This window comes from Bos taurus, chromosome 26 (genome assembly GCF_002263795.3).
Source record: "Bos taurus isolate L1 Dominette 01449 registration number 42190680 breed Hereford chromosome 26, ARS-UCD2.0, whole genome shotgun sequence".
In the NCBI taxonomy this organism is placed as follows: domain Eukaryota; kingdom Metazoa; phylum Chordata; class Mammalia; order Artiodactyla; family Bovidae; genus Bos; species Bos taurus.
In genome coordinates, this window is record NC_037353.1 from 13,881,246 (window position 1) to 14,004,859 (window position 123,614).

At 39.6% G+C, this 123,614-nt stretch overlaps 1 protein-coding gene across 3 annotated transcripts; it reads right to left on the reverse strand.

The window, feature by feature from the left end:
* Positions 1–412: 412 nt before the first annotated feature.
* On the reverse strand, positions 413–94,995 carry IDE (insulin degrading enzyme). 3 transcript variants are annotated; one of them, XM_015460599.3, is made up of 26 exons: positions 94,830–94,995; positions 70,282–70,459; positions 63,750–63,934; positions 61,719–61,926; positions 58,472–58,641; positions 44,964–45,086; positions 39,984–40,096; positions 39,261–39,423; positions 37,594–37,686; positions 37,075–37,166; positions 36,086–36,166; positions 34,236–34,339; positions 29,397–29,499; positions 28,395–28,517; positions 26,481–26,563; positions 23,078–23,222; positions 20,489–20,599; positions 19,447–19,567; positions 15,165–15,256; positions 14,089–14,200; positions 12,281–12,448; positions 10,285–10,557; positions 9,258–9,319; positions 4,100–4,172; positions 3,337–3,404; positions 413–2,681 (listed from the first exon to the last, which is right to left on the reverse strand). In XM_015460599.3, exons 3-26 carry the CDS (start codon positions 63,907–63,909, stop codon positions 2,586–2,588), a joined length of 2,937 nt encoding a protein of 978 aa, XP_015316085.1. In that variant the 5' UTR covers positions 63,910–63,934; positions 70,282–70,459; positions 94,830–94,995; the 3' UTR covers positions 413–2,585.
* Between the last annotated feature and the right edge of the window lie 28,619 nt (positions 94,996–123,614).

Consider the following 123,614-nt stretch of genomic DNA (forward strand, 5'->3'; position numbering starts at 1 on the left):
ATTTTGACCAGGGAGTAAGAAGCCAGGGATCGGACAAGGTGTGGCAGGAAGATGCAGAAACCTAGCTGTAGAGGAGAGAGATTTTTTTTCTACCTTTAAAATTTTCCTCCCTGTAATGCCCAGGACAAATCTTTCTGGATCTGGGGTCAATGACAACACTCACAGCAAGGAGTTCAGCCTCTAACATCAAGATTTCTATTTTACCAGAGTGATCTGTTCTTAAGACTGTGAAATTGACTCAAGAGGTAACAGTAAATCACTTTTACCTAGATTCACTTAAACCCCCAAAACCCACTGCTTTTTGCATTAGGAACAACGAAAAAGCAAGAAACACTGTCAAATCGGGATGTTGAGGCAGGTTGAGGATCGGCCACTGAAAACTGTAAAATAATACAAATACAAACTCCAGAGGTGAAGATCAGGCAATTTATTGTAAACAGGATTACCCTAGCACTCCACCACCTACTGGCTGTGTCACATGCTCTCTTCCACATCAACTCGTGAAAAAGACTTTTTAAAAAGTCACGGGTAACGACACCTGAATGTTTCACAAATCTCCCTTACACTGAGGAAAGAGCAGCGTCCAGGCAGTCTGTTATTGCTCATGGACTACAATTTGGACCTATTTAGCTGAATGTGTAAGTCAGCCTGAGTGAGCCAACAGTGGCTGGAGGTCCTACGTGGACAGCAGACAACACTGGAGCACACTCACCAGCAACCTCACTTTCCTGGAGACTACCTGGGATGCCCCTCAGAGCGCTTCACTTGACTTTCCCATAAAAATGACACTCAAATTTCACCCCCCACTTTTTTTGTAAAGAGCTAAGTTACCCAATAGCACATAATTTTCCACAGAAAAGGTTTAGGTGGGTTATTTACTCTTCCAGTGGTAGATTTATACACTCAGGACTCATTTTTGATCCCTCTCATATATATTTGCAGTTTGATGAAAAGCTGCATAGTCTACAAATGCATAAAACCAGAAGGCAGTGATGGTGACTCACACACCTTCTGATGGACAAAGACAAGCTTCGTACAAGGAAGCTCTTGAAGGTAGGGATAAAAAGACAGTTACAGCACCACATTTATCTGACAGTAGAAATGGAGCCCCGCTCTCAAAAGCAGCCTCCACGGTTGTGATTATCATTCTTGCCCCAAATTCAGATTATTTGGAAAAATGGCAAATGTGAAACTTAAGATGTGAAAGAGACGTGACTCTACAGAAAGCAGTCCTGGCAAATCGACCACATGGAGGCGAAATGTCCCTGGAAATACCACTCTTTCCTTCGCCTGAGTCAGTCAACGACAGGCCCACTTACTGCTGCTAGTACCTGTGTGTTTCCAATTTCCCTGTAAGTTTTAATAACAGTAAATGTTTCAAAATGGCTGCTAAATATACGGTAACAATTTCATCTATAATTGTATCTCATGAAGAGAAGATATTTTTTAAAAGCTCACTCCAGTCATCATCTGTGTGTTTGTATGTATATATTCAAAAAACAACTTAACACTTAAGGCAATATTAGACTGGGAGCAAAACGGGGATTTAGTGTCTCTATGGAGATCACACTATTTAAGAGTCCAAGGCTTTCCTTTTTGTACCCCCAAAAAGGTGTCTTTGTACACGCTGCCTTTTATATTCACAACGGGACAGATATTTTGGTTGGAATACTGCCTGCGATTTCGCCATAGTAAAAAGTTACAGACATTTAGAGCAGCTGATGTTGGAAAAGCATGTCACACACTCAGTGGGATCTGAAGTTAAATAAATACAGCAATGTGTTGATGGGAAAAAAGTGACACTGATGGAACACTGCAAACCAACTATGAACAAGAATGTCAATATGATTCAATCAGAAAGAAACAAATCACAGTAATCCTGAGAAATTCAGTTTGGGACAAAATTGATGCCAGGTAAGTCTGTATTTCTAGCACTGTAAATAAGTAGGGTGTTCTAGAGTTTTCCAGCATTTTACTTGTTTGAATAAAAAACATGTTCAAATTTTATAAAAAGATTAAAACCATGCCTTAATCAGCAATTTCACTAATAAAAGAAAATTACATTGCTTTGTTCATTATCTGCCAAATGTAATGTTCTCCATTATTTACATGAAACTATTAAGTAGAAAGCAAACGAGAATCAATTTTTAAAAATGTATCACCTTTCTATATGTTTTGAAGTCTTTTCTGTCAACCTAGGAGGCTTTTAGAAAAAAGCTAACATATTTTCCTTCTGACAAGTGACTATTTTACAGAATAAAGAAGGAAGATTCTATAGGAATATCATTCATCATTTAAAGTATTGTTATATAAGGGACATTTCTCTTAGTAATGAAAACTTTTAAAATATTTAAGAGGCATGTATTTTAAAAATATTCTACATCTATAAGATTTTGTAATTTAATTACTCTGGATTTTTAATATTTCTACATAATGACATTTGACAAGTTTTTTTTTTTTTCTTTTTTTCCTCTGTATGTCTCTAATAGTGAACAAGAAACTATTAAAGTGGCCAAGATGGTTTTCCTAGCCCTTGGAAGACTCAGGAATGCATCCACTTGCACTTTCCCGCCCATGGGGAATCTTCAGAGTTTTGCAGCCATGAAGTTAATATGTGGTTTCACAAGGGGGAACAGTGGCAAACCACGCTTGAACTCAGTCATGTTCTGAATCACTTCAGGCTGCAAAAAAAAAAAAAAAAAGTTTTCTCTTAGTGTATTTAAACAGACTGAACAGGATATAAACTTTATTTTTGCATATACACACTAGTTTCTGCACCATCTATTACATATTATATCTGCTGACTCTCTTCCTGGATCAGTAGGGTCAGAGGGTCTATGCAGACCTATGGTGAGAGTTCCCAGTGGGTCTCCGGGTCAGAGGGAAGACTTCTGGCTTCCCCTACGTGCTCAAGGTCAGGCACACCAAGGGCTCAGGACTGTGGCCTGGGTGGAGTGGCAGAGGCCAGTGTGCCCACCTGGCAAGGGCCTGCTTATACTACCAGCTTCCTCCTCTTCCAAGTAAATGCCAACCGTTCAAAATGATCAAACTGCACAAGCGCCAAGGAAAATGTGGGGACAAATGTGGCTGGAGATGACTCACTGCAGAGTAACACAACTGTTCAATATAGTAGATGAGGCCGACAAGGGCAAAGTCACTGGTCTTCCCAGATGAACAGTGAAGGAATGGCAGCCTGGCCTTTAAGGGGGACCTGAAGTACATGCCCCGATACGTGGTGGCCTGAAACCTCTGGGTCTTACGTGTCCTGGTGAACAAGTCCTTTTAAGTAGGAAGTCCTCTAACAGTGCAAGCTAACACGACATTTATGTTTCTTACTTGTGGCAAGGCTGGTGCTTGTGACAAATTTATATCATTTTGACATGGGAACTCTCCAACCACAGGACCTATTTAAAAAAAAAAAAGAAAGGTTTAATGCTTTGCACTCACTGCTATTTGTACACAAGAGCAAACAAACAAAACAAAACCACACCAGACTCAGCTCACTAAAAAACTGCCTCAGGCCCAGTTCATGCGCCTCTCAGGTCCTTTCAGGCCGTGTGCTCCCAAGGCCTGACAGCTTGTCCTGCCTCCTGTCCAGAAGGCCCCCGTGATGGTTCAGGACTCACTGTGCTTCAACAGCCTTGCCTGTAGTGCTTTACTGCCCAGCTTTGACCTCACTGGTCCCTGAGGCTCTGGCCACCCAGAAGGACCCAGTAAAACCACCAAGAAAGTTGGGGGAGTCATCAGCCACGCCAGTCAGAGACAGGAGATGGGAAGAACTGAGCAGATGGACTGCTCACCTCCTACCCACATGCAGCGGCTCCACATCGCTCCTTCAGAGATGTCCTACCAGCATGGCCATGTTCTCTGACAGCTGTGGCCAGCTCGGCACTGTGCCATCTGGTGCCGGCTCTCCCCTTCACGGCCTCGTTTCCCTTTTCCCCTTATTTTTGCCTTGATAGAGCAGACCCTGTCTCCAGGTAGCTCCCCTTCTGCACCCCTTTACTTCCTGGTGCTCTCTAAGGGATGTGGCTATGGCATGGGATAGCTATCATGTGCCTAAAGACACCCTTTTAAAAAGTCAATTCTCAGTACTTACAAGAATCCATTTCTCTGGCAAGAACATGGACGGATACCTTGTGTCTCCTCGGGGCATCTACCGCCAACATTTCCTGGGTGGAAAGAAGAGCAAGGTCACCCTTTTGCCCCACCAGGGAACTTAAAATGAGGTGCTGTCTTACGACCATAAAGAGTCATCCTGCACACAGTCAGAAACAGAAAAGCTGTGTCCCTTTCTTTCCCCTCACTTACAGCATTTCATGTAAACTCTACAAACATTAGGAGGGCAGGCAGGAATTATTCTTAACCCCATCGTACATTGAGTAAACTGGAGTGCTCATGCTCCTATGGCTAATAAGCACCGGGACTGGGATTAAAAACCCAGCCTAGTACTCATCAGGGTGTGACCAGGGCTGCACCCAGTGATCTGAGGTGTGTGCAGAGACAATGGCCTGAGCCCAGTTAAGGGACGACCACAATGCCTGCTCCCCAGGAACCGCCCCAGGTTCTGCACCAGGGCACTGCTGCAGCTCCTCCCCTATCAGAAGAGAAGAGAACTAATATCTCTTGACTGACGCCTTGTATCAGCCTCTTTCCTATGTTAGACCACTTGGTTTTCTTAAGCTAAGCATCACCATGATTCCAATTCTAGAGACTCAGACTCTAAGACCCAGGCGTAACAACTTGCTGAGCCACACAACTCATAAGGGGACGGGGCCAGAAGTGAGGTATGTATGCTTGTTCTCTCAATTCCATCACATTGCCTGGAGGGACTCCCTTCAGTCTTTACCAAGAATGCCAGGAACAGTACGCTGGCAGAAGGATCCTGTGGGGAAGTGTCTCCTCACTCCCCCCTTAATGATAGGCCCATATTTATGTCTTTTCCAAAAGGAAGACTCAAGTTGTGATGAAGCTTCCCCTGATGCCTCAGCCAGAAATAATGTTTTGTATCCTCAGAGGAAGAGACTAGCAGCAAAGTCAGACTGACTCACAGTTATTTACAGAACAGTTATTGTAAGCCTGGTCCTGTGCAGCTTCAGAAGCCTTGCTGAAGTTGCATAGCAAAGCTGGCAGAACAGCCTCTTTTAGGAGCTCAGCCCAGGTTTGTCTCATCTGAGAGCATCTTATGGGAGTAAAGTTTGCTTCCAAAGATATATTCTTTTTTTTAATTTAAATTTATTTAATTGGAGGATAATTACTTTAAAATATCATGTTGGTTTCTGCCATACATCAACATGAATCAGCCATAGGTATATGCATCTGTTCCCTCCCTCCTGAGCCTCCCTTCCACTCCTACCCCATCCCACCCCAAAGATGCAGTCTTGATCTCTCTTCACCCAAACCCTCATTGCCCTCTTAACCTATATCAGTTACAGAACATCCTCTTCAGTTTCAGACTGTTCAATTTCCTGACCAACTTTGGACAATCCGCATTTTTCTAAAAACCAACCAATTGCATTTTCTTGCAAACTCTTTTCTAAGGAACACTAGAGTCCCAAGAGATATTTATAGGTATTCTGAACAACAACAAGAAGTGTCCATAGTGAAATCAGTTTAGGAAATATTTTGTTAATCAAAACTAAACAAATATTGGGCTAAATAAATCTTTACTATGGGGTTCCTAGAACTTTTTTTTTTGCTGCATTGCATGGTATGCAGGATCTTAAGATCCTCAACTAGGGGCTGAGCCCATGCCCTCTGCAGTGGAAGTGCAGAATCTTAGCCACTGGACCACCAGGGAAGTCCCTGTGGTCTTCTAGAATTTGTGGAAAATTCTAAGTCCCTCTTAGAATTTTTTAAAAAGCTAACATGCTCTGTGATTCCCCAAGAATGAGAATAAAGAGTCATTCTCAAACTTACATGGTCACAAAACTTTTTCTAGGTACCCCATTAGTATCTTACAGAACACAAGTGTATTAGGGAAACCTTGTTTGGGATTTAGTGTAAGCTCGGTAATAAATACTCTCACTTTTTAAGACAAGAAAGTCATAACTTATTTTCACAAATCAGTAATGAGGTACCACTTGTAATTTCAAATAATCAAATTTGTGGAAAGACCAATCTTCATTTCTTCTGGAAACATCACAGTGTATTAGGTTATCATGCTCTTTGAACACACGTAACTAATAAACGTCTTAGGAACCAAACAGTGCTGAACGTGAGCACCCTCTTTTACAGGCAAAAGGAGAACAAGTAACCAACCTCACAAAGTGTAACAGTCTTCAATAGTAAGTCAATCACAATAGCTACTTTATAACATCAAGGAGGAAAACATACTCTCATTTGAAGCATTCTGATTAAACTATTTAAAAACCCTAAGGTTGAGTATTACTAATAAAGTGATAACAACAATAGAGACTATTTAATAAATGCTGCTAAGTGCCAATCTCTTTGCATACCTCATTTCAAGGAATACTCCAATTAATCTCTATTTCATAAATAAGGAAGCTTATAGAATTTGGCCAGGGTCACAAAGCTAGCTAGCTGGTGATGGAGCTGAGCCCTGAGTCTGTGCTCAGGGGCCATATGCTCCCGCTCCTGCCCCACAGACCACGGAGCGAGGCCGACCATTCTGAGCAGGGCTCGGGACGGCTTTCTGCCTGGCAGCCGACACGTGTCCCGGAGCCCTGCTCCCACACCCAACTCTCCCTCACAGTCCTGCCGCACCTCTCTCTTCACGGACACAAAGACTACCTGCGGTCACACTGAGTTGGACGAAAAGCACAAGGTGTTATGGGAAAACCCATACAAATTTTTTGGCCAACCCAATATATCAGAACAGAATCTTATTTTATATAGTTTTTATTTTTTAATTATGTGTGTTTTTACTACATACACACACACACACACACATATACAGATATTTTAATAGATTTTATTTTTCAAAGCAGTTTAGGTTCACAGCAAAACTGAGTGGAAGGAACACAGGTTTTCCAGATATGCACTATCCGTTTACAGGCCTAGCCTCTTGTCAAAATATATGTTTTTTAAAAGACTATCACTGCAAAAGAGCAAGAGTCATTTAGATGAGAGTCGTTTTGCTCTACACAATGCAAGGGAGCTAAAGATGATGGTAACTTGACCAGTCAGCCATATCCACAGTCAAAAATGGCTCAGATCCCATTGCTGAGAAAGGTACATTCAAAATACCATCATTTACTGTCAAATTGTGAACCTAAAATTGCTACTTTCTTTCTTCTTGCTAAGGTGTTACTGGCTGTATGAATATCTGTTTGCACATACAGAGACCAGGAGCCTTGTTGTTTTGCACAGGCTCTGGCAGGGAGAATAGGTATAATAACTGGTAGATGGTGCAAAGTCACCCTTTCCTCTATGGAACTATCGGCACTTCCAACTCAGGAGTCGTTTGCTTTTCCTCACTCTCCCACACAGCACCAACAGCAGGGGATTAGAAATAATTAGCCTTCACTGCACAACTAATTTCACAAAGTCACTCTAATGAGAACTGCAAATACGACTCTTGTATTGACAGCTAAGATATACCCCTGAAAAATGACCTTGAAAAGCAGATACTATCCTTTCCAGAGATGTCAGCACAAGGCAGGACTGAACTCCTGATGAAAAACGTGGTGTCTAATAAATCAGGTATGAACCAGGAGATGTGGCTCAGGACACTGGGTAGGGTATAATTCTAAGGCACTATTCTAATTACAGAGTAGAATTTTGTTCCTTGCCCTAAAAAATAGACATAAAAGTATTTTACATAAATTAGATGCCCCAGTACATTACAAACAATTATATGTAACCCTTTAGGTACAGCTCTGCTGCTGCTACTGCTAAGTCACTTCAGTCGTGTCCGACTGTGCGACCCCATAGACGGCAGCCCACCAGGCTCCCCCGTCCCTGGGATTCTCCAGGCAAGAACACTGGAGTGGGTTGCCATTTCCTTCTCCAATGCATGAAAGTGAAAAGTGAAAGTGAAGTCGATCAGTCGTGTCCAACTCTTAGCGACCCCATGGACTACAGCCCACCAGGCTCCTCCGTCCATGGGATTTTCCAGGCAAGAGTATTGGAGTGGGGTGCCATTGCCTTCTCCTAGGTACAGCTCTACTGCTACATAAATTTTTAATCTCTGCACTTAGCATGGTTATTACACACATTCTATGCCCATTTAAAATTTATGCTACTCTTCTATAAATTCTGTTACGGTGGGGAAAACTTAGATGGTATAAACCTCTTAGAGCAGAACTGGGATAACTTTAATGGCAGTACCTCTCTTTTCTCCTGAAAAACTTTATTAGGCACTTAAAACTTACAAGATCTCTAGTGTGGAATTAGCAGATATAAATTACTATATATATATACTAGACAAACAATTAAGGTCCTACTGTATAGCAGAGGGAACTATAATCAGTTAACCTGTAATGTAAAAGAATATGAAAAAGAATAACTGAATCACTTTACTGTATACCTGAAACTAACAGAAGGAAAGAAGAGGAGAGAGGCGATTGCTAAAGGCTTAGGGGTTTCTTTTTGGGGTAAGAAAAAGTTTCAAAATTGTTAGGTGATTATGGTTATACCTTTTGACTAATGGGTGACTATGAATATACTAAAAACCACTGAATTATACATTTTACATAAATGATTGTGTGGTATGTGAATTAAATTTCAAAAAAAATAAAAAATAAATAAAAATAAAAAAGGAGTTAAGCGCTTTGGAAAAAAAGGCGAGTGGTCATTTATTTTTAAAAGGAGCCGTGTGTACATACTAAGTAGCTTCAATTGTCTCCGACTCTTTGTGACCACATGGAAAGTGGCCCACCAGGCTCCTCAGTGACACCTAAATCAGTGGAGATTTATAGTTGGCAGAGACTGGAAAAGACTCTGATTCTCAAATTCTATTTGCTTTCTTTGTTCTTTCTTCCCATGATAAGCTCACCTACGCTCTCTGTGGGTTGGCGTGCGGAACAGAGAGAAAAAAACGAGGGTGACCTAAGTAGGTGGGTCTGGAAGCTGGGAAGGGCCACCATAGTCCTTGGTCCAGACGGAGAGGAAAACAGTACTGAGTTCAATAGGGACTGTCTCTTTTTCCTAATAGTAATAAGTCTCGAAAATACTTAAATCCATAAAAATGCCTTCATAAGTCCTGCCTGAATGGGTTCAAAGTGGCAACACATAACACAAAGCATGTAACGTTTTCTTACTGGTCAAAGTCCAAATACGTAAAGTGAATTTACCTTATAGAATTTGATAATATCTTCCTTGGTAAGTGTCTTCAAATAGGCAACTTCTATATTATCTGAAAAAGAAATCAAACAAGAATTTATTAATATTTCCATTTTAAGCAGCCCAGAATACTACACTAAATGACAATATTCTTCACTCCAACACTCTTAAATATCCATCTTTTTGAGTGATCAATTGTTCCTGAAAGTAGTAAGGGAAAAAATTTCAAGTAAAAAGTAAGAGGATACCCTGGCTCTCTATGGGTGAGCTGTTGGTTCCTGGTCTAGTCATTTCAGGTTTTCTGAGCCTCAGTTTCTTCATCTGGAAATTGGGTATAAAAACCACCTAACTGACAATCACATAATACCAGGGCAAATGCTCAGTAATTGGTAGTTACTATTATCATTAACAATGAACCCAACTGCTAGAAAAATTACAGGTAAGGAAACGGAGGCCCCAAAAAGGCAACCTGGTTGAGATCTTTGGCTTGTCTGTGTCAGAATGAGAACACGACCCAACCCTTCTGGCTTCAAGTGTAGCTGAAGTTAATCTCTGCTCTAAGGTAAAGGAGAAGCAGGAGACTTTGGGGAGTACAGCTCTTCCAAATCTAAAAGCACTGACAAATCTGGGGAGATCCTTAAAGGCAGATGTTTGAACCCTGGTGCCTCCAGGACTGCACTTGTCTCAAGAGAGTTCAATCTGCACATTTTCTGTTTAGAGCTATGAGAAATAGATGCCTACATATCTGTGCTCAGAGTCTCAGAGGCATACTGAATAAAGTGAAATCAGATTTACTATTAGTGCATTGTGATGAGATACAGATAGATTCAGCTCTAGTTTGAGAGAGAGAGAAAAAAAAAGTTTCTAATAGGAAATTGTTGTTACATTAAATATAAGTCCTTTAGAAGTGCTACCACCTCATCCCAAACTGTCCTGAAACATCACCTATGAAATGAATACCATTTTGCAGAATGGCATCAATGCCCTCAAATGTTTCACTTCCATGCCATGAATGTGGGGGCCCTGATCATGCCTTACCTCTGTCAAAATTGTACTGCTGAGAGATGATCTCCCCCCAATATTTAGCACACTCTGCAGATAGCTTCTTTGGTTTGTCTAGTCGACGGATTGCTAATGCTTGGATGTGTTTTTGGAAGGCCTCTTCTGTCATGTCCTCTATGGACTTTTCCATGGTAATTAAGAAAGCTTCCACTCTGCTTTCTAGGTAGTGAGGTGGCTTTTCTGACTGGATGATAAACCGTAAGCCCTGAATGCCATTGGCTCGGCGTGGCCCGCTGAAGACGATATAGCCTGAAACACAAACACCAGCCAGTCAGGACCATGGCGTCTCAGACGTGGGTCACTTTTAATCTTCCAAAAATTATCCTGTCAGAGCAAATACAATCTACTTTAGGACTTTATATTAATCACCTCTGAGGAAATCAGCAATGAAAATATCTTCAGTTCCTAAGGACAGGGCAGACAAGCTCTCTGAAGAACAGTTGGAGAGCTGGAGGTCACAAACCCCTATTCATTATTCAACATTCCCAAGCGCCTCACTGTCTGTCAGTTAATCCCCTTCAATCCATGTTAAAGTTATTCTCATCCCTATGAAATGCTGGACTCATTTCATCCCCTAACCATTGACCTAGCTTGGTTTCCTTTCACATCCAAGTTCCTTATGTGAACTTGCCTTCACTATTGCATTTCTTGTTAGATAACCTACCCCTGGATCGACTTCATTCAGGCTGCAAATCTTCAGAGACCAAGTAACTGAAGGTCATTTCCCATCATGAGCTCCTCTGCTACCTCCCATCTGTATCTTTCCTGAACGCACCTGTGGCTTGCCTCCTCTGCTCTCCCCTGAACCACACCTCACTACCTTCAGCATCGCCTTTAGAGTTTGAACACTCTTAGTAGCATTTGCCACACTGTACTACAATTATTCCTTACAGGTCTGCCTTCCTGATGAGATTGTGAGTTTCATGAAGGGAAAGACCATCCAAAACTTATCCATTTTTGCAGTCCAGCATCTATCATGGTGGTAGTTTAAAAAAAGATTGTTACTTTAAGAGACTCACCCAAATCCTTTTTCATTGGTTGTTCAAAGCACATTACTGGGGCTTGCTCTTTTTGATCAAATTTTCCAGGATCTCCAAGGCTTTTAACAGTGCCTAAAACTGCCCGAAACATTTCCTCAAAAGACACTTATTGTGACTTCTTCTATGTGCCCCAGGCTTGGGATACAAAGATTAATAAAAAATACGTGACCTCTTAAGGAACCCAAAGAAGAAGTCACAGTAAGCATCTTTTGAGGAAATGTTTCGGGCAGTTTTAGGCACTGTTAAAAGCCTTGGAGATCCTGGAAAATTTGATCAAAAAGAGCAAGCCCCAGTAATGTGCTTTGAACAACCAATGAAAAAGGATTTCGGTGAGTCTCTTAAAGTAACAATCTTTTTTTAATCTAAGCTTCTCTGGTGGAGAAGGCAATGGCACCCCACTCCAGTACTCTTGCCTGGAAAATCCCATGGACGGAGGAGCCTGGTAGGCTGAAGTCCATGGGGTCGCTAAGAGTTGGGCACGACAGAGCAACTTCACTTTCACTTTTCACTTTCATGTACTGGAGAAGGAAATGGCAACCCACTCCAGTGTTCTTGCCTGGAGAATCCCAGGGACGGGGGAGCCTAGTGGGCTGCCGTCTACGGGGTCGCACAGAGTCGGACGTGACTGAAGTGACTTAGCAGCAGCAAGCTTCTCTGGTGGCTTGCTTCCCACCTTGTCACCCTCAACAGCCTGCCCTTAGCATCCTTTTCCCCCACCCAAAATGACCTCTATATAGACATGTATGTGATGTAAACACACGTCATCTCCTTAAGAACTGCTCTACTGTCCATGAGATAGTAACGGCTTATCTTCTAGAGGTGGAGTCCCCACAGGCATCATGACAGGGGGCTGCACATGTGGCGAATGTTCTCGAGGACGACAGTGCTCCTCAAGGAGTGAGGTGCCCTGCCGCGCCCCGCTGCCCACTCACCCAGTTGCTCCTTGGTGCGCAGGGTGTTGAAGCAAGGCTCGGAGATGATCTGACAGAAGAGCTCCAGAAACATGTTCTCTGACGTGCTCTGCATGTCGGTTTGGTAGTATATCTCAATGCCACAGTTATTGTGGACTTCATTCCTCTGCTGATACACAAACCATCCCCCTAGGAAGTTTCAATTAGAGAGCGACATGTTCAAAAACTTCTTTAGGGTTTAAACAAACTTACTGTTTTGTTTGTCTGTATGAAGTTGTTCAGTTTAGTTGGTGTCTTTTGGCAGTTCCAAACTGCAATTAATTCATTTAAGAATGTGAAACTCAACTTACCCAAGGGAATCCTAATACAGTGATCTGTACTTGGGAGGCCCTTATAAACATTCAAAGACTTTAAAGGGCAAAACACTTGTAAAAGACCCATTTTATGACTAAGTAAATTTTAATGCTAATTGAGATCATAGTTAATGAAATTCACAATGCAGTGTACAGACTAAATTACAACTAGCTAATATCTATAAGAAACTCAATAGAAATACAACCTATGTTTTAATAACCATGCAAAACAATTGTTTAAACCATTAGTTGTGCCATTATCTATTTAGCATTCAATTCAATATTGTTTACCAACACCCACGCTGAAGGTCAATTCACAAATTTATACATATGTGTACAATGTGTAGAGATGCCCCAGTCTGACATCTCACTTCAGAGATGAAGAAACTGAGACCCTGAGAAGTGAGCAACTTATCCAAGGACATACAGTTGGATGATGGAGAGCTGAGATATGCTGATCAAGTACTTCATCAAAGTTATAAACAGATGGCCATGCTTTATGATCTGATAACTATTTCATGAGCAGTAAATGTGACTAAGCAAATAGTGTTTAGTAATTGCCTGATTACCACATTCAATGGTTTTTGAACAGCAGTTTCTGACTCTTCCTCTCTGCCATGCTGTAGTGACTGAGGAAGAAGCTTAAGTTCAAAATGAGCCATTACCCAGTCTGTGATGACTGGCTATGCAGAATAGTAGCACGGTGCTCAAGGTGTCTTGGAGCATTCAACAAAGAGATTCTGAGGTAATGCTTTAGTAGCTACTCAAGTGAGCCAGACACAGACCCCAGCCCTTAAGAAATGTACAGCCTACCAAGGGAGATGGAGATGCACTTCAATCCCAATGTGAGAGAAGTGCTGAGTAGCGTAAAGAAGGAAGGTTCAGAAAACCTGTGCTGGGAGGTCAGAAGAGGAAGCAATTACTTTTAGAAAAAAGTTTAAGGGAAAAAACCCAATGCTTCTCATCACTGGTCTAATACACTTTCCACTATACAATTCTGAACAACATTGAAAATAATGCTTAATGAGTTCTATATCAAAAGAAACCACTGTTAATGCAAAAGTAGCCCAACACTGAAAACTCCCATATATTATTATTAATTCTTTATGTCAATTCCTATGGGCTCATAATTCTAATTTCCATTTTTTATAAATAAATTTTATTACATGCTTCCCAGTCAATACTTCTTTAGTTTTGTGATTTTTCACTTCTTCACTCTTCTATGCTCAATGACCAGTCACTTCCAGGATCATTCTCATCAAAATAATTGCCTGCCTTCAATTTCACCTCTTTGACCCTCCTATAGATAATTTTCTTGCAGAATTATCTATCTTTAGTTATAAATTAGTAGAGAATCCCAGCAGATCTTTACCATAAAATTATATTTGATCATCCAAGTGACTTCAACCCACCTGTAATCACACACAATATTATGTCAAAGCAGTCCATTCCCAAAGATAGAACATTTCCACTTACTGTCCGGGAGCTGAACTTCTCTGTACCGAACGAGCTGACTTGGAAGAAGTGGTTTCGTATGAGCATGTTCAATAAGGGTGTCTTCAACCATCTGCATGATTCCTAACGCAGCCTAGAAAGGCAGGTCATGGCACATTACAAAACCACAAATGTATCTTGATTAGACAGCAGCCCATGCAATATGAAAACAACATGTGTGTGAAATAAACTAACCAACTTTATCAAAGTGGGTTTTTAAAACCTTAAGTACATTTGATCCTGCTCAAATAGATAAAAACTGAACTTGTTGATTTGCAACAGAGTCAGTAAGGTAGTAGTGAGGAGAAAGAGAGACCCAGACAATCATCGGCACCAATCTCGATGTTGGAGCGGTATCACTGATGGAAAGTTGGTCTCTAGTGAATGGCCCTCACCACAGATATTTGGGGTTACAGCAAAGCAAAAGAGGTAAGCATGAGGCTTTATTCTGAATAAAACTGACACAGGGAAGAATCCTTTCTCAGTCACATAACAGCACCTGACCTTGGCATATTATTCTGGAGACAAAATAGTGGAGTGGCAGAGAGTATGGGCTCTTGAGACAGACTACCATGGGAATTCTAAATTCCGTTTAGCTTTCCATGTGCTAAACACTTGGAATGTACTATTTACTTTAATCCTTGTACATAATATACTGATAAAGAAAGTGAGCATAGAGAGATTAAGACACTTTCAAAAGATTACATAACTTGTAACTGGCTGAGTCAGGATTTGAATCCAGGCTGATTCCACACTATGTGGTCTTACCCACTATACAGTCCTGCTGTTCTAGAGTAGGGACCATTATTCCCATTTCCTCCAGTGACTGCACGAGGCAGACAACAGAGAAGGCAGCCGTGAAAGTAGGTCCACAGTTAACCAGGATCATTCAACTCTGTATACTCTCCCCTACCTTTCTGCAGAGGGCAGAGAAGGCCAAGTCAACACTAATGAGTATATAGCCATACTGCAGTGGTTAGTCAGTAGTCTTAAATCAAATAGAGTAAAATTTCTGTTGCAATGATCTATAAAAGATTGCTAAAACCTCAATCACCCACCTGCTTTGTTATATTTCCATGGAGAAGGGCTTCAATATGCAGCCGTGACAGGAGTTGAGGTATGAAGGCCTTAAGGCGAGGAAGGGTGACATCTGCAAACAGGTGTAAGAAATTGTAAGCTCTACCTATGAGGTCTTTTTTTTTTTTTTAAAACTCTGAGACAATTTGAGACTTACAGAAGAGGTGCAAAAATAGTATAGGGAGTTCCTACATACCCTTCACCCAGTTTTCTCTAACGTTAACGTTTTTCACTACCATAGGATGCTGATCAAATCTAAGAAGTTAACACTGGGACAATACTATTAACTAAAAAATCTACTTTATTTGGATTTCAGTTTTTCCACTAGTAACAGTTTTCATTCCAATCCCAAGGAAAGGTAATGCCAAAGAATGCTCAAACTACTACACAATTGCACTCATCTCACACGCTAGTAAAGTAATGCTCAAAATTCTCCAAGCCAGGCTTCAGCAGTACGTGAACCGTGAAATTCCAGATGTTCAAGCTGGTTTTAGAAAAGGCAGAGGAACCAGAGATCAAATTGCCAACATCTGCTGGATCACAGAAAAGGCAAGAGAGTTCCAGAAAAACATCGATTTCTGCTTTATTGACTATGCCAAAGCCTTTGACTGTGTGGATCACAATAAACTGTGGAAAATTCTGAAAGAAATGGGAATACCAGACCACCTGACCTGCCTCTTGAGAAACCTATATGCAGGTCAGGAAGCAACAGTTAAAACTGGACATGGAACAACAGACTGGTTCCAAATAGGAAAAGGAGTACGTCAAGGCTGTATACTGTCACCCTGCTTATTTAGCTTATATGCAAAGTACATCATGAGAAACGCTGGACTGGAAGAAACACAAGCTGGAATCAAGATTGCCGGGAGAAATATCAATAATTCCAGATATGCAGATGACACCACCCTTATGGCAGAAAGTGAAAAGGAACTCAAAAGCTTCTTGATGAAAGTGAAAGTGGAGAGTGAAAAAGCTGGCTTAAAGCTCAACATTCAGAAAACGAAGACCATGGCATCTGGTCCCATCACTTCATGGCAAATAGATGGGAAAACAGTGGAAACAGTGTCAGACTTTATTTTTGGGGGCTCCAAAATCACTGCAGATGGTGACTGTAGCCATGAAATTAAAAGACGCTTACTCCTTGGAAGGAAAGTTATGACCAACCTAGAAGGCATATTCAAAAGCAGAGACATTACTTGGCCAACAAAGGTCCGTCTAGTCAAGGCTATGGTTTTTCCAGTAGTCATGTATGGATGTGAGAGTTGGACTATAAAGAAAGCTGAGCACTGAAGAATTGATGCTTTTGAACTGTGGTGTTGGAGAAGACAATTGAGAGTTCCTTGGACTGCAAAGAGATCCAACCAGTCCATTCTAAAGGAGATCAGTCCTGGGTGTTCTTTGGAAGGAATGATGCTAAAGCTGAAACTCCAGTACTTTGGCCACCTCATGTGAACAGCTGACTCATTGGAAAAGACTCTGATACTGGGAGGGATTGGGGACAGGAGGAGAAGGGGACGACAGAGGATGAGATGGCTGGATGGCATCACTGACTCGATGGACATGAGTTTGAGTGAACTCCAGGAGTTGGTGATGGACAGGGAGGCCTGGCGTGCTGTGATTCATGGGGTCGCAAAGAGTCGGACACAACTGAGTGACTGAACTGAATGGAACTGAACCCTTTTGAACTAGTGGTGTTGGAAAAGACTCTTAAAGAGTCCCTTGGACTGCAAGGAGATCCAACCAGTCCATCCTAAAGGAGATCAGTCCTGGGTGTTCATTGGAAGGACTGATGTGGAAGCTGAAACTCCAATACTTTGGCCACCTGATGTGAAGAGTTGACTCATTGAAGACCCTGATGTTGGGAAAGATTGAGGGCAGGAGGAGAAGGGGACGACAGAGGATGAGATGGTTAGATGGCATCACCGACTCAGTGGACATGAGTTTGGGTGAACTCCAGGAGTTGGTGATGGACAGGGAGGCCTGCCGTGCTGTGGTTCATGGGGTTGCAAAGAGTTGGACACGACTGAGCGACTGAACTGAACCCTTTTCTGTTTCAGGATTTAATCCACGATCCTACCCTGCATTTAGTTGTCATGAGTCCTTAGTTTCCTCCCATCCTTAACAGTGCCTTGGTCTCTCTTTGTCTTTCACAACCTTAAGATTTTTGAGCAGTACTGCTCGTTTTACAGAATGCCCTTTATTGGGGCTTTAATAACTCAATTATTAAATTGGATTTATGTACTCTTAAGAAGAACACCCGAGAGGTAATGTGTCTTTCTCACATCGGGGCACATGATGCTGACATGCTGTAATACAGATGATGAAAACATTGATCACCTCATTATGATGTTGTGTGCCAGATGTCTGTCCTATAAGTGCTGAACCACTTTAATCTTTTGGTTGTAATTAAGTAACTAATGTATACTTTTCAAGCAACTAGGAAAAGCCACCCCACCAATGCCTACTTTTCCCATTATAATTAAAATACTTATTTTGGAGGAAATACTTCGAGACTATACAAATATCTTGTCCTTACTTAACTTTTATCCACTAATTTGGTGTTAGATGGTTAGATGGCCATCACCGACACAATGGACATGAGTTTGGGTAAACTCCAGGAGTTGGCGATGGACAGGGAGGCTTTGGCGTTGCTGCAGTTTACGGGGTCGCAAAGAGTCAGACACAACTGAGCGACTGAACTGAACTGAACTTCAGTAAAGAAGAGTTGTCCCTTTTCCGTTAGGACGCTATGCTAATAAATGTTACATGGATGCTAATGCTAGTGATTAAAATTTAAAGACAGACATAGGAAGGGAATTAACAAGTGCTTACTATGTATGTATGCATCAGGCACTTTATAGATGTTATAAACTGTAAATTATATGCTATTATTCCCATTTTAAAGGTGAGAAAACTGGAATTCCTTGGCAGTTCAGTAGTTAGGATTGCATACTCTCATTGCCAAGGGCTCAGGTTCAATCCCTGGTCAGGTGACAAGCTGCACAGTGGCCAAGGCGGGAAAAGGTGAAGATACTAAACTTAAGAGAATTTAAATTTCTTGTCCAAAGTCGTTAACCTAGTAAGCTGCAAAGCTGCATTTGAATCTTGGCCTAATTCCAAAGTCCATATGCATTCCACTCCCCTGCACTGCCCTAGAAGGCCCTTTCACTAGACCCTGTCAGCACTCAGTCTCTTTGCCTCTACAAAAATAACCTGCTTACATTTATGCTCTGCCACTAGACTGGAGAGCCTTGATCCAAGAAACCCCAGCTACACCTAACTGATCATTTTTAAATCTCAAGCACCTGCAATCTGGTACCTGGTACACAGGCAGTCAGTAAATGCTGTTCTAGTTAATGAACTTTATAATCTATATGCCTACCCAGTGCCTGAGGCAACCAATAAAATAATGACCTTCAATACTTTGCTCTTGACTTGTCACTGAAGACATCAAAGGCACAGTGATACATAATAAGTAAGGATTTGTCATAAAAGATTATTAAAAATTCAACAGTATTCTTTTTTCTTATTACTGAGCATGTAGGAAGGAAGATTAATTGGTAGCGCAATGCTGAGAAGTGGAAAAGATAAAACAACAATAAAGGATGATATCAGTCTACATTCTTTCCAGTAAAACCCTGAAAGTAATTTCATTCCATTGAATAGACATTCATTAGACACACACTGAGGGCATAATATAAATACTAAATAAAAAGAACAAACGGAAGGCATAATTCACTGCCCTTGAGGAATCAAGGACTTTCAGGCAAAACCTCTGAAAATTAGATTTAAGATTTTAGGAAAAAAGCAACAAAAGATGACTCTTTAGGCTAATTTACATAGTTTCCATTTTTTTACCAAACTGAATAGATCTACAGATACTGAAGCATTCTTTCTATGTGATAAGGCTTTTAAGCTCAGCCCTTTTTCCTTTTCTGAAAACTTCAATATTAACAAGGCAAATTCTTGGGTCAAAACACTGTCATTTGCAGAAATCTATGAACAGTAGTAACTAACTGTTGTGGGTCCATGTTGAAAACAGCAAATGTGGTTAAGCTGCCTGAATACAAAAGCCACTTCAAAGGCTACCTCTGTTTTTGTTAAAAAAAAAAAAAAAAAGAAAAGAAAGAAAGTATACACAGTTGGCTTCTTTAATGGAACTATAAGTTATTAGAAAGCACAAACAGCAGGTAATAGCATACACCAAAATAATTTTAGAAAACAATGAAGAAAGCATCAAGCTATAAGTAGAAAGAGTCTCACCATCCAAGGCTTCTTTTAATTCATCTTTAGTCCAGGCCACTTCAGTCATCAGCAAGCGGAGGTAGTACATGGCGTGTTGATGAGGCTGTTCAGCTCGGAAATTGTTAAGAGATCGCATATACTAGTGAAGGAAGACAGGGGTCTGTTAATTTTATCCCATCCTTTTAAAATCATTTCAAAAGAGCAGCTATAATCAAACTTCAATTTGCATAAATTGTGTGCTACTGGGATGTGGGATATTGGCTTCCTCCTTTTTGAAGTTATGTGATTAGACAAATTCCCCTCTGATCCTTAAAGAGTATGCTTTCCCTTTGTCTAGCCTGCTCCCTTACCCCCAGCATCGGACATGTACTTCCTTCATGTGTACAGCCTTGACTGTGGGACTTCATTCATCCCTCAGAAGCTATCCCCAGTTTTCAGAGCCTCCATCTCTTGGCATCCTCTAATTCTTCACTACAAGGTCACCCCCAAAGCCTAATCAAGAAACATGGCTATGTGTGTGTATATACATATACTACTGAATCTTCATTTGAAAATTGATGATAATTTCTCTCAGTGTACAATGAAGGTCATAGTTTGGCTTTTAAAGCAGCTATACATCCCATATATCCACTACTGGGCCAGCCATGAGTTGAATTTAAGTGGAAGATACAGCAAGCCTAAATAGTCTGCCCTAATGTGACAAGGCTATCATGTCAGGCTGAAGTCCCAGCCTGTAGAATCAAGTTTCTTCTTAAATGGAGGTTGAAATCTTAAAATCTTCAAGGAGTCCCTGAAAGCTACTAGGTCTACCTCAGTTTCCCTTCTGAAAGAAAGTGCTGTCCTAGCTCTTAGGCCCTATAGAGAAGGGGGCCAGGTGTTCACTAGACTTTCCCAGGCTTTCTTTCTGGGAAAAATATAGGATCTAGCAAAGATAGAATGAAATGATTGATACAGAGTTATGAATGCTTCTTTTCCTCCTCACCTCCTTCTCAAAAATGTTCATAACATGGCAATATTACCTGATGAATTAAAAAAATAAAAATAAGTTCAGAAAACTTACTGCCTCTTTGATAATTTCAAATCTTTTTTCATCAATCTCAAAGGTAGCCATTTTCTCAATGATCTTCTTTAGCAAAATTGGCTGCTTGTCATTGTAACCTTTCACCGAGAGCTACAGAAAGAGTTCAGGATATTAAAAATCTAAAAATACCATGAAACAACTTAAATTTGACTTTTAAACATTTAGGAAGTCCCCAAACCAGGTGTATCAAAATAAAAATAAAACAAATTTAATGAAATTCCTTTCTCATAAATATAGCTTAACATTTAGGAAGATAACATTAACCATCTTTATTTACTAAGACCCAAAAGCATATTTTTGCTTTTCCTAAACAAAAACAATAACAAGAAAACTTACCTGGTGCCAAACTATGGCAGCATGCACTGTATCATCAAAATTCAAGTTCTCATTAAATCACATTAATTATAGAAAGTATTTTAAGTTTAATGTTCTAAAAGAATTTCTAAGGAATGGCAGGCTTAAGGTTTTTATTGGTGTGTTAAGAAGGTAAACATCATAGGGGAATGTTGTCTAGCAAACTATGAGATATGCCCCCAAAGTGTTTATAGTTAAATATTTTGAAAAATCATCTTTTAAGAAATCAGGCAGTCCCAATTTTGTCTTGTGTGGCATTTTGCCACTTTTCCTGCCCTGAGCTGCCCTGACCTGCCCAATAAGGGCCCATGTGCCACACCACTTGCTTGTTTAATGAGCTCTGCTGACGCACCAAAAGCCACTGGCAAACAGAGGTGAAGTAAGGATTCCCGGTATATACCACCTGGAGTTTGCCTGAGGACAATTTAATAGTCTCTGAAACCATAACATTTTGAAAAGTAGGGAAAGCCTAATTCCTACAGTTATGTTGCCACATGGTGGCACCCACAGCAGTAGAGATACGCTGCAGCTAGAGTATCTCTGGAAGTCTCTACCTGATGAAAACTGATAGGCAAGAACCTCAGCAAGAGTGAAGGTCACTGACCATGGAGAGCACATCAGGAACTGTGGGAACTAGACTGACAACTAGCAGGAGGCCCACTCTGTCACAGATGAAAGTGATTAACTGAATGGTGATATGCTACTAAAAGTCAACAGAAAAGCAAGCCATAGATTACTACTTCCCTATTTGAGTTTTACTTTGTTCTCTGGGCTCCAAATTTCCCTGGTCTCTGAAAATGGTTTAAGTGACATACGTTCTTATACATTAAACAGAAACTACCAGAAAAGTTACTTGTGTGAAGAAAAAAAAAAGTCACTGCAAATAAAATTTAAAAAACCTAAGACCTTCTGTATAGAATTAGAGCACACAGCACATGCTCTCATTTTAGTTTTTACGGAAGCATACATTTTCAAGAAAAGTGAAGATGAATGTGTGCCAGGAGAAGGGTGTTAATTTGGAAATGAGGTGTAAGTTTGGAAACATAAGAGAAATGATTTCAATAGAAAGGATCTAGTTACTTCTTGCGATGCATTTAATAATCCTTATTTTAAAACACATTTAAAAGTAGTTAATGCTACAAAATAAATTAAACAAACATGTCAGATGTGTTTGAACACAGGAACTTACTACTACTGTCAACAGAAAGAAAAACAACAACAAAGAGGCTTTAAGTAAAACTGAGTACCACAACAGCAACTACAGGTATCTTTCACTTACAGATGATAATATATTCAAATGCATGGGAAGAACAACATGCTTTCAGGATTAATATGTTAAATGTTTCAAGCAGAAGAACATGCAAATAAATGTAGCACACATACATGTTCACAAAATGCACTAAACTCTACTAAACCGTTTGTTAGTGGAACTAATACTAACTTGAGTTCTCCAATCATTAAAAAGGTGCAAGGAAAAAACCATCAATCTTCTTGGTTTAAAATGCAGAAGTTAATAGTCTTCCCAAGCTCAACATAATGCTTAAACGGTGTGACGCCTTTTCTTTGGTTTCATTTTACTTACAAGTATTGCATTCATTCCTGATGCAATGCCATAGCTCAAACCTGAGAGGCGTGCTGCATATGTATACTCTTTTAAATCATCCTTCAATAACCTGATAAACAGGTATGTCATGTTGCAATGGAGAGGATCAGCATAAATGTAGCGACTAACAAAAAGAAAAACAAAAGAAATGCTTTGATACCTCAAGCAGTGGCATGGTAATGAAGAAACATGACTGAAGAGTATGAATATGCAGCCTCATGATCTGAATTTCTAGGGAAATAGTATAAGCCAACCTTCTGTTTTACAATGGCAGGAAGACTTCATTCTCTATTGTCAAAGACCAAGACTTCAGATATGGAATGGGTGAGATCTAAACCTAAATCAGGGTCCAATTTTGTTTTGAGGAGAAAAATATGATGATCTGATGAAAGATGTTCAAAAAAAAAGAAATCAAGGAAAATTTGCATAATATGAATGGTGTATTGCTGAATACTTAAGAGCTAACTTAAAAATTAAATGATAAGAAAATATGATTAGCCACAAAGATTTTTTAAAAAGAAATTAAACTCATACCCTCAATCAAAAATGCTTCCATCAAATCAATATAAAAAATGTTGATGAGTGGAAGGCTCTAAGACGTGGGTACTTACATACATCCCATAGATGGTATTTTGGAGGTCATAGCTCAAGCCTGCTAGCTCTGCTGCATATGCATACTCGTTGAGTGAGTCTTTGAGGAGCTCAAGGTACAAATAGGCCATGTTACAGTGCAAGGGGTCCACATAAGCAAATGGGCTGGAAGAAAATGTTGACAGTAAAATAGCTGATTTATTACTTCCCAATGCGATACGGCCTTTCGAGATGGATCAAGGAACTGGTTAAAACAACTTCCTGAAGATACGCTTTGAATTCTTGAATCTGTCTCTTCTCATGAGTAAAAACAACAACAACAACAAGATGTCTAACAAAGAAGCTTGAAATATGCCATGTGTACTGGTAGTAGTGAAGAGGGAAAAGGAATTACTACCCCAGACGGCATGGTAGAACTGACAAGTTAGAAACACGGGGTAGGTGAGGAGTAGGAACAGGGCAAAACGCATGTCTACGTTTAGGCTGGTAGGAAAAGGCATGGCCGACACTGCTGACTGACACAGCATCTGCACATCCTCTTTCTTCCTCTAAGCAAGCCATACATACTCACGGTGGACAGAAGGATGAGACTGAGAACTTTGTGCTATGATTACATAAACTTCAAAGAGACAAACTGAGACTTGAAAGAGAAAAACTGACACCTGTGAAAATGTTAGCGTATCTCTGAGTTTCCACCTAAACCAACAGACTAGAACACTGTCAGTAAAGGAATAGATAATATCTATCATATAATTGCAGCCAGAACCAGGAAAAAAATATTAACATAGGAAATTTTTAAAATATAAAACAGGGAAATTTTTAAGTGAGAAACAGCAACAAGAGAGAGGAAACAATTACAGAGTGCAAGACTGCAAAGACCACCTAATTTTAAATCTTCATTTCTCAAATAAGAAAGATCATTTTCCTCATGTCACCTGGTCTGGTAGCAACAGAGTTAGGATTTGGATTTAAGTCAAATGACCTATTCATCTGACTATGTGACACTGCTTACCTTTATGACAAGCAAGTAAAAGGTTCCTTCATTCAACAAACATGTACTACATTCTTACTACAATGTTACGCACTCCTCTAGGTACTGGAGATAAAGAAGGAACAAGTCAGGCAGAGTCCCTGACCTCACAGAGTTTAGAGTCTAGTTGGAGGAAGCAAATAACACATTTAAATATGATACATCAGGTGGTGATGGTGTTATGGAGAAAAATTATGCAGGGTAAGAGGAAAAGGAGTGATAGGTGGGACAGGAAGATTACTGATTTCTATAAAATTGCTAATCAAGGCCTCTTTGATAAGGTGACATCTGTATCTGAGAAGCAAAGGAGCAAGCTTCTGGGGATATCTCAATGGAGAACCTTCCAGTCTGAGGAAACAGCCAGTGCAAAGGACCTGAGGCAGCCTCTTGGCTTAGTTTGTCTGGCAGCAAATTATAAGTTTCATTTTATCCATAGCACAGTAAATATAACCAATGCACTGAGAGCAAAGCAACAATTTCATCAAAAGCTGATAATGAAGTAAAATAGGGGTAAAATGCTTAGCCCCAGAGAAATTAATATCAAAGAGAAAATCATAAAGCTATACAAACATTCTCCACCTAGCAAATCTAAATAGTACTCCGTCATTTCATTTTTTAAGTATTTATTACACACAATAACAATTTCCTTCTTTAGGCAAATAGCAGTTCAGAAACCTTACTGGCACAACTCACAAAAGCAAAGCACCAAAACAGGACAGAATCCTCAAGAGGGCTTGTCCCCACCGCCACCCGTACGTGGAAGTGAAAAGCCAGATCTGGGAGTTCAAAGCCACAGGGCTAAAGCTCAGAACACAATTCCAAGAAGTGTTCTGAAATACCAGCTTTGCTGGTGAACTGGAGAGAGACCTAAATGAACTTTTAAAAGAGAACATGATTCCGGTGGAATGCTTAAATCCTGCTTCACTTGTTAATTTAAAACATGTTATTTTGTAACCAGATATTATGTGCTTAAATATGGGTCACAGAGTTTTAAAAACTATATGTATGCATGATACTATCCTATTTCTGAAAAGATTAAAAGGATACATACAAACAGAAAATTTCTATAAGAATGTACAAGAAACCTAACAGTGTTTACCTCTAGAGGGACCAGAACACCAAGACGGATTGGTGGGAAGCAGATATTTTTAATTCTGAGAACTATGCTGGAAGTTTGCTGCTACTGCTGCTAAGTCGCTTCAGTCATGTCCGACTCTGTGCGACCCCATAGACGGCAGCCCACCAGGCTCCCCCGTCCCTGGGATTCCCTAGGCAAGAACACTGGAGTGGGTTGCCATTTCCTTAGAGAATGCAAAAATGTCAAATGGTCTCTCAAAAGATATTCTGAAGCCAAATGGCAAAGTATGGCAAGCTGCTTAGAGTGTTAAAAAAATATCACTTTTAACTATCAAAAACTAAAACCAGCTTTGTAATATTTTCTGCCAATAGTAAGCCATAATCAGAAAGTCCAGGTTTGATATTAAAAAAAAAAAAGCAATAATCTCTGTGCAGCTCTAGATAATCTATGAATCTCACGCTATAAATAAACAATGTTGCTATCACTACAATCTCAACATACTTGTTGGTGAACTATTAACATTCTACTTAGAGATTCTTTTTCCTTCTTCTGAAACATTTAAAATACATCTCAGCTTTAATTTCATGCCAAGCAAATCAAACAAAAATTAATGAAAAAGTTGATCATCATAGTGAACATTATTAGATGATGATAGGGGTTTAAAAAAAAAAATAAACACAGACCACTGAATTTTAGAAATATAAAATTACAGAGTACAGACTCAGAGTAAAATTTGAATTGAATGATAACATTATCACACAAATAAAGAAGACAGAGATGAACTAAAGATTTATATTGAAGAATCACTGCAACAGTAGCATTATTCATAAATTTTACTAAACATCTTCTACCAAGTCAGAAATAGAGAATGCAATATCTAAGGGCTCCAGACAATTAAAGGACTGGAAGAGACTCAAGATCATTTAATAACTACTACCTCTTTTTCTGGGCAAGCTCTAGGAATACAAAACCAAAACCATAACAAAAAACCACCCTGGATTATTCCATTTTTTTTTTCAGTGAACTTCTGGTGAATCTACAGCCTTCCCAGATTCAAAATCCTCAAGGTTAGGAAGATCCTCCTAATAGCTAACATAAATCATTTCAGTTGAAGAGTGTACTCCTCAAAGGAAAGGAAGAATTAACAACCTTGGCTCCTAAAATACCATTTAACAGAAGATGCAGCCTTTCCTGGTCTATGCTAAATAATTCTAATTCCTTTTATTTCCAGACATAGGTACTTAAGGAAGCAAAGAAGACTTTTAGAAATGTTGACTTTTATAGGAAGCTTTGTAGCTAGATTCATTTTACATACCTGAAAAATTCAAAGTTGAGACAGGCCTTGGGCAAGAAAAACTTATCATCTTGTTTGAACCAGAGTTTGCTCATAGCTGTATCCTGTGATGGAAACACAATATATTTAGGGAAATATAGGCACATTTGACAAAAATCTTCAATCAAATCTCTCTTCAAGAGGAGGAGGACAGAGGCAACAGCTGAGTTTTGTTCTGGAGAGGCTACTGTCCCGTGGCTCTGAAGCACTCTCCAAGAGACAGGATGGGAAGCTGGAGAAGATGATTGGTAACTCTAGCAGCAGAGAGAAATTACCCTCTTATCTCACCCTGGGTCAAAGAGATGGGGACCCAGTGGAGGAAGAGACAGACAGGAGAAACCAACACCAACTATCCTGTCCCTATCTTTCTCGACACTAGGAGGCAGATGCAGGAGTCCTTGGGGGGCGGGTATAAGGCAGCCAGCAGCCAGCCTCCAGCGTGGGTCACATGGATCCCAGCCCGCAGGAATTCACACCCTTGTGTGGTCCTCTCTCCTGCACTAGACCAGAGCTGGTCTCTGACCAACAGAATATGGAAGATGTGATGGTATGATACTTCTGGGATTAGATTATAAAAGACTGTGGCTTCCATCTCGATCACTCATTTTCCCTCTTGGATCTCACATTTTAGGGGAAGCCAGCTGCTGTGTCAAGAAACTCTATGGAGAAGCCCATGTAGTAAAGAACTAAGATCTTCCCCAAACCACACAACTGAACTTGGAAGAGACTTCTCCAGCCCTAGTTGGGCCTTCAGTCGACCAAAGCTCCATCCAACAGCTTGACCATCTCTCTCATGGGAGACCCTGAGCCAGAACTACCCAACAGAGCTACTTCCAGATTCCTGTCCCTTGGAAGCTGCATGAGAAAAAATAAATGTGGTTTTAAGCTGCTGAATGTTAGAGTAATTTGTTATACAGCAATGGATAACTAATACAGCCAAGGATGAATAAATAAGCCACTCCCTCGACTCTCCACTCACTCATTCATACCAAATTATATAAAGTCTTAGAGTTCACTTGAAACTACCTTGGAACTCTGAGAAGAGACATAAATGGTTTAGTGTTATCCTTATTTTATGCTAAGATGGCCTATTTAAAACACACAAAAAATTAGGAAAAGTAAATAAGCTTTCTCTTTGAATAACCCAACCTTTAACTCATTAAAATCTAATTTTTAAAAGAAAAAATAACTCTTGTCTCAATGACTTAATGTTAGGTCTTTTGAAGGGAAAGAAAGATGTTTGTCTATGGAAGTAAGTTTATAAAAAGTTAGTTTTAAAGTTTAGAAAAGAGGATGTGCCGTAATAATTTGATCCATTTTCCCACACAATCTACCCAAGGTGTGAAATAATGACATGACAAGAACATCTGGAGAAAGAAAACCCCCTTCTCAATCATTCATTCCACGGACTTATAACTCCACCAACTTCATACAGCCACTCTTTCAAAATGAGAAAGAATTGTTTATAAGGGCAGGAAATCCAACAGCTTCCCCTGGATATGCTCTCTTCCAGGCTTTAGAGATTCTTTCTTATCTTTAACTTTCATGATGCAGCGTAAGTCTACTTCCTTATTGGGTCTTCAGTGAACACGGAAAAAAGGCTTTCAACACTGAGTTATATCTTTTAACAGACGAATTATAGTCCAGACTTACTACTTTATTTTCTGCAAAGCAAACAATTCCCTAGAGTCTATGCTCTACAGCAGTTTTGTTTGTTTTGACATTTTTAGCCTTTTAATATTTTTTTTAGTTATTATCTCTGCAACTCTTCTGTTATCTCTGGGGTGGGAGCCCCCTAAATCAATATAGTACCAAATGCAAGAAACCATCGCTCTAGTCCCCTCCAAGTAATAGGTCTGTCCCCTAACTTTAATATCACTGATTCTAACATATTACCTTAATAAGAGAAGGGTATGGCGTTGCTTCTTTTTCTAATGATAAAATTTCAAAATTTGTAGGAATAAATTCATTCTTCATTGGAAGTTTAAATTTCCCATTCAGATCAGCATTTTGCCATTTCTGGATGAAGAGTGAAAAAATATACAAACAAAAGTGATTAGAATCTGATTTAAGGGTTTAAAACACTCACTTTGCTTAATATCCAGGCAAACAATAAGGGAATAAATGTCAGCATTCTTATATAGAGAGGCTACTTCCAAAATCTAGCAATGACTTTTCATGAAACTTGAGTTGGAATCTCTGGAACTAATCAAGGTTTTACACTTATCTATCTTTCTTCTTTATACATCTCTAAAATGATCAGCCGACATGAAGGAACAATTGGAGACTATGGAACGCGGAGGCTAACGTATGAAGATCACATCTGCTCTAGCTCTTTAGAGAACTGGAGAATAACCTGCACAGAGACATACTTCCACAACTGCCAGACAACCGGTGGTTAGTCTAAGACTTAAACTTGCAGCTATACTAAGTTACTTGCATGTATGGATAATACAATATGAGGCATAAAATATAGCCCCTCCTAAGGTGAAGACAGTATGAATCCCAGAAACTGCTCCCCACGTGTGTTCAGAGCAAGATCATGAGCTCTCAGAAACCCTCGCATCTGTCTTTCAGGTTCCCTGTTTCCATCTCTTCCTGCCTGTCTTGGTGCCTGTGCATCCCTGTGGACTTTGAACTCCAATGATCTTTGACTGCGTGAGGCTGAAGTCTGCCCTGCTGGTCTGACAGACATGTGAGAAGATGGCTATAGTGTCATTTCTTCATGTAAATCCTATGCTCCAGCTCTCTACCTCCCTGTTTACGCCTCTTGGAGGGTACAGACAGTGCTGGGCCACGACTCTCCACACTCTGGGCAGGGAATTGGTTGATCCAGGGAGCTCATGTTCTTGCGTATCCCTCACACATCCGGCTTCTTCACAGATGGGCTAACCCTACCTTAATGACTTCGTCTGGTATAGCTTCTTGTTTGTACTGGGTTCCGTACCACTCTTCTGTGCGATCAGTTTTTCCTTCAAAAGATTTGGAAACTATTGCAACCCTAGAAATAGATGGAAAAAAAAACCTATAAATTCATGTTGTATATATAAATTTATAGAATCTGACTCATGAAAATATGAATAAATGTCCAAGAATGTGTTGGGCTTCTAAGACCAAGTAAGTTCTATGAGGCTTAGGTGAAATGGCTATGTATGTACAGCAGTCTCTGATCACAGTCTCTGTTACCCTTTGATTATAGCCCATCATTTTGGGTGTGAAAAACTGCTTGCAAAGAAGATTCTTATTATGAATGCTATTGACTAGAATCTTAAAAGAAGAGTAGCTAGGGGAAAAAAAAAAGGAACAAAGGTCAGTTGAAAAATAGTCTTTGAAAAAAGCACAACAAAGTACTCCTTCCTAGGAACAGCTCAGGCCCAAGGTTACAAAAATGGCTAAGAAAACTTGTTGGCTCATTCAGAAAACCAAAAAAACTAAAAACATTCTTTCATTGTAACTTGCTAATTTGTACTGTTTTTTTTTTTTTTTCCTGCCAGACACTATCATCAATTAACTGTATGTATTAAATTTACACTGGCCTTCCTGCGGCCAGGGTAGATGGGGATAGGACCAAGAAAAACATTTCTTTCTCTGATGGGCTAGTAGGAACTTCACAGAAGAGAAATGAGAAGGGGAAAAAAACAGTTTAGGGAGGGAAGGCAGAGGTAAAATGTCAGAAGATTATAAGCAAAGAAGCAGAAGAAGCTCTGTACCAGTGGAGCTCCTGTCCTAGGGAAGGTTGCTGCCTTTTAATTATCAAAGTTAGAATCATTTCACTCTAACTAGCTGGCTCAACGCCAGACTGGGAGCAGTCCTTTTGAATCGTGTCAGTAGAGTGCTAGGCCAGCAGCTCGGAAGGCTTGCCATGTAGTCAGTCCTGTTATTGGTTTCGCTTCTTTATGTCCCAGTTCAGACAACTAGGTTCATGTCTATTCTTGCTTGTTCTCACTTATCCTCCCAGAGGTTAGGTTCCAGTCTCTGATTGTCAGTCTCACAGCTCAAAGTCCACTCCTTTCAATCAAAACTCCCCTCTACTGAACACCCATTCATTTTCAGAATCCTAATCTCTGTGTTCCAAACACCTGCCCATCACTGGATTGCCTCAACTCCAGTGCCTGACGGTCAAGACCACCGTCTACTTCTTATTCATTCTAGATAAAATAGACTACCTGGCTAGTTGGACTTGGCCTTCTCACTTGCTTCAGGGTAAATATTACAAGCAATCTGACTCACCTGTCTGTGAGAACGACTGACTTAATCTTCTAGTTTACAGTATTCCTGATCTGGTCTAGCTGCCACTGACCACTATCTGTTCTAGAAAACATGCTAAATAAGAATATGTTCCACAGAAACACACAGAAGAATCCAAGGGTCTGACAGATGAAAGAGTTCGGATATTGTATCCATGTTGGCAATTTGAGAATCCCTTATGAGGGGTACGTGTAATGTATATAGAGCTCACATGGCCACATGAGGAGTACATGATGTTTCTTAAGGACATTCACTCAATACATGACAGAGCCAGCTAAGACTCAGTCATAGAAACTGCTTCCACTCCTGCTGATTTCTCAAAGAATGAATGGATTAATTATTAGGAAGACACCTAAAAATATGTTAGGAAGTAGAATTAGATGGTAGAGAGGTGGTATTCCCATCTTCTCTTCCCTGAGATGCTTGATTTTGCAAAAGTTTATTACACAGATGGCTGTGATTTCCCTGAATGACAGCCCCATGTATCAGAAGAATGAACAAGGGATTGATTACAACTTATGAAGACTGGAGCATTCATTCAGCAGTGGACTTGCCTTCTGGAACAAGGAAACTTTAAACTCAGTTCTGAGCAAGGAAGTGAAAAAACTCAGGGAAAGCTGCCAAATGTTCTAGAGGATGCCTATATGACACAGAAAGAAGCAGACAATGTAGGTTGAGGAGGAAGTTAAAGAAGGGGGAGAAGGGCAGTTTACTAGGTACAATCCTGAGAGATTTGCGTAGTTAGATACCAAAGTAAAGTGTATGGGTAACAGGTGAAATGTTACCATGAGGCTCCTCAAACTAGGTAAATACCAAATATTGGCCTAACAAACAGAGAGACCAAGAGTTAGCGTATCATCGAGGAATTAAAAACTGAAATAAAATGATAGAGTATGTATATACTTTCAAACAAATTATGAAGGGGAAATAACAGAAGAGACAGATTAGACACATGTCAAACATACAGAAATCTACAAATCAGAGTGTGGAAGCACAAGAGGACGTCAATTAGGAGAAGAAAGGCACAGTAACTGAGGTACCCCACAGACAGCTACAGTATGTTTAACTGCAGACAACTGAGAAAAACTGGCATGGACACTGCAGCACCTTAGACTATCTGCTGGAAACCTAATTATGCTAATAATAATAAAAACAAACCTAGTCTCGATGAGTTTTTTCCTAGTGGGGGAGGGGGGCAATGCTATTCTTTAATCTCATCTACAAAGAATTGGCTACTGATACAGTACTAACAGAGGAGGGCATGGCAATCCACTCCAGTATTCTTGCCTGGAGAATCCCCATGGACAGAGGAACCTGGTGGGCTACAGACCATGGAGTCGCAAAGAGTCGCACACAACTTAGCAACTCAGCACAGCACAGCACAGTACATGGTACCAATAGGATCCTTGGAAATATGAGAGAAAATGATCCTTTAGTTTCATACTGAAACTTACAATACTAAGAAAAAGAAACAGTGGGCTAGAATGAATGCTGACTGCTGAGTTCAAGTCAGCCACTTAGAAGTGTTCAGAGGAAAGAATAGCGGTCACTGCTGATGGGACCCATTCAGAAATAATCTTGACATTATTAATCTATAGACATTAAAAGGCAATATCATTGCCAAGGGATGAATTCTCATGACACCTTTGCAAATAATCCCTGAGACAGAAAAGAGGGAAGACAGCTGATAATGAGAAGAGGCTTCACAGGTAACTGTGACGAATTTAAAAAAGAATTAGTAGGAACTGCACAGACCTGGCCATCAGAAACAAATTCTGGTTGATATCATGACTCTCTTTGAGATCTTGCCAAAATCACAGTTAAGATCTAAATTGGGCAAGTCTCCAGGGTTCAGTTTCATCACTTTTTAAAAGGGATTCAACTAGATAAATTCTATCCTCTTACTAGTTGAATTCTACAATATCACGATATTAAATCATATTTTTTAAAGATACACAACAGAGGAAGAAAAAAGGCACAAAAATCAGTGATTTATTTGTCTGTCTTTATGACAGTACTATAACCATCTTAAGTACTATGGCATTAGAGTAAGCTTTCAGATCTGGCAGTGTTAATCCTCCAACTGTTCTTTTTCTGTGTAGAAGTGTTCCAACTAATCTAGGTCCTTTGTAGATCCATATGAATTCTGGAATCAGCTTACCAATAACTTAAGGAAAAAAGCCTACTAGGACTTTGATTGTGATTACATTGAGTCTGTGAATCAAACTGGAGAGGATGGATATTTTAATAAAATCAAGTCTCCTAATCTATGAACAAGGTCTTTAAATATCTCTTGGCACTGTTTGATAGTTTTTTGTGTAGAGATCTTGTTCATCTTTGATTAAATTAATTCCTAAATATTTTATGCTTTTGTTGCTATTGTAAATACTTAAAAATTTTTTAATGTTTTATTTTGATATAGTTACATACTTCTATAGTTAGGAAGTTGCAAAAATAGTACAGGGAGGTCCTGTATCCTCTTTACCCAGCTTCCCTCAATGGTTATATTTTACCTATTATAATATCAAAACCAGGAAACTGTTGTTGGTACAATGTGTATGTATAGTTTTATGTCATTTTACCACATGTACCGATTTTGTATAACCACCAATAATATTTCTTTTAATTTAGTCTCTCTACGGTTTGTTGCTAGGATATGTCTGAAAAAGTTCAAACAATGGTAGCTAGGAAAGTGACTGATAGAACGGTTTTGTCAGAAGATTTTTTCAAAAAGTTCTATCAGATTGTTGATTTTATTCATAAAATGACTGGTCCAAAAAACATGTTTACTCAATCACCAAGTTCCCAGAATTCTGGAAATATGTGCTCAAAAGGGGAGAAAAATAAAAAATGCAAAATATGCACCAAACGTATACCTTTTATTCTTGACTTTTAGAAAATATAGATGAAATTCAATTTGAAGGCATAAATATCATGTGGTAGCTCATAAGCTCTTTAGGGCTGATCCTCCTCTAATAGAAATATTTGTTAGCCTAACAGCTCCTCCAATTTTTGGTTTCCTGATTAACCACTGGCCAGTCAGAAGCATTGAGACTGTAATCCTTACTTTCACTTAAAAAAACAGAGGGTGTCCTCACTTGCTTATAAAACAAGATAAATGAGCCAACCCTTTGGGAGTTAGAGTTAGGATGAAGCCAGATTAAGACAATCTATTATTATATCTTATTCATAAGGAAATTATGATTATGTTGTTTTTTTTAAAAAAAAAAGAATCTTCATGTTTTCAAGATACTGACTTAAAATAATCAAGACTGGAGGAAGGGTGAGTGAAGAAGTGTGGGAAAAGATCAAAAAGGCTAGCCATGTACTGATTGCTGAAGTTTGGTATTGGTTCATTATACTGATTCTACTTTTGTAATCATGCTTCATAAAAAGTTTAAAAGCATTTTATTCAAAATTTCAAATTTTTAGATTCAAACTATCACTGAAAATCTAGTATATAACAGTAAAATCTGTAGAGTGACTCACCGGACATTTTCTGGTCTGAGTTTATCGAGAACCATCTCTATTAAATCTGGTCTAAATTCTTCCAGTAAATATTCAGCTGTGAGCACTTCTTCTAGGGGATAATACTTTTTAAAAGGAAAATAAATACAAAAGTAAAATGTGTAAGGCTATGATACAGTTTAACTTATTAAAGCAAACAGATCTTTAACACATAAAATCCTCTATTTTACACCCCCCTCTTCCCTCCAATTAAATTTTATTTCATTGTAAAGATTTCTGAATCTTTTCCCTTTCTTACCACACTTTAAGCAATTTCATATTGTGGGATAATTTTACAGTTAATCCCCAAATAATTTACATTACAGAGAACAAAAGTACATTTTTTCAGGGAACAACTAATACCTCTAGCTAAAAATTGAGTGTCGATTAAAAGAAATTTGGTGATTAAATGCTGGCATCTATAGGATTCTTAATATAAAGTATATATATTTTAATAGAATTTTTTCTTTAACTTCTATGAATGAAATCAGACAAGCATTTACAAAGTTGTTATGGAGGAAAAATGGCTTATATTTTTAGTTACTAAAGAAAAATAATGTGGAAGAAGCTTTTTAGTAAGGGGAACTTACTGAGACAGACTGATTCATTCATTCAACAAGTATGTAATGAACACCCTACTCCGTGCCAGGCACTGTTCTAGGTGCTGCTGTGGGTACAATGGTAGGTAAGACAGATGACGTCCCTGTTCTATAAAGAGCTCATGTTCTAACTGGGAGGAAAGTGATGTCGCTCAGTCTTGTCCGACTCTTTGCAACCCCATGGACTGCAGCCTACCAGGCTCCTCTGTCTATGGGATTTTCCAGGCAAGAATACTGGAGCGGGTTGCCATTTCCTTTTCCAGGAGATCTTCCTAACCCAGGGATTGAACCCAGGTTTCCTGCATTGTAGGCAGACACTTTACTGTCTGAGCTACCAGGGAAGTCCTCTAACTGGGAGGGAGGTGGACAATAAACAAACAAATACTGTCATTATACTGATAAGATGCTATGAAGAAAATTTAAAAGGGGCAGGGTCATGATTGAGAGGTCAGGGAAGGTGTCTCTAAAGCAGAGACATCTGAGTGGAGACCCAAACGAGAAGAACCTAGCCATGCAAAGACTGTAAGTGTTCCAGGCAGAAAAAAACAGCAAATGACAGGGCCCTGAGAGGGAAGAAAAAACTTAAACGCTTAAAGATTAGACAAAGAGCCAGGATAGCTGGAGTGGAATGGGAATGAGAGAGGTGGGACGGGGAGTGATATGGAATTCTGTCAGAGAGAGGCTGGAGTCAGATGTCATTATGGGTCAGGTAAAAATTTAGATCTATTTCAACTCTGACGGGAAACCACTGAAAGTCTTGACACAGAGGAGTGAAATAATCTGATTTGGGTTTTCAAAAGATCATTGAGGCAGGGAAAAAACACTAAAGCTAGGGAGACGGCAAACACGAATTCAGCTAAGAGTCTATGATGGTAATCCAGGTAAGAAATGAAGGTAGCTCATATTAGGGTGACAGCAATGGAAACAGAGAAAAGAGGGTGATTTATAGCTTTCACATAAGTAGCACATGACACATAGTAGAACTGAAAAATATTTAAAGCCAGTAAGCATGATGTCTATGTAATGAAAATATTACAGATGATGATTTTCAGGATGATGAAAATTAAGATTTTAAATATGTCTTCGCATCAGAGTTTACTAGTTGCTACAAAGTCTAAAGTTTTACACTGTAGCTTCAATTTTTATGATTTGTATAGTACTGAAAGTAACATATACAGGATCACTGAAACACTCCATGTGCCAAAGTATAGAGTAAAATAACAATAAACTTACATGTAATATTCCTGCAATCTTAGAGGTATAACCCCGTGGTCTCTCTTTATCTTTAAACCTAAAAGCAACAGCATTCAAGTCCTAAAATGAAAAATTAATCCAATTAGATATAAGTTACCTGTTATTTAGAAATACTTTTTTCCTTGGCGGTGGGGGTTGGCTTGCCTCCTATTTTCCTCCATATATAACTATCACTTTCTGAAAAAATGGCTATGCTTGATTTAGAAATGTACAGAACACAAATGAAAATAACAAATATAGAATATGATTCTATAGGCTAAACTGTTGAAACTATTAGTCAAAGAATCTGGAAAACTGTGAAGGAATCCTGTGAGATTCATCAGTTGCATAGATGATGATTTTACTGACCCTTTCAGAGAACTGTAGCCTGATTAGAAGTTACTGTCCTAAGTTTCACAGAGATTATACCTTTAAACAAAATACATTTCAGTCTTGAATAGATCTTAAAGCAGATGTTTAAAAAAAAACTCTTAAAAGAAGCCTTTAAAAATTTAAAAGACAAATACCTTTTGTTTTATGCAAAAAAAGAAAGAAAAGGACAGGCTTTCCCTACATACAACAATAAAATCACTTTTAAGAACACAATAATATATATAACAATTCACTGTTTCTTTGAGAGTTCAATACAAATTTTAGATACAGCTTCAGACAGAGAACTGGAGTAAACACTGATACATAAAAGCTCAAGAAACTCCTGGCTTTCTTCTCAGGGACAGAAAATCAATCTATTTGTTTCTTTCCTTTTCCTCCTAAAAAGAGGCTACTTGATGCCTTAACCTTTAATTGTGCGTCAGGTAACCAATCAGACTAGTTAAGACTAGGCCTTAACTAAAGCTACTATGCATTTCAAAATTTTAGAGTTTAAATTAGGAACAATAAAAACTTAAAAAATTTCACTGGGCCTTAAACTCACACATACTTGTTTCTTGAAAACTTTCCATAAGAGAAATTTTGGTGAAAGAAAGTACCTTGCACTCTTGGAAAACCCATTCTTGAGGTCCTTCTGCTCGTAACTTCTGAATGTATTGAAACATGTGCAAAATTATATCCTCAACATGTACTGGAAAAAAAGTGCACACTTAAAAAACATTCAGTCTTCAAATCCTTCAAAGCAAGGAGCTTATTCCTAAGTTAAGTCAGGTAAGGAGAAATGGTCCCCCTTAGAAATGGACTTCTCACCTCCCTGTGACTAGGTTTAGGGTCCCACATACATGGCCTTCCAAGATCTGGGATTTGTGACAGAAGGGACTTTGGGGTAATAAATGAGTAACTAAAAAGTCAAGTACACATTTTATAAGTGCAACATAATGATTAGTTGTTAAGGAGGGAAAATCACCCATGAAATGGAGGCCAAGTTACAACAGATAAAACAGTATAAATTAAAGTCTTTATAGCTTTACAACAAAAAAACAGATCCAGAGCATAAATAAGTTAATAAAAGTTAATCATAAAAAATCAATTTTCATTCAAAAATGGCCAATACTTACATAATCCTTCCTCAGTCAAGTCCACATTAATGATAAAAAACATAAAACCTCGGGCTCCTTCCTTTTGCCCACCAACAAGAGTATTTACCCAGCCTGTAACATTCAAAGGAAATCAACGTGATTGCTTGTGTCTTCTTTTAAGACAAGGAATTTTATTTTAAAAATTAATTCTATATATTCCCAAGAGACTAGAAGGGCATTCTGCAGAAAAGACTGGGCAAAAATCAGTTCAGAAAAGCAGTTTCAGGCACTGCAAAAGATTCAAGGAATTTTGGGGGTTGGGAGTTTTCCTTGGGACTCCTCAAATCATTTCCCAAATCAAGAGTAGACTACTGTGCTTAAGTGCTATATACAGAGTCTAAGTGGAGAGGAACCTTGGCAATCTACTGACTGATCCTAGTATTAATACACCCTTTGATGGATTTGATGGATAAGAGTAGATAAATGTTTCAGCTCATTTCATAGAGATGGTAAATAATATACAATATGAAATTTACTTTTTTTAACCTCTATCTTATTTAAAACATGGGCCAAAATATCTTTTGAAATATTTAAACTTCACTGCTCAATACCAAAAAGGTAAAACAAATTATGAAATCAAAACCACTATGAGGTACCATTTCACACCAGTCAGAATGGCTGCGATCCAAAAGTCTACAAGCAATAAATGCTGGAGAGGGTGTGGAGAAAAGGGAACCCTCTTACACTGTTGGTGGGAATGCAAACTAGTACAGCCACTATGGAGAACAGTGTGGAGATTCCTTAAAAAACTGGAAATAGAACTGCCTTATGATCCAGCAACCCCACTGCTGGGCATACACACTGAGGAAACCAGAAGGGAAAGAGACACGTGTACCCCAATGTTCATCGCAGCACTGTTTATAATAGCCAAGACATGGAAGCAACCTAGATGTCCATCAGCAGATGAATGGATAAGAAAGCTGTGGTACATATACACAATGGAGTATTACTCAGCCATTAAAAAGAATACATTTGAATCAGTTCTAATGAGGTGGATGAAACTGGAGCCTATTATACAGAGTGAAGTAAGCCAGAAGGAAAAACATAAATACAGTATACTAACGCATATATATGGAATTTAGAAAGATGGTAACAATAACCCGGTGTACGAGACAGCAAAAGAGACACTGATGTATAGAACAGTCTTATGGACTCTGTGGGAGAGGGAGAGGGTGGGAAGATTTGGGAGAATGGCAATGAAACATGTAAAATATCATGTAGGAAACGAGTTGCCAGTCCAGGTTCGATGCACGATGCTGGATGCTTGGGGCTGGTGCACTGGGACGGCCCAGAGGGATGGTATGGGGAGGGAGGAGGGAGGAGGGTTCGGGATGGGGAACACATGTATACCTGTGGTGGATTCATTTTGATATTTGGCAAAACTAATACAATTATGTAAAGTTTAAAAATAAAATAAAATTGGAAGAATAAAAAAAAAAAAAAAAGAAAAAAGACAAAAACAAAAACCCCAAAGAAAAAACAAAAGCATATTAACAACCATCACCTCACTCTCCCATAAACTCTAGTCTCATCTGAAAATATCCCTTCACAGGGAAATATTTAGGAGAAGTGAGAGCCAGAGTAAAAAAAAAAAAAATGATGGAGATGGGGTACTACCCTCATAAGCTGGGACCCAAGAGACTCACCCTTTGATTTAAGTTCTGATAACAGACTTCCAGGACCTTCATGCCCAATGAGATGACCGAGATAATGACCGGGATTTGATTTGTAGTATTTCTGAAGGTCAGGTATGGGAAATGTCACATAAAGATTCCTAATATCCTTAATGGGTACTATTTTGTAAAGTTGCTGGGGCGGAAAAAAACAAACCACAAAAGATTAGCTATGTATAAATCCTACTGAAAAGAAAAAAATTTACAAACTATTTAGAATACTGATTTAAAACAAACAACAACAACCCTGATTTTCACAGAGGAATCCCAAATTGAGGAGAGAATCAATTGCCAGAGAAAATCATACTGACCAAACAGAAATAAACGACCGGGCTCTTTCTTAGTGCGATTTCATCACAGGTATGCGGCCCATGTTTGGTCCCCTGGACCACGCGGCTCGGTACTTTTGGACGCTTGCCTTCTGGCACTGCTTAACAGCTTCTACAGTCTGCCAAGGTTATAGCTACCAAAACTACTTTTAGCATGAACAGATCAGAACATATTGTTACCTTTTTGGTGATACATGTCTCTAGTATATGTGAAACTGATTTCATTTGACTACCCAGACAAATATAAAAAACCATATAAATAATGAAACCTCTAAAATGTTCTATGTACTCTTTGGCAAACTAGGCATATGTTATGTCCATAAATTTAAAACAGAAAAAAAAAAATACTAGCAATACATGCACTTACTTTAAGATGTTCTTCTTGGAAAGGATGTTCAGGAAATTCTGGCAACGGGACATTTTTGTTCTCTACTTCAGAAAATAACTTTACCACCAGATTAGTCAAATCATCCAAAGATTCTACAAGAAAACAGACAACAGAAACAGAACTTAAACTAATCATAACACCTAGTGGGTAGTATTTAAAACCTTAGGATTATACATGTACCTATATAAAATCATTATGTTGTATACCTTAAATTTATACAATGTTATATTTTAATTATATCTCAATAACACTGATGGGGAGGACCTTAGGATTTCCTGAAAAATTTCAGGACTACTAAAAGGAAAGCCTAGGAATTCTTTAAAAACTCCATCTGATAAGTTGAAGCATTCAGTTAAACCCTACCAGAACCTGTATAACTTCTGTAGCTATGCAATATTGATAACGATTATACCTCACAAATGTCTGCCTCTTTATAGTTTAAAAAACTATTTTACAAATATTATCTTGAAATAATTTAAAAATAAACATTAGAAACAATAATAGAATAATTAGTGGCATTTGGAAACTGACTATTTTATCTACAATTTCCAACAGAAACATACTAAACCACTGGCTGATAGACAATAACATTAACTTTTCAACAGTCTAAACCTATTATTAAAAGTCAAATGTTAGCATCTGTAAGTAACTGATTTTGTGGGAAAATAGTATAAAATGGTGAGAAGAATCCTGGGTCAGGGGATCAGAGGACTTTGATTCTAACCCAACTCTAACACCAACAAATTACGTCAAAAGAGCATTTAGACAAACTGGTTAAGCACTCCAGATTCTATGAAACATGAAAGCTGGAGAGGGTGACCACAAGTTTCTTCCAAGGTCTAACATTATATGATCTGTATCACACTCTGTCAAACTCAAGCAAAGATTTGTAATTGTTGGTAAGATTATACAGCCATGTGTATGAAATTCTTCTACGTTATCATCTATCTATATTTTTTATAGAGAACTGTATTTGCAAAGTTTATAAAGTTATATAGATGAGATGTTCACTGCAGTATCGTTTTTATAAAAACAATAAAAACTGCAAGTGACTGAAGCATCTATCAATGTGTACATGCTATAAGACATCTCTACATTGGAATTTTAGGTAGTCATCAATGACAGGGAGATGTGTATGGGCTGATATGAAAATATCTCAAATTTCTGTTAAGTGAAAACTACAGATTTCAATGTCATGTAGTATAATCTCATTTAATTTTTAACAGATATACATCAATCTAAACCTATTAATGAAATTCTACTTTTAGAAGTATAACAAAAAATGATTTAGTTGACTATCTTTGAAGAGGGCACAGTGCTCATAAAGTGGGATGAGGAAGAAGAATTGATTTCCATTTTTATATATTTCTGTATGGGACAAATTTTCTTCTATGCATACGTGTTACTATTATTCTAAAAAGAAAAAAAGTGGAAAACGTTATCTTTTTATAAACAAGATAACCACTCACCTTGCTTCTGTCTCCTCAAAAATAGGTTATTTATAAATGGTATAAACATTCATCACTTATTACTGTCAGAAAGCATTTGAATCAAATAAGAAATTTCCCTTGATATTCTATGACCTGTTTTGAACTTCTCCATGAACTCTGTTAAAAAACACTTAATCACCATTTGACAATTGTATGTATGTGTATATATATATATATATATAGTGTGTGAAGTTCTCTTTTAGGTCTATGAATGTGGGTATGTGCACTTTATTTATAAAACATACACATTTTTACTTCAATTTTTTGGACTTCTATGAAGAACTTTAACATGTCCAAAGCCAAATAAAAGGCCCAGCCTGTGGCTGCCTGTTACATGACAAGTGAACTCAGGAGTGAAGTGGGTGTATCTTGAGTGAAAGATGTCAGAGACATCTGACATAAAGAGACAGACAGATGGGACATGTAACTGGAAACAAGCAGGGTGGCCAACAATGATTTGTCAACCTGAAATGCTGACGACAGTGGGGCCCTTTACAGCAAGATTCTACTAGGGAATGCCTTTCCTTTTCAAAGCACAAATTCACTGTGCAGCTTTTTAAAGGTAAGGCAATTGTACCATAAAGCAACATCTGTCTTCACCATTAGGCTGTGAGCTACCAGAAATCAGGGAACTGAGTCCCATTCATCTTTACACTACCAGGACTTGGCCATCCTAGGGTCTCCACTTGACAGCTACCTATTTGTCAAGTGTCCAGGAAATTGGTGCTGCCACAACTAGAGAGATGGAGGAGGAAATGGCAACCCACTCCAGTGTCCTTGCCTGGAGAATCCCATGGACGGAGAAGCCTGGTAGGCTGCAGTCCATGGGGTCGCACAGAGTCAGACACCACTGAAGCGACTTAGCAGCAGCAGCAGCAACTAGAGAGAGGGCCTCATGGGAAAACAGAAAAACTTTTTTGTCCCTTTGTGACAGAGATTCTGCCACCTGGTTACTCTTCCTTTTCCCTCCTCCTAGAAGAAGGAGCAGACTATCTATTAATCCTCTAAGAGATCCTGTTTCTTCCACACACCCCTGTACTATAAGGACACCTCTCCCAGACCTGTCATCAAATCCACTCAGCTGAGCACAGAACTCAGGTCACACAGGGAGACCAAACTGGAACAAAGAAACTCTTTGTTTCTTTCAGATGCTCGTTCTGTCACTTCCACTAAATCAAGAACACTGAGGGCAGGGTTCATGTCTGAGTCATCTGTTGTCATTATCACTTGCCCAGTAAGTGCTTACTGAAACCATGTGTTTTATCTCAGGAGGACATGAACAAAAATACGTTTAGAAACCTATTCCTAGGACTAGGCTCTAAATACCAAGTGATTTTTTTGTTTTTACACTCCACAGACTTACCTACCTTTAGAAAGAACCCAGAACACACACTTTTTTTTTTTAGCCTTTTCCTTGGACCCATTTTATATTCTCATTCTATTATCAAGTTAAAATAAACATAGGCGCTTATTTTCTACCTACAAAAGTAACGGTTGCCAATTTAGAAAACTTAGAAAAACAAAGAAGGAAAAAAAAAAAAAGAAAACAAAAGTCTCCTACAATCTCATGATTATGGAATGCTACAAACAGCTACCATTTATGGAGTATTTGGGGTGTCACCAGGTACTATGCACTTTTTCTGCATTATCTCAATTAAACCTCACAACAGATATGAGGTACCACTTCCGTCTTAACAATGCAAAAACTGAAGAGCAGGGAACAGAAGTAACTTTGTTAGCTCACAGCCACACCTTGGGTAGGTGGTTGTGTTAGGAATTCAAACCCAAGCTCTCAGACTCTAGAGCATGAACTCTTAACTACTATAGCACATTATTACATTTCTGGTATGTTCTTCTACATTGTCTTATGTCTCCCATTTACGTCTATTAGAGTTTTTAAGAAATCCCCAAATGGGATCATATAGCATATAGCATTTTTATAGAGTGCTTTTGTTTTCTATTTAATACATTAAGAATATTTCCCATGCTATTAATACACTGTCATAAAACTATTTATTCATTCAATATTTATTTACTGAGTACCTATGATGTACCAAGCACTAACCCAGACAAATCAGTGAACAAAACAGTTTCTCTTCTCAAGTGACATATTCTGGCACAGCAGACAATAAAGAATGCTTAATATTTCTTTAAATATTAAATATGTGATAATTTTTAAAGATAAATGTTTGATAAATGTTTTAAAGAACAATAAAGCAGCTGGGAGGTGAGAAAGTGAGAGAAGGGATGCTATTTTCTGTAAGATGTTCTATGATATAGCTATAAGATCACTAGTAATCTCCTATTAATGAACATTTAGCTTGCATCTAACTTTTTACTAATAAATACTATACTGAAACATCCTTGTACATCACCTGTTTGAACAAATCTGATGATTTCCTTAGACTGCACTTCTAGACGTAAAAATGTATTTTTTAAGGGTGATGCATCTTAAACTCTCCTCTGTAAAGTGTGGAGGAATTGCATCAATTGTATACACAACAAACACAAAAGAATACCTCTCTTCATAACAGGTATTAGTTAAAACAAAATCCAAACCAAGATTATGGTAATTTAATAGGGGAAACAACATATTATCATTAATTTGCACTTTTAGAATCAAACCTTTGTTGCTTTCTCATAGTTTTCCTAGTTTATAATCATCTGCCTTTTGATTTTTTAGTTTTCTGAATTTTAGAAGGTCAAATCTCTCAATCTTGTCCTTTATACTTCCTTTTCTTGCCTTTGTATGTGTAGAGCACCAAAAAAAGTGAAAGTGCAGTCGCTCAGTCGCGTCCAACTCTTTGCAGCCCCATGGACTGTAGCCCACCAGGCTCCTCTGTCCATGGGGTTTTCCAGGCAAGAGTACTGGAGTGGGCTGCCATTTCCTTCCCCAGGGGATCTTCCCAACCCAGGGATCAAACCTGGGACTCCTGCATTGCAGGCAGGCGCTTTACCATCTGAGTCACCAGGGAAGCTTCAACTTCCAACGATTGATATTAATCTGTATTTTCCTCAGGTCTCCATTTAAAATCTCCTAAGCTGAAGCTCCAATACTCTGACCACCTGATGAGAAGAGCCAATTCATTAGAAAAGACCCTGTTGCTGGGAAAGATTGAAGGCAGGAGAATATGGGGATGGCAGAGGATGAGATGGTTGGATGGCATCACTGACTCAATGGACTGAGTTTGAGCAAGCTCTGGGAGATGAAGGACAGGGAAGCCTGGCATGCTGCAATCCATGGGGTCGCAAAGAGTCAGACACAACTGAGCAACTGAACAACAAGCTTCTTTTTAGAACATAGTGAGTTAAAAACAAATTCCCCTCCACATTTTCTCCAAGAAGATCATCTGCAAAGCCTCTAAACAGATAATAGGAAATATCTTATATTTTTCTTCCAATACTTTGAAAAAGTCAAAATGGAAAATCAGATAATCCAATTCTATGAAAAAATTTTAAAATTTCTTACCTCGACCTAAAACACAAATAGCCATTAAGTTCGATGAATAATAAGTAGAATGGAATTTCAGGAGCTCTTGTCTTACATCAATGCCTTCTTGGTTCGGTCTAGTCTCTAGAGTATATTTGTTACCTAAAAGGAATGAAAAACATTTCTAAGAAAAAGCAAAATATGTGAATTTTAAAGCTTCATAATTATTACTAACATTGCTTTAAGGTAAACTTAAAAAACAGAGTCCAAACAAACACATTCATAATGATTAGTCAAGTATGTTTGACCATAACCTGGATAAACAGGACAGTATAGAACAAACTAGTAAAATTTTATCTTAGAGCTTTCCCTCTGGAACTTGAAGCGCTTTATAAAAATTATAGTTCTTAAAATTCCTATGAGGTGGTAGGTATCATGAGCACTTACAAGACAAAAATGAGGTCCACATGGCCTCCATTCACACTTACTTTAATTTCCAATTCCCTAGGTAGCTCCAAAATTAATTGAACATAGTCACGGAGGGATCTTTTCAGAACTTGCCAAGTTACTTGTGGAAAGAAATGTACTATTCTTGGCTGAAGCATTAAATTTGTGATGTGAATTCTCATGAATTTGATCTAGACTGGTAAAAATAGGATGCAATGCTATTCTTATAAGTCTCAAGCGATGTATACAGAGTACCACAATGAGATCTATTATGAAATTTAATAACTAATTCAATTAGGATAAAATGTGCATGTCAAGAGCAAATAGTCAAACTCTCTAAGTACTACATTTCTAATAAAGATCTTGCCATTTAAAGGCTGGGAGGTGGAATTTCAGTAATTGGTATCTCTCTAAAAATGGCATCTTGACTAGAAATACCTTAAAATCTAGTATAGTAACTTCTATTGTTCCCACTTATACTACTAAATGGGCTCCTGGCAGAACATATTCTCGACGTGTTTTCCCCTCCTTGGGTTATTATAATGGCTGATGAACTGGCATTTAGAGAATCTCTCTTTCACTAAACTAGGATCCAGAGAGAGCCACCAGATGGCGTTCTCAGATCCAGTCTTTATCCTTGAAGAGCTGCATTGTACTCTTAGCCAAGATTCATGTCCTGAATGCTTCAATCAACAGATCTAGTGGAGTGTGCAAGAAAAAGTCCAGCAAGTACTCAGTAACCTTTTTATAGTCAGAAAGCAATCAAATGTACTCATATTCACTGGCAGCAGCCTGCTAAAATCAAATTTACAGGTTCTTCTCAGATTCAAGGAAGATCCAGTTCCACTCCAGATCTGCTCTACTTGAGGTCCTAAAACATCACCTTATTCTACCTGAGGGATCCAGATGACCTAAAAAGTATCCAGAGTCATAACTCCTCAGAGAAAGACAGAAAGAAAAGGACAACAACAACAACAACAACAAGCTCCTTTTCTGGGTAATGGTTAAAAGTTCTCTCATATTAAGGTGAAATTTGAGTATATGCCTCCCTTTTTTACTAAAATGAAGGTTCTAGAGGCATCAGTTACAGAAGGACTAGGCCCTAGAGCTTCATTACTCATTTACACTGCAAAGCACAGATTCTTACAATATGTGCATTAAAATCGACCCAAGCTTGGAGAAATCACGTTTTATCTCAAGACTGTAAGTGTGATAGCGTTAGACAGAAATCACATTTTCAGTGTCAAGTGTGATCCGATGTGCCTATTCACAATCTGGTCAATATATTGTTTTTAAAACAAAACTTCAAATCAAAATATGTAAAGACAAAGGGTATGGCCTCTGTCTAGAACTTAAAATCCTTTCAGGTTGACTTGATTTTAGCTCATTCTGCTTTGATTTTAATATATCTGAATATCTTACCATTCTAATCCCTACCCTTTGTCTTTAGGTTCATTTAAGAGCACAGAGATAGGGACTTTCCTGCTGGTCCAGTGGCTAAGACTCCGTGCTCAAAATGCAGGGGGCCTAGGTTCAATCCTGCGTCAGGGAACTAGATCCCACATGCCACAATGAAGATCTAAGACCCTGCATGCCACAACTGAAACCCAGCACAGCCAAATAAATAAATGTTTTAAAAATAAAAACAGATTAAAAAAAAACAAAAACCAACACAAAGATAAACCACAAACATACCCTGAATACACTAATAAGATATGTATCACTGGAAAAATACTTACAATGCCATAGTAAAAAGAGCCAGAGGACCACAACAGAATACTGTACTGTAAAAAGAATGAATAACCCACTGTTCATATGCAACAGTGTGGAGGAACTTCACAACTTTCAGGTTTAATGCGAGAAGCCAGACACAAGACACGGAAACACTGTATTATTTATATAAAACATAAAAACAGGCTGAACTAATCTTAGCCATAAAAAGTCAGAATAGACGTGATCCTTGGGTAGGTGGATAATGACTACCGATAGGTACAAAAAGGTGTTGGTAATCTGTTTCTTGACTGGTGCAGTCTGCTGAGGTTTTTGAAAATTCAATGAGCTGTATATAAATAAGAGCAGCATATTTATTCAATAGATTTTTCAAATAGCAGCAAAAGTAAAATAACCACAATAATTTATCAGAGCCACATACACTTTTCAGTATATTTATTATATTAATATTTCAACAACAAATTAAAAGAAAAATGAGCCAAAGGGGCTATGTTGTAAACAGCAACCTGGCTCACCTAAGGCACAAAAATCTAGTGATTCTGCATCTCTGGCCAAATGGCTAAATAGAGACTCAATCACATTTGCTCTGAAAAGTGGCTTTTAGCCACAAAGATTCCATTCTGTGAAATCCACATATTCATTTATTTGCTACCTAGATGTTTCCAGGCTTTCTATTATGTAATGATAGAAGGGAACTCTGGTCCATTTGGGAACACAGCCCAGAATGCCAGTCCTGTATCCTAAGACGCTCCTGAATTAGAAAGAGGAAATGGTCTCCACTATGACTCTCTTGGGGTCAGACAGTAAGCTCTTAATACACTGACAGAAAAACATGAATACTAGGAGTAAATGGGCCAAAGAGTCAGGCTAGTTATTAAGTTGATTAACCCTTTTATTAAATCTTTTAAAAAAGTTTTTTAAAAACAAGAAGGCTAGCTAGTGGAAGTTCTCAAGAAATAGTTGAGGAAATGAACAGAAAAGCAGGACATAACACAGAGAATACTTAAATTACTGAGCAGACTCTGTTGCTATCAGAGCCATCATCCCCAGGTAGGGAGGTGCAGATGAACAAGCGCTGCTTTGGTGTGAGGAGAGCTATCAGCTAATCCAGGGTCAATCGTCTTCTGGTTACATGACCTTGAACAAGACTTCCTTAGGCTCAATCTGCTGTCCCGACATTGGTAGACATACACCAAATTTAAAAAAAAAAAGTGTAAAAAAGTGTAAGACTAATATTTAACAACCAATTAATAGAATAAAAGTCTGATGATACCAAGCATTGTGGTGAAACGAGAACTCAGATGCTGCATAAGGGAGTGCAAACTGGATCAACTACTATAAGAAACAATTTGGCAATATCTGTGCAATCTAAAGATGTACATATCCTAATACACAGTAATTCTACTCCCAGAGTTTCACTCCTAGAACCCTAGAGAACTCTGTGTACAAGAAAACATGTGTAAGAATGTTTATAGCAGCACTATTGAATCAATAGGAAAAAGGATAAAGAATAGTAATGTATTCAATACATTTTTCAGAAAGCAGCAAAAAAAATTTATCAGAAACACATTCACCAATATGGATAACTCCTACAAATATACATTAAATGAAAAAATACAAGTGGTAGAGATTAGTTACAAAATACCGTTTTTATAAAACTAAAAAACTATACAACACATTGCTTAGAAATAAATGCATGACTTAGCAATGTTATCACTTGGGAGCAGGGAGGAAAATGCAATTAGGGAATTGTGCAACAGACGCTCAACTGTACTTGAAACGTTCTGTTTCTTCAAGTAGTGTGTAAAGAATGACCTGGGCCAAGCTTTTGTACTAATCTCTTTTATGACAAATAATAAATCTGTAAAAACATTAAAGAAATGAATATAATACTTGATGTATAGAAGAAAATAGACAACCAGTTGAAGCTACTTTTATTATGATTTGAATTGTAGGAGGTCCTGGCTTCTGAATATAGCATAGGATCCGTGTCATTAAAGTAGGGAAGAAAGCTCTGTAAATGGTCCAGATAACCTTCCTCTGCCTAAGAATCTGTATGTGGACAGCAATGTGAATATGGCTGGGATAACAAATACCAGTTCAGTCTCTACACATATATTGTCCTCATTTAGCACTAAGTCAGCAGGGACACTTCTATCAAATTAAAATGCTGCTACATAAATCTTGAATCCTACCTTTCTGGCTCTGTCACCATAAGAGTAAGCTCCAGCAGAAGACTGAGGCTGTCAGGGTTGCTGACTCACTGGGACCTTCCACTCTGGGCCTGCTAGGAGAGAGCACTGGCTTGGAGATTGGGAGATTCAGGGTTTCTCATCCTGACTCCATCATCTTCTAATTAAGCAACCCTGGAAAAGTCTACAAATATCTCAACATGGATATATGCCCAGTTGTTAAGAAAAAGGGTCAAACCCTGACCCTAGCTGTGAGGCACAGGCAAGTTTCTTTACCTCTCTAAGCTCCACTTTTCTTACTCATAAATAAGAATCATGAGAACCAATCTCACAGGATTGCTATGAGGATTAAATGAATTATCTGTGCTAAGGCTCAGCATAGCATCTATCAGACAATAATTACTTAACAGGAACTTGGGTTGCTATGAAATTTATGAAAAGTGATTAACGGATATTGAAGAGGGTTTTGTATATTGTAAGATCAGTAAATTTTATTCTATATTTTCATTACAAGAACTATGTGTGCTCACTCACTCAGTTGTGTTTGACTGCAACTCCATGGACTATGACCCACCAGGTTCCTCTGTCCATGGGATTTCCCAGGCAAGAATAATGGAGTAAGTTGCCATTTCCTTCTCCAGTTCTTCACATGAACTATAAATCCTATTTTTTAAAAAAAGGCTTACAAACTCAGTACTAATGTCTATGAGTGCTGATTTTCAAGTAAACAGAATGTATTTTCCTGGAAAATTCTAAAGCCAGCCAAATAATTCTTATACTCTGTGGGAAAGACTGAGTTTGAAGTTTTAGAAATATGTTTGAGAAATCAAAGTTGTCTCCAACTATCTGTCTGATAGGTTCTCAAGGAAAAGTCTATTTGTTAATTATAACCATGAAACTCTGAACTGTTCTCTGAAAACCCAAGATCCTGAAGGTTAGTTTAATATATCTATAGTTAGTTACTTGGAATTATTATAAGCTTTTTTTTTTTTTTTTAAAGATTAAAAAAAAATATCTTTCTTCTTGCTATAGAAATCTTCTAAAAATCCTGAAAGAAACCAAAGTCTTTGGATATCTATGAATTTTCCTAAAAAATTAAAAAGGATAATTCTTCTGCATCTGGGTAAGGACATGCAAGTGTGAGACATGAGTTACTAAAGAAAGGGGACTTGAAGTGAAAGCCTCTTAAATGCCACAATAAAGCAACTGTACACTTAAATTTCTAGTTTTCCATAGACACATTTCCTATGGGGGGAAAAAAAGGTACTAACAAAAGCCATGGAAAAACCTGGAGAATAATAAATGACTAAGCGGTCTAAACCATATCAAATATTTTTATATCTATGAATTATCATGATACTAAAAAAAAAAAATAAATTAGTCATCAGTCAAAGATGCCAGGGACCCAACTCAATATTTTGAAAACTGGTAAATAAAGGGAATGAATCAAACATTTATCTTGCTTTTTTCTATAACTGTACCGCTGGGGAGCCAAATAGCAGAAAAGGAGATTTTCTTTTTATAGTAGTACTCAAGCAAATCAATATGAGAAAAAGTAACAGAATTAAAATTACAGGGGTGATGCATTTGAGGACGGTTGTTATCAACATAAACAGAGAGCAAACTAGACATTACATGCCCCTCAACGAAAGAACACATCACCATCTATGAAGCCTTCTTCAAAAACAGATAAACATGAATCTAATCAGGCCTCTATATCCAACTGCCAACTTGTGGGAATACAGAAGAAAGAGGAATATATTAAACTATGTTGCTGGGAATGCAATCAGCAAAAGCTAGGCTATGAAAAGTCCTACATAACAAACATCCTGATTTTCAATAAATAAATTCCAGGGAGTCAAAGGGAGGGAGTGGAGGAGAGAGATGACTATTTGAAACTAATAGACTATTTGAAACTTAAGTGGATCCTAATTCAAATAAATTTTAAAAATTAAAACTTTCATTAGACAACTAGAAATTTGAACACTACCTGCATAGTTGGTGATATTAATGATAATGGTACTTTTACCATGTTTTTTAAAGAGTCATTATCTTTACAGACATATATTGAAATATGTGTGATGATATGATGTCTGGGATCTCTTCAAAATAATGTAAGATGGTGACTGGGAATGTGGGTCAGACAGGACTGGCCAGGGGCAAAGTGATGTATACGCAGGGTTCTTAACAATATTTTGTCTACTTTTATATGTTCCAAATTGTTCACTTAGAAAGGAATGGAGAGACGAAATGGAGAAAAAAGGAAGTAACTTTTACTGGGGTCTAAATTTTGTGTCATTATCATCATCCCAGTGTATCATGAGGTGTTCAACTACCTTCTGGCTGATATTTCACAATATTTTTTGGTTCTAATCTATTTCCCTACTCCTTCCTACAAAAGCATCCTTTATTATGGCCAAACTTCTCTAACTCAGGTTCTCCAAACAACACTGGGCTCACTCCTTGGTCTCTGTCTCTCATCATGATTTTGGGGGTCAACCTAACATCTCGATTCCTGGGTTGGGAAGATCCGCTGGAGAAGGGATAGACTACCCACTGCAGTATTCTTGGGCTTCCCTTGTGGCTCTGCTGGTAAAGAATCCATCTGCAATGTGGGAGACCTGGGTTCGATCCCTGCATTGCAAAGATCCCCTGGAGAAGGGAAAGGTTACCCACTCCAGTATTCTGGCCTGGAGAATTTCATGGACTGTACAGTCCATGGGGTCGCCAAGAATCGGACGCGACTGAGCGACTTTCACTTTCACTACCATTATCATAAGAAACACAGACTTGAAGTTCAGGCTGACCTGATACTGAATCCCATAACCTACAGACACTTCTACTACCAGCCTCCCTCTTTTCCCTCCGCCCTGTATCCCCCACAAGCCTATGAAACTTTGGTCTACTCATTCTGTCAGCATTAATTTTGGCATCTGTCAAATGGATGATGAAAATTTCAGTACTGTGGTGAAGGTTAAGTGAAATCATATTAGGTAAAACGTCTGCCCAGTGGGTGGCACTTAATGCTCATACAATAAATGATAGTTCCTTTTCTTCTAAGAGTGACTCTTCCTCTTCTTAAGACAATCCTACCCACCCTTCAGGAAAATTCGACTTGCACCTCCTCTGAGATCCTGGAGAATTTATTTCTAGGCAATCATAAAGCAGGAGGAACAGTACAGTGGTTAAGGGCATCAGACCTGGCTCTAGCATCAAAAGCTGAGTGACCCTAAGCAATTTAATTACCTCTCTAAAGTCTTAGTTCACTCATCTATAAGATAGAAACAATAAGGGCATGTACCTACTGGGGATATTGTGAGAATTCAGTTAAATAATCCAGGCAAAGTGCTTAGTGCAGCAATCAGTAAAAATTGGCAAGGAGGAAAAAAGAGAAAATCAAGTCTGAGATTATACTCCAGTGAAATTCTGAGTTTGACTTGCCTCTCCAACTAAACTAAAAGTATCTTTAGTGCAAAGACATTAATTTACACTTCTTTGCATTTTCTAATGCACTTTACATGTAGAAGACCTTTACAAAATTACTTGTCAACAGAGAAAGAGAGAATCTGAGCGTATGTATAATACCGTACTCAGATTTCTATAATCCTTTGTGGTATGTGCTACAAAGCATAACTGTCACGTAACAATTAAGACAGAAAAACATCACCTGTATCTAAGCACAGCCCCACCCTCTGTTTCCAGGTGCCCTCCCACTTTGTCTTTCTTTCCATTAAGGAGTGCCTGTTTTGTTTCCCTCACCCACATCCTGATTTTTTTCTATTTCCTTTGCTGACTGACTAAACCCAGTTGCTCCCACAGTGTCTGCTGGGTTAGGTTTAGAGAAACAGATCACTAAGAATAATCAGAACTAAATTTTTCCTTTCCTGTTCCAAACAACTTTAAAAAATTCAACTGCTTCTGCTTTTATTTCATGGAGAGGCAGAGAAAAAAAAATTTTTTTAAGGCAACAGGGCAGAGAAAAGGCATAAAATTTATCAGCAACTGTGGAACTATAACTAAAGGTGTGTGTGAGTGACCAGTGAGGGGCAAAGGGAAGGTTACCACCAACCAGTGGTTCAGCTTAAAGAGAGAACAGGAGAACGTTTCCCTAATAACAGTCCTGCAATCACTGCATCAAACCCACGCATCAAGCTGTGGTTGCCCCTCACAACTTCATGGCAAAGACTTTTTAAAAATTTGCTATTCTTCACAGCTGTGTGTGTGTGCTCTGTCGCTCAGTCATGTTTGACTCTTTATGACCCCATGGACTTGTAGCCCACCAAGCTCCTCTGTCCATGGGATTCTCTTTGGCAAGATTACTGGAGTGGGTTGCCATTTCCTCCTCCAAGGGGATCTTCCTGACCCAGCAATTGAACCTGCATCTCCTACATTGGCAGGAGGATTCTTTACCACTATGTCACTGATCCTCTATCATACTGTAATTATAGAACCTCTCATTTACTGAGTACTATTAGGACCAGACTTTTGGCTAACCACTTTATACCAACCAGACATGGGAGGAAACTGAGGCTTACAGAAGTTAAGAAACTGGCCTACTCTTGGCTGGTCAGTGGTAGAACAATGATTCAACCTCAGCACAGCTCGCCATCAGAGTACAAGCTTTACATCACAGAGGAATCTGCTACTGGGAGGTGGGATTCCTGGCTGAAGTCTGAGGCTAGAGAGATCACATAGGGAGTTAATGAGACACATGTGTGGAGACAGATTTAGCACATAACTACAAAAATGGCTTTCAAATAAAGGAACTGACTCTAAATAGCCTTTGCCTATTTCTCTTTCTCTAATGAACTGCTTTTATCTTTCACTTACTTACTTACAGAAGTTTTTATCTTTTACTTACTTCCTTACAGACATTCTTATCTGCTATACTGCTTTGCAAACATTTTCACTTTGTCTTTTTTGTGTCTGTACTGAACAGAAATTTTAAGTTTTAATGTAATCAAATTTATATTTAAATATATGCTTTACCATTAAAAATATGGTTTGTGATATGTATGCTTGAGAACACTTTTCCTAGCTTAATATTTTTTAAAAAATATTTTCTTCTAAAAGTTATATAAAGTTTTTTTCTATAATTAGGTCCAATCAACCTAGAATTTATTTTTGTGCATGGTGTGAGAGGAGATCTAATTTTATTCATCTCTACCAGTCATTGAAAGGTCCACCCTTTCCTTACTCATTTGTCATGTGCCTCTGTCTTATGTCTAAGTTTCCAAACATTTGTGGATATGCTTCTAGGGTTCATAACCTGTTCTACTGTTATCTTCAGGTACTTTTGCATCAATTTCACTGCTTTAACAACTAAAGTCTTGCTACCTGGTAGAAGTAGTGTCTTCTTTGTTGTTCTTCAAAATTATCTTAGTTATTCTTGGCCCTTTACTCTTTCATATTAATTTATAATCAGATTATAAGATTATTAAAAAGAAAAAAACAAAAAAAAACCTCATGCTTTCAAATGGCACAATACTGAATTTAGATAAATTCAGGGTGAAATGTATCTTGTAATATTGAGTTTACCCATCCATGAACATGGTTTATCTTCTCATTTACTCAGGCATTCTTTTACATCCATTATATATTTCTTGCTCCTCTGTTAGTGTTATTTTTAAATACCTTATAGCTATTTTTATATTATGAATGAAGTATTTCCTGTAGTATTTTTCTAATTGCTTACTATCGATACAAGAAAAGGGGTCACCCAGGTGGCGCTAGTGGTAAAGAATTTGCCTGCTAATACAGGAGACTCAAGAGACTCAGGTTCAATCTGGAGAAGGCCATGGTAACCCACTCCAGTATTTTTGCCTGGAGAAGCCCATGGACAGAAGAGCCTGGCAGGCTACAGTCCAAGGGGTCATAAAAGAGTCAGACACAACTGAAGCAACTGAGCACACACGCAAAATACAAGAATGCAATTTTAGCGCTTCTCTTCTTTTGACAACAGTGGTGAATTATCTTATTTTTGATGATTAATCTGAAGATCTTGAATTTTTTATGCAATCATATCATATGGAAGCAAGAAGTTTTCTCTTTCTTCCTTTCAACCTCTTACTTATCACTTGTTTTTTCCCTTGACTTCCTGTAATGACTGGCACCTATAGCAGAGCTGAACAAAAAAGTGATTAGAAGGTATTCTTCTTTGTTTTTGTCTTTCAACAGAAATCTCTTTGAAACTTCAGAATTAATCATGTTTGACATAAGCCTTTATCAACTCAAAAAGAGTTTTTTTGTTGTTTTGTTCATGAATGAGTGCTTTTTTGTTGCTTTGTTCATGAAGGTGTTTTAACAAATGCTTTTCTTGAGTCTACTGAAATGACTGCCTATCACTTTGAATTACTTAAATTGTGGAACCCACTCGATTGTGAGGAAATAAATTTAACGTATTGAAAGATCTAAATTTAAAAAAATATATATATAACAGAGGGTACCAGACTACACCTGAAAATATAAGATAGGTAATGTTTGGTAAAACTTTTGTTCCAGTGGCTTACATGTGCCGTGAATAAAATGTACTGTGGGTTGTATAAAGAAAAGTTTGAAAGCCACTGACCACTTTTTCAGTACATGAAAAAGTACTGTTAAGGACAAGCATTTTATTGTAAGGTTTTCTTAAAACCACACAATGCTTGATCTTTGCTCATTTAAAAACACCTAGCTTTAAAGTATTATTAATATTAAAATAAACCACATTCCCTAGATGGACAAAATGGGCCACATTCATAGAATCATCTGAAGTTACTAAAAAATAATAATAAAAGTAACTTTAGTATGATTTCTGACAAGGTTTGTTCTGCAAGAATAACTTTAAGTAAGGGTATTTATTACAGCTTTTATCACATTTTCAAACTTGTCTGTGACCTTAACAATAGACAGAACCTCTACTCCAAAAAAGCTCAACATTAGTTTATATTTCTAAAATCAACAGGTAACTTAGTGTTTGCATTCCTTACATCACACTTTCTGTACTTTTGTACCAAGTCTGGCTAACTCACCTCTCAGCTGTTTATATTACTTCATACTTTGTTGACTAACTGCCTAGCCTTGTCAGAGGTTATGAAAACAAATATGCTCCTAAATTCCACCTCTACATAATTGACCATTCAATGTTTTTCTTCACTTATCACTCCTGATACCTTAAGATATCTTACGATTGTTTTGTGTTTGTGACCAGAGGCAATACTGCTCACCTTATTCACTGGATTTATTTCTGGAAGATCTGTGGCTGCTTCCTGATTATGCTGACTGTGATTTATCACCAGTGAGACCATTTTAAAGGAGGCAACTCCCAAAACAGAGTTCTAACACGTTCTGACAATAGCAGCACTGTTGGTGGAGGCACCTAACCTGCCAAAGGGACTATTTAAAGGACAACAGTCACTGGATGTAGTGATTTTGAAATTTGGTTTTTAAATTCATATTCCCTCGATATACCATGTATGCTCATGTCCTCTATAAAAGCCACTTTTCAGAAAATTAATCATTACATAGACATTTTAAGGACCACAATATTCACCTTAGCAAAGATACAAGGTGCCAAGTGTTACAAGTCTAAAGAATACAGTATCGCTGCTTCTAATTGGAGTTTTTATAGACTCCTATTTTGCTATGCTAATTCCCTGGTTGCTGCTGGATATATTGGAATGGTATTCAAACTGAAAGAAGGCTGGCTTCATAGTCTTTTTCAAAAGTCCCCAAAATAAACTTATAAGCATAAATTTAAGTATGCTAAACAATCTATTTTTTTTATGCTATTTTATAATCCCCAAAGCAGTGTTTTAAAAATCATAGCAACCTTTCACAATGATTACATCTGGTAAAGTGGGAATGGCAACAGTCAATAAAGAAAAGGGCAACTTTTTGTTTTTGCTTTTTTTAAAACATACTTTTGTATTATTTAAATATTTTAGCTGTACTTTTTAATGAAAAACTGAATAAAGAAAAAGGGTACAATTACAAAATCAGGTATCTTCAAATTTATTTTATGCTACTCCCTGTCATCCCATCTCTAATCTTCTACTAGGATGTTGCAGCACTTTGACAGCAGGGACCTTGTATATCTTCTACAGTCAGGCCTGGAGCAGACGCCATGCATTTACCTATCTATAGATAGTAGAGGCGGAGGCAATGGGAGTAGGGGATTCAATAACCCTTGAAGTAGACATCCTATTTATTCAGAATAAAGAGCTCTATTATCTCCTCTCCTTGAAATGCTGGTTAATATCTATTCACAACTCTTAACTGCTCTGCTCCTGAAATAGCTAGACTCCTATTTGTATGGGATGGCCAGAGGTACCCTCTAGAGGGCTAAATAACTGGTTAGGCCACTGTTATTACAATTTTGAGAATATCATTTCATATATTACATTCAAAGTCCAATGCCAGAATCCTTCTGTTGTGCACCTTAAAATTACATAATATTGTACACTGACTACACTTCAATTAAAAAAAAACATCCAATGCCAAGAGCCCAACTCTTATTGACATCTTTTTTTTTGAACTACTAGCCAAAATGTTACTCATCCGTTAAAAGAATGATTGCCACTTCATTCTTACTATTTCTAAAATCTAAATTTAATTTTATATCTTGTTATCCAATAAACTTGTTTCGTATTTTGTTACTCTTCCTTATCATTAACCTATCACCTTCTGCACAAAGCTCAAATACCTAAGCTTTAACCCTTTTTTTAGGTCAAATATAGGTGTTTCCCCAAAGACCTGCCAAACAACATACATGTAGGGGTATGGTTTAAGAAATATCAGGGCAGGACTTCCCTAGTGGCCCAGGGGCTAACAATCCGCCTTGCAATGCAGGGGACGCAGGTTTGACCCTGGTCAGGGAACCAAGACCCCACGTGCCACAGAGCAACAAAGTCTCTGTGCTTCAGAGTCGACTCACCACAACTAAAGTCTGTTTGCTGCAACAAAAGATCCTCATGCATGATGCAACTAAGACCCGACACAAGCAAATAAACAATTATTTAAAAAAAAAAAAAAGAAAGACCAGGGAGGAACAATGATATAACAACCACTTATCAGCTCCAAACTCTAAGGAGTTCTGCAATCTTCTATCCTAAGCTGTAAAATACAATACTGGGCAAAGAGGCCATGGTTTAAATGAGGTTAAGGAGAACTAATGCATTAAAGCCGCTGGTGACAAACCTGTTCCAAATTTACTGAAGGGATGTTTGGGATTCCCTGTAGCTTTTTCCAGCTGAAAGAGTCTCCAGGCATCGTTCATCACATTCTTCTCATGTTCTGAATCAACTGCATTCACCTCTCTGTCTTTGCAGCTCTCATCAAACAAGGGGCACAGGAAAAACTGTGCAAATCTAAGGGTGTGAAACATAATTAACAATTTGAAAGTTGTTATTTTAAGAGTGGCCTCAGAAAAATGTTTTAAAAAAATGTTTGAAACTTAGGAAATAGGAATTCTACAGAATCAGAGAAAACTAAAACTGCTACAAAGAGAAAAGGAACATAAGTTCTAAGTAATATAAGAAAAAAATAATATTATACATATGTAAATTCAGAGAACTCTACCCCAGATATGTCACCTAATTAGTGAAAATATAAAAAGATTAACCTCTGATTTTGACAATTCCCATGTGTTGTTACCGTATCACCTAGCAATTCACCGGTTGGGTATCCTAAAATTCAACTCAATTGATATCATGAGATCTCACAGGTCCTACAAGACTAATCCCTCCCTCTCACCCCTTCCTCTCTGTCCCCAACTTCAAACACCAACCACAGGTCCAGGTTGTCACCTGGGCTTCTGACCAACCGCTACAGATCACAGATCAGAGGCTCCCACAACCACCTCCTTGGGTGCAATTAATATTCTAGATCAGCTACAGGACTCAGAGAAACATTTTACTTACTAGATTACTGAATTTATTATAAAAGGATATGATTCAAGAACAGCTAGATGAAAGAGATGTGTAAAGCAAAGTATGTGGGAAGGGTACAGAGCTTCTATGCCCTCTGGGTAGGCCACTCTCCCCACATCTTCACTTGTTCACCAATCTGTAGGCTCTCCAAACTTCAAAAGAATTGAGTAAATCACGGGCATTGGTGTCTGAAATCAACCTCCAGCTTGTGGACTGAAAGTTCCAACCTTCTAAATACAGGGCTGGTTCCCCTGGCAACCAACACTTAGCCTCAAATTATCAAGGGACTTTCCTAAAGTCACTTCATTAAAATAACAAAATGCAACTTTATGGCTCTCAACACTAAGGAAATTCCAAGAGTTTCAGGAGCTATGGTCTAGGATAAGGGACAAAGGCCAAATATATATTTCCTAATATAAATCACAATACGACAATAAAAAGTCAGGGCAGACTTGCAAAACAGTGGGGCAGATTTATAAGACAACAGCAATCTAATCTATCTATTTAAGATTTGCAATTTGGGATGTTTATAAAAATCTCTGTTGTACATGGCTAATTCTCCAAGAAAGGAAAACGCTGCTGATAGTTCTCAGGCAATAAATATTAAATTTAGTTTTAAGTGCCATTTCACTAAGACTCAGGCATTTTAGGACAAACTAAGTGACCCATTTAAAAGGCTCTATTTGAATATTTTTCCTTCTTAAGAACTTTATAATTAGTGAAAAAAATAATAGTATAAAAAACATATGACAGTGGTTTGACTAAGATATAATCATGTACTTTTATGAAATATTAAGAGAATTTTTAAAATTTAAAAGCAGTGGTTTGACAAATAAAATGGTGTGTAACTTTAACATAAGTAACCTATATTTTTCTTGAGGTTGTTCTTTAATAGTACTACCAAAGCTGAACTAAGATTCCTTTAGTTAATAAATTAACTCTTTTACACCAGGTTGCAATTTAAATCATGATTTCATATAGTAATTCTTAAATTTAGACCCCATCTTATAAAAAAAAAACATCCAGAATTCAGATAAAGCTGAGAGCAGAGACTGTCTGAACAGGACTGCTATTCAGTGGGCCCAGAGACTCCTGGGTTTACAAACGTCTCAGCAATTGCACCTCACAGGGCAGCCATCAAAGACACTGTTCCCACTACTTGGTATTATTTTAAGAACACAGTGAATACAGTCCTGTGCTAAGTACTGTACACATACCAGCCCGAAGGGAAACTCTATCTGGAGCCTATAATTAATGATATACGGAAACAGATAATTCTGGACATATAACCACTTTCACCTACCTCAATACACTCAGGCTGGGAAAAGTACCTAATAGCTACATACCATAGCTGGACAAAGCCACATAAAGGGTCATAATTCTGACACAGTATAATCAGTACTTTTAAAAGATGCCCTATACAAGCTGCTTTTTTTTTTTTCACTCTGATCCAAGTAACAGACATCCTCCATCATACAGAGATCTATTATATGAACATCTGCTGAGGCATTTGTAAAGCAGGAAATTAAATTCGGTGTATGATCCCAAGGAACTCATTAATGGAAGTCTTCTGGGGATACATACAAAAGATGATTACATCTCAAAGCTGCTGCCTAAAGACTGAAACATAAGCTAGAGTAAGTAAGAGACTACTCTGACCCAGTCCTGTATCCTGAAACCATGCCTTTGTTCTTCTGTTAATGTTCTTTGTGCTACAGAACAAATTCAAACTATTAGGTTTGGGGGAAAAAATGACTATTAATTTAAATAAGCAATTAAAGCTGAGAATTAAAAACTGTGAAATCAAACTTCATTATAGATCCATCAAAATCACTGCAGAATTACACCTTCTTGGTAACACAGAGAACTATAAAAATTCACCAAGGGAAAAATTACACTTTGAACAAACAATGAATCAAATCACTGATATAATGAAAAATTAGATACTGTTAGCTGCTTAGAAAATTGACCAAGAAATTTAATTAGCCTAATGGAGGCTGCTCCAGAAAATACTTTCACAAAATATCCCCAGGGTTGAAACAGCAGGTCAAAACATTCTGTATCCATTAAATATCCTTGAGGACTGAGGAAATAAAGGAGAACAGAATATTTAAGTTCTTGTATTCTGGAACAGAAATATGTTTGAAAAGATATCCATGACACGAGTACAGTTTATTCTTCATCATATGCCTCATATGCAATACCAGTTAGAATGGGAAAGGCTGGTGAAAATTTTATAGGTCAAAAAAACATTTTGTAGTCCTGAAAGCTGATTTAAAGTCAAGTCATTATTTCTCCTCTACTACAAAGTAAATATATAACATCACTCATTATTTTCTGTTTATAAAACCCAGGGGTCAAAAAGTACTGGTTAAAACAACAACAACAAAATACTGGTTAAAATATCTTGTTTAAGCTATAAAGCTGTGAAGACATTTTTGTAAAAATAGTAAGTACTGTTATTAACATGATAATTCAACAAAGTGAGATAATTCACAGGGTATTTTCAGCATTACCTGTCTAGCGCACCTTCTAGGTGTTCATGAGAAACATCAAAATAGTAATTGGTATGCTCTCCACTAGTGAAGGCGTTTGAACTTCCTGCATGTTCACTGAGAAACTGGCTGTATTCATTTTCTTTAGGGTATTTCTTTGTTCCCAAAAATAACATATGCTCACAAAAATGACTTAAGCCAGCAATATTTGGAGGATCTGACAATGAACCTGAAAGAGAAGGGAAAATATATATATAATAAATCATTTGTTTATATGTTGAAAGATACCAAGGACAGATGAATCACAGGTGATTTGGAACTTCTGTTAGCAATGGCAACTCCAACCATAATCACAGAAAGTTAGGTACAAGCTACTCTAAATGGTACAACTTACATTCTAGCCCTAGCTTTTGACATCAGTTTGTTGTCGCTGTTCAGCTGCTCAGTTGTGTCTGACTCTTTGCGACCCTATGGATTACGCATGCCAGGCTCCCCTCTCCCCTTCACTATCTCCTAGAGTTTGCTCAAATTCATGGCCATTGCATCAGTGATGCTATCTAACCATCTTATCCTCTGCTGCCCCCTCCTCCTTTTGCCTTCAATCTTTTCCAGCATCAGGGTCTTTTCTAATGAGCTGGCTCTTTGCATCACGTAACCAAAGTATTGGAGCTTCAGCAACAGTCCTTCCAACAAATATTCAGGGTTGATTTCCTTTAGGATTGATCTCCTTGCTGTCCAAGGGACTCTCACGAGTCTTCTCCAGCACCACAATTCGAAAGCATCAATTCTTCAGCACTCAGGCTTCTTTATGGTCCAACTCTAATATCCATACATGACTACTAGAAAAACCAAAGCTTTGACTATCTGGACTATATGGACCTTTGTCAGCAAAGTGATATCTCTGCTTTTTAATATGCTATCGAGGTTTGTCATTGCTTTCCTATCAAGAAGCAAGTGTCTTTCAATTTCATGGCTGCAGTCACCATCCACAGTGATTCTGGAGCCCAAGAAATTAAAATCTGTCATCATCAGATTGACATCAGTTACTTGGTGACTTTCAGCAGATACTTAGCCTCTCTGGACAGTAGTGTCCTCACACATCACACTGAGAGAAAGAGATGAATTCACTGTTTTTTAAGAGCTAGAAAATTCTAGCTTTTATATTTTATTGAAGGAGACAATATAAGGTGGTGCTAAGAGCGCAAGTTAGCAGGTCTACTAGCTGGGAAACATTGAGCAAAACATTTTGTTTCAGTCACTTTTTGTATATATACTTCACTTAAGAGAGTTGAGCAACTACAAATTAGATGACAATTTGCAAGGCACACTGAATTGTGCGTGGCAATAATCATCTGTCCAACTTACGATGGTTATTATCTTATTTCCCCAATTCTAAAATGCCATTGAATTAAAAAAAAGTTTTTCAGAGAGGGAAAAAACTAAATGTACATATAGATTAGAAGTAACTCGATTAAAGCAGCATTAACTGTGGAAGAAAAGCGCACACAAGAATATAGGAAATATGCTACTCCTAGTGTATCAAGTGTATGTGAAAGTAAAGGCAGTGGAACTGTTACCATAAAGGATAGGAATGAACTTCCTTGCTGCTAAGTCACTTTTGCTGGAAACCTAATATGACACTCCTGGTAAAGGTGTGTGTGTGCTTAGTCGCTCAGTAGAGTCCGACTCTTTGTGACCCTGTGGACTGTAGCCCATCAGGCTCTTCTGTCCATGGGGATTCTCCAGACAAGAATACTGAACTGGGTTGCCAAGCCTCCTCCAAGGGGATCTTCCCAGCCTGCGATCAAACCCAGGTCTTCCGCATTGTAGGTGGATTCTTTACCATGTGAGCCACCAAGGAAGCCTGGTAAAGGCAGGGTGATTTAACATAGACAACTGTAGAATACCAACAGCTGTACAGGGCTACTGCACACACATACATCAAACTGGTAACTGCCAGGCTTCCATTGCATAAATATGGAGAGTCCAAATAACTATAAACATGAGGTCAATGAAGCTGAACAAAGCTTAATTCACAATTTTAAATTGTACCTATGTGTACATCAAGTGCTGCTGATGATTTATCTGTTGTTGGATCACTGACAAGAAGTACTTTGATCCCATTGGCCAGCTCAAGTCCGCGGTACTCTCGCTTGTCTTCATGAGACTTGATGATATGATGTCCTATTCTCTTGATTGCTGGATTATTCATTTTGCTGTAAGTCTTTTTTTGGAAACTGAAAAGAAAAAAACTTATTAATTGTTGGATTGTGGTTTCTTTTTGTTTTAATGATCAAGGAGTAACAAGCAAACACATATATTATCAGAGTAAAAAATGTGTACAACGAAGCACACCTGGCATACAATACTAGTGTCAGGTGCACAACAGTGATTCGTTACACACTGATCACACAGCAAGTCTAGTCACCGTCTGTCACAAGACGAAGTTCTTAAAATGTTACTGACTACGTTCCACACATTCCCATTGATTTATGACTGGAAATTTATACCTCTTAATCACCTTCACCAATTTTGCCCAACTCCCTCTCCATTCTTTCCGCTAGAAACCAAGGATTTTCCCTCTGCATCTATGAGGCTGTTTTGTTGGTTCACTTGACTTGTTTTTAGATTCCACATATAAATGAAATCATATGGTATCGTCTTTCTCTGACTTATTTCACTTAGCATAATACACCTGCAGGTCCATCCATGCTGCACACACCTCACACACATACACACACAGGAATATATTCATCCATCAAACACTTAGGTTACTTCCATATCTTAGTTACTAAAATAACGCCACAACGAACATAGGACTGCCAATATTTTTCAAATCAGTGTTCTCACACTCTTTAGATAAATACCCAGAATCTGCTAGACTGCATGGTAGTTCTACTTTTAATTTTTTTGAGACACTTCCATGCTCTTCCTCGTAGTGCATGCTCCAATTTATAGCCCACCAAAGGATTCCCTTTTCTCCACATCTTCACCAACATTTGTTTGTTGTTGTTTTTTGCTCACATTTCTTTGTACCTGTCTTGTGATGACTGGCACTTCTTACATTGATTCATTAGTATTTCTTATTTCATGGTTTCACATCTCAAGATTCAGTTATAAATTCATATTCCAAAAGTTACACTAAGATCCAAATATAAAATGAACAATTCTAGCTTTCAATGCAGAAAAAAAAAGTTCGAATTGCTTTTTTAACTTACAGTAACAATGGTTCTTATTTTCTCTATACAGTACTATACAATGGGCTTCCCAGGTGGTGCTAGTGGTAGAGAACTTGCCTGCCAGTGCAGGAGACATGAGAGACTTGGGTTCCATCCCTGGGTCGGGAAGATCCCCTGGAGAAGGGAATGGCAACCCACTCCAGTATTCTTGCCTGGAGAATCCCATAGACAGAGGAGCCTAGAGGGCTACAGTCTACAGGGTTGCAAAGAGTTGGACACGACCGAAGCAGCTCAGCACGCACACTGTAAAGTACACAAAAGCAAAACCACTTGTAGAGGATACAAGCATGTGACAGTGTAAACCAGACCTGTGAACTAACTTACGTGATTGTATATGCGAATGCACGTTCACATCTTTGAAAGCTGGAAACTTAACTAAATGTTCGTATGTAGGGGACTTACTGTAATGTCTTTTTTTTTGTCTTTTGTAACAGTCTTTGTTTCAAAACCTATTTTGTCTACTGTAAGTTTTGCTAATCCAGCTTTCTTACATTTCTATTTGCATAAAATCTTTTTCCATCCCTTCACTTTCAGTCTGTGTATATAAATCTGAAGTGAGTCTCTTGCAGGCAGCATATAAATGGGGTCTTTTTTTATATCCACTTAGCCATCCTATGTCTTTTGATTAGAGCATTTAGTTCATTTACATTTAAAGCAATTATTTTTAGCAATATACTTATTGCCATTTTGTTAACTGTTTTCTGGTTGTTTTTGTAATTCTTCTCTGTTCCTTTCTTATTCTCATATTCCTTTCCCTTGTGATTTAATGACTTTCTTTAGGGTTATGTTTGTATTCCTTTCTCTTTATTTTTTGTGTATCTATTATACTATAGGTTTTTGTTTGTGGCTACCATGGGGTTCAGTTCAGTTCAGTCGTAGTATATAACAGATCTGAAAATCTGTCTTGCTAGTCCTTAGGTCATTCTCAAAGATAGTCGTTCCACATGTAGTTGCAGTTTTGGTGTGTCCATGGGAGGAGGTGTGCTCAAGATATTCCTACTCTGCCATTTGATCCAGACTCTAGAGGAAACATTTTATAGCCATAGAGTATAATCATTCGTCTCCTCCATCTTAACCATCATTCTTTCAGATAAATGATAAAAGTATTGCTTTTGTTGAGCCGTATTTGTACCTAGAACACATCAATGGGGATTTGTGACAGGATTGGGCCATAAGTTGATTACTGTGCTGACCTAGAAGAGTTTTAAAATACCAATAACTGCTTTCCAACATACTTCAGGGGTATCTATGAGAGTAAGTGAGGTGATAAATTGAGAAAGTATTATTATTGGGTCAACCAAAACACTGCTCAAACTTATGATATTCAGAGACAGGGTAGATCTGGAACTCACGGGTCTGATACTCACTTGCTCAGAACCTAGGGAGCAACACTACTGAGGGAAAAACCCTCTGAAGGCCTAATAAAAAGAAGAGACCTGGGTTGTCTTATGAAGGCAGCAAAAGTAAACACACAAAAACAAACGAAAAGCTGGAAGGACCCCAAGAAATTTCTGTAATCTGGTGAAGAGTTGAATGCCACAGTAGGAACAGTTCAATGATTGTAACAGACATGTTAGATGATTTCTCTTACAAAGAACTTCCCTTTCGCTGCTAGTCCTCTCCTTTCTTCTAGACGAAGGCTGGAGTTACAGTGATGGGAAGGGACCCATCCCTTCTCTGCACCCACAAGTTCGTATGAGTGCAGTGAAGGGGTTTTCCAAATTTGCAATATGTACGTTTTTGAGACTAAGAATAAACACTATTTTTGTCTATGCTGGGGACTGCTTAAGAGACCAAAATTGAGCAGGTCAAAATACAAATCAGATGAAGCAAAAAGATTTTCCAAAACTACAGAGGAAAAAAATGATCCTGTGCTAACATATTTGCTTTTCACCTGGAACACAAAAGAAATGGATCTAACTGCCCCTTAACAACTGACAGACATCCAGATTTAAAGGTAAATCAGGCCTTCCCTGTTTGTCTAGTGGTTAAGGATCCACCTGCTAATGCAAAGGGACTTGGGTTCCATCCCTGGTCCGGGAAGATCCCATGTGCCTTGGGGCAGCTAAGCCTGTGTGCCACAACTACTGCGCCCACGTTCTAGAGACTGTGCTCCACAACAAGGGAAGCCCAGCTAGAGAGTGGCCCCCACTCTCTGCAACTAGAGAAATCCTGCTCGTAGCAACAAAGAACCTGTGAGCCACAACATGACCCAGCACAGCCAAAACTAAATTAAAAAAATAAAATTTCTAAAAAAATTATAAAGGTAAAGCAAAGGGGAGATAAACAGGCATGCAACTAATTTTGGATAAAATTTCTTCTTTTTTTTTTTTTTGGCATTAGAAATCTCTGGAGATTAAGGAAGGGAAAATCCAGTTTGCTTTTATCAGAATATCTTTTTCTATAAAATCATCAGTAACTAGTCTTCTGGGTAACAACTGATAAACCAAAGAGGTTCACTCTTATTAAGAATGTCCCCTAACCTATGGTATAGCACAGGGAACTAAGTGCTTTGTAACAACCTATATGGGAAAAGGATCTGAAAAAGAATAGATATATGTATATGTATAACTGAATCACTGCTGTATACCTGAAACTAACACAACACTGCAAATCAACTATGCTGCTGCTGCTAAGTCACTTCAGTCGTGTCCGACTCTGTGCGACCCCATAGACGGCAGCCCACCAGGCTCCCCCATCCCTGGGATTCTCCAGAGAAGAACACTGGAGTGGGCTGCCATTTCCTTCTCCAATGCATGAAAGTGAAAAGTGAAAGTGAAGTTGCTCAGTCGTGTCCGACCCTTAGCATGGACTGCAGCCCACCAGGCTCCTTCGTCCATGGGATTTTCCATGCAAGAGTACTGGAGTGGGGTGCCATTGCCGTCTCCACAAATCAACTATACTCCAATATAAAAAATGTTTTAAAGTCCCCTAGATCTTCTATTTGGAATTCTGGAGCTCCATACTATACATCATCAGCTCAGTTCAGTTTAGTCACTCAGTCATGTCTGACTCTTTGCAACCCCATGGACTTCAGCACACCAGGCTTTCCTGTCTACCACCAATTCCCAGAGCCTACTCAAACTCATGTCCATCATGTGGTGATGCCATCTACCATCTCATTCTCTGTCATCCCCTTCTCCTCCCACCTTCAATCTTTCCCAGCATCAGGGTCTTTTTCAATGGGTCAGTTCTTCGTGTGAGGTGGCCAAAGTATTGGAGTTTCAGCTTCAGCATCAATCTTTCCAATGAATATTCAGGACTGATTTCCTTTAGGATTGACAGGTTGGATCTCCTTGCAGTCCAAGGGACTTTCAAGAGTCTTCTCCAACACCACAGTTCAAAAGCATCAATTCTTCGTCACTCAGCTTTCTTTACATTCCAACTCTCACATCCATACATGACTACCGGAAAAACCATAGCTTTGACTAGATGAACCTTTGTTGGCAAAGTAATGTCTCTGCTTTTTCACATGCTGTCTAGGTTGGTCATAGCTTTTGTTCCAAGGAGAAAACGTCTTTTAATTTCATGGCTGCAGTCACCATCTGCAGTGATTTTGTAGCCCCCCAAAATAAAGTCTCTCACTGTTTCCATTGTTTCCCCATCTACTTGCCATGAAGTGATGGGACTCGATGCATGATCTTAGTTTTCTGAATGTTGAGCTTTAAGCCAACTTTTTCACTCTCCTCTTTCACTTTATATATAAAAATATAATACTGATTAATACTCAGCCATTAAAAAGAATACATTTGAATCAATTCTAATGAGGTGGATGAAACTGGAGCCTATTATACAGAGTGAAGTAAGCCAGAAAGAAAAACACCAATACAGTATACTGAATGCATATATATGGAATTTAGAAAGAAGGTAACTATAATCCTGTATGCGAGACAGCAAAAGAGACACAGATGTATTGAACAGTCTTTTGGACTCTGTGGGAGAGGGCGAGGGCAGGATGATATGGGAGAATGGCACTGAAATATGTAAATTATCATATGTGAAATGAATCACCAGTCGAGGTTTGATGCATGATACAGGGTGCTCAGGGCTGGTGCACTGAGATGACCCAGAGGGATGGGATGGGGAGGGAGGTGGGAAGGGGGTTCAGGATGGGGGAACACATGTACACTCATGGTGGATTCAAGTCAATGTATGGCAAAACCAATACAATATTGTAAAGTAAAATTAATTAATTAAAAAATATATAATACTGATTTTTTTAAAAGTACTTTATAGTATTAATAATCTTGCCATATTTTACAGTAAAAAGCAGTTTCTTTAAAAACAAAACATAAAATATAATACGAACATTTTGGAGTCATAAAGCCACCATGAAAAATTCAAAAGCAATTTGGAAGTGAAAAGGTATATTATTATATATGTAATATATTATATTTATATTAGATTATCTATTACATATAGTATATCATATTATATATTATATTATATATTTATATTATATATTACATATATTATATAATAGTAACATATATTGCATATATTATACAATATAAACATATTATATATTACATATATTATACAGTATTAACATATTATATATTACATATATTATATCATATTAACATATTATATACTACATAATAATATTAAATAACTCCTTTCTATTTCATTAGCCATAAGCTATTTAAATTCAATACCAAAGACAAATTAAAATGTCTAAATGTAAAGTCTTTAAAAATGGTTTTGTGTTGTTAAAAGAAATTCTCAGGGTAAAAAAAATGTTCTATCTAGAGCCTCCAAAGAGGGTCACAACAATAATAATCCTGGTTAAGGTATTTCCCAAAAGACAATCTGTTTGGACTGCAGCAAATACCTCTGGTTCACAGCTGGCTTCAAAAACTTCAATTTGGGTTCAACATACATTACAACCTCAAAAATGTGTTCCAACCTAGCAGCAACATTAAGATTAAATAAGCCATGAGACAACCTCCATTAAGACCCCCAGCCAAAAGGACAGCATTAAAAGGCAACAGTAAAAAAAGCTCCACATGCTCGACAGAGAAGGCCTAAGCTCCTTCCTATAAAGCCCCACCAGGAGGAGGAAGAGGGCTGGAATTCCAGGAGCAAAAACCAAAGCCTATTCGTTTTGGTTTCACTGCCACCGCTTACACCCAAATCCCTCTACTGTGCTAGTCCCAGCTAGTTAGGTTTAGGAGAACCAAGGGTCACAAATGATTAAAATGCAATGATGAGGGTGATAAATAAGCTCTAAAACTTTGTCCAATCCGCAGCCATGGGTAGGAAATGAAATACAAGTTACTTTGGTAGGAAAAATTGTCTTATTCTGTAGGAGGTGAAAATTTCATCATAATTGAGATACCCACCCTCAATTATATGCTACATTCTGTACTTTTCTCAGGGTTTAATTTCTCTTGTCCAGATTTTCATTTTGTTAGAGGGGGAAAAAGTGATCAGAGTCCATCCCAGGCACATACATAACTCATTTGGACACTGAAACTATGCCTGTTTAATACTCCTGGTGTGGAAGAGGTGGAGTTTTTTCTGTAAATCAAAAATAAAAATTAATCCAACTACTTTTTAACATCTGTACATGAGATCAACAGAGCTATAAACTTCTAAGCTGGCAATGCTCCCAAGTCAAATATCTGACTTCTTGAGGAAGTTACACTCAAAAGAAACAGTAGCCATGTTTTCAAACAAGCCCCATCCCCAGCAATCCATATTCAATCGACACAATCTGCCTTTTACCTATAGCATTTCTATCAATATGTCTTACAATAATTTGATCCTCACCTTCTGGAGAACTAAAGGAAACGATCAGGAACTCCTCCTCTGATGATGAATTCCTCAACAGCTTGCCTGTCTCTGTATTTATACTCAGGAGGTCACATGTCTACCCATTTCAGCTCCCTCATTAGCATTTTATTTATTGCAAATGTTCTCCAATACGCATCAGAGAGCAAACAAGCAAGTATCGACATTTAGATGACAAGCTAGTGCTAACTCAAATGCTTTTCCAGACATCTATTTGATATTTTTAACCTGTCAAAGTCAAAATCTTGGGAGTAGTAAAATTACCTTCAATTTTAGAGACATTGTCTTACAACTTCATAATAAGGCACAGAATTGTCAGTGTTTTGCATTCTGATAAACTGGAGATGGACAGATGTTTAATAATTATAGCATATCTAGCAATTCTGTTCAGAATTTTAAAACAATGACTAAAATTACAGATGGTAAAAGCTGGAAAAGCCATTAAATGTTGTCTAGTTTTCTGTAGTTCTTGAACTGGCAGCACTAGCTCTTCTTGGGCGCTTGTTAAAGTGCAAAATTTTGGAAACCACCAGAGACCTACTTAGCCAGAATCTGCATCTTAACAAGATAAAAAGATGAGCCACTTGTAAGGAAATTGAAGATCACTTGTCCAAGATCATAGGGCAAAAAGTTACAACTAGGACTTAGCTCTTAACTCCCAGTCCTCTCCCACCTCAGTGGCCTGACGTCCAAGTTAAGGTCCAGACATCACACCATATATGCTGGCTACAAAGATGATACCACAGCCCTTGCTCTAAAGGAACCCAGATTTATGACAAAGATGAAAACAAGTCATTATTTTTTTAGTGTGGACTAAGTTATCCCCAGGCACTATGGGAATAATAAAAGGGGCATCTAACCCTTTCTAGGATGGAAGACAGGAAAGAGAGGAGGTGAGTAGAAGCATGCCAAATAAGAGGAACAGAATACCTGAGCAAGAGAATGGTGCTGAAGAAAAAACGTGAGGCATTCAACAACTGTTGATGTTAACAGAACTATAATCAGGACTTCCACTGCAAGATCATGGACTATTATGTAGTCCTAAATTGCAGGTTTGCAAAAAATAAATTCCCAAATATAATAGATCAATTAAAAATCCCTATACCAAAAGAAAAACTTTTATGCAAATAATCTTTTTCAAATGACCCTTTAAAGCCTTTTCTCTCATATCTCTATGTGTTTCACAGCCAATTAAATAGAAGATTGAGCAATTTTACTTTGCTGTTTGCTCCCTACCCAGTCCCATAGACCCAGACATATTTAAAATTAGACCTGATCCATTTCTAACTTCTAAATGGATGACCTATAAACCTGAACAAGTAAATGACTGGGCTAACAGATTATAAATCAAAACCTCCCTTCTGTGGAATCCATCCACCCACTCCCAAAACCATAGGCGGAAATGAAGCTTACCTTTGGCTCTCCTGAATGTGGAGGAGGTGCCCAGAGAGAAAATGTCTGGAATCAGAACCATCCCACAAACACTCTTTCTTCCCCATTCAAGGCAGAGGTTAGTAAGACAGAATTTCAAGCCAGTGATGGTATGAGTCTTTGATGTCTCACTATAAGACCACATATCCCCCCAACACTATTCATGTTACTTGATATAAAAAATAAAGTCTCAGGGAACCATCCATGGCTCTTCAGTTACAGGACCAGTGTATCTTACTTCATGCATCTGAGAGATCATAAACCTGGGTATAAACTAAAATCCTGTTAATGAATCTTCAGTTTTGTTCAGTTCAGTCACTCAGTCACGTCTGACTCTGCAACCCCATGAACTCAACACTCAGGGCTTCCCTGTCCATCACCAGCTTCCAGAGCTTACTCAAACTCATGTCCATGGAGTTGGTGGTGCCATCCAACCATCTCATCCTCTGTCATCCCCTTCTCCCCCCGCCTTCAATCTTTCCCAGCATCCCAGTCTTTTCCAGTGAGTCACCTCTTTGCATCAGGTGGCCAAAGTACTGGAGCTTCATTCAGCATGAGCATCAGTCCATCCAGTGAACATTCAGGGTTGATTTCCTTTAGGATTGACTGGTTTGATCTCCTTGCAGTCCAAGGGACTCTCAAGAGTCTTCTCCAGCACCACAATTTGAAAGTATCGATTCTTCAGTGCTCAGCCTTCTGTATGGTCCAACTCCCACATCTGTACATGACTACTAGAAAATGACTATATGGACCTTTGTGAGCAAAGTGATGTCTCTGCTTTTTAATACATGGTGTTTAGGTTTGTCATACCTTTCCTTACAAGGAGCAAGTTTTGATACATACATATCAATGGTTGTTCATTCCAAAAGTGACAAGCTAATAGAGAGTTTATGAAGGTTTAAGCAAATGAACAAAACCTCCATTTAATACCTCTTGCCACAGTGAACTACAGGTTTCTTACAGTTGTAGTTTGGGGACCTAGGGTGTTACAAGTATCCTTCTTTCAACAGGTAGCTTTCACGTTGTTAGAAAATGTGAGATAGATGCCACTGTACAAAACTAATCCTAACAACCACTCACATTTTGTAAGTGTTATATGCTTTATAAACTGCTCATTGAATCTTTCCTTTCTCCCTAAGTGGCAGATCACAGCAGCTGTTCACGGCCTTTCTCTTCGATCCCAGATGAGGAAACAAAAGCTCAGTGATTAAGTGACTTGCCCAAGGGGATTCACACAATTGATTTGTGGCAAAGTTGTAACTATAAAGAGGGAGCGTGGGAAGGGGAGGAGCAGACGGTGGTGCTTAAGGAAATCCTAAGGAGTTTTCTTGCCCAGCTCCCAGTTACCACCCACTCAGCCCCTCCCTGACCCTATTCTCCTCCCTTAAAATCCAAATAATAAAAACAAGGAAATAAAAATTAAAACAGATCAAAATAATGCTTTAAGGAAAATTTTCAGTTTTTCACTCATTCTTCCCTGTATAAAACAGAGATAGGTAGTGGTGGGAGCCTGAAAGAATGTTTCCAATCTGTCAAAGTGGTCTCTGGGCTGAGAACCATGTTATCTGCTTTGCTAATGAAAAATAAAATGGAAGATGTATGGTAGGCTTAAATGTACAGCAGGTTTAAAGAGAGCTGTCTCTCTGAATAGAATTGTCTCATGGATGAAAGGGAATATGAAGATAATATTACAGTAGATGTGGTAAGGTTATGGGTAACTTATTTTTCAGAAGCATACATTCAGCCATGGGAATAGGGGGAAAAAGGAGAAAATCATGTAATCATCTCGGTAGAAGCAGAAAAAGTATTCAATAGCCATCATGTATTTTTTTTTTAAATGTCAGCAAACTAGAAATAGAAGAGAATCCCTTCATCTTAAAAAAAAAAAAAATCAAGAAAAACTACAGTAATTATCATACTCAATGGTAAAATAATGTATTCATTTTCCATCCCTACAATAAGACGCCACTATCACCTCATCTATTAAACACTGTACCAGTAATTATGACCAGTCTGATAATGCAAGGGGGGAAAAAAAGATGAGAAAGGAAGGGGCAAAAAAACTAACATTACAGGTGACATGGTTGAGCACACAGAAAATCCCAAGAACCTACTGACAGTTTCCATTTCTGGGTAGGATATTATAGGTCACGGCAAACTGATTCAGCTTCAGTAACTACAAAAAGCCACAAAAACTACAAAATCATATTTCCAAAGATGTTAGAGAGTTGTGGAAGCAGAGAGGATTGGCTGAACTGCAGTTCCAGAGGCGAGGGCCCTCTGAGGTAAGCAGAGCATCCTCACCTTTCTTCTCTGGAGGTATTTGCTAATTCTGAGAACAGTCTAAAGATCATGCTTGACTCAAGAAGGACTCTACTTGGGGAAGAGAAACAAACGAGGCTCTGGGATGTGCATGAGCTCGGTTTGATATATTAAAGCTTCAAGATGCCTCAAATTCACAGCTGATTTTTGCCAGAGGAAATTTTCTAAGATAACACTACATACCAACCAGAATGGCTAAAATGAAAAGAGTTAAAAAATACCAGTGACAGAGAAGTCAGAGGGTAATCCAAACTCTTGAACGCTACCAGTGGGGATGCAAATTGGCACAACCATTTTCAAAGAATGGTGTAGTATATACTGACAATATGACCTAACAATTCATGTATTCGATATATGCCCCCAAAGAAATGCATGTATATGTTCATGGCAATACTACCTGTAAGAGCCAAAACTGGAAAAGATCAAATGTCCATCAGTGATGAACAGATAAACTGTGGTATGTTCACACAATAGCATACAACAGTGAAAACGAATAATCTAGAATGAAGAACAAAAATGTAAGAATAAATCTCACTAATGTAAGGTTGGGCTTCCCGGATGGCACAGTGGTAAAATGTCCACCTGCCAATGCAGGAGACACAGGAGACATGGATTCTATTCCTGGGTCGGGAATATCCTCTGGAGAAGCAAATGGTAACCTACTCCAGTATTGTTGCCTGGAAAATCCCATGGACAGAGGAGCCTGGCAGGTTACATACAGTCCACGGGTTGTAAAGGTCAGAAACAACTGAGCAACTAGCACACAATGCAAAGTTGAGTGAATTAAGTTAGATGCTAAAGAGTAAATACCTTTTTCTCCCACTTAAAGTGCAAGAAGTAAAATCAAGCTATGCCTTTATGTCAGGATGGTGGCTGCCCTTGAAGGTAAGGGGTAGTGAATAGAAGAAAAAATGAGTGGGGCTTCAGAGATGCTGATCATGTTGGTTATACAGGTATATTCAGTTTGTTAAAATTCATCAAGCTGAACACTTATGATATATTTCTATTAAAAGCTAAAATAGAATTTTTTAAAATATCATAAAACAGTAAAATAAAAGAGAACGGAGATACATGAATCACTCAAGGCTGGAAAGATCACCAAAAGTCCTCTTGGAAATAGTACCACTTGAGACTGAGAAGTAGCTCTCCATATCGAACAGGTGCTAAACTAAGAAGGCCCATAAGAAATAATAGTTCAATTAACATAATAATTACCTAAACCTTCTCAGGTGTATCCTGAGACAATTATTTCTGTTGATGTCATCTAGGCCACAACAACCAGGAGATCCAGGTAAAGCACAACATCAGTTAACAGAGTCAACAATAAAATATATTAAATTTTTTAACAAATGCTTACTCACTATGTCTGCTTTGAAAGCTAGCTTTTGGTAATTACTTTAGACCCCAGAGAAGATTTAAAAATAAAATTTGACACTCCCAATAATGAATAGTGACAAACAGTAAGTGCAATCCAAATAAAAGCAAAATGATTAAACTTTGAATAAATAAATTTTATTATCAATAATTTTCAACATTTATACTGAATAACAACTTCGAATGCTGGGTTTGAAGTAGATGGGTTCTTTAATTTAAAACAAACAGAAAAGGATACTGTATAAAGCGAACATTTCTTCAAACTCAGAATTAATCTTACGTATGGATCATCCTCCTCAGAAAAGGACGGACAGCTCAGAGATTCCTACATCTTCTCTAAAGATGAATTCAAATCAGTCAGGAAGAGTTATAACCTGTAACTAACTAATTCTCTCAAGACAGCCCTCCGAGGAAAGCAAACTACAAACACTCACATTCTACAGAGTGGTGTATCTCATGGGGACTCAATTCCACCAAGATGTACACCCTGAATCTGACAGAAGGACAGTCCTGCCTTCTTCAGATAATGCTGGTTCAGAAAGCTCCACCTGTCCTCTGCCTCTGTATGATTCTCTATGCTTATACTGACTCAGTGACCACTTCCAGACAGTGTTCAATAATTATATACCCTCACCTTTACCAAATGAGCCCCTTTGCTGCTCAGATCCTGGATCCGACTGCACTTTATTGGTCAAACAGGTCTTCGGGGCCTCATCTGGTACTGCCAGTCAAGGGGCATGTGAAATGTTCATGTGGGTGCACTAACTTGACAGAGGCCCCTAAAGCTGCATCAGCCTTGGACAGCCTTTAGAGCTTTTCTCCTGTACAACAGATATAAACAAATGACTCTCAGGCAGTGTCTGGTACACAGTAGACACCCAAAACGGTAACCTTATAATCACCATTACTGTGTTCCTAGGGTGGTAAGAAGCTAATAGACCACCATGTTATTATTAACATTCTTAACAGATGTTCATGCAAATTCCAGTTGTATATTGTCATCTCCCTGACAGCCTGGTAAGAGGATGTCACCTTATAAGACCACCAGAAAAACAGGTAAATAATTATCCCTTTATAATCACTATAGGCGAGCCACTGTTTATAATCAATGGTTCTCAACAGAACCACTTGCTCACCAAGGAGACATCCAGCAATGTGTCATAACTGAACTGTCACAGTGGAAGGGTGCAACTGGCAACTAGTGAACAGAGGCCAGGGATGCTGCCGAGTACTCCACAATGTACAGGACAATGCTCACGTCCAAACTACCCCACTCAAATGTCAACAGTGCTAAGGATGAAAGACCCGAGTTCATAGTTCTGACCTGATCATCCAAAAACAATGTGTAACTGCAACCAATTTAATCCAGGAGACAACCTCATCAAAACACAAAAAACTCTATGCATTAAACTCTCACATACTTATTTTTAAAGGTCTAAATCAGAAAGGGCTTAAATGAAGAGAGGGGGGAAACTGATTATGAAGGAGAAAGAGAGAAGTCTGTAGAAACCTTGTCCTTGAGTGAGCAATCCAGTGTACAAGTAATTCAGTTCAGTCACTCAGTTGTGTCTGACTCTTTGTGAACCCATGGACTGCAGCACGCCAGGCTTCCCTGTCCATCACCAACTCCCAGGGCTTACTCAAACTCATGTCCATCGAGTCGGTGATGCCATCCAGCCATCTCATCCTCTATTATCCCTTTTTCCTCCCACCTTCAATCTTTCCCAGCATCAGGGTCTTTTCCAGTGAGTCAGTTCTTCACATCAGGTGACCAAAGTATTGGAGTTTCAGCTTCAACATCAGTCCTTCCAATGAATATTCAGGACTGATCTCCTTTAGGATGGACTGGTTGGATCTCCTTGCAGTCCAAGGAACTCTCAAGAGTCTTCTCCAACACCACAGTTTAAAAGCATCAATTCTTTGGCGCTCAGCTTTCTTTATAGTCCAACTCTCACATCCATACATGACCACTGGAAAAACCATAGCCTTGACTAGACAGACCTTTGTTGGCAAAGTAATGTCTCTGCTTTTTCATATGCTGTCTAGGTTGGTCATAGCTTTTCTTCCAAGGAGTAAGTGTCTTTTAATTTCATGGCTGCAGTCATCATCTGCAGTGATTTTGGAGCCCCCCAAATAAAGTCTCTCACTGTTCCCATTGTTTCCCCATCTATTTGCTATGAAGTGATGGGACGGGATGCCATGGTCTAGTTTTCTGAATGTTGAGCTTTAAGCCAACTTTTTCACTCTCCTCTTTCACCTTCATCAAGAGGCTTTTTAGTTCTTTGCTTTCTGCCATAAGGGTGGTGTCATCTGCATATCTGATGTTACTGATATCTCTCCCAGCAATCTTGATTCCAGCTTGTGCTTCATCCAGCCCAGCATTTCGCATGATGTACTCTGCACAGAAGTTAAATAAGCAGGGTGACAACATACAGCCTTGACGTACTCCTTTCCCGATTTGAACCCAATGAACACTATGAAAAGGCACAAGTAATAGGATCTGCCTTAAAAGGAGCACAGCCAGGGCACTGGGACAGTCTCTTCCTGATGCTCAGTCAATATTTTACACAGTACAAATTCTTTATGGGAATTATACCTTTAACAAACCCCTTAGATAGACCCCATTATTCACATTATTTGGCTAGGGCCACACAGTTTTTGCCTGGAGAATCCCAGTGATGGGAGAGCCAGGTGGGCTGCCGTCTATGGGGTCGCACAGAGTCAGACACGACTGAAGCGACTTAGCAGCAGCAGTAGCAGCAACACAGTCATTAAATTAAAAAACCAAGATTCAAACCCAAGTCTTTAGACATCAAAACACCATGCTCTTCTCAACCACTCCATTAAGTTAAAACGCTTATGTACAGTGACTAAATCCCTGGAATGATACCCATAGAAACGTTCAGTAAGGTTATCTATGGATGTGCTTAGTCTCAGTCGTGTCCGACTCTGCGACCCCATGGACTGCAGCCTGCCAGGCTCCTCTATCCATGGGGATTCTCCAGGCAAGAATACTGGATTGGATGCCATGCCCTCCTCCAGGGCATCTTCCCAAACCCAGGGATTGAACCATCTCCTGCATTGCAGGTGGATTCTTTACCATCTGCGCTACCAGGGAAGTCCTATCTCTGGATAGTAGACTATTAAGTCGTCTTTATTCTTTGTATTGAATACTTTTCAGCTCAGTAAAGAAAGAATCTTTGAAGAGATAAAACTCAGTGGACTTGAATGGGTTTGCTGTTGATGCTCAGTCGCTAAGTCATGTCTGACCCTTTGTGACCCCATGGACTATAGCCCGGCAGGCTCCCCTGTCCTTCACTATCTCCTTAAGTCTGATCAAATTCATGTCCATTGAATCAGTGATGCTATCTAATCTTATCCTCTGCCGCTCCTTCTCATTTTGCCTTCAATCTTTTCCAGCATCAAGGCCTTTTCCAGTGAGTCGCCTCTTCACATCAGGTAGCCAAAGTATTGGAGCTTCAGCATCAGTCCTTCCAATGAATATTCAGAGTTGACGTCCTGTAGGATTGACTGGTTTGATCCTGCAGCCCAAAGGACTCTGAAGAGTCTTCTGTGGCACCACAACTTGAAAGCATCAATTCTTCAGTTCTCAGCCTTTTATATGGCCCAGCCGTCACATCCACACACGACTACTGGGAAAACCATAGCTTTGACAATATGGACTTTTGTGTGCAAAGTGATGTCTCTGTTTTTTAATACACTGATTCTATTTAGATACAGACTTAAAAAAAGACTTCTCCGTCAAGCCCCATCTAGGTGGCTGCCTACAACTTTGAAATTATAGCCCTGCTGTTGCATTCAAAAATAAAATAAATACATAACACTTGTGCTCTTCATAGCACTGGTTGCATTGTTATTGTCATTAGTTTGTGTGCACTGAACACTTAACTATATGATGAAGACATACACACTACATGCATTTCCTCATCTCACTCTCACCACAAACTTGTGAGATAAATATTATTATTGTCCTCATTCTGCTGCTGAGGAAAAGTGCTTGAATAGGCAATAATGATTACCAGGTCACACAGAGGTAAATGGCAGAGTCCAGGTCTTGTGGCTCCAGAATCCCAAAAGCAACGCAAGCCAAAGAATAATTATCTGCATTCTCGCCCAGTCCCCAAGGATCTGTATCAGAATGGACTCTTTCACAATACCATCACCAGTCCATAAAAGCAATGTTCAAATACTCAAGGCTGTTAGGAAAACGAGTGAACCCACATTGTGTTGCCTCAGCAGGCAAAACTAAGTCTAATGGTGGAAGGCCTAAGGACAGTTACCAACGCTTATGTAACTAATGAACAGTTAGAACATGTTCACTCACTGACTAGGTCCTGTTAGAAGTACCTGATCACCAAGTATTAAAATCGAGGCTTGAAAAAATAAATAAATAAATAAAATAAAATAGAGGCTTGAATACTATTCATAATGTGATTCTTAAACTATTTTTAAAAAAATACGCTTTCCTCTACTGAAATATTATAGATACAGAATTCATAAAACAAAATTACCCTGGTTCAAGAGGAGCAGAGAAGTCAAGAGTCCCCGTCTCAGGGCCCCTTAGTGGCAGTGATAGTATCAAGAATTTCCTCTTGATATTATCAAGAGGGACTTGTCAGAGTACAGTTTACACAATCTCAACATGAATCAATCTTAAAGACGTTATGTTAAGTGAAGCAAACTAGTCACAAAAAGACAAAGACTGTCTGATTCCACTTACATGTGATATAGTTAGAGGCAGAGACAGAAGTCAGAATCATGGTCACCAGGGGCTGAAGGGAAGGGGGAATTGTGAGTTTGTCGGATAGAGTTTCAGTTTGGGAAAATGAAAAAGTTCTGGAGATGGAGGGTTGTGATGGTTGCAAACAAAGTAATTACACTGATGTGATACAGTTAGTGCCACTGAACTGCACACTTAAAAATGGTTAAAATGGTAAGTCATAATATATATATTTTGCAATAAAAACAATAAAAACAAGCCATTAAATCAGTCAATGTGAATGTGCAAAATAGTAATACTAAATAAAATAAAATAAAAATACTAACGAGAGAAACTAGCTGTATAAGAAATTAACATAATTATACTGAAAAGGGTGGGAAAGAAATAAACTAACAACTAATTGGGAAATAGTATTTTGATTGGATACAAATAGAAAGAACTGTATGTAAATGTTATGATACAGTTATCAAAAGTGTTTCCTACAGAGGTATGGGTTAGCCATTATGAAAGTACCTTGTATGTATACCAGAACTGATCAAATAAGTAAACAAATTGTAGATAATGAAATTCAGTATACTTAATGTCAGAAGAAGAAATTCTAAATAAGGAAAAAGAAAAGACTAAAATAAGCTTTGTAATACTAAATCAGAATCAGAGATATCAACACAAACTCATGACTTGGGATACTAACAGCTTTAGAAATATAAATATGTGTATGTATGGGGGTAGCTAGACTATAAACTAAAAGCAATAACACCTCAGTGACTGTGACTACATCTAATGCCCAGATCGTGATCCTTAAACATCATTTTCCAACAAAAGGAAACAAGCGGTTGACCTCAGGGCTAGGGCAAAGAAAATACAAGATGAGCCTGAAACATCTTGTGGAGCCAGAAGTAAAGAAGTTCTCTAAAAAAGATGGGAGCTTATTGAAAGTACACAGTAGCCAACCCAAAGATGCTCCTAATGGCCAAAGCTAGAACAATTTGTGTAACAAATAATGGGAGCAGTGAATGTTAACCACTAGAACAAATATCTGTGAATCTGTACTGATAAAAATGAATAAATAAGTGAACAAAGGAGGGAGAAAGTTATTTCTCACACAATTTTAATTAATAAATAAAGAGGGAAATAATTACCATTAACTACAGTAATACGTGTTGCAAAGATCCCCTGGTGGATGCTAAAAGTGCCTACACCAATTTCATTTCCGCCAACCGTGTACGAGGGGTCTTTTCTCCACATCCTAACATTTTTTATTGTCTTTCTGATAACAGTCATCTTGACAGATCTGAGGTGATATCTCGCTGTGGTTCTGATTTGCATTCCTGATGATTAGTGACAATGAGCATCTTTTCATGTGCCTCTTGGCCATCTTTGTGTCTTCTTTGGAAAAGTATCTATTAGATTCTCTGCCCTTTTTTTGATCAGGTTGTATATTTTGATGTTGAGTTGTATGAGTTCTTTCTACATTTTGGATAGTAATCCCTTATTGAATGTATCATTTCATTATAAAACAATTTACAATAGCCAAGTTATGAAGTAATCTAAGTACACATCAATAGATGAATAAAGAAGATATGAGAAATAAATGTATATGTGTGTGTATATCCCACACAATGGAATATCACTCAACTATATAAAAAAGAATAAAATCGTGTCATTTGCAACAACATGGGTGAACCTAGACAGTATTACATTAAGCAAAATTAAGTCAGAGAGAAAGACAAATACTATATGATCTCACTTGGATGTGGAATCTTAAAAACAAAACAAATGAACAATCAGAAACAGAATCACAGATATAGAGAACAAACAGGTCGGTAGTGAAAAGAGAGATAAGTGAGGGAGATTTAAGAGGCACATATTCCCAGTTGTAAAATAAATGAGTCATGGGTATGTAATGTACAGTGTGGGGAATATACTCAATAATTATATACTATCTTTGTATAATGAGAGATGGTAACTACACTTACTGTGATGATCATTTAAAATGTATAGAAATATCAATTTATAATGTTGAGAAACAGCAACTAACACTGTTGGAGATCAATTACATTTCAAAAACAAACTTATAGATAAGGAGATCAGATTTGTGGTAAATAGAGGCAGAAGGATGGGGGAAGGGGGAATTGTATGAAGATAGTCAAAAGGTACACATTCCAGTTATGAGATAAATGGGTACTAGGAGTATAATTTACAGCATGATAAATATAATTAACACTGTTCTATGCTACACATGAACATCACCAGATGGTCAACACTGAAATCAGACTGATTATATCCTTTGCAGCCAAAGATGGAGAAGCTCTACACAGTCAGCAAAAATAAGACCAGGAGCGAACTATGACTCAGAGCATAAACTCCTTATTGCCAAATTCAGACTTAAATTTAAGAAAGTGGGGAAAACCACATTCAGGTAGGACCTAAATCAAATCCCTTATGACTATACAGTGGAAGTGAGAAATAGATTTAAGGGACTAGATCTAATAGATAGAGTGCCTGATGAACTATGGATGGAGGTTTGTGACATTGTACAGGAGACAGGGAGCAAGACCATCCCAAGAAAAAGAAACAAAAAAGCAAAATGGCTGTCTGAAGAGGCCCTACCAACAGCTGTGAAAAGAAGAGAAGCAAAAAGCAAAGGAGAAAAGGAAAGATATACCCATTTGAATGCAGAGTTTCAAAGAATAGCAAGGAGAAATAAGAAAGCCTTCCTCAGCAATCAATGCAAAGAAATAGAGGAAAACAATAGAATGGGAAAGACTAGAGATCTCTTCAAGAAAATTAGAGATACCAAGGGAACATTTCATGCAAACATGGGTTCAATAAAGGACAGAAATGGTATGGACCTAACAGAAGCAGAAGATATTAAGAAGAGGTGGCAAGAATACACAGAACAACTTTACAAAAAAGATCTTCACGACCCAGATAATCACGATGGTGTGATCACTCACTCACACTCACCTAGAGCCGGACATCCTGGAATGTAAAGTTGGGTGGGCCTTAGGAAGCATATCACTACAAACAAAGCTAGTGGAGGTGATGGAATTCCAGTTGAGCTATTTCAAATCCTGAAAGACGATGCTATGAAAGTGCTGCACTCAATATGCCAGCAAATTTGGAAAACTCAGCAGTGGCCACAGGACTGGAAAAGGTCAGTTTTCATTCCAATCCCAAAGAAAGGTAATGCCAAAGAATCCTCAAACTACCGCACAATTGCACTCATCTCACACGCTAATAAGGTAATGCTCAAAATTCTCCAAGCCAGGCTTCAGCAATATGTGAACCGTGAACTTCCAGATGCTCAAGCTGGTTTTAGAAAAGGCAGAGGAACCAGAGATCAAATCGTCAACTTCCGCTGGATCATCGAAAAAGCAAGAGAGTTCCAGAAAACATCTATTTCTGCTTTATTGACTATGCCAAAGCCTTTGACTGTGTGGATCACAATAAACTGTGGAAAATTCTGAAAGAGATGGGCATACCAGACCACCTGACCTGCCTCTTGAGAAACCTGTATGCAGGTCAGGAAGCAACAACAGTTAGAACTGGACATGGAACAACAGACTGGTTCCAAATAGGAAAAGGAGTACGTCAGGACTGTATATTGTCATCCTGCTTATTTAACGTATACACAGAGTACACCAGGAGAAATGCTGGGCTGGAGGAAGCACAAGCTGTAATCAAGACTGCTGGGAGAAATATCAATAACGTCAGATATGCAGATGACACCACCCTTATGGCAGAAAGTGAAGAGGAACTAAAGAGCCTCTTGATGAAAGTGAAGGAAGAGAATGAAAAAGTTGGCTTAAAGCTCAACATTCAGAAAACTAAGATCGTGGCATCCGATCCCATCACTTTATGGCAAATAGATGGGAAAACAGTGGCTGACTTTATTTTTCTGGGCTCCAAAATCACTGCGGATGGTGATTGCAGCCATGAAATTAACAGACACTTGCTCCTTGGAAGGAAAGTTATGACCAACCTAGATAGCATATTAAAAGGCAGAGACATTACTTTGCCAACAAAGGTCCGTCTAGTCAAGGCTATGGTTTTTCCAGTAGTCATGTATGGATGTGAGAGTTGGACTATAAAGAAACCTGAGCACCAAAGAATTGATGCTTTTGAACTGTGGTGTTGGAGAAGACTCTTGAGAGTCCCTTGGATTGCAAGGAGATCCAACCAGTCCATCCTAAAGGAGATCAGGCCTGGGTGTTCATTGGAGGGACTGATGTTGAAGATGAAACTCCAATACTTGGGCCACCTGATGTGGAGAGCTGACTCATTGGAAAAGACCCTGATGCTGGGAAAGATTGAGGGCAGGAGGAGAAGGGGACAACAGAGGATGAGATGGTTGGATGGCATCACCAACACAATGGACATGGGTTTCGGCAGACTCCGGGAGTTGGTGATAGACAGGGAGGCCTGGCAAGCTGCGGTTCATGGGGTTGCAAAGAGTCAGACACAACTGAGCGACTGAACTTAACTGAATGCTATATGTGAAAGTTTTAAGAGTAAACCCTAAGCATTCACATCACAAGGAAAAATATTCTTTCCTATTTCTTTAATTTTGTATTTATATGAAATGATGGATGTTCAGTAAACTTACTGTAGTAATCATTTAAAGATATATGTAAGTCAAATCATTATGCTGTATACCTAAGACTTACACCATTCTGTATGTTAATTATATCTCAAAAAGCTGAAAAAAAAATAAATATAGTGGGAGTCTGCAAAGAACAATTGAAAGAACAGAGAAAAAAAGAACTTTCACGTCTTTTCTTGTCAAAGTTCCACAAAGGGTCGCTTCAAAAATTTTTTGCTTTAATCATTTGCTAAATAATCTGTAAAATCATTTAATTCTCAAGTATTCAGAATTCTACAACTCTAGAGCCAGATGGAAGAGTGAAAGCCATTCACATCCTCTCTCTCATCTCTGTAGATTTATTCTACAGATATGTAGATTCATACTAAAACTCAGATCAATGCTTTTCAGTTTAGGAAATCATTAGATCTTTTAAAATGTTATCTTGTACATGCTCTCTTTCTCAAGTAGTTACTAGAATACATGTTTCAAATACTCCAGGTATCTTTTGAATGAAGGAGCAAACCAAGACAGAACAAATTATGAGATTCAGGAAATAGATACCGTACAGGAGAGAAACAAAGGTAAATTCCAGGCAACCACTTTGCTAAAGGCCTGGAGCAAAACTAGTCCAGACTGCCACTGAAGGGAAAGTGTCTGGAAGGAAAGCCTCCAAAGGAAAAACATGGAATCAATAGATCATTTAATAAGTTTGGTCATGTAGGAAATTGTACTAAGTGGCTGTGGGAGCAACTGGGAAGCAGGAATATTATAGGTAAACAAAAAATGACAAAAGGTAAAGACAAAAAATATGAACAAGAAGAAGAATTTAACACTATTTAGCCTGGTAGTGAATAATATTTGCAAAGTCATAATAATGTAAATACAGAAGGCTACTATATCCAAAATTTGTGATATAACTTGTCAGAAGGATGGATAAGGGAAGAGAGTTAAATCTTGATCTAGGGAATTCCCTGGCAGTCCAGTGGTTAGGACTCTGCGCTTTCACTGACAAGGGCCCAAGTTCAATCTCTGGTTGGGGAACTAAGATCCTACAAGCTTCAGGGTGAGGCCAAAAAAAAAAAATTAAATCTCCATCTATTGTAAAACAAATCAATAGATAATTTCTAAAATTAAGCAAAGAATAACAGTATTAGCATTATTTGAAAATATTAAAATAAATTTCAAAAAAAAAAAAAAATTTCAAAATAAAAAGCTTAAAGAGTTGAATGTGGTTGCCTATGGGGAGCAGAAATTAAGGGCCAGGGTAAGAGAAGGGAACTGCTAATTTTTGCTGTAAACGTTTTAGTACTATCGAACTCTTAAAAACTGCCTGTATTACTTCAATAAATATAAAATTTTTTAAACTAGCTATGTATTAAATAGATTCGTTATGTTTGTCCTTAAAAGCCAGGATGTTTGATGTTTAACATGCATGTAGTATGTCATGTGCTCCTCAAAAAGAAAAAGAAATCAACAGTTCAAGTACTGAATCCAGAAGCTCATTCCTTAAGAAAGTCAGTTATACGCTAGGCTTGCCCCACAAGTCATTTTCTTTTGTAGACAGAAAAAAAAAAATGAGTTGCAGGGCCCATTATGCTGGCCACTGAATTGCTGGACATTTTTTATCCAGTTACTATTGCAAGTGAACTCGGATTTCTGTGACAGAAATCTCCAAAATAAGAAGTATTATCTGTAAAGCAACTACACTTCAATAAAAATTTTAAAAATAAAATAAATTACATACAAAAAAAGGCATTATTACCTTCCTCATAAACTGATCTTGAGACTTTACTGTTATACTACAAAGGAAACTAGAGATACTTTTAAAACAATTAAGAGCACCAATTGATTACAAATGCTGATACATATGAGTTGTCAAAGGAATATTATTTATTATATATCACTTCATAAAACAATACAATCTCTACTGCCAGCAATTCAATTATACCAGCATCATGATTTCAAATGATTATGAGAACCTGCTTATTCTCAGATCCAAGGCACAGCTAGCTGCTGCTGCTGCTAAGTCGCTTCAGTCGTTTCCGACTCTGTGCGACCCCATAGACGGCAGCCCACCAGGCTCCTCCGTCCCTAGGATTCTCCAGGCAAGAACACTGGAGTGGGTTGCCATTGCCTTCTCCAAGGCACGGCTAGAGAGCAAGGCAAAATTCCTTCTGAGGTTCTAACAGATTAGAGCTTTTATCAACATGAAGTCTCAGATTCATGGAGTTAGCAGGAACTTTAAAGATGATCAGGTCCAACCCACAATCACACAGCCAAGCTCATGGCAAACCGAGACTAGAATCCAGTTGAATTAAGCCTTTGTAGGTAGAGCTCTTTTCCACCACACTGTGCTGTCTCATGGAGAAGGCAATGGCACCCCACTCCAGTACTCCTGCCTGGAAAATCCCATGGACAGAGGAGCCAGGTAGGCTGCAGTCCATGGGGTCGCGAAGAGTCGGACACAACTGAGCAACTTCACTTTCACGCATTGGAGAAGGAAATGGCAACCCACTCCAGTGTTCTTGCCTGGAGAATCCCAGGGACAGGGGAGCCTGGTAGGCTGCCGTCTATGGGGTCGCACAGAGTTGGACACGACTGAAGTGACTTAGCAGCAGCAGCAGCAGTGCTGTCTCCTGTCCTATATCTTTTGAAGCCAACTTTGTCCCTTTGAGTAACTCAGACCAGGAAGAAATCTTGGAAATACACTACAGCCTCTAATTTCTTAATAATAAGAAACACACACACACACAAATACTAGTTACTGGCTACACTGACATTTAGAGTACAGAAATGGCGAATTGTAAGCAAAAGCTGAATTACATTTATCACTGCTGCTGCTGCTGCTGCTAAGTCTCTTCAGTCGTGTCTGACTCTGTGCGACCCCATAGATGGCAGCCCACCAGGCTCCCCTGTCCCTGGGATTCTCCAGGCAAGAACACTGGAGTGGGTTGCCATTTCCGTCTCCAATGCGTGAAAGTGAAAAGTGAAAGTGAAGTTGCTCAGTCGTGTCTGACTCTTAGCGACCCCATGGACTGCAGCCTACCAGGCTCCTCTGCCCATGGGATTTTCCAGGCAAGAGTACTGGAGTAGGGTGCCATTGCCTTCTCCAACATTTATCACTAGGGCTTCCTATTTCCAGAAGCCCAGGTCCCTGTCAAATTCATCCAACAAATAAATGGTTGTTTAGTTGCTAAGTCACGTCCGACTCTTTGGGACCCCATGGACTGTAGCCCATCAGGTTCCTCCGTCCATGGGATTCTCTAGGCAAGAATACTGGAGTGGGTTGTCATTTCCTTTTCCAGGGGATCTTCCTGACACAACGATCAAACCTGCATCTTCTAGTTGGCAGGCAGATTCTTTACTGCTGAGCCACCTGGGAAGCCCCACTCAGGTGGTGCTAGTGGTAAAGAACCTGCTGCCAGTGCAGGAGACATAAGAGACACGGGTTCGATCCCTGGGACGGGAAGATCCCTTGGAGGAGGGTGTAGCAATCCACTCCAGTATTCTTGCCTGGAGAATTCCATGAGCAGAGGAGCCTGGCGGGCTACAGTTGGAGTCGCAAAGAGCTGGACACAACTGAAGTGACTTAGCATGTATGGTGCTCCCTCCTAGCTAATTTCAAAGTTACTCAGGCCTAAGTTCTTAGGCCTCTTTGATTTCTCCATCTCCTCCCATACCCAATCAAAGTTGCTGCATCTTCTTTCACATGTATCTTCTGCAGACACTCTCCTTTCCTTGTTATTTGCACTACTTCTTTATCCTTTGTCGATCTCTGCCTGCATTTCAACTGTGCTTCCCAAAACAGCCAGATTAATCATCCAAAAACACAGCTTACATATGTCACTCTACTATTCAAAAGGATCTGAAGCTCTCTATTTCCTTTAGGATAAAATCTCATCGTCCCTTGATTATACCGTGAAATGGACAATATATTTCTGAGCCTCTGCTAATACCATTCCTTCTATCTAAAATATTCTCTCTCTTTCCCTTCTCTGTTCATCCAAATTTTATATTTCCTTCCAAGACATTTGCTCAAATACCTTTTTCTCTGTGAAGCCCACTGTCATCTCACTGGTACACGAGCATTCTGGGCAGGACAACAGTGCAAATAATCTGAGCAAGATGGAGTGAAGCAAGGAGGCTGGTGTGACTGGATGAGGTGAGAGCTATATTCCCTAGCAAAGATATATGACTTGGCAGAAAGATCATGCTGCCAGTGGTGACAAGAGCAGGCTACATGTAGAATGGCAAGTGCAGAAGCAAGGAAACTAGTTAAGAGGCTATTATAGTAATTTGGGTAAAAGGGTGCAGGCAGTGAGAAGAATCTGAATATGGATATACAGGCTGACTGGATGAGGGACATGGGAACAAAGAAGTAGTTAAGGATGATTCCAAGTTGCTGGTCCTAAACAAGTGGAAGAGCAGAGATGTCTTTAACTGAGATAAGGGAGAGGACTGTGGCAGGAGCAGGTTTTGAGGTAGAAGATTTGGAGACAGGTTTGGGGTATGATCAGTTTAGGATGTATATCAGACATCCAAAGGAAAATGTCAAGCGGGAAATTTATTACCTCAATCTGAAATTCAGGGGAGAGGTTCTGGCTAGAGATATATATTTGACAATTGTCCAAATACACATCAGGCCAGTTTCATCAAACTTCTGTGATGATGGGTATGTTCCGTATCTGCACTGCTCCATATGACACCCACAAGACATTTATGACTTGAAATGTGGACAGGGTGATTAAGGAACAGAATTGTTAATTTTAGTTAATTTACATTTAAATAAGCACATGTGGTTAGCGGCCACAAATGGGAATAAAGCATGTACATGTGACTGGATGAGCATCCTAGTGAATGTAGGTAGAGAGGACTAGGCACTGGGTTAAGCCTACCACATATTGTGATAGGAAATGTAAAAAAAAGAAACAACCCAAATCTCCATCAACAACAGAATAGAAAAATAATTAGTGACATATTCACATAAGATTGTCTTTCAACACTGAACACGTAAATCTCAGAAACAAGGTTAAATGAAAAGAAGTAACTCAGAGAAGAAAATTTTCCATAAAGGTCAAAAGCAGACAAAACGAAACAATGCACTGTTTAGGGATATATTAAAATTACTAAAACAATAAAGAAAAATCAAGGAATGATCATCCAAATATAGGACAACATCATCCCTTCATGGGAGGTGAGCACAGAGGGCTTCAAAGTTACTGAAATCTCTTAACTGGATGGTGAGTACACAGGTATTCATTTTGTTGTTCTTTTTCATCCTATATACTCTGACATGTATAATATTAAATAATTAAAAGAGTATATAAATGAGGCAGTATATGGTTAAATGTCAAATGAATATTTCAAAACATCTTAAAATCATTAAGTTCAGAAAAAGGAAAGATAACTATGTGACCTCTATAGTGTCTAAAAAGGAGGAGAGATTTAGTCATATAAAGAAAAGAGGGAAGGGCATTCTAGAATAGTTATGAACATGTCACGTCCAAGAATCAGTGAATTAGTGAGTCTGACTGGAGACAAGTGAAGTTAGGTGGAAAAGCTGGGCTAAAGCCAGCTTATGAGATGCCTGAATGCTGGGTCAGGAAGTTTGGATTTAAAGCAAAAAAAAGAAGTTTGGACTTCATCTTGAAATAGGGCAGAACCACTGGTGGTGTCTAAACAAGTCAACAGCATGGGAAAAGTGGTATATTAGTAGGACTAATATGATGATAAGGATCAACTAATAGACAGGAGGCTGGGAAAAAAGTCAGTTATAAAACCTGTAGCTGTGAGACGTCACAGAAGATTTAGTATGGCCTGAACTACGATTCTGATGGATAATAAAGTTTACTCCAAGATACTTTAGGATGAAAGATTCGAGAGTCTGATCTTGGGAACAGGCAGTGAAGGGGAAAGAGATTCAAAGATTACTCCAATTTTCAAGCTAAACTAGGGAAATGATGACACCAACATACGCAAAACTAGGAAAATCAATAGAGAAAACCAGTTTTGAAGGACGACCACTGATTCATTCATGGAATAAAAGTCAGGCAGTGTGATAGCTTCCCCTCAGGGAACAGCTTGTTGAGTCACACTTCTTTTTAAGTAACATATTCTTAATAGGCAAAGAGAAAATATTTAATACATAGTTCTTTGGGAGGAATAAAAGCTGTTATAGCTTTTAACTCTACAAGAATTTTACAAGCACCACTTTAAAAGAATACTGTTATAGTAATACTGAGTTGCTTTTCAAAATAAACTGAAAGAAGGAACAGAATACAAAAGTAGAGATGTTCTGTAAAATGTCAGAGGTGAAGGAGTGAAACTACTCAATCCAATTTGACCGAACGCTCTTTGAGGACAGAATTTATCAGCTGTCCCTGATCCCCACAGCACTGAGCACAATGAATGATCACTACAGAATATTGATACTTAAGTAAGGCTGAATGAACAGACAGAAAAGAGTGAGGGCAAAAACAAGCTAATTAGGAATATCCTACCCAAGCCTCCAGAACCCAGCATACCTTAAAGGAGCTAACGTTATGGAAGGAGAGTGCTTTAGCCTTATCATCCTGGCTGAAAGGTAGGTTGAGCCTGTGGTACCTGGTTTAGGAGACTAAAATACCAAACAAAAAATGGAAAGGATGCCAATTCTCAAGGAAACATATACTGAGTTTCTGCTCCCCACATTACTACCTAATGAGACTGTCCCCAACTCTAACCTTTAAGGCAGACAGTAGAATGTAACTTTTTAAGTGTGTGGCTAAAGATATTCAAGGGCATCCTGTCCTTTTAAACTATTAAAAAGCCATTGTTTTGGTTGAAAGTGGTTTAAAAGTCTGTTTCTTAAGCCTTTAGAACAAAGAAATGCAAATAGAGCTACAGGTAAAGTGAGATGATTGATGCCCAGGTGTTTCAAGAGGTTGCCAGTGACTGGGCTAAGACCTGCAGGTTCTCCCAGGTTAAGATGATCTGGCAGAGTCCCAACTTATCCAATATGGCTACAAAAGGAACAATGAGGCTGCTTTCTAAATGAATTGATCTTATACAAATGCCTTAAGACCACCTCTTTCTAAAGAGGTTAGAACAGAAAAGAAATGGCCAAACATTGGCAACTGTTGTTCAGTCGCTAAGTAGTGTCCGACTCTGAGACCACAAGGACTACAGCACACCAGGCTTCCCTGTCCTTCACTATCTCCTGGAGTTTGGTCAAACTCATGTCCATTAAGTCAATGCTGCCATCCAACCATCTCCTCCTCTGTCGCCCCCTTCTCCACCTGCCTTCAATCTTTCCCAGCATCAGGGTCTTCTCCAATGAGTCAGTTCTTCGCATCAGGTGGCCAAAGTATTGGAGCTTCAGCTTCAGCATCAATCCTTCCAAGGAATATTCAGGGTTGATTTCCTTTAGGATTGACTGGTTTGATCTGCCTGCTGTCCAAGGGACTCTCAAGAGTTTTCTCCAATACTACAGTTCAGAGGCAGAATAAAATAACAGTTCAGAGCTCATGCTCTGGCACCATACAGACATGGGTTAAATCCCAGTTCTTCCAGGAAACAGCTACATAACCATATCTTTTAACACATTCCTATTATGCAAAGTAGGATTGATTACCTTCCTTAAGATTTAAATATATGATAACTTCAGATGCTAGTATGTTCCTTCCTAAAACTACACCATGACCCCTTTGATTGGACCTGCATTTTCCTTACTAGCCTCAGCCAGTAATTTTTAGTGAAGAGCTTTCTAGATGGATGATCTCAATTATTGTGCTTTGAATCTCCAATTTCCCTCTCTGAAAAACCACTTCATTTTGAAGTTCTGGTTCTTCAACCCATGCCCTGGGCTTCATCAGTGAAAGTGAAGAACAGGAGGAGAAAAAACAAAGAAAATCGAATTATAAGTAGAACTTACAAACTTTGTAGTTGTGTAAACTTAAAATTGATGCTTTCTTTAAAAATCACAAATTCTGTAGAACCTATTAGCAATAATTTTAAGAAGTGTTCTTACACATAGGAGGCCCAGGGAGGTACCCTGCCTATGTTCAGCACCCCCACTTCCCTCTCTCAACTCAGGGATCTTTCTGTTTGTTGTACTGGAATCTGTGGTGTAGTGGGAAACAGAAGAGGGAAAAGTTCCACAGATTCTTCATTTGCATTTGGCCTTCTTTAGAACCATTACAGCTCTCCTAGTTCAGGCAGTAAAGGCTAAGTCCCAACCAGTTTCAACTCCCTTACGATCCTGCACACAGCCACCAAATTAAATCCTAAACTAGCAGTCTTCATGAAGATCCCTTCCCACATCAAAAACTCTTAAGGGCTCCCTACCTTTTATTCGCTAGAAAGAGCCCAACTCAAATCCAAAGGCCAGGCTAACATCATTCTACTTTTATAGCACAGTACTTGTTTCCTCCTAATTCCCCGAAGGAAATTCTTTAAGGCTCTGACTAATCTGCTCATTGCGCTCCCAACACAGACAAACCTGCACGCCCAGGAAAGATTACACCCATCCCCACGCACCTTTCCTTCAAAGGCCAGCCCAGACCGCCCCATCTTTGCCCCGCAACCGTGCTCCTCAAACACACTGCCCAGTCTTCTGACCCTCTCAAGTACACCCCTTTTTACTGGCTATACTCTCGTGGCATCTCAATCCTTTCCAACCACTTTGAAGGCAGGCCACGTTCATTACACAGAGGATCATCAATGTGCCCTGCACTTAGTAGATTCAGGGTATTTTTTAAACCAGAGGAGGAGTTCAAATAGTGTATCTAAATAGGGCAAGACAATACTGCCCATCTTTGGCAATTCCCCTTTAGTCACAGTAAAGGGTATTATTCAGCGTTCGCTACAACGCTGAAAATTTCTAGTATACACAGAACAGTCATGTGGAGAGAGTACGCCACCGGATGGCAGAAACCTGCGTCCCAGTCCTGGTTTTTGCCACATGCTCTGCATCTGTGGGGAAATCACACAATCTCTCTGGGCCTCGGTGGTCTCAGGTGTAAAGCGGGAGAGCCACTGTAAAGGCTTCCAGGGTGTCTCTCGGCTCCCACAGTCCCCCCACAGGAAAGCCAACACTCGGCTGCTCGCTAAGGCGGAGGCAGGCAAACTTTTACACTTGCCAGGGCTGGCATTTCCAAACGGGAGTGGAAACTCAGTCCGCACAGGAAAAAGCGGCGCTGAGAGGAAGGTGAGAAGCGGTGTCTCCGGACTCGGATCCTTTACCCCATGGCCAGGAACAGTCCGCCTTGGGTTCCTGTCCCCTCACAGGCAGACTTCCCCCGAGAGTGGCCCGGCCCGGTGCGGCTCCCGGGAGCGGGCCGAGGTGACTGTCCGCGCCCGTGCCCCGCGCCCCCCGCACTTGTGACACACGCGGGGTGACCCGGGTCACAGCCTCCGTCCGTCCTCACCGCCTGAGGGACGCCCTTCTCTCCCGGGCAAGGCTCCTCGCGCCGCCCCGCGAGCCGCCCTTCCGGGCCCCGGGCGGCCTCTGCGCTGCCGCCCGGGCCCCAGGCCGCCGGGACCCGCGGCGTGAAGGGAGGCGGCAGCAGCGGCTTTAAGTGCTGAATCACCACTTTGCAACCCGAGCTCCAAACCACCGTGACCTGCGGGCCCCGAGGGCCCGGGCGCTCCGCTCGGCTTACCCACAGAGGCGCTCCGAGGGCGGCAGGCGGGCGCCGAGGACCGAGCGGAAGGTGCTGGGCAGCGCGGAATGCAGCAGCCACGCTAGCCGGTACCGCATACCCCAGCGAAGCCGCCGGGATCACAGCGAACGCTTCCTCCTTGTGCCGAGCCGGCCTCGCTCACTGCGCATGCTCAGCCTGCCGCGCCGCGCCGCCTCCCGAGAGCCTCGGAGCGGCCGCCTCTCCGGGTTTTCTCTGGAGCCCGACAAGGCGTGGAACGGCGGGCGGCCAAGACACCGGCTGACCGGAGGGACGGAATGTAGCCGGGGAGCTGCGGGAGCCGGGCCACCAGGCCTCCCCGGGCGAGGAGGGACCCTCCTGGGTCACGCCGGATTCACGCGTGAGGGCGGCTGTGTATCTGGTCTGTGTTAGCCGGGGGCAGGGGACGCACGAATACTGTGAGGGCACAAGGGGCCATGTTTGCGAAGGCGCCCCCATTGGCTGTCGGTCCCGGCCGTGCAGGTGTTGGAACAAGGTCCGCCGGCGAGGCGACCTCCCACAAAATGAATCGGCGACTGGCGCGCGGCCCTCGGGCTCCCTCTAGAGCGCGATGGGGACGTGGACGGTGGGGTAGGGGACTGGGGAGAAATTAAACGCGAGAGTCCCCGAGAGAGGCCGGGACCTGGGGGGAGTTTCCACCCTGGGAAACTAGCAACCTTTCCAAGACCTAGATGGACGTGGGACCGGCCACCGCAAAACAAGGCCTTCCTGGATTTACAAATCCAGAATAAAAACTACCACTCTGTACTACTACTACATTAAAAAAAAAAAAAAAAGTATGGGTACTACTACTAATATTCAGTGTATTTCAGGCACTATTTGTAAGACTTTTTTCTCCATGGCTTTATGATGTTTTGCATCCAAGAACAAGGTAATTGTTGTTATGAATTTAACTTTCCTTTACGTTATTTTACAGGGTTTTTGTTTGTTTGTTTTTAAGAAAAGCGCAATTAGGGTTAGCAATTCCCTAACTTGGGGCTTCCCAGGTGTCCCAGTGGCAAAGAATCGCCTGCCAATGCAGGAGAAATGGGTTCGATCGCTGATGGGAGAAGATCACGAATATTGGGGCGCAACTAATCCCTAGTGTCACAACTATTGAGCCTGTGCTCTAGAGCCGGGGAATGGCAACTCCTGAGCCCACGGTGCCCTAGACCCCTTGCTCTGCATCAAGAGAAGCCACTGCAGTAAGACCGCAGAACGCAACTAGAGAGTAGCGCCTCCCCCTACCCCACCCAGAAAAAAGCTGGCTCAGCTGTGAAGACCCAGCACAGAGCACCCCCCTGACTCCCCCCACCCCCGGCAAAAGAAAGAATCCTGACAGTTCAGGAGCTGTAGGAGAGGTGGGGAGGATCTTCCCCTGGGTGGGGAAGATCCCCTGGAGGAGGTAAGGATAGCCTGCTCCAGAATTCTTGCCTGGAAAAATTCCATGGACAGAGGAGCCTAGTGGGGTAGAGTCCTTGGGATCTCAAAGAGTTGGAAGCGACTGAGAGACTGAAACACAAACACAGACACTTCCCTAACTTAAGTGCTTTTAGGTTCCTGATGTGGCAGACCTGAGACTGCAGCCAAAAACAGTGTTCTGAATCCTATTATTGCTTCTAAGGGGAATCGGGAGAAGGATCCCTTAAGTGGATAGTTCATCAGTGAGGTTCTTGGGGATCTTTTTTTACCATATAGTTTCAGCTAAAGGTAAACCCGGGAGGGATGAAAACAGGTAGCAGAAAGGAGGAAGCCCTCCTAGTGCTGTAAGGTACAATTTCACAATGTTACATTCTCCTTCCAGCCCATCTTTTTTAGTTTCTGGTGGCTGCCATAACAAATTACCACCAATTTAGTGGCTTAAAACAACAGAAATTTATTCTTTCACAGTCTGGAGGCCAGAAGGCCAAAATTAAGATGTTGGCAGGGTGGCACTCCCTACAGACAGTCTTAGGGGAGAATCTGTTCTTTGCTTCTTTCAACCTCCTTGGCTTCAGGCCCTGTTACTCCAATAAGCATCTTTACATTGCCTTCTCCTCTGTGTGTCTTTTCTTTGGTCTCTTAATAGGACATTCGTCATTGGATTTAGGGCACAGCAAGGTAATCCAGGATGATCCTATCTCATCCTTAACTTAATTACATCTGCAAAGACACTTTTTTACAAATAATGTTAACATTTACAGGCTACTGGGTTTAGGACACAGCCATGTCTTTTGGCCTCAAAGTAAAGAGAGGAAGGAGAACCCCTGCCGGTTCACCAACTCCAAATCACACAACTGTCATAGGTAACTGATGCTTTGTTGTTGCTTAGTTGCTCAGTTGTGTCTGACTGTTTTGCAGCCACATGGACTGTAGCCCAGCAGGCTCCTCTGTCCATGGGATTTCCCAGGCAAGAATGCTGGAGTGGGTTGTTGCCATTTCCTTCTCCAGGGGATTTTCCCAACCCAAGGATCGAACTCCCATCTCCTGCATTGGCAGGCAGATTCTTTACCACTGAGTCACCTGGGAGACCCCCAGCTGATGCTTACAACAGTATGAACTTGTCAGTGCTCTTTCAACCCCTGCTGAAAAGGCATTGCCTTTACAAAACTTTCCTTCAGTTCCATTCTTCACATACCCTACTGGAAATAACCACTCCCCAAGGGCACTTACTTGAATCTTAATCTTCTGCATGTGTAAGAAGCAAAAGATTGGGAATGATTTCTTAGTCATTTTTGTATCTCGCCTGGCAGCAAGCACATCCTTACACAATGTTTGTCAAATGCATGTTTGCTGAATCTTATTAAGCCTCTAGGTGTAACTACAATTTATAGGAAATACAGGGGACAAATCTGTTAAATCACACCATAAAGATACAATTGGCAAACTTTAGAATGTTTGTAACATCACAAAGTGTCAGACTTTATTTTTGGGGGCTCCAAAATCATGGCAGATGGTGACTGCAGCCATGAAATTAAAAGACACTTACTCCTTGGAAGGAAAGTTATGACCAACCTAGATAGCATATTCAAAAGCAGAGACATTACTTTGCCAACAAAGGTCCATCTAGTCAAGGCTATGGTTTTTCTAGTGGTCATATATGGATGTAAGAGTTGGACTGTGAAGAAAGCTGAGTGCTGGAGAATTGATGCTTTTGAAATGTGGTGTTGGAGAAGACTCTTGAGAGTCCCTTGGACTGCAAGGAGATCCAGCCAGTCCATTCTGAAGGAGATCAGCCCTGGGATTTCTTTGGAAGGAAAGATGCTAAAGCTGAAACTCCAGTACTCTGGCCACCTCATGTGAAGAGTTGACTCATTGGAAAAGACTCTGATGCTGGGAGGGATTGGGGGCAGGAGGAGAAGGGGACGACAGAGGATGAGATGGCTGGATGGCATCACTGACTCGATGGCTATGAGTCTGAGTGAACTCCAGGAGTTGGTGATGGGCATGGAGGCCTGGCATGCTGCGATTCATGGGGTCGCAAAGAGTCAGACACAACTGAGCAACTGAACTGAACTGAACATCACACAACAAATGATTTATTTCTTCTACAAATAAATTGCAAAATAAAGAGAGGAAGGAGACGCCTGTGAATTAAAAGGGAGTTGGAATTGGTGAGCTATGACAAGCTGTTATAAAATTTAAATGAAAATGCAAAGGGCCAGGAAGACCCAAGGCAATCTTAAAACAGAATCTGGAACATTTACACTACCAAATTTTTTATTTTCTTCTTCTTATTGTTTTTTTTTTTTCCTGCTGTACCACAAGGCTTGTGGAATCTTAGTTCTTTGACCAGGGATTGAACCCAGGCCCTCAGCAGTGAGAGTACAGAGTCCTAATGTCTGGACTGTCAGGAAATTCCCACTACCAAATATTAAAAGTTACTATTAAGCTTTAGTAATTGAGATAATATGTTAATGGTATGAGGGCAGACAAATAGGCATGGAAAACCATTTACTAGTATCTGCAAAAGCTACACATATGTGTATGTTATGACCCAGCAATCCCAGCTTTAGCTGTATACTCATCAGAAATGTGAACGTATATCCATGAAGATGCATGTGCTAGAATATTCATAGTAGCATAAGTATTAACAGTCCCCAACTGGGAGCAATCCAAGTGCCATCAACAGTAAAATGCATAGTAAAAATAAACTGCAGAATAGTCACACTTTGGAATACTGGATGATATGAACGAATTTCACAAACCTGATGAAAGAAGTAAGACCCAAAAGAGTATAAACTATATGAGTCCATGCTTTTTCAAGCCCTGTTGAAAACCAGACAAAACTAATCTATAATATTAGAAATCAGGTTAGTGGTTGCTCTGCGGTCTGCAGTGACTGAAAGAGAATGCTAGGAACTTGTGGGGTGTGTTTTACATGAGTGTGTTCAGTTTTTAAAAATTAATTTAGCTTATGATTTATATAATTCAATAAAATCTTCAAAAATGGAAAGCAAAAATAAATAAATTTTTTAAAAAATGAAAAGCAAGAACAGGCATATTAACCAAATGAAATACTTGGTTCTTGTTTAAATCCTGATTTGAACAAACCCACTGTGAAAAATAACTGCTTATGACATAATCAGAAAATTAAGAACACTGACTAGATTGTTCATGATATTAAATAATTTACTTTGGGGCTATGTTAGTGGCTGGTCACAGCAGCTTTTTTTTTTTTAATAGAGTCTTTTGAGATTCATACTGAAATAATATATGCCTAGGATTTGGTTCAGAATAATTCCATCTTCAGTGAAGGATGAGGGAAGTGGGGAAATATCTGTCAGGAACTGATAATTACGGAAACAAGATAATAGTGAAAGGTTGTTGCTGAACCATGCAAAGATGCCAGGATTCTTGGCCTCCGGAGGAGAAGAATTCAATCCGGGGCTAGAGATGAGGCTTGATCGCTCAGAGCTTTTGTATAATAAAGTTCTATTAAAGTACAAACGAGATAGAGAAAGCTTCTGACATAGGCATCAGAAGGGGGCAGAAGGAGTACCCCCTTGCTAGTGTTAGCCCTGGAGTTACGTACTCTCCAATGAATCCAAAGAATGTCTGGAGGTTGTAAAGACCTCACCAGACCTACTCCCATAATTTACATTTTAAGATAACAGAGTTAGCCAGAATGTTTAATCCAGAGACTGTCCTCAGGAAGGATACATTCAGTTCAGTTCAGTTCAGTCGCTCAGTCATGTCCGACTCTTTGCAACTCCATGAATTGCAGCACTCCAGGCATCCCTGTCCATCACCAACTCCCGGAGTTCACTCAAACTCATGTCCATCGAGTCGGTGATGCCATCTAGCCATCTCATCCTCTATCGTCCCCTTCTCCTCCTGCCCCCAATCCCTCCCAGCATCAGAGTCTTTTCCAGTGAGTCAGCTCTTCACATGAGGTGGCCAGAGTACTGGAGTTTCAGCTTTAGTATCATTCCTTCCAAAGAACACCCAGGACTGATCTCCTTTAGAATGGACTGGTTGGATCTCCTTGCAGTCCAAGGGACTCTCAAGAGTCTTCTCCAACACCACAGTTCAAAAGCATCAATTCTTCAGCCCTCAGCTTTCTTCACAGTTCGACTCTCACATCCATACATGACCACTGGAAAAACCATAGCTTTGACTAGACGGACCTTTGTTGGCAAAGTAATGTCTCTGCTTTTGAATATGCTATCTAGGTTGGTCATAACTTTGCTTCCAAGGAGTAAGCGTCTTTTAATTTCATGGCTGCAGTCACCATCTACAGTGATTTTGGAGCCCCCCAAAATAAAGTCTGACAGTTCAGTCTGAGCGACTGAACTGAATGAACTGACTGGGAGCCCCCCAAAATAAAGTCAGCCACTGTTTCCACTGTTTCCCCATCTATTTGCCGTGAAGTGATGGGACCGGATGCCGTGATCTTAGTTTTCTGAATGTTGAGCTTGAAGCCAACTTTTTCACCCTCCTCTTTCACCTTCATCGAGAGGCTTTTTAGTTCTTCTTCACTTTCTGCCATAAGGGTGGTGTTATCTGCATATCTGAGGTTATTGATATTTCTCCCAGCAATCTTGATTCCAGCTTGTGCTTCTTCCAGCCCAGCGTTTCTCATGATGTACTCTGCATATAAGTTAAATAAGCAGGGTGACAATATACAGCCTTGACGTACTCCTTTTCCTATTTGGAACCAGTCTGCTGTTCCATGTCCAGTTCTAACTGTTGCTTCCTGACCTGCATATAGTTTTCTCAAGAGGCAGGTCAGGCGGTCTGGTATTCCCATCTCTTTCAGAATTTTCCACAGTTTATTGTGATCCACACAGTCAAAGGCTTTGGCATAGTCAATAAAGCAGAAATCAATGTTTTTCCGGAATTCTCTTGCTTTTTCGATGATCCAGCGGATGTTGACAATTTGATCCCTGGTTCCTCTGCCTTTTCTAAAACCAGCTTGAACATCTGGAAGTTCACGGTTCACGTATTGCTGAAGCCTGGCTTGGAGAATTTTGAGCATTACTTTACTAGCGTGTGAGATGAGTGCAATTGTGCAGTAGTTTGAGCATTCTTTGGCATTGCCTTTCTTTGGGATTGGAATGAAAACTGACCTTTTCCAGTCCTGTGGCCACTGCTGAGTTTTCCAAACGTGCTGGCATATTGAGTGCAGCACTTTGACAGCATCATCTTTCAGGATTTGGAATAGCTCAACTGGAATTCCATCACCTCCACTAGCTTTGTTTGTAGTGATGCTTTCTAAGGCCCACTTGACTTCACATTCCAGGTTGTCTGGCTCTAGGTCAGTGATCACACCATCGTGATCATCTGGGTCGTGAAGATCTTTTTTGTAGTTCTGTGTATTCTTGCCATCTCTTCTTAATATCTTCTGCTTCTGTTAGGTCCATACCATTTCTGTCCTTTATCGAGCCCATGTTTGCATGAAATGTTCCCTTGGGATCTTTAATTTTCTTGAAGAGATCTCTAGTCTTTCCCATTCGGTTGTTTTCCTCTATTTCTTTGCATTGATCGCTGAGGAAGTCTTTCTTATCTCTTCTTGCTATTCTTTGGAACTCTGCATTCAGATAGAAGACCTCATTATACTGTTACAAACATAAGGCAAAATAGTCATTAAACCAGTTAAAAATGAAATGTCACATTATGTCCATAGTTACATCAATCCATCTTAAGGTTGTTAGATGTCATCAGTTTAAGAAGACGCATCACAAGATTGTTGTTGAAGGTATTCGCAGGCTTGGAGAAAGTCTTTTCCTCGAAGTGGAGATGTCCACCATGGGAAGCCTTCCACTGATGAAGAGGGGAGCGCTCTGCAGACCCAGCAGTTACCTGATTGTGGAATTCAGCGTAGGAGTGAGCCCAGGACAGGAGGACATTGTGTTGAGGATCAAAGGGCAAACTCAGGATTTTTGGAGTCAGCAGAAGTAGGCTCACGAAGATTATCAGGCCTGTCTTTTGGCTCGTCCAGACAGTCCCATTATGGAAGCGGATCAGGAAGAAAGTGGGCCAGGGGCTTCAGTAAGCACGGAATAAGTTGCCCCAGTATCTAAAAGGAAATCGACAGATTGCCCCCTCCCCCCCAGTCATTAATACCCAGAGTTCCTCAGGTGTAATTAGGACGGGAGCTTGTGTGGGGACCCCTGGGCACCTTCAGTCCTGATTATCTTGAGAGTCCGACCCCTAAAACCTATGCCTCTGGGGGCAGTCTCTCTTCCAGTGTGGTCTTTTGCAGACATGGAGCCGGGGGCGCTTAGATGCCTGAGGGCAATTCCGCTTGAAGTGTCCCTCCTTTCCACAGTAATAGCAAGCCTATCCCTTTTCACCTGGGTGCCTCTGGGCATTTTTCTCAGTCTGTTTAAGAACATTTCTCATAGCCATTGAGAGGGCTTCCGCCTGTTCCTTTGTCTTTTTTCTGCCTTTCTTTCTTTTCCTCATATTCCCTACCATAATAAATTGTCTGAGCCAGTTGTAACAGATTATCTAAAGACTGATTTGGTCCATACGCCCATTTTAATAGCTTTTGGTGGAATCCCATGGACGGAGGAGCCTGGTGGGCTACAGTCCACGTGGTCGCAAAGAGTCGGACACGACTGAGCAACTTCACTTCACTTCACTCACTTCACAGCGGATATCTGGAGCTGACTAAGTGAGAAATCTATCCTTTAAGATCACTTTTCCCTCTTCACATTCAGTCGGGATCAATCTTAGTGAATCTGCAAAGGGCTTCTCTCAGTCTATCTAGGAATTTACCAGGAGCTTCCTTCTCCTCCTGTTCTATGTTTGCCAATTTGCCATAGTTTAAAGGACAAAATGACTCTGATCCCATCTTCCTTTAGCTGTGTTGTAGTCCTAGTCTGGTTCTATAGTTGGCACCGCCTGATTCCCAGTGGGGAGGGCAGTTATCTCATCCTCCCTCTTCCCTACTGATTCATTACCAAACCATTCATCTCCATAAGCAACCACTTTTCCCAAAACTCAAGTTTTTGAGTCGGGAGTCAGCATTTGTCCCAAGATATACATCACATCCTTCCAAGTAAGGTCATAAAGCAGAGTAACACCTTTAAAAGCTCTAATACATTTTTCTGGGTCCTTTAAATAGACTCCCAGATCCTCCTTGATTTTTTGTATTTCTTGATAAGAAAAAGGCTTATTAACTCTCATAGACTCTCATAGCACCTGGTGGATGCTTCATGAAGAGGCAACAGCTTGTGTGGCTGTTCCTCAGTCTCTCTGGCTGCTCTGCGTGTATGATCCCAGGGATAGATTGGAGAAACCTGGTTTTCTTTATCTCTTTGTCTCCTGTCCTCCATCTCATCTCATTGGCAAAGTAGGACAGGAGGGAGCTGAGGGACTCACACCCAAATCTATACCCTTAGGACACAAGTCTGGCATATTTCGCAGAGAGAAAAAGGGCAACACATAGGCTACTTCTACCCATTTCCCTTGTTTTCTACAGAACCAGTCTAATTGTAAAACAGTATTATACTTAAGAGACCCTCCAACTGGCCACCAACGCCATCCTCCAATGGATACCGTGACCATGCAGTATCACATAGGAAGACCAGGTGTGTCTTCTTTAAGCCCTGGGGATCAAATCTATCTGTTTTTCAGGATACAGTTCAAAGGAGTGAGGCTGGAATTGTTAGCTCCCATCTGTAAGAGAGAAAAAAAAAAGCGACCAGCACCATCTTTCTACTGGAGGCGTCCCTCCCTGCTCTAGATGGGGGTGTAGACAGACTTTACACCAAAGCTTTCCTTCCCTGGTTGGACTTCGTCTGTCCCTTACCAATGCAGGCCACCTACTCGTCCCTCCCGGTTCTACCACTGAGATGGGGTGGAGATGCACCAGGGGTAGACCTGATGGCATCTCTTTCTGACATCCAGCTCCTCACCATCAAAACCTTGCTTGCCTCTGATGCCGCCCAGGGTGTGATTAGAGTAACCTTCCGGAATGCCTCCCAGGCTAAGACTGTTGGGGGAAACATTTGTCACCTGAGTGCCTGTGCACGACCCTGAGTATACACCTGACCACAATAAGACTGATAAGAACATAAAGCTGAGATGTTCCTTCCAAGCGTCACCACACCAGTATAAGAACCTCTTCTGGTCCACTAAGAGCCAGCGTTACCAAAGGAAAAAAACCCATTGTAGTTCCAATCTGAGTAACCTTTAACCTCAAAAATGCTCTTGTAGCTAAAGCTCCATCTAACTTCCAAACTTTTGATTCTTAGCAAGGCTTCCTGACTACCAGTCCAAGTTTGGGACCTAAGTCACAGTACACAGTAACAGCACAGACCACAAGTCCCTTGAAAGTCTATGATATGACAGATTAGGTTTGTACTTCTAATTTTCAAAGAGTTATGAAATCGTCAAAGAGACCGAAAAGTTTGACCAAGAAAGGAAAGTTCAGTCCACAGGCTTTGCCCATTTCTGGTCGGTCCCCAAAGGAGATGTTGAATGCCTCTTGGCATTGGCAGGTTGGTATAAACCCCCGACAAGTTTCTGCCATAAGCCATATGAGGTCACTGCAGAACCACAGAGCAGGACTCCTCACTTGCTTCAAGCAGGGTGTTTCATTCATTCACACAAGCACACTGTAGAGTTAGTAAAGTACAGCAGAAAATGTGTTTGCTAGGAAAACAAAGAACTAGAGCTCCAAGCATCCTTACCTTGTCCTGAAGAATCTGGACAAGCCCCCAAGATGAAAGGTTGTTGCTGAACCACGCAAAGACGCCGGGATTCTTGGCCTCCAGAGGAGAAGAATTCAATCCGGAGCTAGAGACAAGGCTTGATTGCTCAGAGCTTTTGTATAGTAAAGTTCTATTAAAGTATAAAGGAGATAGAGAAAGCTTTTGACATAGGCATTAGAAGGGGGCAGAAAGAGTACCCCCTTGCTAGTGTTAGCAATAGAGTTATATACTCTCCAATGAATCCAAAGGATGTCTGGAGGTTGTAAAGACCTCACCAGGACCTACTCCCATAATTTATATTTTAAGATAACAATTAGCCAGAAGGTTTAATCCAGAGACTGTCCTCAGGCAGGATACATTATTGTTATATAATCCTAAGGAATGTAGAGGGAAAAAAAGGTTTGTCTTTTCTTCCTCCTTGAGAATTCCAGACCCCTCTCTCCTTGGGGACCCTTAGACTTCTTATCAACCTGCCTAGGAAATGATTCTCTTACTAGATGTCTGGAGGATATAATAATGCTATTCTCTTTGATTTTGTATATGTTTAAAATTTTCCATCATAAAGAGTTTCATAATGTATATTAGTTTCATAATGTATATATTAAGTGCAGTAGTATGGTAATAAAATACCTAAATGCAATATGAATTTTTAAAAATGTTTATAGATCAGTGATTTATTAATTAAAAGTTTGTTAAAAGTTTTCCTAAATGACTCCTACTTGCTAGTCCTTAATGGTAAGTTTAAGTTACTTTATGTGCAGTACTCAAAATATTAACGTAAAAATCTATGTCATATTTTCTATAGTTAAGAGTACTCTTGATTTATCCATTCAACAAATATAGGCCCAGGCTTTGCTTTAGATGTTGAGGATACCTCAGAGAAAAGAGCAGCCAGGTTTCAATTCTTTTTTTTTTTTTAATTTTATTTTTAAACTTTACAATATTGTATTAGTTTTGCCAAATATCGAAATGAATCCACCACAGGTATACCTGTGTTCCCCATCCTGATCCCTCCTCCCTCCTCCCTCCCCATACCCTCCCTCTGGGTCGTCCCAGTGCACCAGCCCCAAGCATCCAGTATCGTGCATCGAACCTGGACTGGCGACTCGTTTCATACATGATATTATACATGTTTCAATGCCATTCTCCCAAATCTTCCCACCCTCTCCCTCTCCCACAGAGTCCATAAGACTGACCTATACATCAGTGTCTCTTTTGCTGTCTCGTACATAGGGTTATTGTTACCATCTTTCTAAATTCCATATATATGTGTTAGTATACTGTATTGGTGTTTTTCTTTCTGGCTTACTTCACTCTGTATAATAGGTTCCAGTTTCATCCATCTCATTAGAACTGATTCAAATGTATTCTTTTTAATGGCTGAGTAATACTCCATTGTGTATATGTACCACAGCTTTCTTATCCATTCATCTGCTGATGGACATCTAGGTTGCTTCCATGTCCTGGCTATTATAAACAGTGCTGCGATGAACATTGGGGTACACGTGTCTCTTCCAGAAAAATAAATGACCCAATCAAAAAATGGGCCAAAGAACTAAATAGACATTTCTCCAAAGAAGACATACAGATGGCTAACAAACACATGAAAAGATGCTCAACATCACTCATTATCAGAGAAATGCAAATCAAAACCACTATGAGGTACCATTTCACACCAGTCAGAATGGCTGTGATCCAAAAGTCTACAAGCAATAAATGCTGGAGAGGGTATGGAGAAAAGGGAACCCTCTTACACTGTTGGTGGGAATGCAAACTAGTACAGCCACTATGGAGAACAGTGTGGAGATTCCTTAAAAAACTGGAAATAGAACTGCCTTATGATCCAGCAATCCCACTGCTGGGCATACACACTGAGGTTTCAATTCTTTGGGGGTTGATACAATGAAGAGAGATAAACAAGTCAACTAATACTTTATATAACTATATAATGTGATTAAAATAATGTTAGAGTAACTATGGTGGATCTTCATGCTGTCAGTGCCACCCAGATAACAGTTTTGGGACTTTCCCTCCATCATCACTACTGCCTCTCTGGGTGGAGGAAAGTAACAAACAGCTCACCATTTATATTAAGGGGGTTATGCATGTCCTGGGCTGTTGAGTGTGCACATGGGACAGTTTAGGTGGATGCTCAACAAAAGCCCAGAGCATGGGGTTCAGGGTTTGGACTACATAGGCAGCTCCATTGGAGAGCCAGCTTCTGTGGCCCTTTTCTTGGGCTAACTCTCCACCAGATTTTCTCTTGGGATTTGTGTGTGTGCATGTGTGCATGTTTTAACAGTTCCTGTCCTCCATTAGCTTCTTCCTTCTACATCCCTTTCTGTCCATCCAATGTACCACCCAGGAATTGAAAGTTGTGGAGGGGCAGTCACCTGTTTCTCTCTCTGTTACTGCCTTTCTTCTGTTTCTTCTCGGGGCCTCCCCTTAAGAGCCTAGCTTGAAAATTACACATACTGAATAATGTTTTTTCTCTTTGCATTCCTAATTCTCTGGGACACCTTCTATCTCCAGGAAAAAAGTCCTGAGGTACAGCTGATAAACCCGGAGAAGGCAATGGCACCCCACTCCGGTACTCTTGCCTGGAAAATTCCATGGACAGAGGAGCCTGGTGGGTTGCAGTCCATGGGGTTGCTAAAAGTCGGACGCGACTAAGCAACTTCACTTTCACTTTTCACTTTCATGCATTGGAGAAGGAAGTGGCAACCCACTCCAGTGTTCTTGCCTGGAGAATCCCAGGGATGGGGGAGCCTGGTGGGCTATCGTCTATGGGGTCACACAGAGTCGGACACAACTGAAGTGACTTAGACTTACACTTAGACAGAATAGTTTGGGGAAAGACTCTCTGAGAAAGTGGTATTCAAGTTAAGACTTGAAAGGTAAGAGGGAGCCAATTATAGGAACAGATGAGGGAAAAGACTCTAAACAGTATAAACATCAACCACAAAGGTTCAGGACAAGAGGGGTCTGTAATATGCTGGAATTTGACAGAAAGAGTACTGGAAACTTCTTTCTCTTTCTCTTCCATCTAATCTTTGCTATTGAGATGCTACTATTAGAACACACTATAAATAGTAACCAAAATTTGGTTTGGAGACACTCAATACTTAAGCATTTCAAGACTTTTTTGTTGTTGTTCTCTTTGGCATTCATACCCCATAGACATACAATAATTAAACCTAACATGGGGGCTTTTCTGGTGATCCAGTTGTTAAGACTCCGTAATTCCACTGCAGGGGCTCAGGTAAGATCTAGTCTGCTACCAAAAAAAAAAAAAAAAAAATCCTAACATGATTCTGGCAACCATTGAAAATAATAGCTAAAGTCAATTACTCCCAAAATTATTCAGTAAAGAATAGCATAGATGTTGCTCAAGAGCCTTAAAAAGTCATACAAATAAAAATATTTATGAAGACTTTTTTAGAGCTTGGAAGAACAAGGTATGTTAAATAAAAATTCAGGATGTGAAATTACATATTTAACTATGATTTTGATTATTAAAAATATAAGTATAGATATTGGAAAAAATATATCAAAATATTAGTAGGACTTCCCTGGTGGCTCAGTGGTAAAGAATCTGCCTGCCAATGGAGGAGACAGAGGTTTGATCCCTGGTCCAGGAAGATCCCACATGCCTCAGGGCAACTAAGGCCATGCTCCACAACTACTGAAGGCCATGCATTCTAGAGCCTGTGCTCTGCTGCAAGAGAAGCCTCCGCAATGAGAAGCCTGAGCCCCATAGCTAGAGAGGCTCACCCGCTCACCACAACTAGAGAAAAGCCCTTGCAGCAACGAAGACCCAGCACATGACAGCCAAAAGTAAATAAATATTAAAAAGGAAAGAAAATCATCATTAAAAAATACTAATAGTTATCACTAGGTAATGAGAATCTATTATATGCATATAGGAATTTAAGAAAGAACAGGGAAAAAAAAGAACAGGATTCATGTTGATGTATGGCAAAACCAATACAATATTGTAAAGTAATTAGCCTCCAATTAGAATTAAAAAATAATAAATTTAAAAAAAGAACAGGAAAAAAAAACACACATAGTAAAAATGTTCAATGAATATGTCAAAATTATTTTCCAGAACTGAAGGAAATGAGTTGCCAGACTGAAAGGATCCACCAAATGCTCAGTTTGGTGGGTGAAAATAGACACATACCAAGTCAGATTATTGCAGAATTTCAGCACGTTGAAGCGAGAGAGCTGATTATTAAGGTTCCAGAGAGAGAGAGAAAAAAGAAGCCACCAACAAATGTTCGGGAGTCAGAATGACTTTGGACTTCTCAGCAGTAGCAGAACCTAGAAAACACTGTCTTCAAAGTTCTGGAGCAACAAAGCACTTGTCCTAATGGTGGTCCCAAAGCAGCAGAGTTCCCAGTCTTAAGAGGCAAGTTGCACAATAGACATATCAGAAGTAACTCATAAACCAAAATGTGGAGGGCTCTCCCCACGTGTTTTTCTCTGTGTGAACCCCTGGGCCTTTGCACATCCCAGAGTGTGAGTTGTGTGGTGGAACTTGCAAGAGTAATCAAGGTTGAAGTCTCCAGGTGGAAGCAGAACTCACATTTAATGTCATTTAAATAAAAATAATGTGATATTTCTTATACCACTCAAAATCATGGTTGCAAAATCTTATCTGCTATCATAGTTATTAGAGTAAAATTTAAGGACATAAAAATTATAGTAATAATCATAGGTATAAACTAATTACTATGGAAAACCAGATGTTCGTGAGCTGGTGGTTTATATAAAATTCTGTAAGTTCTCCAGATTACTAATAACTTCCAACAGGTGTCACATAGAAAGTCCAAGATAGTAGCAAACACTTGCCATCCTTAAATTATTCTTCAAAAAGGCCTAGCTCCCTGCTTGGAAGAAAATACAGTGAGAACAAAACACAGACTTATATTTCAATAAAATATAATTCTGCACTAGGACAATAGGATGCCTATTTAATATGCTTTTTTTTATTTTAACGATAAAAGTAAAGCTCTGTGAAATGACCAAAGATACTTTTTTTTAAAGGTTTTGAAAACTATTCTTTGAGAGCAGTTTTAGGTTCACAAGAAAATTGAAAGGTTCTTAGTTATCCTAAACACACCCCACCTGTACATGTACATGGTCTGCCCTATTATCAACATCCCCCACAAGAAAAGTACATTTATTACAATTGATAAACCCACGTTGAAACATCACTACTACCCAAAGTCCATAGTTTACATTAGAATTCACTTTTGGTGTTGGACACCCTATGGATTTGGACAAATATAATGACATGTATCCATCATTATAGAATAATACAAAGTAGTTTCATGGCCCTAAAAGTCCTCTGTGCTCTGCCTATTCATCCTTATCTCCCCCAAACCCTGGCCAACACTGATCTTTTTACTGGCTCCATAGTTTTGCCTTTCCAGAATGTCATACAGTTGGAATTATTCAGTGTCAAGCTTTTTCAAATTGGTTTCTTTCTTTTAGAAACACATATTTAAATTTCCTCCACATCTTCTCATGGCTTGATAGCTCATTTCTTTTTACCACTGAACGGTATTAACTTCTTTGGATATAGCAGTTACGAAAAGGACATCTTGTCAGCTTCTAAGTTCTGACAGTTTTGAATAAAGCTGGTATAAACATCCACTTGCAGGTTTCTGTGCAGATGTAAGTTTTCAATGTTTTTGGGTATATACAGTCATCCATCAGTTCTCACAGGCGTTGGTCCCAGGACTCTCATGGATATAAAAGTCTGTAGATGTTCACATTCCTTATACAAAGTGGTATGATATAGGTGGTCCTCCATATCAACGGGTTTCACATCCTTGGATTCAACAAACCATGGATCAAAAATCAATCTATAAGGAATTCCCTGGTGGTCCAGTGGTTAGGACTCCACACTTTCACTGCCAGGGGGCCGGGTTCAATCCTGGTTTGGGAACTAGAATCCCACAAGCTGTGTAGTGCAGCCAAAAAGACAAAACAAAACAAAAATCGATCTACATCTGTGATCCACAACAAATTCTTTCTTTGTGAAGTATGTAAGTCTATGTCTAGAGTCATATTTTTGCCAAAAGCACATCTTGTGTTTAAAAATTAATCACTGCAGAGAAGATGCAGAAGTACTTCTGTTGCAAATACCAAAAATCATGCTGAGGAATTTTTTTACTGAGATAAAATTCACATACCATACCATTTGCCATTTAAAAGTATATAATTTAGTGGTTTCAAGTATATTAACAAGGTTGTGCAAACATCACCACTATCTAACTCCAGAATATTTTAATCACCCCCAAAAGAAACCCAATCAGCAATCAGCACTCCACTATGTCCTCCTCCCTCAGACCCTGGTAACCACTAATATACCTTCTGTCCTTATGGATTTTCTTATTCTGAATATTTTGTATAAATGGAATCATACAAAATGTGGTCTTTTGTGTCCAGCTTCTTTCACTTAGCATAATCTTTTCAAGGTTTATCTGTATTGAAACATCTATCAGTACTTTAATCCTGTTTATTGTAGAATAGTAAATATTCCATTGTTTAGATGTACCGTATTTTTTAAAAATCCATTCATCAATGGATGGACATGTGGGTTATTTCCACTTTTTTTTTTTTACTATTTTGAATAACACTGCAATTGAACATTTGTGTACAGTTTTACATGGACATTTGTTTTCAGATCTACTGAGTGTATACCTAGAAGTGGAATTCCTGGGTCATACAGTAACTCTGTGTGTAAACTTTTGAGGAACTGCAAGACTGTTTTGCAAAGTGGCCACACCATTTTGCATTTCTTCCAGCAGTGTATGAGGATTCCTATTTCTCCACATTCTTACAGTTGTTATTATTCATTTCTAAAAAAATATAGCCATCCTAGGATATGTGAGGTAATAGCTCCACACTGAGATTTTAAATGTATTTGTGGAACAATTACTGATTGTGGACAAAATACTGATTGTGGACAAAATACTGATTGTAGAACAAATATTGATTATTTTAATCAGCGAAAGAGCTTTTCAAAGCCCAACATTGTTATTTCTGAAGTGATTAGTGAGAATGTAATTAATGAATAATCATTATCTCCTACTCTACCCATGTTTTATGACTTCTCACAAGTATAACTCAAGTTATACAACCCAGACAATTACACAAATATTAGATGATTATGTTTGTGATGAATATAAATGGGTTATACAATAAAACCACTGACAGCTAGAGAGTCCCATATGGCAGCTCACAGAAAGAGAAATCTACTTTTGATAGAAAACAGACTATAACTACATTTAATCTTATCTGGGATCTTTGTATTGGCTAACCAAAGCTCTTTAAAAAATCCATTAGAATATAAATTCAGATTCCTCATCAGCACTAAGACATTTAACAGAACAACATCAGAATAAATAAGGGACTTTTATTATATCCTTCCTGTGGTAGGTTGAATAACTATATCCCCAAAGATATTCACATCCTAATTCTTTTGAATGTCACCTTATGAAACAAAAAAGGACTTTGCAGATGTGATTAAATTCAGGAACTTGAGATGAGGGGATCTTGGACTATTACTCAAGTAGTCCCTAAACGTAATCACATGTATCCTTATAAGAGAGAGACAGAAGGAGATTTGACATAGAGGAGAAATCATGGAAGTACTGGAGTGATGTACCACAAGCAACAGAAAGCTAGCAGCCGCCAGAAGGCTGGAAGGCAAAAGAAACAGATTCTCCCTGGAGAGTCTCCAGCAAGAGTCTGGCCCTACTGACATCTTGATTTTGACCCAGTGAAACTCTGTTCCACTTCTGGCCTCCAGAACTGTGAAAGAATGTTTCTGTTCTAAAACCAACAAGTTTGCTGTGAATTGTTACAGCAGCTATAGGAAGCTAATACACACCCTCAAAAAACAAAAAAACTTGACATAAAAGTACTTAGAATCTGGAATTCTATGCATCAGTTCAGTTCAGTCGCTCAGTCCTGTCCGACTCTTTGCGACCCCATGAATTGCAGCACGCCAGGCCTCCCTATCCATCACGAACTCCCGGAGTTCACTCAAACTCATGTCCATCGAGTCGGTGATGCCATCCAGCTATCTCATCCTCTGTCGTCCCCTTTTCCTCCTGCCCCCAATCCCTCCCAGCATCAGAGTCTTTTCCAATGAGTCAACTCTTCACATGAGGTGGCCAAAGTATTTGAATTTCAGCTTTAGCATTAGTCCTTCCAAAGAACACCCAGGACTGATCTCCTTTAGAATGGACTGGTTGGATCTCCTTACAGTCCAAGGGACCTCAAGAGTCTTTTCCAACACCACAGTTCAAAAGCATCAATTCTTTGGTGCTCAGCTTTCTTCACAGTGCAACTCTCGCATCCATACATGATCACTGGAAAAACCATAGCCTTGACTAGACGGACCTTTGTTGGCAAAATAATGTCTCTACTTTTCAATATGCTATCTAGGTTGGTCATAACTTTTATTCCAAGGAGTAAGCATCTTTTAATTTCATGGTGCAGTCACCATCTGCAGTGATTTTGGAGCCCAAAAAGATAAAGTCTGACACTGTTTCCACTGTTTCCCCATCTATTTCCCATGAAGCGATGGGACCAGATGCCATGATCTTGGTTTTCTGAATGTTGAGCTTTAAGCCAACTTTTTCACCCCCTCTTTCACTTTCATCAAGAGGCTTTTTAGTTCCTCTTCACTTTCTGCCATAAGGGTGGTGTCATCTGCATATCTGACATTATTGATATTTCTCCCAGAAATCTTGATTCCAGTTTGTGCTTCTTCCAGCCCAGCGTTTCTCATGATGTACTCTGCATATAAGTTAAATAAGCAGGGTGACAAAATACAGCCTTGACGTACTCCTTTTCCTATTTGGAACCAGTCTGTTGTTCCATGTCCAGTTCCAACTGTTGCTTCCTGACCTGCATACAAATTTCTCAAGAGGCAGGTCAGGTGGTCTGGTATTCCCATCTCTTTCAGAATTTTCCACAGAAAATAATGAGTCAGAGTAGAATAAAAACATTTTCAGACAAGCAAGTTCTCAAGAAATTTATCTCTCTATACTGTTTCTCAGGAAGTTACAGGAGTAAATAAGAGAGTAAACCAAGAAAGTGTACACAGATCAGATCCAGAAACATGATCTCCAATATTTTGGTCAGCATGGCCAAAACAACAGCAACAACAAAAATAACCAAGGGAAACCCTGGCAGCCAGTACAGGCATAGACAATAATCAGCTCAGTTTGAAACTGATAGATTTCTAATGTGACTGAACTGGTGGAAAGTTTTACTGAGAGGATATAGGAAGAATTAAGAAAGCAAGGAAAGCTAATCAAACAAAATTGGGCAACGATTAACTTTAGGATAAGCAAAAAGCAATGGAAACATAATCTCACTAGATTGAAATGCTCACCTATGAATAGGCACATAAGCTAAATATGCTAACAGGTCTTTGATTTAAGAAAAATTGTAATATTGAATGTATGGCAAAGGGAAAGCAGAGGGGATGGTAAGATTCTACCTTTGTTAAGAGGAAGTCAATAAATAAAGTTGAAAATCGATTAATCAAAAGATAATAGTATATACAAATTCTTTACAGAAATGAAACACATGTAAATGCTAAAAAAGTAGTCAAGTTGAAAGTAGTTATTTCTGACATGGAGGTCTGGAGAGACTGGGGGTGAGACAAGGCAGGAAAATAGCTTTTTTATTGTCGTTGTTATAAGCCTTTTAGAAAGTATTTAACTTTTAAAATAATGTCCATGTTTTACTTTTAGAAAAATAAAATTCAATTAAAAATAATTTTTACAGGATGTATACAGACTTTTGAAAGAGAAAATATCAGGATAAGCACAAGGCCAATGATATTGCACTGGTAGAATTTATGTTAACTATTCTTGAGATCAGATCAGACCAGATCAGTCGCTCAGTCGTGTCCGACTCTTTGCGACCCCATGAATCGCAGCACTCCAGGCCTCCCTGTCCATCACAAACTCCCGAAGTTCACTCAGACTCATGTCCATCGAGTCAGTGATGCCATCCAGCCATCTCATCCTCTGTCATCCCCTTCTCCTCCTGCCCCCAATCCCTCCCAGCATCAGAGTCTTTTCCAATGAGTCAACTCTTCACATGAGGTGGCCAAAGGACTGGAGTTTCAGCTTTAGCATCATTCCTCTCAAAGAAATCCCAGGGCTGATCTCTTTCAGAATGGACTGGTTGGATCTCCTTGCAGTCCAAGGGACTCTCAAGAGTCTTCTCCAACGCCACAGTTCAAAAGCATCAATTCTTCGGCGCTCAGCCTTCTTCACAGTCCAACTCTCACATCCATACACAACCACTGGAAAAACCATAGCCTTGACTAGACGGACCTTTGTTGGCAAAGTAATGTCTCTGCTTTTGAATATGCTATCTAGGTTGGTCATAACTTTCCTTCCAAGGAGTAAGCGTCTTTTAATTTCATGGCTGCAGTCACCATCTACAGTGATTTTGGAGCCCCCAAAAATAAAGTCTGACACTGTTTCCACTGTTTCCCCATCTATTTCCCATGAAGTGGTGGGACCGGATGCCATGATCTTGGTTTTCTGAATGTTGAGCTTCAAGCCAACTTTTTCACTCTCCACTTTCACTTTCATCAAGAGGCTTTTGAGTTCCTCTTCACTTTCTGCCATAAGGGTGGTGTCATCTGCATATCTGACGTTATTGATATTTCTCCAGGCAATCTTGATTCCAGTTTGTGTTTCTTCCAGCCTAGCCTTTCTCATGATGTACTCTGCATATAGGTTAAATAAACAGGGTGACAAAATACAGCCTTGACGTACTCCTTTTCCTATTTGGAACCAGTCTGTTGTTCCATGTCCAGTTCTAACTGTTGCTTCCTGATCTGCATACAGGTTTCTCAAGAGGCAGATCAGGTGGTCTGGTATTCCCATCTCTTTCAGAATTTTCCACAGTTTATTGTGATCCACACAGTCAAAGGCTTTGGCATAGTCAATAAAGCAGAAATAGATGTTTTTCTGGAACTCTCTTGCTTTTTCCATGATCCAGCGGATGTTAGCAATTTGATCTCTGGTTCCTCTGCTTCTTCTAAAACCAGCTTAAACATCAGGAAGTTCACGGTTTACATATTGCTGAAGCCTGGCTTGGAGAATTTTGAGCATTACTTTACTAGCGTGTGAGATGAGTACAATTGTGTGGTAGTTTGAGCATTGCCTTTCTTTGGGATTGGAATGAAAACTGACCTTTTCCAGTCCTGTGGCCACTCCTGAGTTTTCCAAACTTGCTGGCATATTGAGTGCAACACTTTCACAGCATCATCTTTCAGGATTTGGAATAGCTCAACTGGAATTCCATCACCTCCACTAGCTTTGTTCGTAGTGATGCTTTCTAAGGCCCACTTGACTTCACATTCCAGGATGTCTGGCTCTAGGTCAGTGATCACACCATTGTGATTATCTGGGTCGTGAAGATCCTTTTTGTACAGTTCTTCTGTGTATTCTTGCCATCTCTTCTTAATATCTTCTGCTTCTGTTAGGTCCATATCATTTTTGTCCTTTATCAAGCTCATCTTTGCATGAAATGTTCCTTTGGTATCTCTGATTTTCTTGAAGAGATCCCTAGTCTTTCCCATTCGGTTGTTTTCCTCTATTTCTTTGCACTGATCGCTGAAGAAGGCTTTCTTATCTCTTCTTGCTATTCTTTGGAACTCTGCATTCAGATGTTTATATCTTTCCTTTTCTCCTTTGGTTTTCGATTCTCTTCTTTTCACAGCTATTTGTAAGGCCTCCCCAGACAGCCATTTTGCTTTTTTGCATTTCTTTTCTATGGAATGGTCTTGATCCCTGTCTCCTGTACAATGTCACGGACCTCATTCCATAGTTCATCAGGCACTCTATCTATCAGATCTAGTCCCTTAAATCTATTTCTCACTTCCACTGTATAATCATAAGGGATTTGATTTAGGTCATACCTGAATGGTCTAGTGGTTTTCCCTACTTTTGTCAATTGAAGTCTGAATCTGGCAATAAGGAGTTCATGGTCTGAGCCACAGTCAGCTCCTGGTCTTGTTTTTGCTGACTGTATAGAGCTTCTCCATCTTTGGCTGCAAAGAATATAATCAATCTGATTTCGGTGTTGACCATCTGGTGATGTCCATGTATAGAGTCTTCTCTTGTGTTGTTGGAAGAGGGTGTTTGTTATGACCAGTGCATTTTCTTGGCAAAACTCTATTAGTCTTTGCCCTGCTTCATTCCGTATTCCAAGGCCAAATTTGCCTGTTACTCCAGGTGTTTCTTGACTTCCTACTTTTGCATTCCAGTCCCCTATAATGAAAAGGACATCTTTTTTGGGTGTTAGTTCTAAAAGGTCTTGTAGGCCTTCATAGAACCATTCAACTTCAGCTTCTTCAGCATTATTGGTTGGGGCATAGACTTGGATTACTGTGATATTGAATGGTTTGCCTTGGAGATGAACAGAGATCATTCTGTCGTTTTTGAGATTGCATCCAAGTACTGCATTTTGGACTCTTTTGTTGACCATGATGGCCACTCCATTTCATCTGAGGGATTCCTGCCCGCAGTAGTAGATATAATGGTCATCTGAGTTAAATTCACCCATTCCAGTCCATTTCAGTTAGCTGATTCCTAAAATGTCGACATTCACTCTTGCCATCTCTTGTTTGATCACTTCCAATTTGCCTTGATTCATGGACCTGACATTCCAGGTTCCTATGCAATATTGCTCTTTACAGCATCGGACCTTGCTTCTATCACCAGTCACATCCACAGCTGGGTATTGTTTTTGCTTTGGCTCCATCCCTTCATTCTTTCTGGAGTTATTTCTCCACTGATCTCCAGTAGCATATTGGGTACCTACTGACCTGGGGAGTTTCTCTTTCAGTATCCTATCATTTTGCCTTTCATACTGTTCACAGGGTTCTCAAGGCAAGAATGCTGAAGTGGTTTGCCATTCCCTTCTCCAGTGGGCCACATTCTGTCAAATCTCTCCACCATGACCCACCCTTCTTGGGTTGCCCCACGGGCATGGCTTAGTTTCATTGAGTTAGACAAGGCTGTGGTCCTAGTGTGATTAGATTGACTAGTTTTCTGTGAGTATGGTTTCAGTGTGTTTGCCCTCTGATGCCCTCTTGCAACACCTACCATCTTACTTGGGTTTCTCTTACCTTGGGCATGGGGTATCTCTTCACGGCTGCTCCAGCAAAGCGCAGCCATTGTTCCTTACCTTGGACGAGGGGTATCTCCTCACCACTGCCCTTCCTGACCTTCAACGTGGGATAGCTCCTCTAGGCCCTCCTGCGCCCGCGCAGCCACGGCTCCTTGGATGTGGGGTTGGTCCTCTCCGCCTCCGCCCTTGGCCTCGGGCTTAGGGGCATGGGGTAGCTCCTCCTGCCCGTCGCCCCTGGCCTCAAAAGCATTAAAAATAATTTCTAAACATGGGAAAATTTTCAACAGAAAGGCGTTGATTAGTTTGAGTAGGTTGAGCTCTACAGAGACAGTGTAAAATAACCTGCCTAGTGTAACAAAATTCTCACAAATGTCTGTAAGACCCCAGCCATCTCCATTAGGTTTAGTCTTGAGGGCAGGAACTACAATTCAACCTATTTCTATAATGCCTGGCTCAAAACAAGCAACTCAATAAGCATATAGTGAAAATGGGGTGCAGGGACAGTAACCACACTGACCACATGGAAAACCTAGGTGAATTAGGTGAGGGAGATAGCAGTTAACAATCTGGGATTTGGGCTCAGAATGAATTCTGAAGTCCTTCTCTGTTACTTATTAGATGTAGACTATAGAAAATATGCTAACTTGGCTTCGTTTTCATAAAATAGTGAGAAATACTAGTTTCTGCTTCAAAAAGTTGTCCTGAAGATTAAATAAGATGGTGCATACAAAGTATTTCATAGTCTGACGCATGAGAACCCTAGATAAATGTCAGCTATAACTATTACCAAATGGAGACTCTTTAATTTCTTGAATCAACTCAAATGACTGCTAGTATAAACACTGTTTTTGTTTTTGGCCATGCAGGGCAGCTTGTGAGAACTTAGTTCTGGGACCAGGTATCTAACCAGGCCTCAGCGGTAAAAATGCCCAGTCCCAACCATTGGACCACCAAGAATTCCCTAAATATTGTTTAGATGTCTACCTTTTGAACTGTGGTGTTGGAGAAGACACTTGAGAGTCCCTTGGACTGCAAGGAGATCCAACCAGTCCATCCTAAAGGAGATCAGTCCTGGGATTTCTTTGGAGGGAATGATGCTGAAGCTGAAACTCCAGTACTTTGGCCACCTCATGCGAAGAGCTGACTCACTGGAAAAGACCCTGATGCTGGGAGGGATTGGGGGCAAGAGGAGAAAGGGACAACAGAAGATGAGATGGCTGGATGGCATCACCGACTTGATGGACATGAGTTTGGGTAAACTCTGGGAGTTGGTGATGGACAGGGAGGCCTGGTGTGCTGCGATTCATGGGATCGCAAAGAGTTAGACATGACTGAGCGACTGAACTGAACTGACTGAATGAGAAAGAAAAGGAAAAGAAATGAACAGTTTTGGCCTATCATGTGCCACGTAGTTTATATATGTTATTATTTTAATTCTTATAATAATGGTAATCATTATTATCTCCATCTTGCAGATAAGGCAACCAAGGTTGGGAGAAATTAGGCAATTTCCTTCAGGTACCCATTGGACAGAGGAGCCTGGTGGGCTACAGTCCATAGGGTCACATGGAGTCGGACATGACTGAAGTTGCATGCACACACTCATTTATTTAGTGACCACTTTGTGTAAGACTCCATTCAAGATACTGGGAAAACAATATTGAACAAACAATCACAGAACTTACATTCTAGAAAAGTAGATAGACAATATACTGTAATGTAATTATAGATTGTAGTAAGAGTTATGAAGGAAATAAAGAGGATCTTGAGAGAGAAAATTATAGGAGAAATGTTTATATATTTAGATAGGAAAGATATATATTTAAATATAGATATATATTTAGATATATATTTAGTCAAGAAAGGCCTTTTTAAAGAGAAAGTTGACCTGAGATTTGAAAGATAAGAATGGATAAGGAATCCAAGGAGCCAAACTAGACGGCTGTAGGGAGATGGTACAGGTCTGGATGTATAGATATACACATACAAAGGTATGGCTGCAGGAAAGAACTTAGAAACTCTGGAACATGGTAGTGGCTGGAGCTGTTTGTGCAGGCCAAGGTCAGATCATGAGGGTGTGGGGGCCCATGGTAGGCTGCCCCAAAATGTATCTTGGTGCCATATTTTTAATCAATCAATTAATTAATTTTGGGGGTTGCACTGAGTCTTTGTTGGGCTTCCCAGGTGGTGCTAGTGGTAAAGAACCTGCCTGTCAAAAGAGGTGGCATAAGAGACTTGGGTTCCATCTCTGGGTTGGAAAGATCCCCTGGAGGAGGGCAGGGCAACCCACTCCAGTATTCTTGCCTGGAGAATCCCATGGACAGAGGAAGCTGGCAGGCTATAGTCCTTGGGATTGCAAAGAGTCAGACATGACTGAAGCAACTTAGCAGGCACGCGTGCACACACGGGTGTGTGCAGGGTGAAGGCTTTCTCTAGTTTCCTGGAGTGAGGCTACTCTCTAGCGTGTGGGCTTCTCACTGAGATAGTTTCTCTTGTGTAACATAGGCTCTAGGCACATGGGCTTCAGTAGTTGTGGTCTACAGACTTATCTGCTTTGAGGCATGCGGGATCTTCCTTGACCAGGGATTGAACTTGTGTCCCCTCACTGGCAGACAGATTCTTAATCACTGTACCACCAAGTTCAGTTTAGTCCAGTCGCTCAGTCCTGTCCGACTCTTTTGTGACCCCAAGGACTACAGCACATCAGGCTTCCCTGTTCTTCACCATCTCCCAGAACTTACTCAAACTCATGTCCATTGAGTGACTGATGCCATCCAATCATCTCATCCTCTGTTGTTCCCTTCTCCTCCTGCCTTCAATCTTTCCCAGGATCAGGGCCTTTTCTAATGAGTCATTTCTTTGCATCAGATGGCCAAAGTATTGGAGTTTTGCTTCAGCATGAGTCCTTCCAACGAATATTCAGGACTGATTTCCTTTACAATTGACTGGTTTGATCTCCTTGTAGTCCAAGGGATTCTCAAGAGTCTTCTCCAACACCACAGTTCAAAAGCATCAATTCTTTGGTGCTCAGCTTTCTTTATAGTCCAACTCTCACATCCATATATGACTACTGGAAAAACCATAGCTTTGACTAGATGGACCTTTGTTGGCAAAGTAATGTCTCTGCTTTTTAATATGCTGTCTAGGTCGGTCATAGCTTTTCTTCCAAGGAGCAAGCGTCTTTTGATTTCATGGCTGCAGTTACCATCTGCAGTGATTTTGGAGCCCCCCCCCCCAAAAAAATAAAGTCTGTCGCTGTTTCTATTGTTTCCCCATCTATTTGCCATGAAGTGATGGGACCGATGCCATGATTTTAGTTTTTCGAATGCTGAGTTTTAAGCCAGCATTACACTCTCCTCTTTCACTTTCATTAAGAGGCTCTTTAGTTCTTGCTTTCTGCCTAAGGGTGGTCTCATTTGTGTATCTGAGGTTATTGATATTTCTCCTGGCGATCTTGATTCTAGCTTGTGCTTCATCCAACCTGGCATTTCTTATGATGTACTCTGCATATAAGTTAAATAAGCAGGGTGACAATATACAGCCTTGACGTACTCCTTTCCCAGTTTGGAACCAGTCTGTTACATGTCCGGTTCTAACTGTTGCTTCTTGACCTGCATACAGATTTCTCAGGAGCAAGTCCCTTAATGTTATTTTGATAATTTGGAATTAACGTTACTCAAGAAATGGCCAATGCTAGAGGGACTCTTTGACTCTCTGTATCCCTAGGAGCAGGAAATAATCTCTCACAGGAAAGGTGCACTCCCTGCATCTGGAGGTAAAAGGACACCCTCTGGCCAGAGACAGGGAATTCAGGCAAGAAGCCTAGTTAAACAAATCTTGTTACTTTAATTTGCTACCCCAAACCTAAACTGTTTAGATTCTTCACTAATTGAGCACCCAAAACTGAGTTTCTCTGTCTTGTCAATTTTTCACAAATTTATTGCTTCTTTGTCTAAAATTATAAACTGCCTGCTTTGCCACTTCCTAGGTCCCATTTCTATGAGACCTCCCTCTGTTTCAATTAAAATTTAGGTTGTTTTTTTTTCTCCTGTTATGGCACCCCACTCCAGTACTCTTGCCTGGAAAATCCCATGGACGGAGGAGCCTGGTAGGCTGCAGTCCATGGGGTCATTAAGAGTCAGATAGGACTGAGCGAATTCACTTTCATTTTCACTTTCATGCAATGGAGAAGGAAATGGCAACCCACTCCAGTGTTCTTGCCTGGAGAATCCCAGGGACGGGGGAGCCTGGTGGGCTGCCATCTATGGGGTCGCACAGAGTTGGACACGACTAAGTGACTTAGCAGCAGTAACCTGTATTGTGTCAATTTCATCATTAGTCCACCAGTAAGAACTCAAAATAGTTTACCTGTCCTAAAAATTCCCCCCTTCTTGACAAGGGCTATACAGGGCATGGTAAGAAGTTTGGATTCTATCCCAAGTACAATGAAAAGCTAATATAAGGTTTAAAAGTACACGAAGAGCATGATCTGTTCTGTTCTTAAAAAGTGCCTTCCCTCTGCTAAGCAAAAGAGATAGGAATGGAAAAGAACAGAAGTAGAGAAACCTGTTAAGGAGGTTATTAAGGACAGTTATTCAGGGTGGAGATAAAAGACACTTGGACTAGAGTGGTAGGCAGAAGTGATAAAACCAACAGGTCTGCATTGGTCAAGGAGAACAAAGGAATCAAAGGTCTGGTTAGAACCACGTGTCTAAACCAGAAAGATCAGGGTGGAGGTAAGGGGGGTTAGGGTGAAGAGTTTCATTTTGGATAGGTTCATTTAGGTGCTGGTGAGCCATCTAAGAGGAGATATCAGTAGACAACTGGCTATGTAGGATAAGAGGACCATCTAAGCTGTGAAAGTGAAAGTGAAGTCGCTAAGTCGTTCCCGACTCTTTGCGACCCCATGGATAGTAGCCTGCACCCAAGCTCCTCCGTCCATGGGATTTTCAAGGCAAGAGTACTGGAGTGGGTTGCCATTTCCTTCTCCAGGTAATCTTCCTAACCCAGGGATGGAACCCAGGTCTCTCACATTGTAGACAGACGCTTTACCGTCTGAGCCACCAGGAAAGGCTAAGCTGTAGATGTGTTGATTCCTTGGGGGAAGAAGGTAGGTTAATAAGCAGAGGAACACTTTAGGAGGCCTGCGAAATTTCCACCCCATCTGGCCATCATCACATCATCACTTCGGAAACTACAAAGATATCTAGGTTCCTGTGGGCTAAGGACGGTCCCAAACCGAAGTTCCCAGAGCCGAGTATAGCACAGGCCCATGATTCTTATTTCCTGGGTCTGCGACCCACATCTAATCTGGTCGAGTAACCGTAAACACTGCCAAAACGCTCCAAATACTCCTACGGAAGCCTGCGGTCACTGAGCGGCTGAGGAGCCGGGTAGCGTTGCCTGCCGGGAGTTGTAGGCTGACGGCCGT

Excerpts from the sequence above, each read along its gene's own strand:
- IDE (XM_010819775.4), bottom strand. The coding sequence starts at position 94,927 with ATGCGGTACCGGCTAGCGTGGCTGCTGCATTCCGCGCTGCCCAGCACC. Across the intron at positions 34,340-36,085 it reads AGATTGCAGGAATATTACAT|TATTATCCCCTAGAAGAAGT; the intron begins GTAAGTTTATTG and ends CCTTTTAAAAAG. Across the intron at positions 14,201-15,164 it reads ATGGAAATATAACAAAGCAG|GCTGCGTTAGGAATCATGCA; the intron begins GTGGGTGATTGA and ends CTGCCTTTCTAG.